General features: G+C 35.2%; 4 protein-coding genes, 1 long non-coding RNA gene and 2 other non-coding genes across 43 annotated transcripts; 5 read left to right on the top strand and 2 right to left on the bottom strand.

The window, feature by feature from the left end:
• Window positions 1-25,636: 25,636 nt before the first annotated feature.
• Window positions 25,637-32,315, top strand: LOC132604959 (7-deoxyloganetic acid glucosyltransferase-like). Its single transcript, XM_060318306.1, has 2 exons — window positions 25,637-26,170; window positions 31,163-32,315. The coding sequence occupies exons 1-2, from the start codon at window positions 25,678-25,680 to the stop codon at window positions 32,110-32,112; spliced, it is 1,443 nt and encodes a 480-aa protein (XP_060174289.1). The 5' UTR covers window positions 25,637-25,677; the 3' UTR covers window positions 32,113-32,315.
• A 10,265-nt stretch (window positions 32,316-42,580) lies between these two features.
• Window positions 42,581-74,520, top strand: LOC132605778 (putative lysine-specific demethylase JMJ16). Of its 34 annotated transcripts, XR_009569429.1 has the most exons (21): window positions 42,584-42,950; window positions 45,248-45,316; window positions 45,397-45,465; window positions 45,589-45,848; window positions 46,501-46,572; window positions 46,734-46,811; window positions 47,580-47,993; window positions 48,081-48,299; window positions 49,826-49,984; window positions 51,088-51,456; window positions 53,166-53,444; window positions 53,805-54,212; window positions 55,425-55,517; window positions 55,798-56,103; window positions 59,571-60,484; window positions 60,566-61,178; window positions 62,043-62,074; window positions 62,185-62,269; window positions 73,262-73,332; window positions 73,807-73,878; window positions 74,152-74,520. XR_009569429.1 is itself a non-coding variant. In XM_060319014.1 (12 exons), exons 4-12 carry the CDS (start codon window positions 45,594-45,596, stop codon window positions 53,911-53,913), a joined length of 1,944 nt encoding a protein of 647 aa, XP_060174997.1. In that variant the 5' UTR covers window positions 42,581-42,950; window positions 45,248-45,316; window positions 45,397-45,465; window positions 45,589-45,593; the 3' UTR covers window positions 53,914-54,053. The 34 variants fall into 34 exon arrangements, 2 of the variants coding, with proteins under 2 accessions (XP_060174997.1, XP_060174996.1); XR_009569441.1 differs by lacking the exon at window positions 62,043-62,074 and having other exon boundaries at window positions 62,214-62,269; XR_009569431.1 differs by lacking the exon at window positions 62,043-62,074.
• Window positions 74,521-80,617: 6,097 nt separating this feature from the next.
• Window positions 80,618-86,688, bottom strand: LOC132605781 (probable protein phosphatase 2C 1). Of its 3 annotated transcripts, none has more exons than XM_060319015.1 (11): window positions 86,427-86,684; window positions 85,745-85,796; window positions 84,822-84,901; window positions 83,352-83,433; window positions 82,889-82,959; window positions 82,704-82,780; window positions 82,512-82,609; window positions 81,754-81,877; window positions 81,585-81,667; window positions 81,068-81,116; window positions 80,618-80,978 (listed from the first exon to the last, which is right to left on the bottom strand). In XM_060319015.1, exons 1-11 carry the CDS (start codon window positions 86,558-86,560, stop codon window positions 80,926-80,928), a joined length of 903 nt encoding a protein of 300 aa, XP_060174998.1. In that variant the 5' UTR covers window positions 86,561-86,684; the 3' UTR covers window positions 80,618-80,925. The 3 variants fall into 3 exon arrangements, 1 of the variants encoding a protein (XP_060174998.1); XR_009569456.1 differs by having other exon boundaries at window positions 80,956-80,978; window positions 81,585-81,662; window positions 86,427-86,688; XR_009569457.1 differs by lacking the exon at window positions 80,618-80,978 and having other exon boundaries at window positions 81,067-81,116; window positions 81,585-81,662; window positions 86,427-86,688.
• Window positions 86,689-87,549: 861 nt separating this feature from the next.
• On the top strand, window positions 87,550-91,902 carry LOC132604958 (uncharacterized). Of its 2 annotated transcripts, none has more exons than XR_009568942.1 (4): window positions 87,550-89,490; window positions 89,608-89,948; window positions 90,587-91,141; window positions 91,220-91,902. It is a non-coding gene; the product is annotated as an uncharacterized LOC132604958 (long non-coding RNA). The 2 variants fall into 2 exon arrangements; XR_009568941.1 differs by having other exon boundaries at window positions 87,550-89,506.
• Window positions 91,903-96,766: 4,864 nt separating this feature from the next.
• On the top strand, window positions 96,767-96,837 carry TRNAG-GCC (transfer RNA glycine (anticodon GCC)). The gene has a single exon. It is a non-coding gene; the product is annotated as a tRNA-Gly (tRNA).
• Window positions 96,838-108,003: 11,166 nt separating this feature from the next.
• TRNAK-UUU (transfer RNA lysine (anticodon UUU)) lies at window positions 108,004-108,075 on the top strand. Its single transcript has one exon. It is a non-coding gene; the product is annotated as a tRNA-Lys (tRNA).
• A 10,624-nt stretch (window positions 108,076-118,699) lies between these two features.
• Window positions 118,700-119,140, bottom strand: LOC132606120 (uncharacterized). The gene has a single exon (XM_060319465.1). It carries the CDS (start codon window positions 119,138-119,140, stop codon window positions 118,700-118,702), a length of 441 nt encoding a protein of 146 aa, XP_060175448.1.
• Window positions 119,141-142,310: the final 23,170 nt, after the last annotated feature.

Genomic DNA, 142,310 nt, shown 5'->3' with positions numbered 1-142,310 from the left:
ATGGAGGAAAACGATGTGGGGAAATAGAAAGATGGTCGGCGGCGGCGGCTATGGCTGTAACCGGTTGCGGAGCCGGGATATTCACTAAGGGGGTTCAAAATATAAAAAAATAAAAATATGAAGTAGTCAAAGAAGGTTTAACATCTACTATATATGCGTAAAAATAATTTTAACCATGTATAAATTGTATTTTTTTTCGCCAAAGGGGTTTTAATTTTAAGAAGAAGAAGAAGAAGAAGAAAAAGAGATAAAAATGAGAAAGAAAAAATAAGCTAAATAATTGTGTTCAATACACACACATCTGTGGCCTAGAGTGAAATTTTGAACCGGAGGCTTTTATCTTTTTACGATTGTATATATTTTTATTTGACGCATATTTTCTTAATTTTTAAGATTTAAAGGTTGATAATTGGATGGCAAAATATCTCATTACTTCAAATGCTTGTTGTGTGCAATACTTGAAAATATGAAGGAAAAAAAAAAAAAAATCTCAATGTACTTTGTTCTTGATAGTTCTATTCTTGTATTTGACATAGGGAGTAAAAAGTTCACGTGGCTCTCTTTTCTTCTTGTTTTTGCACAGAACAACAAAAAATATGTGATACAATTTTTACTCAGCTGAAAGGTAACTAAAAAGTAAAAATATAAGTCTCTTATCAAAGTAGTACAAAATAGAAATGCATTGTCATAAGACAACATCTCTAAAAATTATTTTCTTGTATCCAAAAGACTATTTATGTAATCTAAAATAATACTCAAACATAAGAATCATAATTAAAACATAATATTCTTTTAAAAATATTGTAATTCTTCATTTAAAATTCTTAATTAAAAAAAAAAAAAAATTTATCCCACTAAAAAATGAGGCCTTCATGATTGGGGGCTAAGACAAAGGCCTTAGTTGCCTTCTGCTTAAGCCGCCCCTGTGTCTAAGTATGATTTGTGGACAAGTTTAGATGGCACAAATGTCTATTTGACTATTCTTTTTTTGTTTTTTTAACAATTATTTGACTATTCGACCAAAAGCAAATCACGATGAAAGAATGAATTATCTATTATTGTTTGAATTTTATGTGAACTCCTCTCTATTACTAGCTCCATCCTTTTCATTTTAGTCAAGGCGTTGACGAGTCATGATTTTTTTTTTTAAAAAAAAAAAAATTGTGATCTTAATTATATCATGATACCTTTTGTGACCGTAATCGCATGCAATTAAGAATAAAAAAGAAAATTTAAATTAATTTGTTTCAAAATATGTAAAAAGTGTTATCTTTATGAAATAGATTGAAAAGAAAAAAGGTATATTACATAAAATGAAACAAATAGAGTATTAATTATTGAGAGTGAAAACAAAGCTTATCACCACCAACTACTAGGGATTGTGGTGGGATGAACAGGATTCATTCGCCCTTAATCAGAGGTTCTGGGTCCGAATCCTAGGAAAGAAAAAAATCCTAATTAGAAGTGTTTCTTCTTCTTAATGAGCTTTACGTGCGCGAATTAGATTTAATCGAAGCCTACGATGGATATCGAACACTGGTGAGAAATTTGAAAAAGAAATTGAAGCTTATCTTTACCAACAAAACCACTCAAACACGACGCATTAATGTATTATATTCATTAATCGTTATTCCCCAAGCTTTGATGATCGACCCTGGCACATTTAGGTTTGATACCAATTCTGTTCCAAAATATGCACGAGATTTCATGAATTGCTAAATTGTGAGTTTTTTTTTTCTATTTAGTTTCGGGTATTCATATTGGCGTTCGACTAAATGTGGATTCGCGTGTTGCAAGGCCGATTTTTGGGGGCAACGCCCTAAATAGGATCTTCCCATTTTCAGGAATTCTAACTTGAGACCTTAAGTTAAGGGTGGAGGAATCTTGAACCATCCCACCATAATTTATGGTGGTGCTAAACTATGAGTTGTTGCTAAAATGCTACTATAACAAAAAGTCATATCTCCGCGTCCTCGTTCTTCTTAGCAATTACTAGTGTACGTATATGTGCTTCGCGTGGTTAGTAAAAGAAAATTAAATTAAATAATAATATCATAAGTTTTATGAGAAAATTAATCCTTCTAAATCGAAAATCTTTTCACTTTAACATCCTATATAGAATATGTAACAACAAAATCGGTAAGAAACCTTCCAAATTAAATATGGAATAACCCATTTAATGAGGATATGTGAACTTGAATAAGAAAATACATTAAAAAAAATGCAAAGGCGAAATAATGATAATATAAAAGTTTAAGTGATATTAACCTGAGATGTAGTTTGCTTTTCTCCTCATGCTCTTAATTTTCTTAATACTTATTTTGTTTCTTAGTGAGAATTGCTGGCACTTATTTTTAATGAGGTTAGCACTTTCATGTCTCTTAAATAAAATTTAAAAAAGGCAAAATACATCAAAACACCCCTGAACTATACCCGAAATGTCGATATCACACCTAAACTATATGAGCGACCTATTACACACCTTAACTTGTTAAAACTGAATTAAATTACCCTCGACAGACCAAAACCCCCAATCAGTGAATGTCGTGGGCAACACTCGCCCCTGGATGAAGCCACGTATTAAATGAACTGATTTATTTTATAATCACGTCATTATAATATATTTAACATAATAAACTCATTTTAATACCCAAACCCATTTTTAACCCCCCATACCCATTTTAACACCCCCAAACCCGTTTCAAATCACCCAAACCCATTTTAACATCAGACGCCCAAATCCTAGAAAACCAAACGACACCACAAACAACAAATCGTTCAATATTCGTCCTAAATCATATATTTTTATAGTTTACCTGCTCAATATTGTCAGATTTCATAGAGTTTTTTAGTTTTTCTTCATCGTAAACCTATAATCAAAGTGTTGGTGATTGTTTGAACTTGGACGATTCCAAGTTGGCTTTTTTGTTGACGTTTGGAGGACAAAAATCGGTTGTGTTACTAAAAGGTTAGTCCATTGTCTCATTTTGTTTCTGTATTGTGCGATTAGAACTAGGGTTTTTTTTTTTTTGCGTCTTTAATTTTTCTGCAAATTTACAGTGTAAATGACTGGGTAAATGCTTGAATATGTAAATGTCGATTTGGTTGTTGTGTATTTCATTGACTACGAAATTGAAGTATTTGTACTGTTTTCAGGTCGAAATATGTCTTATGAACTGATTACTTTGCAATTTTACCATGGTAGTAATTTAACGACTGGCAAAAAATCCTACGTTGGTGGACAAGTAACTGAATTTACACGTATGGATTTAGATAGGTTTTGTTACTTTGAATTGCTTGATTGTGTGAAAGAATTAGGGTATGACCCTGGTAAATGCACCATTTATGTTAAATTTGTCGATAGTGTGGTATTGGTAGAAATCAAATGTGATAGGGATACAACCCGAGTTGCTGCATGTTTGGGGGATGGGGATATTTTGGAGGCTTTTGTGTGTCACATGGTTGAAGAGCCCCTAGTGGTCCCACCCTTATTAGAATATGTAACCCATGTGGAGGGGGAAAGTGATGCTTCTTTTGATAAAGTGACTGGTCAAGACATTGGGGGTAGTGGTGTTCCATCTTTTGATGCATTTGATGCTGATTTAGAGCTATTCAATGAACCTCCTTTTGAACCAACTCAAAATACTGCCCCTCTCCAACCTGACTCTCCAAGTTCTGTCCCTTGTACTCCTTCAACTGTTGACAATACTGAATAAAATCTTGCTTCTAATACTACTGCTGCTGCATCAAATCCTGCCCCTAATACTACTACTGAACCAAATCCTGCCCCTAGCACTACTGCTGCTGCGTCAAATCCTGCCCCTACTACTACTAATGAATCTATTTCTGCCCCTCATACCACTGTTGAATCTTCCCAAACTAGGGCTGTCCCTGATTTTTCTGAAACTGGTAGTAATTTAGATTCATACCTAGATGGATTGTTTGATGAAGGAGAAGTACATAGTGAGAGTGATGTAGATGAGGAGATAATGGGTTTTAGGTGTCACATCCTAACCTTGGTAGGGCATGATGGGCACCCGACTCTCATCAGAGTCGAGTGAACCCTTAACATTCGCTTTACCAAAACCTGTCATTTCAAAAACTTTTTAAAAACATGAAAATTTTCCAAATAGAGGTCATTATCTTTATACATATTATGAAAACTTTCAATCAAATAAGTACTTTAACCCAATTGAAATCATCTAAAATACATGCTCTCTTAACATACACAAATGGTTCAGCTGACACCACTCTGTCGACATCTCGACAAACGTACCACAAGACGCTGTCTGCAAAGTCTCTAATATAGACAAAATACCATAATCATGAATACTCAGACTCGGCAACACTCCGGAAGGAAATGGAGCTCGCCAATCCCACTGAAACATCTTCTAGCAATGTCTTCTACTCATCTGGTGTACCTGCGTGGCATGAAACGCAGCCCCCAAAGAAAGGGGGTTAGTACGGAATATGTATTGAATATGTAAAGCACTACTGAATCATAAACAAGGAGAAGCATAATAGAAAACAAGTTTAGAAGCGGCCCGGAAGTAACCTGGAATAGCATTTTAAACCGTGCCCTGCAGTGCCTTACGCAACTCTAGCATACATAATATAAATGTAGTATCCCAATAGTCCCTTCGGACGACCGCTCCCAGCTAACAACACAATAGTCCCTGCGGACAGCCGCTTCCGGCATAGTAACAATGATGGCCCCCTCGGGCGTGCCACTCGCGACATAATTACACTAGTCCTGGCCCCTTCGGGCATGCTGCTTGCGACATAATAATAATGATGGCCCCATCGGGCATACCGGTTCCGACATACGACTATCCTGGCCCCTTCAGACATGTCGGTCCCGAAATAATAATGATGGCCCCTTCAGGCATGCCGGTTCCGACATACGTCTATCCTGACCCCTTCGGGCATACCGGTCCCGAAATAATGATGATGGCCCCTTCGGGCATGCCGGTTCAGACATATGTCTATCCTGGCCCCTTCGGGCATGCCGGTTCCGACATACGTCTATCCTGGCCCCTTCGGGCATGCCGGTCCCGAAATAATGATGATAATAATAGTAATAGCCCCTAATGTTAATGGTGTCAACACAACTTAACCCACGAATATTAATACAAAGAAATGATGCTATGGAGTGTAACACAAATCGTAATGAAACGAAGTAGCAAAATCTTGCACCCCCTTCGGAGTAGTTTTGAAAATCTAAATAGTAAAATCTCGCACCCCCTTCGGAGTGGTTTTGAAAATCAAGTTTATGTTTCCTTTAGTACAAAACTAATTTTCTTGAAATCATTAGTAAACCACAAACACGTTTCAAGTAAACCCGAGTTAGTATAAGAAAGTTAACAACCATACGCACGTGCAGAGTAGTGGGAAACTAAATGCACATAAATCAACTTTTAAGACTTGATGGATAAGTATACTTACCGACACCTGAAGGTTCAGAAACAAGTTTCGGGTCAATCCGACTTAGTATAAGAAAGTTATGAGCGTTTAAAGTACAGAACCTCCTACGAACGTTTCCGAAGCTATTTTTGGAAAATTAAAGCAACAATCATACCAAGTACCTTTTAAATATCACTATGGACATCATTCATTATAGAACCCCCCATGAACGTTTCTAAAATAATCCGAGTTCGCTTATGAAATTTACGAACGTTATTCATTATAGAAACCTCTACGAGCATTTCCAAAACAATCCAAGTTAGCACATGAAAGCTTGAACGTTATTCATTATAGAAACCTCTACGACCATTTTCAAGCAATCCGAGACCGTCTACGAAAGTTAGGGACATTACTACTTACAGAACTCTTTAGACTTTTCTTGTTATTCCATCATACAATAAGCTCGGCTATACTAAGTATACTTGCATCAGGAAGTGAATAAGAATCATTAACAAGCTCGGAACCATGAATAGAGTTACCCCAAGATAAGTATCATAACTTACTTAGCTCTAGGACATGCCAAAGGAAAGAAAAGGTAAGCTTTACATACCTGTCCCACGTCCTATTAGCTACGCTTATTTGTCCAAGCTCGCTATCGCTAGTCTACATTCAAGAAAATTACACAATCATTAAACACATTGTCACACACTCGCCTTAGTCTTCCAAATAAATTCATTTATAATCTGCCGAAATTTCGGCAGCATTTCCCTTGTAAATACACCATCCCCGAGAATCTAACTCGGCCAATTTATCAACAACAATCCGAGAATTCAACTCGGCCAAATTATCAACAACAATACTAACAATCATATCTCTAACTTCAACGATTATTTCAAAACATATTCTAACATGATTCAAGAACACTTCAAACAATTCAATCAACATACCACTTCACCCGAAACCTTCCAAATTCAACAAGAACGATGACAGCATATTTTCTTTCCTTCCAAATTCATAAACTACACCAACAATCTATATATTAACAATATCATTCATACAAGCATAAGGAATCATACTAATGTCACCTTAACTTCTTCAACAATCCCACAACAATTACAATTTCATTTCAAGCCACCAAACCTTCATTCTACATCACATAATCCATAACAACAACAACTAAAATACTAAGTAAAATCATCTCAACATACCCAACTAGGGAAGACCCTATACGGCCACCACCACACCCACATATTTCATAAATTTCATCCAATTCCACATACTACAACATGCATAAATCATCCATAACACAACAATCAAACTTCTAAATAAAAATCAATTCATCTTATCTTAGCAACATGCCCCATTCGGCCACAACCTCCACATGCATGTTTCATGAATTTCATCCACTTCTACATGCTACAATACTCCCAAATCATTCATAACACATGAGAAAGAGGATTGAATACATACCTTTCTCCATTTATTTCTTCTTTCTCGGCTAGAGTCCACAACTTGCACAACAAGTACTTTGCTCACTCCAACAATTACTCCATGTTAAAGAGGACCTTCCAATTAGTAGAAAAGCTAGAAGAAAATATTTTTTTTTATCAAGAATTCTCCATGGCTTGTTTGGTAAGCCATGGCCGAAATGGCCTTCTTTCTTTTCTTCTCCAAGGTTCTTGAATTTTCTAAGGGGAAAGATGAAAATTATGACCATTAAGTCTTCTAATATACCCATGTTCAATCCATTTGTTTGGGCCAAGCCCACCCCAATTTGGATGGCCCACTTGGCCATTTTTATTCAAGACTTTTCTCTTTTTTTTTGTTTTGTTTTGGAATTCATGAAAAATAATATTTCCTAATTCCAAATTTGCCCTTAGCCTTCCTCCATTTTTCTATAAGCCATCTTGCGAATTTTCCTTTTTGCCCCTAGCCTTTCTTAATATTTCCACTTCAAAAAATTTCATAAACAACTTGTGTATTAAACAAGATAAAAATGTAGCCTTTCTCTTAACTTCCCGCAATTATCTCGAATTATCCGAATACGCAAAATACTGGATATAACATTAGGGAGGAAGAGAGAGCTGGAAAAAGAAAAAGAAGGAAGAGGGGTGAAAGAGCTCTTGTTCCTGAACATGTTACGTTAGGTTCAGGACCAAAAGGGCCAGATGTGGGGTATGATGAATCTGAAGGTGCTAATAGAGACACATGTAAGGTAAGTTGGCTGGTGATGAGCCTTATTACCCCTCAGATGAAGCTGCCAGTTTTGAGACTGATCTAGATGACATATCTGATGATGATGAAGGAGTAGTTGAACAGAGAGTAAAATCAAAAAGAAGGAAGGTCACAAACAGAGTTGTGTTTGATAAAACCTCCAAGAAAATAGTATGGGAAGCAGGCCTCCAATTTGAAAGTGTTAATGAATTTAGAACTGCAGTTACCAAGTATGCGGTCCATGAGCATGTTGCCATTGAACAATGTATTAATGAACCTACAAGGGTAAGGGTTAGGTGTGTAGAGGGTTGTCCTTGGCTTTTATTTGCTAGTCTTGACTCTAGGACTAACAACTTTGTAGTGAAGACCTATAATCCAATTCACATGTGTGACCCTACCAATAGGAACAAGCTTTGCAATACCAAATTCTTATCTAGTCACTATAATGAGAGAATAAATGAACAACCAAACATTAGTATTTTTGAGTTTAAGCAGCTCATTAAGAAGGAGTTGGATCTTTATGTTGGTAGAACTGTGTGTAGAAGAGCAAGAAACAAGGTTTTAGCTGAGTTGATGGGTGACCATGTTTTGGAGTTTGGGAGGATTTTAGATTATAGGGATGAGTTGTTAAGATCAAATCCAGGTAGTACATGTGTAGTTAGGCTTAGTGATGAGACATTTGAAGGTGGAAAAAAAATGTTTAGAGGATTATACATATGTTTTGATGCAATGAAGAAGTCATACTTAGCTGGTTGTAGGAAGTGCATTGGTTTGGATGATTACTTTTTAAAGGGAATCTCAAAAGGTCAATTACTTGTTGCTGTTTGTAAAGATGGAAACAATCAGATGATGCCACTGGCCTGGGCAGTAGTTGAGGTTGAGAACAAGCACAATTGGACTTGGTTTATTAGAATTTTAAAGGAAGATCTTCAGCTGGGAGATGGGACAGACATTGCTGTTATAACAGATATGCAGAAGGTAAGATTTAAGTGTTGAATTCACTCCATTTCATAACTCTTTACCCTAATGTTCTTTTACTTTACTAACTGCCTGTTTTTTATTCCTCACAGGGTCTTGAAAGTGTCATAAAAGAGCAGCTGCCCAATGTTGAACATAGAATGTGTGCTAGGCATGTTTTAGCCAATTGGCCCCAAAAATACAGAGGCCTTGAGAGGAAGAATTGCTTCTGGAGGTGTGCAAAGTCAACTTTTGAGTCTCAGCTGAATGAGAACTTAGACTACATGAAACTTTTGGGAGAAGAATGTCTTGATAAGTTGATATACTACAACTCTGAAAGGTGGAGCAAGGTTTACATGAAATATACCACAAAGTGTGACATTATAGACAACAACATGGTTGAATGTTTCAACTCTTGGATACTGGCTGCAAGGCACAAGACTGTAATAACTATGCTTGAAGAAATAAGAGTCAAAATGATGAAGAGAGTAGGACAGATGAGGGAGTTTTGTGACAGTTGGATTCATGACTTTTCTCCAATGGCATTGAAAGTTCTGACAGAGCATACTGCAAGGTCTATGAAATGCAGTATTGAATGGAATTCTGATACGGGGTATGAGGTTCTTGAAGGTCATTTTAGATATGTTGTGGATCTGCCTAGACAAACTTGTTCTTGTAGAGCATGGATGTTGAAAGGCATCCCATGTCCTCATGCAATTGCTGCTCTTCACCACAAGAGGTTGAACCCAATGGATTACATTTCTCAGTGGTATTCTAGAGATACCTATATGAAGACATATAGATACTTTATTCAACCAGTTCTGAACTTGAAGATGTGGCCACCATCCACAAATCCTACTGTTATACCACCTGAAGTGAGGAAGATGCCAGGCAGGCCTAAGACTATTAGGAGGAAAGAGGCAAGTGAACCCAAAAAAACAGGAAAACTCTCCAAAAGGGGGGTTGAAATGACATGCAGTAAGTGTCATACCCCAGGTCATAATAAAAGGAAATGTCTTAGAGATCCTACAACTGCTGGCCCAAGTGCAACTGCAAGTGCTTCTGCTGGCCCAAGTTCAGGTTCTGGCCCAAGAAAGGCACCTGCTCCAACTGGTAGAGGAAGGGGTAGGCCAAATGGATCAACTGAAAAGGTAAATAATTTTACATACTTCATGTACAGTTCAGTACTGAACTAGTTGCTAATATTTTGGTATAATTTGTAGAGTGTTGCTACTAAAAGGCCAAAGATGGTTGGAATGGGAGTGTTGCACACACAAAGTGGAGCAACTATCATCAATGTAAGAATGTTCTATGTTTAACAATTAAATAACATTTTCTGAAATTAAGTACCACTAACAAGTAGTTCTATTCATTTGAGCAGCCTGGATTGCCTAGTGAAAGGGTTCGAAACATCAAATCTAGTGCAGTTGTCACTGGTGAACTGCAGCACAAAGCAAGTGGTGGTGTGAAATGGCAAGGAAGACAAGCTATGATCTCCAGGCAGCTTCAACAAGGAAGGAACAAAAAGCAGAGTCAAACCAGGACTAAAGCTGTACAAATGAGCCAAGGCAGCACCACTGCCTTGTGAATTTGACCATTCTAGCTTTACTAACTGTTTTTGGCAGCTGCGACTGCTTTGTGAATTTGTTTATGTAGTTTTTTAAATACTTTGTTTAGGCAGCTGTGACTGCATTTGGTTGGGGTTAACTACAGGCAAAATACATCAAATCTATATTTTGGGTACAATTTAAGTTGTGATTTGATGTATTTTGCCTTAACTATATATAGTGGTTTGGTAGATATGACTGCATTTAAGTTTGTTTTGGGCAGCTGTGACTGCACTTGAATTGGCAGTTGTGACTGCATTTAACGTTAGTTCTTGTCTATGTAAAGTCACTCTCTTTTGATCAATGGGTATGCAGCTGTGACTGCATTTAACGTTAGTTCTAAGCTGTTTTGTTTGATTTTATCGTTGGCAGTTTTGTTAGCCTTAATTGTTGGGTTGAATGGCACTGATTTTGTTTAGTTTTGGTCAAGTCTTGGTACACTTTTTGAAGTCATTGTAATCTGTTTTCAGAATTCAAGATTTTGACCATTTCCTTTGGCTTCTTTAAGTGAAGTGGTTGGTGGTTAATGCTTCACCCAATTCTGCCTTCTTATTAAATCATACTTCTTCCACTAATTCTCATTGCAACCCCTCAAACCAAAAATGACTACCATCCTAACAACATTTGAGAAGAAGTTAACAAAATCATACGTTGACAAGGATGACTTCATATTTCCTTCCCATACTTTCCAATTCCTTCCAAACCATGACCGTGAAGCGGTTGTTCTTCACAATGTCCACGCCTACTATATGCAATATAAAGTGGGTGCATATAAGCGTCTTTGCCAAGGATGGAAGGCGTTTGTTGATGACAACGGACTGCAAAGAGGAAATGTTTTGGAATTTCAAGCTTGCGAGGTCAGCGGGCGCATATGCTTCTTCGTTAATAAGAAGGCACCGGAGATCATAATTATAGAATAGGTCTCTTTATTTCTTTTCATGTTTTATGCCTTCGATTAACGAAAGTTCTTTCAATGTTAAATGAAATTTTGTCACTGTTTTATGCCTTATACTGACTAATTTTGCAAAGCAATTGCACAAGACTAAGAATTGCACAACAACAACATTACAGACAACATTGCCATTTCATTTCACAAAATGCCAACACTAACAAGTTGTTTACAACACTAACAAGTGCAACCTCGCTAACGATATGCCAAACTACAACAAGATCTTAGGGCAACTTCGTTGAAACACCTCTAAAAAAAATTGAAATAGAAAACTTACTACTACAATACAATTACACAATAACGAAATCAAAAGAACTTTCTCCCTTTTCTTGGACTTAGCCAACTTGTTCTTCCACTTCTTCTCTTTTTCCTTCATCTTCTTAATGTCTTCTCCAAAATTTTCTAGTTGAATTTCTGTGTTGTTCATATCAATTTTGCTTTCCACGGAGTTTGTTGACGGAGAAGGCTTGCAATCATCTTTTCCAAAAGCCTCCAATGATGCTTCAAGTTCACCAATTCTTCCCACCAATTTAGGAATAACAAATTTGGATCTTGGATCAATGTCAGCATCCTTCCAAAGATAAAAATCATATGATCTAGCACCCTAAAATGTAATAAAATCAATAAAAAAATCAGTCTTTCAACTCTTCAAAGTTCAATATTTGAAAGGCAAATTCACTTCTTCAAAGTTCAATTTTTGAAATAAATTTCACTTACACCATAATATGGACAACTCCAATATCTTCTACAATGGTTCCTTGGAGTCCAAGAAGTCAACAATGGCAAAAGAAATCCATGTTTGCATCGCACATCCTTCAACTCATGATCATCCTCTTGCTTACAAAACTTACTTAAGCCTATTTTAGCCATTGTATAACAATCTTTAACAGAAAAGAGAACAAAAAAAAATCAACTTAACCAGTGCTCCATACGAAATGAAAGAGTATAGACAAATGCAACCAACCAAAAAAAAAGGGTGAATCCAAGCGAAATACAGTAGAACAAGCTAAGTAAAGTTGAATTTACTTACCTTTGATTCAAAAACAACTGGTCTTGAGCTCCGATTTGGGCGTGTTCTTCAGCAAATTTAGGGGAGTTGCTGGCCTTAGGGTTCTAAACGGGTATGGGTAAATATGGGTGGGTGAAGTAAATGTGGGGTGGGTGAAAATTGGTTTGAACCGTGTTATTAATTAGGTTTTATCAAGTTATTTTCCATTTTTAAAAAATTATAATGACCCTTTTTACAGGTCCAACGCGCTAAAAATATGGACAAATAGGCGCCTGAGCTTTGGTCTGTCGAGGGGTAATTTAATTCAGTTTTAACAAGTTACGGTGTGTAATAGGTCGCTCGTATAATTTAGGTGTGATATCGACATTTCGGATATAGTTCAGGGGATGTTTTGATGTATTTTGCCTTTAGAAAACTAAGGGAAGAGACACTAATACAATAGAAATTTTAAAACAAATGAAAAACAAACTATTAAATGTACCCCGTCAGTAATCAACTCTCTAGTTCCTTTTTTTTTTTTTTTGGCCGATTCTCTTCCATTTCTTTATGTCTTCCTTTGTTATAATTCTATCTTATAGTTAAACATTTGGCCGATCGGCCAAAAATAATCACATTTACTAGTTAAATACTTTCTCCGTTCTAAAACTTTCGAAAACGGAAGAACGAAGATACAAAAGCTAAGCTACTACCAATCTCAATTAGTTGGTGAAATGTAGAAAACTTGCATCATATGATTTATTAATTTGGTGGAGTTGGATGCCGCAATTACTTTCTCCGCACACATTCGGGTGATACTGAAATTCAATCAAAAAAAATTTGTTAATTATAATGTCTAATAAACAGAGAAAAGCTCAACAAAAACTAAAAGAGCAGAATAAAAAAACAACAATGCCACAAAAAGCTAAGTAATACACCTAAGAGGATACATATTTTAACAGAAATTAAAGCACTTTTTCTTTTGCATTAAATTTCAATAAGTTGGAAGGCCAAAAGAATGGGAGTTAAAAGAAAATAATGAAGAGCTAATATTTATTGCATTCCTTACAAAAATCTCATTAAGAGCTTTTATTACTTTCAATTGAATTGAATGAAACGAATAAGAATTCACTTGAATAGGAAGAAAAGAAGATAGTGAGAGAATTAAGAAGTGTAACTAATAAAGTTAAGAGTGACTTTTTAATATGTAATACATTAGTTTTAAAATGAAGAAAAATTCAAAAAACAAAAAAAACAAAAAAAAACAAAAAAAGAGAAAAAAGATAAATGACTTTCTAGGTCATAGAGAAGTGTCACATAATCTTGTCTATGCCTAGCTTATATATGTTCCAAACGTGGCCAGAAGTCATAGACTCTATTAAAGATATACAAAAACCTCTTTTTAAAGGATTTAATGATTTTACTGAGACATTAGATTATGCTAGAGGAATATTGGGTCCAAACTACTATATTTCTCCAACACTCAGACAAAACCCAGACAAAATCACTCAGTACAACATACAAAAAGACACAAACAAAGTAATTTTTTGTCATCATTGTTCCTCTATGACCGAAGCCTTTAAAAGACTAAACCAGAAAAATGAGACATTGATCCAAGAAAAGATGAAGCTCTTGGAGCAAGTAAAAATGTTAGAACACAGACTACAGGTAGTCAAGTTCGAGTTAGCACAATCTCAGAGTTTTCCATCTTAGACTAAAATGGATGAGACGGGTGTGCATTCTCCAATGAATGCAGTTAGATCCACTGTATCGGAAAAGGATACAGCTAGTCCGGTTCAAACGGTAGCCGGTAAAGACTTATCAAATCTGTTGATGGCTGTCACTTTGCCAAAAAGTGAAGATGATGGATGTTCATCTCTCCAGACAAGATGAAGACTACCAAACTCACTAACACAAGGAGCTACCTCTACAAAGAAAAGTATATTTGTCAAGAAGAAAAAGAATGAGAAAATAGAGAATATAGTTAAACAGACATTAGAAAGATTTTTTCAGACAAAAGAAGAACAAGATAAACATATAGTCCAAAATCCTAGTCCAGCATTATCTCCAAGTCCTGGGATGTCGCTAGTCCATAGTTCAGATCTTGAAGGAGACATGGTAAATTTTCAAAACAGTGCATTTCAAGACTCGCAAGATCCAAACGACGTAGACTCTGGAATGAGTTTTGACTCAATTGCACTACATAATCTAGATACATAAAAAATCAGTAGAAAAGGTAATTATGATGGCCAAATAAAAAAGAGGAAAAAGACAGGAGATCATAAGAAAAAGATTCGTTGAAAAAAATATGGCCAAAGACCAAAGAAGAAAAAGAAAGATCATGATAAGAAAAAGATTCGTTGAAAAAAGAAGTAATGGCAAGAAGATAAAGCAGATAAAGCAACTTTATTAAAAGTAGTTATAATAAAGTAGCTACATCAAAGGACAGATCAGCAAAGGACAATAATATAAAGTTTCTTCTGAAAAGTTTCACATGATGATGGGGCCCAAAGAATACCCGGCTGAACTTCAAAAGATTCTTTAATATTTTGAAATCCGGAGTTGAAGTCCGCCAGTTGGCTATAAATAGAGACCATTTGAAGAAAAGAGACATCATCAACAACACTCACTAGCTTAAACCAAAAACTCCACATTCCCTTTCTCTTTCATATTCCCTTCTCTTTCACATTCACTTTTCAAATGACTGAAACTTTTTCCCTCACCAAAATTCTTGTAATATAATCTTCTATTGTAAAATAATATTAGTTTTAAATAATTCTCCTAGAGTGAAGTAGTTTTTGGGGTTCCCCGAAAGGGAAACCTCCCTCCGTCTTTAAATCACGTAATTTTTATTACTATGTTTTTCTGGACTATTCTCCCTACTATGTAAATTATGTCAATGTTTATGTAAATCTATGTTTTTATGAATCTGTTACTCTTAGTATACGGTTATTCTCTTAACTTCTTAATAAACTAGATAGATTAATCTGTAAATTCCTAGGTGATAAATTGGCCTTTTTAATGTCCAAAAAATGATAAGGGACGATGTTGGCCATGACCGGGGTGCGGTTAAAGAAGAAGGTTATTAAGAACAAAGGTTAAGAGAAAGAGATGAACAGTGTAATAAGATTCATGACTGGACAGAGTCCAGATTATTAAAATAATAATAATAATAATAATAATAATAATAATAATGGCAGATAAACAGAAGACTTAGAAATATAACTACATGATAATAGGACATCGAGGAGTGAGGAAGTACCGAGTAGGATTGTTTAAATATTTGATAAAAACCATATTACATTCTCACTGAGTGTTTTGAAATTTTTTTGAAAAATTTAAAACCATATAACCATATATATATATAGATAGATAGATAGATAGATAGATAGATAGATAGATAGATAGTAGTACTTAATATAAGGGAGAATCTCTCCTTTTTCTCATCCTCGCAAACTTTGGTTGGGGCCCTCCTGGGTGAAATTCCAAATTTATCTCAAAGCTTACCTTTAATTTTTTCTCATGCTTATTGATCTTATCTTAAAAGGACAACCTCATCTTGTGAAGATTTGTACAACAAGTTATGTAAATTGTAACACTCCGCATCTTGGAACTAAGTTTAGGCTCATATCATTAGAGTTCTAGTGGAAACACTGAAGGTTTGAACGTTTTGCGAAAATGGTTGATAGGCCTACTTCGGCCGGCGATAATTCCTTGATCAGTTTGGAATTTGGGAAATTACCCTTAATGAAAGTTTTAGTATGTAGAAATACCTTTTTTACGATATAAGGACCAAGCCAATCAGAGATCGGAGCAAGGAGATATGATCGTCTCAATATGGCTAATAGTAAGGCATTTTGAAATCCTATAGAATCGGCTAAGTTTTCGATACGTCTGCCTTCCAGTCAACTTTCGTGAAAATCCGTTGGGAATTTGAACACTTCCTTGATGAAAGTTGTATCCCTTTGAAATAGCTTTCCAGCGGTATATTTTGGGTCTTGAACAGAGCTTCGTACAAAGAGTTATGCCTATTTTACTGAATGTTGTGCAGAACCGACACCTGCCACTTGTGAGGGCGCGTGCGATGGCCCCGCGCCGCACGCCAATCGCACAAAAACCCCTACTCTGACTGATGATCTGAGTATGGTCGTGCGCCTAATGTGCGTCGCGCGACCATCGCATAACAGGGTCAGTTTCGGGTCAAAAGTCGGGTTTACGCGTTTTTTTGTTATATTTAGGATTTGGGGTTATTTCCCCAACATCCCATTCACGAAAACTCACCCTAAATTCAGCGAGAACCAAGTCCCAAACCTCAAGATCTTCCAAGGTAAGTTTCTATCATGATTCTAGGTTAAATCCAAGTCCCCAAAACCCTTCTAATCCATAGAGTTATGATTGGAATATTATTGTTGGATGTGGAAACCCTAGAACCCGAATTCAAGAGGATTGGACTTCAAAAAGGTAATGTTTTTACTCCCTAATCATTTATAGTTGTGAATTTATGAATTCTTGGGAGAATAGTAAATGGGTTTGATAAAGAGGATTATATGAACTATGCTAAAATTTTGGATTGTTGACTTGGGATTGTTGTATTCATGTGGGTGATGAAGAATGATGTTAATTACATCTAATTGAGATTGTAGAATCAGCTAGAAGTAATAGAATGGGGATTGGGTGAAGAAAACACCATTAATGAAGGTTGTGGAGCTTCATGCCCACCAAGTGTTTGATAAAATGCTTAGATGATCAAAGTATGGATATTGTTGCTAATATAGAATCCCTTTGACTTGTATTGATATAGATCAAAGTTGAAAGGGGTGACGAACATTGTATTACGCTCAAAGGCAGGAATCAAGGTATGTGAGGCTAACTATCTACGTTAGGGAATATTCATGATTCTCCCTACGCCTCATTCTTCATACTTGTCAGCAATTTGACTCAGAATATAGTTTAGCCTTAGTTTCATGATATGATATAGAACTGTTATCTTCTAGGGTTGCAGTTACAGAATTTGTTCATGGTTGTCACTTTGAACATCATGAACTCAACACGTAATCTTTATAGACTTATGCATTGTTATCACATGAGTCTCAGTCAGTGTATAACCCGTTATTTGCATAAGTCCCATAATCAGAAACAGTTATCATGCTATCAGCTATAGCCAGTCTCAGTCTTGTAAATTGTTAATGTTGAACACATGTATCTGTATTTTTGGGCCCTAGGCCACAGTTTATGCATACGTATTGCTTGGGCTTGAGGCCACAGTTTTTGTGCACATTATTTGGGTTTTACAGGTGATTCTTCATCCAGAACAGGGAGTACTTCAGCTTCTTGCTGTCCTGTTTAGTTCAGTTTTAGTTTCAGTTCCAGTATTTTATTGCTTTAGTTGTTTTACATACCAGTACAATTCAAATGTGCTGATGTCCCTTTTATTGCTTGGGGGCCTGCATCTCGCGATGCAGGCAACGATATACAGGTTGACGACTCAGCTATTTAGGAGTGCACGTATTAGCTACTGGTGAGCCCCAAATTCCTTTGGGGCGTTGTCAGCTATCTAGTTAATTCAGTTTATAGACAGCTTTATTATTCAGTACTCTTAGAGGCTTCATAGACACAGTTCAGACAGTCAGATATTTGTTATGTTAGCCTTATAGACAGTTATACTCAGTCGTCCAGTTGTTTTGGTGTAGCCACGTTGGCTTCTTTCAAATATGTTCAGATTGTCTAAGTATTTCCGCATTATGATATTTCAGTCAGACTTTTAGTTAATCAGCATGTGTTAGTTTTATTTTATAAATTAGTTATGTTTTGTTATCACATGTTGATTCAGCCAGTCAGTTGGTTCGCTCGGTCACATACAGTCAGGCACCGGGTGTCGTGTTACGTCCAGGCCCAGGTTCGGGGCGTGACATAAATGGTACCCTCTACTTGGCCTTATCTCATGTTATCACCATTAGCTTAATTATAAATAAACACGTGTATTAGAATTTTTTTTCTTTATCCTATAAATGCATGTTAGTATATCATAATTTTTTCCTCTCTGGTGAACGTGTGATGTGAGATTGAGAAAGTTGCGGATATGCCAGAGTTTATTATATTTTGTTTTGGTATATGTTGAGGGTGCTTTGCATTGCTCCCGCAACCAGTGGCGGATCCAGGATTTTCACTTAGGGGGTTTCGGAAAAAATAACAAAAGTTAAATATAAAAAATAATGTTGCTCCTTGGAATCGAACCTAAGACACTAGAGACAATTTTGAACACCCTGAACCACTTGAGCTAACCTTTTACATATGTTCAGGGTATTCAAAAGTTAATATATGTACATAAACACAAAAAATCTACCATATATATACTATGTAATATTTTGCCGAGGGTGTTCGGGTGAGCACTCTCCCCACCCTGCACCCTCCCCACCCTTTAAATCGGCTCATGTCTGCGGCAAGGATTGATGATCCTTAAAATTAAAGATATTCTTAATGGGACAAACTTCAAAATTCGTCTAGCGCATTTGCTAGAACACATTGGATAGGCTGAAAGCAACCTCAAAACTGAATAAGCCTTTAAATGTTTAACTTGGGTTTAAGTTCCCAAGCATATCAAGTTTTTTGCTTGCTTGTCCATATGTTTGTTTTTTTTATTTTTTAAAAAAGTAATTTTTTTTTAATTACATAGGGGGGTAAGGGAAGGAAAAATGGGAGAGTGGATTATAATATGGGGATTCGAACCCTCACCAACAAGGTGATAGTTCAAGTAGCCAATCAATTGAGCTACTAAATCCCTACTTGCTTTATATGGAATTCTTACCATATGTTACAGTGCAACCTGTTTGACCCTAGCTTGCTGATTTTCCTACTTCCTTTAGAGAAGTCATTTTCCTCATTTTTAAGGAACTTATTTTCCTACAGAAAATATTTTTCCAAGATTTTGACCAGTCAAACATGGAAAATTTGAAAAACATTTTCTGAAAATGTAAACCTCCAAAGTTTTGTTCTTTAGTGAATGTCGAATATTGTATCCTCCAAAGTTTTGCTTCTTTGGTGAATGTCAAATATCGTATCCATTTATATTTGCTAATTCTCCTTCCAAACTTCCTTCACCATAAATAATTTGTTCTTTAAGAATTATTCCATTATGTGACTACGAAACTTTAACAGTTATAAAGACTTTCTAACAAATAACGTGCCACTAGGAGCCTGTTTGGATGGGCTTAAAAAAATGCAGCTTATAAACTGGAAACAGCTTATAAGCCAAAAAAAATAAGTTGGGGTAGTCCAACTTTTTTTTTTTGGCTTATAAATTGTTTTCAGCTTATAAGCTGCTTTAGATAAGCTAAGTCAAACGGGCCCTTTTTTGGGCTTATTTTAAGCACAAAATGGCTTTAAGCTGGTCAGCCAAACACTCAAAAAAGCTGAAAACAGCTTATAGGCAACTTATAAGCCAATCCAAACGGGCTCTAGATTAAATAAATTATACAATAGAAAAATGTTCATAAGTTACATTTTTTTAATTAAATTTACTACTTTCTATCATGATTTTGTGCCCGGGCATAGCACGTGTATATATATATATATATATATAGATTCCTCTCTTTAATAGTTGTCAAAGTCAACTATCAGATATTTCAAAACAATAAGTACCTTAACAAAATCAACCACATTGTATTGCCAGCAAGCAATTACTGGGAGAAAAGTTCTACTTCTCCGGACAATATTTGATTTGTTCCTCTAAGCATTTTATCAAAAACCTAGTGGGCATGAAGCTCCACAACCTTCATTGATGGTGCTTCTTCATCCAACAACCTATCTTCTTGCCACTAGATGATGTTATATATATATATATATATAATAACTGCCCCACTCATCACCCATGAGGTCAACAACAACTATCAACCAACCATTCCACCATTAACACCATTCTTCAATTCTCTACAATATTCAAAATAGGGGATTATCGGTTCCAATCACAATCCCATAAGTCCCAACATAATATCTTACTTACATTATCATCAATTAGTCATTCATGAGAGTTTGCAGGTGTAATCTTACCTTTAGGAAGAAACCCTTGTAAAATCCTTCACTTGAGTTCTTGAGAAACTTCCTTGAAAATGACTAGGAGGTATTAATTTGTGTTAAGATGAAGAAATCATGAGTAATCTATGGCCAATTTGCACCATGGATGATAGAGGGACCTTGGAGGAAGTTGATTCTTGAGAGCTTCTCTCTAGAGCAATTTTTCGTGTTTGGGAGGTGAGGTCCGACCTAGGGCATTTTATAACGTCTTTACCCGTACGCGGCTATGTAGCCGGAAGGCCCAACCCTACAGAGAACTCAGACCAAAGGCAATAACACTGCCTCCGGTGCACGGTCGTGCACCTAAAGCTTGGTCGCGCAGCCAGCCGCGCAGACTACGTAAGGTCCAGTAAAATAGGCATAGCTTTTACACACAGATCTGTTCGACCTAATACTTATATGGATGGAAATGTATTTTAAAGGGCTACAACTTTAATTTAGGAGGATTTCCCAAATTCTCAAGTAATAAGGGGCTTATACTTGCTTGAAGTGAGGCCTTGTCGAAACTCACTTGAAAACATGATCCGTAGTGTAGCTTACAATTTTAATTTGCTCAAAGACTTTTCTTATACCTTTTATAGGTTTCAAAACACTTCCTACACTTCCCCTCTTGGTTCCATTATATCCTTATCTTACGAGTCAAACCATAGCCTGACGGTACGAGGTGCTACAAAGTTGTTTCAACAACTACTGCATATTGCATTTTGTACTACTTTTGTATCTACTGTCATGACCGACAGTCGTTATATTTGACGTTCGAAGGGTAGTTACATGGTAAAGACGGTAGTGATAATTGTGTGTAGGGATGTTGTGTTTGATGATTGTGGTTCGAAAGATGTTGCCATCACTTACATGCACGACTATGATAAAAAGTAGAGGGAGCTCCTTTTAAGATAAATGATCAAGTTCGTTTGAGTGCTTATTTGAAAGATGAAGCTAGGCCCATTTTTAGGGTATACATGGTTGGAAGGTCGGTAGAGAACGACAATATAACTCAAGACCAACAAGATATGTTAAATTATGAATGGGATGGGGTGGTATATATATTCCAGACAATAAAAGAGAAGGTGAACAGATTCCTATTCCTGAAGTTGTGAGCAATGCATCAGGGACAATCAACACAATCCGACCATGTTCAAGATGACGAACGAATTTTTACAAGGGAATTCCATTCAAGAACAAGAAAGAATTAGTTGTTTCATTGAAACTTGCTCATCTGAAGAAAGATTTTGGACTCAAGAAGGTGATTAATTCGTGTTCTGTGTATTGTATAAGATGTGTACATCCCGAGTGCAAGTGGTGGCTGGGGGTTGGACGGCTTACAAGTTCTGATAGGTACAATATCAGAACGTACGTAAAGTCTCACACTTGTGGGTCTTAGCATATTACGAGACACAATCCACACGCCACAACGAAAGTCATCGGTGAATTCTTCAAAGATAGGTTTCCTGAGAATAAAGGCCCATCTACAAAAGATATGAGAAGTTCAATTCGTACAGAATTGGGTTGTAAGGTCAGTTAGTGTAAGGTCTGGAACGGTATGGAGATTGAAAAGTCTTTGACAAGAGGGACACATGAACACGAGTATGCAGTGCTCGAAGCATAACGTTATATGTTTATGACCGCAAATACAGAAAGTAAGACTGCATTGAAGGTTGATAAAGTGCAATACAGATGGTGCAAGCAAAGAAAATCCAAGTAGCAGTTCATTTGGTTACTGCTTGAGGAATCATCAGGGAAACCTGTTATATGCTCAAGGAAAGGAAATACATGAAATTACTAACATTGAGGCTGAAGTTGTGGCAATTAAGGAGGCAATCTATAAATGTGTTATAGAAAGTTGTCAGCAAGTGTGTTTACAGACAGATTTTCTGGTAATGAAGTATATTATGGAAGATAAATGGGATGTACCTTGACAACTCATTACACTGGTGGAAGACATAAAAGCAATGCAACATGCATGTCAAGCGCAGTTTCAACATGTACTTATAGAGAAAGAACTACTCTGGTTGACTACATACCAAATCAGGCACTGCTAGAAGGGACACTAGAATACAATTCGTTTGCAGATCTACCACCTCAAGGAAGAGGAATCCTTAACATGGATAAACACTACTAGTCAAATATTAGGATCAAGCTAGGAAAATATTTTAAATGCAGAAGCAGAACAGTAGAGAAGCAGGAATTAATGAAGGTCACTTGACACTTTATGATAGAGTACTGATGCTACATATGATCCTAGGCCATCAACAAGTGAAGAACTGCAAAACAAGTCTGGTGCAACAACAGAAGCAGCTAATTAGCAAGTTATATAACTTTATAGGAATATGTTTTCTCGTTTTAGCTAGCTCAAATTATGAACATTTTGTAATTTCTTTTCTGTTGGATTTTGTTAATTTGATTATTTGCTTAAGTGAAAATACAGCAAAATTTGAGAGGTACAGAGGAGATTTGTGACAAACCCCTGGCTTTCCAGAAGAATATGCTGGTGAAGTGGTTGAAACATTCTATGAGCTTTATCAAACTCAATACGGATGGAAGCTGCAAAGATGGGCAGTGTGCTGGTGGGGGGTAATCAAAGATCAACATGGGCATCTAATGATGGCTTTTACTCTTAATCTGGGAGTAGGAACTAGTAATATGGCTGAGGCAGCTTCACTTTCGCATGGTATCAAGTAGTTTTTAGAGAATGAATTTCAATACGTAGAAGCTGGAGTGATTATAATCTCTTGGTAGACTGTGTGACTCTGTTAATGGTGTTAATAACATCCTATGGAACATTTAAGATGAAGTTACTGAGCTAAGGAAAGGAATGGAGGAAAATGGATATATCCTAAAACATGTGATGTGTTTAAGGAAGGTAATCAAGTAGCTGACAAATTGTCCAATCTTAGACATGATGAATGCTTTCAATCTCAAATATTTCATAATTTCAATGACCTACCAAAAGAAGTTAAAGGACGATTAACACAAATAGGAGGGGTATGCCATCAACAAGAGTCTACAATCTGAAGAAGTCATTAATTCATTTTGATCCCCCATGAGTGGATACTCACTTTCTAACATAGGAGTTCTTTTTTGTCTCAAATGATAGGAGCTTTGATATGTTGAAGTAATAGAAAAAAAGGCAGCCCGATACACTAAGCTCCCGATATGTGCGGGGTTCGGAAGAGGGCCGAACCAAAGGGTAGCGTTCTTTTTATCTTACTAGTTTAAAACTAGTCAAATCTTATGTAATTAGGGAGTTTCGTAAAGTGTGCAACTCTCTCTCACCTCACTTTTTGCTGAAAGATGAATAAAAATGCTCAGTTGGTATAAAAAATTAATTTGGTTATTGTTAATAAAAAAGATCAATAGGCTCCACCTATTGATATATCGGAAAAATTACGCTCTATGTCTACGGGAGAAAATATTTACGCCACGGAGTTTGTATTTTGAGTTTGTTACCCTGTTTAGCCCATATTTGTGTATAAATATTTTTTATATGTTATTATACACTTTTATACAAGGTTGATATATTGTGCATAATGATTTTCTCAGCTGTAGTGTTGTATAATATTGTATATTGGGTTATGTGGCGTCATATTTTATGGTAGGATGTATATTTTTCAAAATTTCCCTTGATATATTTATTTAAAATACTAGCAAAGTATGAGATTTCACTGGGCTGTTGTTGTTACTAGCAAAGTGTTTTTAGTAGTAGTAGAAGCTTTTTCCAGCTTTTGAGCAGAAGGAAAAAGGAAAAAAAAAATTCTCCCAAAAAATTGGTGCTTTTGATTTTTTCAGGACACGATACACATATAAATAATTTTATATTTATTAATTAGAAGTAGTAATAACTTATTTTTTCGTAATTTGACACGTAAATACTTAATCGCACCGGGTGTTTATACAATATCAATTTAACTTATCATGGTTAATTAATTCAATAAAGTGAAAATATATACTCCTATTATAACATATTTCATAGTTTATTGATTTGGGGTAAACATTGATAAATATTTACCCTAAAACTAGTAAATATGTAACATAATAAGAGTACTTATATTACGGGTAAGCATTTATCATACACTCCATACGTCCCTTTATGTGACACTTTTTCCCTTTTGAGACTCAAAGTATGTAAACTTTGACAAATATTTTAAAATATATTCTTTCATCATTTATTGACGTAAGAAGAATTGCAACTTATATTATTTTTCGTATAGTTTTGAATATTTTAATTTAAAATATTAAGTTGATCTAATTCAATTTAATTTCAAAGATTAGTCAAATTGACTATTGGGAAACGAAAAATATCACCTAAATATAGTCATGATTTGAGATCCATTAAAATGACCTTAATTTATCGGAAAACTTATAACTTCGACATTTGCTTAAATGGATCAATAATATGCGACTCACGATAATTGACAATCAACCTCTATATAAAATGGATAGTTCTATCTGTTCACAAGGCTGTAATGAGCTAGTCTTATGGGAAGCTGAGATATTTCTTCTCCACTTGTTTTTTAAGTATGGTTTCTTAATTTAACAAGTGGAGTAAGAAGTATATCTATAACCCTCTTACATGTGTTAAAGGATATAATAGAGTATACACCACCAAGAAGCAAAAAAATTAGTTCTCTTAACATGTGCAAAGGATACTCCTTCTGTCTCAATTTATTTATTTAATATATTTTCTTTTTTGGTCTGTCTTGAAAAGAATGATAGATTTTTAAATTTAGAATTAATTTAACTTAAACTTTCTCCTTTTACTCTTAATAAAATGATTTACAGCCACACAAATTCCGAATTTAGCCAAATTATGGACCCGTTTGGCCATGAGAATTTTTCACTTTTTTTCGGAAAATTATTTCACTTTATTTGAAAATCAATGTTTGGCCATTTGTATTTGGAATTTGGAAAACACCAAAAACCTTATTTTCACTTTTTTCACTTTCAATACATTCAAACAACCAAGTATTCTTTGCAAAAAACTATAACAAAACACAACTCCATCTTCAACTCCAACTTCAAAATTCTAAACAAAGTGAAAAATATTTGGTTTTCATGGCCAAACGCCTACTATATCACATAAATTGAGACAAGGGGAATTATAATAGAGTATGAGCCTGTTTGGATTGACTTATTTTAGGTGCTTTTAAGCCGAAATAACTTTTAAGCATTTTTATAGTATTTGAATAAAATAAAAAAATATTTTTAAGCACTTATTTTTAAGCCAGAATGACTAAAAAAAAAGACCAAAAATCATAAGCTAGAATTTCTAACTTGCCAAAAGCCATAAGCCCATTCAAACCGGCTCGGTATATACACCTTCAACATGCCAAATAATTAAAGAAAGTCAAAGATGAGAAGAAGGTTCCTGGAAGGGGAAAATGCTGCATTAACTCCATCTATAAAATATGAGACATCAAACTTAATTTCACATACTCAGCCATTCAGGTAAAGAAAGCCTCAAGTGGTGAAAGAGTATAGTAGACAATAGAGTTATGGAGCAAGAAGCAGGCTGCATTGCTCATGTTGTCATCTTCCCTCTGCCAATACAAGGCCCAATCAACTCTATGCTGCAGCTTGCCGAGCTCTTTTGCCTAGAAGACCTGAAGGTGACCTTCCTCAACACCATCCACAACCAAGAACGTCTCCTTCGTTGCAGCAATGTGCAATCTCGTTTCGAGCAATATGATGGATTATTCCGATTCGTGACAATACCTGATGGCCTTCCTGAGGAACACCCGCGCTCCATTGAACAATTTGGGGACATTATCAGCTCCGTGCAGACGGTGGCAGAGCCTTTTCTAAGAGATTTGTTGGTAAAAGAAAGAGTGACGTGTGTCATACCAGATGCTCTGTCTTATTATGCAGTGGATATTGGAAATGAGATGGGAGTTCCAGTTATTCCCTTTGACACTATTAGCCCTTCCTGTCTTTGGGTTTACTTGTGTCTCCCTAAACTCATTCAAGCTCAACAGCTTCCCTTCAAAGGTAATCCCTCCGAAGCAAATAATTGTTTGTTTTTTATTTATTTTACACGTCCCTTCAAAAATACTTTCTTCGCCTATTTTTATTTGTCATATATTGACTTGACACACCTATTAAGGAATTAAAAATAATTGACAATTTTACTATATGTCATGCCCCAGTCTTGATTGGGATGAGCTACATTCTACATACATACTATAGGCATCTACTGTGAAACTGTAATCGTCTACATGACGTAGTAAACCTGTAAATATGTTAATATGAACTATAAGATGTGGTGTCCATATGAACAAAATATCAAACCTGTACATGACTGAACCTGACTACAAACGTCTATGAAGCCTCTAGAATAACATAAACTGTACAACTGACATACTAGCGGGACAGAGTCCCGACCTACCCATAATCTCTATACATAAAAGTACAAAACCTGACTTAGCTCTAGGAAGAATGGAGCTTACACCATCATGCTGAACATTTGTACCATCTAGGATGCACGCCTGCCACTCGGTAATCCTGAGCCTGCAATGTGAAATATAACAAATGCAGCGCCCCCGACCAAGGGACATCAGTACAGAAAGATTGTACCGACTGCGTAAGGTAGACATGAAACATATACAATAAAATAGAAGCTTAGAAAGAGCAACTGAAAGGCAATTAAATCAAGCCATAACTGAGGACTATGTAACTTTCTATGGAAACATATCTTAGATCTTACTGTACTACCGTCTCTCTGAATATTCTTAGAATCTTTTTGATGATATTCTTTTGGGTCACTATGTGAAGCGACGTTCTGGGATCGTTCACTGTAATACTTGGGATCACTGTTCATTAGATTTTTTTCTTTACTTTCCTGTAAGCCCCACTTGGCCAAATGATGAAAAGAATAATTAATTGTACCTTAAACTTTTAAAATAATAAATAATTTGAGATAATTATTTTAAATAATGACGATAAATAATTTTAAACGGAGAGAGTACAGAACAGTCTACCTCTATCTCCACATCTCTCTTTCCTCGTTCTTAACTTCAAATTTAATAAGATTCCGTACCTTGGTTTCCGTTCATCTTTTCTTTGCATCGTGATAAATGGAATCCCAAGCAACGCGTTGTCGACGGAAAGTCTAATCTATTGTGGCACTCTTTGACTAGAGATTAAAAAAAACACATTTATTTAAAATATATGATCTAAAGTTAATCTTAAATATTTGTGTGACTATAAATTATTTTACTAAGTGTAAAAAGAGAATTATTTATAATTAAAAAAAGTGACATTATTTCCTTAAAAAAAAAACATGCCACATAAATTGAAATAAAGGGGGTAATATTTTCCTTTAGATGGAAATATGTTCCCTTTCTCTCTCCATTCTTATTTGTTGGATTACGTCAAATTAAATTAAAGGGGCCATTTGGTGGTTGGTTATAGACAGTAGCGGAGTCAGAATTTTTACTAAGGGAGTTCAAATATAAAAAGTAAACATGCGAAGAAGTCAAAGGAGGTTTAACATCTACTATATATACATAAAAAATTATTTTAACCATGTATAAATAGTATTTTTCTCTGCTGAAGGGGGTTTGCAACCCCCTCAGCCCTATGTGGCTCTGCCCCTAGTATAGATGTGAAAGTATTAGTAATATAGATAATATATTACTATTAGTTATGTAGGGATTAATTATGCAATAATTAGTTATATAGGAATAAGTAAAATAATACTACATAAGTTGACTCGTCATTTATATCTTTTTTTAATTTATGAGATTATAAAATGATAACCAATCATCATACTTCTTGTGTTGAATTTTATATAAAGAAATTAAAATACTGAGTGAATTCCTCAAATGATCACTCAACTTAAGCAAATTACCTAGTAAAATCATTTATCTTTTGTTTGTTCCTCATATGGTCATTGAAGCTTATACATTTGCCTTACAAAATAATAAGGCCTAAAAGTTACTTTAAAAATAAAAGAAAAAGGGACAAAGTAGTCCCTTAAGTTAAATTTCCAATTAAAATAATTCTTATTCTTTAACATAAAACACTAACAACCTTTTAACGATACAAAAATTACAATTTTAGTAAAACTCTAACTGTGGTATTAAAAGTAATGAAACACACGAAAAACTGTGACTGATAACTTTAGAAATGAAAAAAAAACTTTTTTTATTTTATCACTACTAAAAAAGGAATATGAAATTGCCTATATGTACTCTATTTGCTTGAAAACTTATGAATTCAACAATAAAATAATGTTTTCTATTTATTCATTCTATGAGTAATCTTTATTTTGATAAAATAGTTTTTTTTTTTTTGAAGGAATTCATCATCTTCCTTATTAATTAGGAAAAAACTTCATATGTAAAGATTAATCATAGAGGGTTTTCGTAAAAGAAAAAAACATAGATACATATTGAAGGACATCACCATAATAATATAAATCATTCGATATCACACAAAATGAGGAGATTCTATATCATCATTGCGTACTAATTTTTTTTTATAGTTTTCAAACATTATTTTGTCAATCTTGTAATATTATTTGGGTGAAAATTATTTCCCCCTCCAACCATGCTAAAAAATTAAATATCTCTCCCAATTTCGAACAATAGTTGTTCCTCCCCTTTATCTCATTTAAAAGTTTTAGTACATATTTTACCCTCTACGTTAACACTCTTCATTTCTTTTTTACTTTTAAACATTATGATTTGTTTTTTAATCTATATTATGAACTTACCTATAGGACGAACACAATCTAATTTACGAAGTAAGAAAGTGAAAAATAGTTAGAGGACAATTATTGTTTGGTGTTATAATAAGGGATGTTTTACTCAAAGTCCAAACTTAAGGGACTACTTTGGCCCTTTTTTCTTTTATTTTGAAGTGACTTTTGACCCTTGTTACTTTCAAAGGCAAATACATAAACTTTAATGATCATATGAGAAACAAAAAAAAAAAAAAAAAAAAAAGATAAATGACTTTACTAGGTAATTTCCTTAAGTCAAGTGATCACATGAAGTGATTCCTAAAATACTTCCAATCATGATATTAGCTATATTGGAATTTTAACACCAGAATAACTCCTTTCCTAATTAACCAGCAACTAAACGGCCTCAAATGTTTGGAGATAATTTCATTTGGTTATTTATCTTATTTAAAGTTTACATAGTCCAATTAAGACTATAAGAAAAGTATTTTATTTGGTTAAACGGATATTTTATTAATTACTAAACTTGTATTTTATTTGGTTAAGCGGATAATTTATTAATTACTAAACTTGTTACATACGACATAGTATATAAATGCTCACTATCAGGGGTAGTGAGTACATTCAGGTTACCCTCACTATCATGGAGATACTAGCTTAGTATATAGTACTCCTCCTTTATCTGCTTCCAATTATGTTATCACAGTTTACCTCACATCGAACGACGAAAGATGCTTTCAAAATTTTGGTCAGATTTTACTTACTTTGAATCTTAAAAACGAGCTTTGTCAAACATTTGGGGACAAAAAGTGAAAAAACACACTACAACAAAATATACTTTTAGCGGCAATTAATTTGCGGCAATAACTTAATTGCCGCTAATAATATTCTAGAATCAATTATTACCGGCAATATCAAACTTTAGCCCTAACAATAAATGTCGCTAAAGGCTTTAGCGACCTTTGATCTAATGACATTAACCAATTGCTGGTAAATATATTTGTGGCAATAACTATTGCCGTTAAAAGGAAAATATATTGCCACCAAAAGTCTCTTTTGGTGTAGTGAAAATGACGACACTACCTATAAATAATCCATTAAAATTCTTAGAAATCACAAAATATACAAGACTTTTGATTTGGCCCGATAGGGCATTTACTGTATAAACTTGCTCAACTTTATTACTCCTGCAGTAAATTATCTTGAACTTTTCAATAAACTTGCCTTCTTCCAAGTTGAATATTACAATAAGGATATTGAGAAAAAATAGAATGAGAAATCAAATACAGGTAAATATCTTAAAACTTTTTTATGATGAAATATTTTATGCAAGATGCTAAATAAATGTATATTGTTTTTTCTGAAACTTAATGAATCGCTAATATGTTCAAAAGAGTTTGGAAATGAGTTCGTGGAAGCTAGGGGGAGGACAAGCATGCCTAAAGAACTAACAAGATCGAAATCGAAATAGAACAGAGAAAAAAACAAGAGAAAGCTATTGAAAATGCACGACCAAATGTATAAAGAATATAAGGGAACATCTGATGTCAGGATTGTATTTTTAATTTCTGAATTTCAAACTTGTAATAATAATCACAGGAGAAGCAAGTGGAGAATTAAGTTTAAAATTAGTTATGGAAATAAAAATTCTAATACTAGACGATGAGAAGAAAAAGAATTAAAATTAAAATTCAAACCTTGTCTATTCATTGGTGATTTGGTTCATACAGTTTGTTGTTCTCTCATACGGCGTACTTATTTTGCTGCGGTGTGTATTTCATTGAGTTTGCTGATTTAGCTTTCGAGTTGCTCATTCTACACTTATCGAATTCATTTTACTTGAAATGGAGCAGTGAAGGGAAAACTTTTGGAAAAAAAAGTTATTGACGCTTGGTATTTACATAAACTATATAAATATATTATACCTAAGTGATAAATTAAGGTTAAAATAGATATATAAATTAATCATAGTTCAACAAGAATGGTGTATATAAATAACATGTCATGTATTCATTAAATATTGAGTATGCATAATTTTTTCTTCAATCAACGAAGTATTGGAAGTTTAGAGCCTCAAATTGTAAATTTTAACCTGAACAACTTTATATTTTATATATTGATTTAAATTATATACACTATCAATATAATTTTTTTGTTATATTTTTAATGTAGTTTAATTTGTGATACCAGATTAGTTATCATTTTTAATGCTTATCATAGAAATTTGAATGGAATTAATTATCTTTAAAGTTTAACTGACCTGATTTTGTAAAACATAAACTCTTTCTTTTTAGGCGATGACTTGGATGCATTGGTAACACATATTCCCCCCATGGAAGGTCTTCTCCGACGAAGAGATCTTCCACACTTTTGTCTCACAGATTATAAGACCGACCCCGAATTCCTAGCCGCTTTGAAGGAGATTGAACGGATCCCACAAGCCTATGGTCTCATAATGAATACATTTGAATATTTAGACGGACCTTTTCTTTCTTGTATTCACTCTCACTCTGCCAAAACATATGCAATTGGGCCAGTACACTTGCACTTGAAGACTAAACTTGCTGCAAAACAGACTCCATCATTGTTGTCCTCAAATAGTTTGTGGGAAGAAGACCAAAGTTCAATCAAATGGCTTGATGCACAGCCTGTGGGATCAGTAATTTATGTGAGTTTTGGAAGTCTAATAGTTGCATCAAAGGAGGAAATTTTGGAATTTTGGCATGGCCTACTAAATAGTACAGTTAGATTTTTGTGGGTCTTGAGGCCTAACATATTAAAGGGAGGCGAAACGGATTATAAGTTCATGAAGGAGCTTGCAGAAGGTTGCCAGGAATATGGTTACATAGTGAGTTGGGCTCCACAAAAAAGGATACTAGCCCACCCAGCTATTGGAGGATTTTTAACCCATAGTGGATGGAACTCGACCTTGGAAAGCATTGTTGAGGGAAAGCCTATGATCTGTTGGCCTCACAATGTGGACCAGAGAGTCAATAGTAGATTAGTAAATAAATTATGGCAAATTGGGCTGGATATGAAGGACTGTTGTGACAGATTCACTATAGAGAGAATGATAAAGGATCTGATGTGTACAAAAAGGGATGAGTTCAAGAAATCGGCTGGGAATTTATCAAAATTGGCAAAACAAAGTGTTGGAGAAGTGGGGTCATCGACTCATAACCTTGAATCTCTCATCAAGGACATTAAAGGATTGATTAGAACTAAAGAGAATGTTGAAACATAAGATTATAGATGCTACTTATTCAATATGAAATATGTTAATTTGTGCTAAACTGGTGTTTTCCCATTTCTGTTGCCGAATAGTAGGTACAATCAGTTTCACATGGAGGTCTAAGATTTAATTTGTCATTTTGTCTTTTTCAGCTTCCACCATTTCTCTCTTTTGTGATAAAAAAAGTTCTACTTTTTTCACGGAAGAAACAAAAAGATAGAGATTTCTTTGTAATTTTCTCTTTTTGTCGATGATTATTTGATATGATATCGATGGGCACATTCCATTCTAGACACTCCATTCAAGCCAAGCCAAGGACCCCTGAGCTTTACAAAGAATGTTGATGGCAAGAGAGGCTTTGGAACCCCTTGAAGACCCATATAATCAATGTAAGGAAGCATACGACGTGTGGATGATAGCTAAGATGAAGGTCAAGCCACACAAAGTGGCTAGAAGTGCAAACATGGCTAAAGAGTGCAATTCGTGGCTAGGAATACAATTCGTGGCTAGGAGTGCAAATTCGAGGCTAGGATTGCAATTCAAGTGAAGAAGGGCCCATGTTGGGTTATTTGTGCAAATGTCACTTTTGGACCTTTGTTGTAATAAGGTAAATTATATAAGCTTGCTTTATGCTATTTTCATTCTTTAATTTTTGGATGATGAAAGAATACTATTGAAGAGTGATTAGCTTGATAGCTTAGTTCAGTGTAATTGTAGTGATTAGGAGAGTTCATCGTTGGTGGATTTCATTGATGGCTATTGAACCTTTATCCATTGATTTCATATTAGAGTAGCTCATATGTGGATTCAAATTTGTGTCTCTAATTGTATTTCAATTAGCTCTTCTCCTTGGATTAATTCAATGTTGATTTATTGTCTTAGTCCTCTCTTTCTTTTATTCTCATCTCAATATCTTCACTTCTCATCTTTGATTTCTAATCTATCTTTTTTTTCCGCGTTTTGTTGTTTGAATCTGTGTCTTTCACAAGCCGGATCTTATCACTATTTAAGTTTGTTTTGGGTGTGGAAAGCTATGAACATAAACTATGAATTCTGGATTGTGAATAATCTGAAATTCGAATGAAAAAAAGAGATCTTAGAAATTTCTAATTTGGACTCTATATAACATCATCAAGCTATTTGACACATCCCCAACTATAATTATTTCATACAATGCCTTACTACAGTCCCCCCATAATCTTCTCCGGGGTCTCTTAACCTCTTTTCCATCCCTAGACATAAGCAAAAATCTTCAATAATTCTCAAGGTACTTTGTAGGGAAATCCCGTCCAAATGGAAAAATAATCAGAAATCAAATTGAAGAAAATAACCTGAACAATTTTCGTATGAGAAAAGCCTGCAATTCCTCCCGATTTATTATTCAGAATTCAGATACAAATATACAAAATTAGCAGAGAAAGAGCTAGTGATGAAGAAGTCGAAGAGGGAGAAATACTGGAGTGAAAGATCTAGAAGATATTAGGGTCGGAAAGAAATCAAGCCTCAAAGTGTGTGCTACGTGTCTATTTAGGGGTAGGATAGAAGGCACGTATAAGTCAAAATGGGCCCAGCCCTAAAGGGCTAAAGAATTAAATGGCTAGGACAGACTGTTCCTTTTAATTGAAGAGCCTGCAAAATGGCAGCCCAATCCAGCTCTAACCGGGCCGTGGGCTGGGACAGGCTAGCTCTTTAAGTTTTTTCGTTTTTCAAAATAACATTTTCTAAGTAATTTTTCGTACAATTTGAATATGAAACTTTTGCAATATGAAATATAATTTTCTATCACCCATTCTTGCGCAAATCCATATCATAGAAGTAAAATTCAAGAGAACAAATTTAAGACTAAAAATTATTACTCCAGTTTCTAATTACTACTTAGTAGTGATTACATTCGTTTTTCTCATTGCTTTTTATCTATTTGTTTAATTTACTTATATATTTTTTTTAAATAATTAATTTATTATTCTTTTCTGGTCTCAAGGGCTGGCCTCAGCCCAACCCTTGAGGCCGGCGGGCTAAGAGAGGCTGGGCTTTTGAGCCTTGCTTCTATATGGGCCAAAGAAATCTTAGCTCAACCCTACTTAAATAAAGGGTTGGGTTGGGCCAGCCTCACGAACTAAACCTATATTGACAGCTTTACGTATAACTTAAGGCATAATACATAAACAGACGCTTAAACTTGGCCTCAGTTGGCAAATATGCCCTCTAACTTTGGGTGTGCGCAAGTAGGCACCTCAACTTGTATAAAGTTGAACACATAAATACAAATGCTTACATGGCACTCATGTGACCCTCCAAAATTTATTTGTCATGCCAGCATTTATGTTCATTTGTTCAACTCTAGATAAGTTGAGGTGTCTACTTGTGCACACCTAAAGTTGAAGGGCATACTTGCCAGCTGAGACCAAGTTTAAGGTTATGTTTATGTATTATGCTTATATACTTAATGGTGCAAAATTGAATATACCCTCAGCTGGAGATTGATTGACATCAAGCTGACATGTTGAAACCACTGTTTATATAATATAGAAATCATACGATTTTTTTTTGGGTATTTAAAAGCTTTGGAGATGTTTTTTTTTTCTTTTCCTTTTTATGAAAAATCCTAAAATTTGCTAAGTGGTTGTGTAGTATCTTGCCACTTGGCTTAGTTTTTTATGAATAACTAATTTCTTGTCCTAAATTACCACAAAGTGACTTATTATTAGCCTGCCACTTGGCTGGATATGGTGTTTCTTCCTATGCTTTTAATAATATATATAGATATAGAACCCGTTTGGATTGGCTTATAAGTTGCTTTTAAGTTGTTTTCAGTTTTTTTGAGTGTTTAACTGACCAGCTGAAAGTCATTTTGTGCTTAAAATAAGCTCAAAAAAATAATTGAGCCCATTTGACTTAGCTTATCTAAAGCAGTTTATAAGCTGAAAACAGCTTATAAGCCAAAAAAAATAAGTTAGACTACCCAACTTATATTTTTTTAGCTTATAAGCTGCAAACAACTTATAGGCATAAGCCCATCCAAACAGGCTCATAGATTGCTTTTGGTGAGTAGAAGCAATTTTTCAGAAGCTAAAAAAATAGTTTTTGCCTAAAAACATTCTTTTGAAAATTTGAGAAAAATAACTTAGAAGCACTTTTTAAAAGCTTGGTCAAACGTTAATTGTTGTTCAAAAGTATTTATTAAATTAATTGACTAAACACAAACTGTTTTTACTTTTTAAACTAAGCTGATTTTAGAAGCTTGACCAAACGGGATATTATAATACTTTTTATGTAGTTTTCAAATATGTAAATTTTATTATAAAATACTCAAGAATCTATGTTTAAAATTCAGTCAAAGAAAAAATTGTTTGACTCCCCAAACTGATCAACCTTTGAACAAATTAGGACGAAGGGAGTAGTAATTTTTGACAAACTTAAAGGATCAAAATGGTTCATTACATACTTAAGGGGCTTCTTTAAACCTACACTCAAACATAAGGATCACTTTTGTCATTTTCTCTGATTATTTCAGTTGAAATTTGGGGAACCAGAATCTCGGTAAAATTCCTCCATAGTTAATAGCGTGTTTGATCAAGTTTTTTTTTTCCAAAAGTGCTCTTATTTTTTTTTATTTTTTAAATGAGGTGTTTGGCTTTTGGGAGAAAATAAGTACTTATGGGGAGTAACATAAGCGGTTTTTCAGAAACTAGAAAAAAATGTTTTTGCCCAAAAACACTATTGAAAAAAATATAAGTAGAAACACTTTTTAAAAGCTTGGCCAAACACTAATTGCTACTCAAAAGTACTTTTTAAATTAATTAGCCAAGCACAAACTGATTTTAGCTAAAAGTACTTCTTTGAAAAACACTTTTCAAAATAAGCTGATTTTAGAAGTTTGTCCAAACAGGCTATTAGATTCCTTAAATTCTTGTCTAAAGTACTAGGTTTATGTTTTTTTTCTTCTCTGTTCAAACCCTTTTTTCTATTTTCAACACAAGAAGTTCTGTTAATACCCTTATGACTCTTTACTGCAAAGCTACCATCAATCTTTCACTGTCTACTTTCCAAGTAACATATTCTCATTCTTATACTGCAAGTTTTGGTTCAAGCTTCTATTTTTCTAAATTTGCTAAAAATTAACACTTTAAGTCTCTATCAAATATTTAATAGTTTATGTTTGCTAAATTTGAGGGAAACAGTGATTTTTTAATCTTAAAAACAAAAAAAGTCCTATCAAATTGCAAAAAACGCAACTCAAAAATACTACACTACACACTAAAAATAATATAAAAAATAACAAAAATTACACCTCAAACAGCTAAAAGCCTACACCAGACTATAGATATAAATCAAAAAATGATTTAAAAAAAAAAACTACAATAATTATACCTCTAAGTGTGGATTCCCGCTAATCTCCCTGTTTCTTTTATAGTCCTCGTTCAATATAACAGACACAATTCGACAAACACTTGACAATGACCAAAAATATGGTACTCCCTCTATCTCATAATAAGTATCACCTTAGCCAAACAAAATTATCCCATAATAAGTGTCATCTTAGGAAACCAAGACATAAATTGACTAGTTTTTTTTCAACTCTACCCTTAAACAAAAAACTGACAAGTTAAAGTAACGTCAAGCCACATAGTAGCTTGGTATTATTGGATTCCCAATGTCAAAAAGATTATAGCTTGTGCATTCAGGAGGAAAAAATAATTTATTTTTATTATATAGGAGTAATTTAGTAAACTTTACATTGCATTATTAATTTCTTAATATGGGTATTTTTGGCTAAGGTGACACTAATTATGGGACGGAGAGAGTAGTAACTTTTTTGCAAAAACCTTAAAGGACCAAAACTACTTAATACTATATATTTAGGTGACTAATTTGAACCTACCTCAAATATAAGGACCATTTTGTCTGATTATTTCAGTTGAGATTTGGGAAGCAGAATCTTGGTAAAATTCCTCAGTGGGCGTTTGGCTATAAAAATTATTCACTTTTTTTTGAAATTTTTTTCACTTATTTCGAAATACTAAAAACAAGAAAAACTTATTTTTCAATTTTTTTTTACTTTTTTACACTATATTTCATCAAAAACTATAATTTTAAAAATTATGGCCAAACACCAACTCCAGCTCCACCTCCTAATCCAACTTCAAAAATTCCAAAAAAGTGAAAAAGTTTGTGGTATTTATGGCTCCTTAAATTCTTTGTTTAAGTAGAAAGTGATATAAAATAAATACTAACTTAATTCATAAAGTACAAAAGGTACTAAATGATGAATAGGTAAGACACTACGTATCTATTGCTTTGTATTAATCTTTTTTCTCTCAACATTGCATCTGTGCATCCTATTTATAGGAGCAACATACAAAGGATTAACATAGTTAATGGACATCCACTACATTGGGATATTATATTTATAACACTTCCCCTTGGATGTCCATTAATAGATGATGTACCTCGTTAAAACCTTATTAAAAAAAACCCTGTGAGAAAAAGTCCTAATGAAGGAAAAAGAGTGCACATATCTAGAAATACGCTTTGAGAGCTGCCTCATTAAAAACCTTACCAAGAAAACCCAATGGGACAAAACTTGGTTAAGGAAAAAAGAGTACAACGCGTATTTCACTCCCCCTGACGAAGACCAAGATTCAGATGTCGGAGTCTTCGCATTCCAATCTTGAATATCATCTTCTCAAGAGTTGAAGTTGGCAAAGATTTAGTGAACAAATCTGCAGGATTGTCACTTGAACGGATTTGTTGCACATCAATATCACCATTCTTCTGGAGATCATGTGTGAAAAATAACTTTGGTGAAATGTGCTTTGTTCTATCTCCTTTTATGAAACCTCCTTTTAATTGATCTATGCATGCATCATTATCTTCATATAATACTGTGGGTATTTTTGTATCACACTTCAAGCCACATCTTTCTCTGATGAAAACTATCACTGATCTCAACCACACACATTCTCTACTTGCTTCATGAATAACGATTATCTCAGCATGATTTGAAGAAGTAGCAACAATGGACTGCTTGGTCGATCGCCATGATATAGCAGTACCTCCGCATGTAAACAGATAGCCCGTTTGAGATCGAGCTTTATGTGGATCAGATAAATAACCTGCATCTGCATAACCAAGAAGATTTGTACTACCTTTGTTAGTATAAAACAGACTCATATCGCTAGTTCCCTTCAGATATCGCAATATATGATTAATCCCGTTCCAATGCCTCCGTGTAGGAGAAGAGCTATATCTTGCTAGCAAATTAACAGAAAATGCTATGCCAGGTCTTGTAGCATTAGCAAGATACATAAGTGCACCTATTGCACTAAGATATGGTACTTCAGGACCAAGTAGCTCTTCGTTTTCTTCCTGAGGTCGGAACGGATCTTTGCTCACTTCAAGTGAGCGAACAACCATAGGAGTACTTAAAGGATGCGAATTGTCCATGTAAAACCGATTTAAAACTTTCTCAGTATAGGCAGATTGATGGATAAAAATCCCTTTTGCGAAATGTTCAATTTGCAGACCAAGACAGAGTTTTGTCTTTCCGAGATCTTTCATCTCAAATTCTTTCTTCAAATATTCAATCGCCTTTTGGAGCTCTTCTGGAGTTCCAATGAGGTTTATGTCATCAACATAAACAGCAAGTATAATGAACCCTGATTTTGTTTTCTTAATAAAAACACATGGACAAATGGCATCATTTATATATCCTTCATTTATCAAGTACTCACTTAGGCGATTATACCATATACGCCCTGATTGTTTTAAACCATATAATGATCTTTGTAATCTGATTGAATACATTTCCCGAGACTTTAAACTAAATGCTTCAGGCATTTTATATCCTTCAGGAGTTTTCATATAAATTTCATTATCAAGTGAACCATAAAGATAAGCTGTAACCACATCCATAAGATGTATTTCAAGGGTTTCATAGACAGCAAAACCCATGAGGTATCGAAATGTTATAGCATCCATAACTGGTGAATATGTTTCTTCATAGTCGACGCCGGGTCTTTGAGAGAATCCTTGTGCAACAAGGCGTGCTTTGTATCGCACAATTTCATTTCTCTCATTTCTTTTCCGTACAAAGACCCATTTGTGACCAACTGGTTTTACACCATTAGGCGTTTGGACTACAGGTCCAAAAACCTCACGTTTAGCAAGTGAATTCAATTCTGATTGAATTGCTTCTTGCCATTTTGGCCAATCATATCTTCGTCGACATTCTCCGACAGATTGAGGTTCCTGATCCTCACTGCCTTTTATAATATTTAGTGCAACATTATATGCAAAAACACTATTCACCGTAATTTTCGAACGATATAGTTCTTCACTTACTGAAGTCTCGGGTTTGTTGATTTCTTCAGGAATATAAGAATTAATCAGATTTTGAATCTCTTCATGAGATCCTTTCATAGTGTCATTCTGATCATTGTTTGTATTTCTTTTTCTTGGATTTTTATCCTTGGAGCCCAATGGCCTACCACGCTTCAGACGTGGATGAGATTCAGAGGCTATGACACTAGTAGATTGTCCCTTTGGAACATCAATTCGAATAGGCACATTCTCTGCAGGGATATGCGACTTAGTTATTCTTTTTAAATCAGTAAATCCGTCTGGTATTTGATTTGCTATTTTCTGTAAGTGGATGATCTTCTGGATCTCCTGCTCACATATAGGGGTACGTGGATCAAAATGAGATAGTGATGGAACTCTCCACGCAATTTCTCTTTTGATTTCTTTTCTTTCTCTCCCTAATTGTGGAAAATTTGTTTCATCAAATCGACAATCTGCAAATCGGGCAGTGAATAAATCTCCCGTCAATGGCTCAAGATAACGAATAATGGAGGGTGATTCAAACCCAACATATATTCCTAACCTTCTTTGGGGGCCCATCTTAGTGCGTTGTGGTGGTGCTACAGACACATATACAGCACAACCAAAGATTCGGAGATGAGCAATATTTGGTTCATGACCAAATACTAATTGTGACGGGGAGTATTTATTATAATGAGTCGGTCTAAGACGAACAAGAGATGCTGCATGTAAGATAGCATGACCCCAGACGGTTGTAGGCAATCGTGTTTTCATAAGTAATGGTCTTGCTATCAATTACACACGCTTAATAAATGATTCAGCAAGGCCATTTTGGGTATGCACATGTGCTACAGGATGTTCAACCTTTATCTCAACTGATAAACAATAATCATCAAAAGCTTGGGATGTAAATTCTCCAGCATTATCAAGACGTATAGCCTTTATAGGATAATCTGGGAAGTGTGCCCTTAAGCGTATTATTTGTGCCAATAATTTCGCAAACGCCAGGTTGCGAGACGATATGAGGCACACATGAGACCATCTCGAAGACGCATCTATTAGAACCATAAAATATCTGAATGACCCACAAGATGGGTGAATAGGTCCACATATATCCCCATGTATACGATCTAGAAAAGCAGGGGATTCAATGTCAACTTTCATTGGTGATGGCCTGGTTATCAATTTGCCCTGATGACAAGCGACACATGAAAATTCACTACTTTCAAGAATCTTCAGGTTCTTAAGTGGATGCCCTTTTGAATTTTCAATAATTCGTCTCATCATTATTGATCCAGGATGACCCATTCGGTCATGCCAAAGCACAAAAGTTCCTGAATCGTTAAACTTCTGGTTTACGATTGAGTGTGCTTCTATTGTACTAATTTCTGCATAGTACAGGCCAGAAGACAAAGTTGGTAATTTCTCCAAAACATATTTCTGGCCGGAGACATTCTTTGTAATGATAAGATATTCATCATTTGTTTCATTTAATGTCTCAACGTGATACCCATTACGACGGATATCTTTGAAACTCAACAAGTTTCTTAGAGATCTAGAAGAGAATAATGCATCTTCTATAACAAGTTTCGTCCCCTTAGGTAGAAATATAGCAGCTCTTCCGGAGCCTTCAATTAATTTCGAATTGCCAGAAATTGTATTAATATTTCCCCTTTTTCTACACAAGTGAGAAAAGTATTTCTCATCTTTGAATATAGCATGCGTTGTTCCACTATCAATCACACAAATATCTTCATGATTGGTCATTGATCCAAATAAATTTGAGGATTTTCCATATATTCTTCAAAACGAAAGAATAGGCAAAGTAAACATCGAAGTAGATATTTTGATTAGATAAAGTATTACACACACTTTATTACACATATATGAAAACATAACCACAATAGCTAATACAAACGACATGTATGAAATATCTAAGTTAATACAGATCCATCACCGATCAGATGATCTATTTTCCCTTCAGGGAGTTCAAAGAAATCTGCCACATCTAGATGCATGGGCTCAACATTATCTTCAGAAATAAAATTTGCTTCGACATCTTTTTCTGCCTTTTTGAGGGAGGCTTGATATAGCTCAACAAGGTGCTTTGGCGTACGACAGGTACGTGACCAGTGCCCTTTTCCTCTACATCGGAAGCATTTATTTTCTGAATTTTTCTTTTGCACAACTTCATGATTTTCATCCTTCCTTTTACACTGCTGGTGGTGAAGGGTATTATATGGTGCAAAACAAGAATCATGATTAAAATTCCTTCCTCGACCACGACCATGACCACGACTGGGGCCACGACCTCTTCCACGCCTAGAATGGCGAAAATTTGCCTCATTCACTTCAGGGAATGGGGCAGTACCAGTGGGTCGGCTTTCATGATTTTTCATCAGTAATTCATTATGTTGTTCAGCCACTAGAAGATGTGAGATTAAATCAGAATATTTCTTGAACTTCATTTCTCGGTATTGCTGCTGCAGGAGCATACTCGAGGTAGAAAAAGTGGAGAATGTTTTCTCCAGCATATCATCATCAGTAATATTTTCACCACATAATTTCAGTTGAGAAATAATTTTAAATATTGTAGAATTATATGCCTTAACAGATTTAAAATCTTGGAACCTTAAATGGAGCCAATCAAAACGTGCTTGTGGAAGTATGACCATCTTCAGGTGATCATATCTATCTTTCAGGTCATTCCACAGCATAAGAGGATTTTTAACCGTCAGATATTCCATTTTTAAATTTTCATCAAGATGATGACGGAGGAATATCATTGCCTTAGCACAGTTTTGATTTGATGCCTCATTTTTATCTTTAATGGTGTCTTCCAGACCCATCGCATTAAGGTGAATCTCGGCATCAAGAATCCAAGACATATAGCTATTGCCGGATATATCTAAGACTACAAATTCACGTCTAGAAAGATTTGTCATTAGTAATGGAAAACAAAGAAATCAATACCTTCGAGGCTTGTAAAGTATTTACTCGAGATGACAGAGTCTCGTGCTGATAACGTGATATAAAATAAATACTAACTTAATTCATAAAGTATAAAAGGTACTAAATGATGAATATGTAAGACACTACGTATCTATTGCTTTGTATTAATCTTTTTTCTTTTTTCTCTCAACATTGCGCTATAGAAGCAACATAGGGTATTAACATAGTCAATGCACATCCGCTATATTTTGGAATATTTATAACAGGGTTTACGTTTTTTCTTTTCTCTATACAAACCCCTTTTTCTCCATTTTTCAACACAACAAGATCTGTTAATTACTCTTTTCTTCATATAAATCAAAGATTAGGAGAATCTTATAACACTGCAACTCCTTTTTTACGAATCTCCGGTTTCCGTTTCCACCGACAACTCCGTGGTGTTATGATTGTACTCTGAGCTTTAATGATTGTACTTTGAGGTTTATATTCTCATATATTTTGATACTGTGAAGCTTCTAAGTGGAGCTGCTAGTGCTTTTTTCTTGTTTCGGCTTTCCGGTCTCGTTTTTACCAAGGTAAATCGAAATTTTCTCTTTTTTTTTTTTTACATCTTTTTTCTTACTTTTACAGTGAAGGCATTTAGGAATTGTAGCTTTGTTTTTTATTTAGTCTATTATTATTTGTGTTTTTGGGAATTTAGTAACAAAGAATGAAAATTGACCCAAGTAGAGCAAAATGGATTCATATAGCTTACTTTAATTAGAATCTTGTAGCAAAATTAGGGATGGAAACGGGGTGGTGCGTGTTTCAGGCTATGTGGTGCGGGTTATAGGCTATTCTGGCGGGCCGGGCCGGGCCGCTCTGTTCTCCACCTACTAGCTTTGTGAACTATGACCCATATCTAATTAATCTTCTCAGTTATGTTCATTCTCTTAGTATGAAATTTATACGTTTTCACCATTACAGGAAGTAACTTTCTAGCGATTCTATTTATCGTAAATGACTCATCTTTTGCCCCCTTAAGAATTCGTTTCAGTGTCTATGTATATGGTCTATTTGGTCGACCAATTAGTCCATTTCATTGAGTTCCATAATTGGCAACTCCTTTTTATGCTGATTTTGTAGTGGATAAGATGGACGATGGTTATGATTTTATGAATACTAAAAAATTTATTATCTATTAAATTTACTACTTAGCTTGAAAATGAAAAAGAATTTTATGAATTTCATTTTTAGTATCAAACTCAGTTAAAAAAGGAAAAAATTTAAAAAGAATTATGTGAGGCGGAGCGGATTGAAAATAGAATTTTTTGGGTGGTTTGGAGTCTTCGCGCACGTAGGTTTTCCCCGCAACCGCACTGCTTGCCATCCCTAAGCAAAATTCATACATGTCTTACTTACAGTTGCAAGTTTTTAGTTCAAGCTTCAATTTTTCACATCGACAATAGATGTGTCATTTGTATGTATCTGTATTTGTCATTGTGCTGAAATATAAATGGGTTTGTGCCAGTGTGTGATACTTCCAAGAGCTGATTAAGTTTAGTGGATTTAATGCCCACACCGTCTTTTTGGAAACTTTGGTAAACGTGTTTTTATTCTTATACTGCTTCATACATGTCTTACGTACAGTTGAAAATTTTGGTTCAAGCTTCGACTTTTCTCGTACCTATCAGACAAAAAAGTGACGATTTTTTCGCATGGGCAATAGATGTGTCATATGTGTGTATTTCTATTTGTTCTCTGTCATTGTGCTGAAATATGAAGTGTGTTTGTGCTTGTTTGATTTACCTCTAAGGACTTAGTAAGTTGGTTGGATTTAGTGCCCCCATCATTCTTTTTGGGAGGGTCTATCCGAAACAGCCTCTCTACCCCACAAAGGTAGGGTAGGTGTGCATACATCCTACCCTCCCCAAACCCCACTTGTGGGATTACATTGGGTATGTTGTTGTTGTTGTTATCATTCTCTTTGGGAGTTTAGTATCAAAGACTGAAATGGACCAGAATAGATCAAAATGGATACACAGGATTCATTTAGTTGGCTTTAATTAGAATCCTATAGCACTGCAACGACAAAACTACCATCACCTTTTTTGGTCCAATTTCTAGGTGCTTCAACGTATTTTCAATCTCTTACTGCTTTATACATGTTTTATTTTTCAAGTTTTGGTTCATTTCAATTTTTCAAAATGGAAAATAGATGTCTTATGTGTGCGTGTATTTCTAGTTGTCATTGTGCTGAAATACGAAATGAGTTTGTTCTAGTTTGTTGTGAATTTAATGCCCACATCATTCTTTTTTGGAATCTAGTACGAAAGAACGAAATGGACCCAAATACAGAAAAATGGATACATAGGATTATAGAGTTAACTCTAATTAGATTGGGATTGAGACGTAGTTGATTAATTGATTTTTTTCTGAGAAAAAGGAATTCTAGAAGGGAAGTGAAGGCATTTTTGTTGTGTATCCCGTTTTCCCAAAAAACCTTGCTTTTTCATTTACTCTCAAAAGTAGTAAAGATCTATGCTAACTCTTGCATATTCCCCTTACTTTTGTGTTCTCTGGTTAACAAGATTTATGTTCTGCAATTAAAAGAAGGATTTTATGAAGAATTTGGTTACCTTTTTGCATGCCCCTTGTATACAGCCACATTTTTGGCCACGTTTATGAATGAAAATACATTTACTTGATAAAAGATGAAGAATTTGGTTAAAATTCATCCACACTTTTTTTTTGACCTTACAATACCAGGCACGACCAAATCCATTTGTTTTGAGTCTTTACTCTTTTGTATGTGTATACAGATTATTTAATCTTTGACTATATGTCATATTTGGCTAGTATTTACCTATTTATCTGTGTTCTCTTGTTGCAGGTTAGTCTGAAGTTCTCACAGACGGTTGTCTGATTGTACTTAACAGAGCTATAAAGGCAAAGTTAAGAGGTACTAGTTACATGGACATTGATGAAGTATGCCTGTATTTGGCTAGTATTTACCTATTTATCTGTGTTCTCTTGTTGCAGGTTAGTCTGAAGTTCTCACAGACGGTTGTCTGATTGTACTTAACAGAGCTATAAAGGCAAAGTTAAGAGGTACTAGTTACATGGACATTGATGAAGTATGCCTGTATTTGGTTATTTTCTTCCTTAGTGTTACCAGGCAAAATAAGTCCATGCCACATTTCATGTCCACTAATACTTTCCCTTTTGTTTCAGTGCTAATGGGGGCCAAGCGCACAAGATCACAGGGTGAAAGTGATGACAGGAAAAAGTTCTCTATTCCACCCGGTTATGAATCGTTAACGCCCTTCACACTAAAGATGGTTGAAAATAGTCAGGAAGGTCCTAGCCAGGTTGCTTCTACTTCAACAATTATTAGCACAGGAAAGCTTAAGAGTTCTGTTAGGCGTAGGCCTTGGATACTTGATGATCATGTTGATCACATGGAAGAGGATCCTGAATGTGAAGCTGATAAGGTCATTTAGTAAGATTTTCATAAATTTTCTCATAAAGTTATTAAACTAAAACTAATAAAACTTTTTTTCCTTATAAACACCAATAGTTTATCTTATCTTGCGTAACAGAAAAACATACTCATACTTTACACACACACACTCTCTCTCTCTCTCTTATATTAAATCAGTTGGTCAGAACACCCATGTAGTAAGCGGGAGGTCTTGAGTTCGACTCTCAACGAGAGTGAATCGGATTAATATAAGTATAAAACCTTCCTTTTCATACCTGATTTAATATGCTTTACTTGAGCCGAGGGTCTATCGGAAACAACCTCTCTACCTTCACAAGGTAGGGGCAAGGCTGCGTACGCACCACCCTCCCCAGATCCTATTTGCCACCCTTAATCAAATCATATGTCCTGGCAAGTGGGCTTGAGTACGGATCAAGGATGACTTTCTCTTCTGTTTCTCTATGGGTATTCTCTTCTTCATTTGATTGTCTCGTGCATCACTTGGAAGTTAAGGGCTTATCTGGCTGCATCTTCGCTTGTAGTGCCTGGTCAAAGAATGTGGAAGCATGTACTGTTTTTGTGTAATTGTTGGTATGTAGTGCTGCTAGTGAGAAGTACTGATCTTGTCATTTGGTTGTATTTGGGTTCAATTTATTTTGCAGAGTTCGTTTTCACGTGCTTGTCTTCCCAAAGGAGTGATCCGAGGATGTTACCGTGGTCACAACTGCGAGAAGGTTCATTCTTCCTTAATATTGTATAATGTTTGGTTTCAAGGCATGGATTAAATGTCTCTATCCAAAAGTTAGTTTCAATCTGCATCTGTCTTGTTTTGTTGTTTTTTTTTTTTTCCAATTTCCGTTGAGCTTATGATATTTCTGGTGTGCCTTTTCAAAAGGTTGTTGCAAGATGTCGTCCGGAATTAGCACGGATCCCTTCACTTGATGAGGCTCCCGTATTCCATCCTACTAAAGAGGTATTCCTTGACACTCATCTTTCTTTCAGCCTGGCATATGCCCTCTATTGGAGAAAATGATAAAAACGGTACCTTATGTTTGAGGGTAGGTTCAACATTGTCTCTTAAGTATGCATTTAACAGTTTTGGTCCTTTAAGTTTACCACAAGTTAACACTTCTAGTCTCCGTTAGATATTTACTGAACTCTATCCCGTAGATTTGACGGGAACTATGCATTTTTTTTCCTTTTCGGGAACTCGCATTCAGAGGTACAATTCTTGTAGTTTGTGCAATTTTTGATTTAATTGTAGACTAGTGTGAATTTTTAAGGTTGTAATTTTTGCTATTGTTTATATCTTTTCGGTGTCTAATGCAGTTTTTCGTGTTGCATATTTTAGGTTTTGATAGGACTTTTTTGGTATTTATGGTTAAATCTTTTTTCCCCCACTGTTGCCGTCAAATCTACGACGACATACCCAGTGTAGTCCCACAAGTGGGGTCTGGGGAGGGTAGAGTGTACGCAGACCTTACCCGTACCTTGTGAGGTGGAGAGGCTGTTATTTCCGTCAAATTTAATGACCATAAATTGTTAAATATTTGATGGAGACTGTAAGTGTTAACTTTTGGTGAACTTAAAGGACCAAAATTGTTAAGTGCATACTTAAGGGATTATTTTGAACCTATCCTCAAACAGAAGGGACCGTTTTTTCTCATTTTATCCCTCTATTGCATCATATACAGGTACCAAAAGCCAGATGCTGCTTTCATGACGTTAAATCTTATTTTAGGAGTTTGAAGATACCCTCAAGTATGTCGCAAGCATCCTTCCACATGTCAAGCACTACGGAATATGCCGTATTGTTCCTCCTGCTTCCTGGACCCCACCTTGCCGCATTGAAGAAGAGGCCACGAGGTATGGAATCGACACCCGTATCCAGCGCATTGGTGACCTCCAGAGTGTGTTTTTCAAGAAAATGAAGATGAATAATAGACAGCAGGAAATCCTCAGCATGGAACTTAAAGAATTTGGTAGCTGTAATGAACACTTTGAACTTGAAAGTGGGCCCAAGTTTAAGCTGAAATCTTTCAAGAATTACGCTAATTATTTCAAGAGGCAGTACTTTGTCAAGAATTCCCCATCTATTCCTGATATTGAAGGGGAATACTGGAGGATTATTGAGAATCCAACTGAAGAAATCGAGGTTTTCCTGTGGAATTGCAAATTTCTTTTTCTAGGGATATGCCAAAATCATTTCTTCTTACTTTTTGTTGTCAATTTGGTTTATTAGGTGCTCCATGGGAATATTATGGAAACTAGTGCAAGTGGGTTTCCACATAAAACGAATCCACGGGATGTAACTGAATGTCCACAATATGTGGAATCTGGTTGGAACTTAAACAATACCCCTAAGCTTCAAGATTCTCTTCTACGCTTTGAAAGTTGTAACAACCCCTCTATTTTGCTTCCCCGGCTCTCCATCGGAATGTGTTTTTCATCAAATCACTGGGTAAGATTTACATTTTATCATTCAGCGACTACATTTATTCTTTTAATTCAAATTAGGGGTGACAAAATTAGCCCATAAATTCATGACTCGCTCAACCCGCTTAAGCTTGACCTGTCCTTTTATTAGCTCAGCCCAATTTTGTGAACTCATCTAAATTTTGTGTAGCCCAAATTAACCCATAGAAAACACGTCAAAATACTTATTCTAAGAAATATTTTGTTTGATATGGTATATATTGCCATAATAAATAAATAAAAAGTTATATTTAGTTCTAATCGACGAGACTCACAACGGAGATAACGCTAAGCTGGAGGTTTGATGACAAACCTTGGTATCTAAAGGGTTTAGGTTGAGCAGGATCAAGACAGAATACTTGGAGTGCAAGTTCAGTGACATAATGCATGAGGCTGGCGTGGAAGTGAGGCTTAGTACCTAGCTCATTCAAAATAAAAGAAGCTTCAAGTATTGTCTATTATCCAAGGAAATGGGGAGACTGATGATGATGTTACACATCGTATTGGTGCGGCATGGATGAAATGGAGGCTCCCAGCCAGAGTCTTGTGTGACAAGAAGGTGCCACCAAATCTTAAAGGCAAGTTCTACATAGTAGTGGTTAGACCAACTATGTTGTATGGGGCAAAGTATTGGCCAGTCAAAAACTCTAGTGTTCAGAAGATGAAAGTTGCAGAAATGAGGATGTTGCGATGGATGTGCGGGCATATTAGGAGAGATAGGATAAGATAAGACATGAAGATATCCGGGATAAGGTAGGAGTGGCCTCGGTTGATGACAAGATGCGGGAAGTGAGGCTGAGATGGTTCAGACACGTGCAAAAAGAGATGCACGGATGCCCTAGTGTGGGGGTGTGAGAGGTTGGCTAACGACAACTTTAAGATAGGTAGAAATAGGCCGAAGAAGTATTGAGGAGAGGTGATTAGACAGTGACATGGTGCAGGTTCAGCTTATCGAGGACATGACTTTAGATAGAGGGTTATGGAGGGCACGGTTTAGTGTAGAAGGTTAGTGGGTATCTGTGCGGGGTCCTACTTATCCGATCATACTAGTAGTCATAGTATTACTCTTACACTTGCTTGTCCCTCGATTTCTGCTATGTTGTTTCTTGTACTTCGATTATCGTATTACTTTGTGGTAGGTACTGCTCCTTTTATACTATTTTATCATGCTTTTATAGTATTTTGTCATGACTTTTATAGTATTACTTTTATACTGTTTTGGGTTACTTGTCCTTATGCCGAGGGCCTACTGGAAACAAGCCTCTCTACCTTCCCAGGTGGGGTAAGGTCTGCGTACACTCTACCCTCCCCATCCTCCCCAGACCCCAGACCCCACATGTGGGATTTCGCTGGGTATGTTATTGTTGTTGTTGGGCATAGTCATTCCTGGGCTGTATCTCCTGGGAGGAGAAAGTACCAATGAGCAATGAGCATAAGTCCATTTGTTAGCATTACCTTTTTGATTATGTTGATTAATTGCCCTTATATTCTGCTTTTTCCATCCTCCATTAGAGAATTGAAGAGCAGCACTTATATTTGCTATCCTACATACATTTTGGTGCCCCGAAAATATTTTATGGGGTTCCCGGGAGTTATCGTTGCAAGTTTGAGGAAGCTGTCAAGAAGAATCTGCCACAGTTGTCAGTACATCCTTGTTTGCTTCACAACCTTGTGAGTTTCAAATCCTTGAAGTTATTTTTCATTATTTCGACAAGACCTGCCTGTTACTGGAAAGATAGGGATGAATATTTAGCTGGTTCCTTTTGCAATTTTACTAATAAATTGACCTCTCTATTTCAAAAAAAAGAAAACAAAATTAATCAAAATTGTGGACTACCTAAAAAGAATAAGGAACTATTTGTTTTGCTTTGCCAAAAAAAAAAAAAAAAAAAAGAGGAAGTATTTGGTGCGGTAATGGAATAATAGTTCTTTTGGTAATTTATATTGCAAGTGTGATGATTTTGTCTTGCTTTATTATTATTATTTTTTTTTGGGTGGTTTTAATGGAGTTTGCTTTTTTTTTTTTTTTTTGGGGGGGGGGGGGGGGGTGGTGGGGGGTGAAGTTGAGGGAGTAGTCTTTAGTAAATGGGGCTCAAAAACTACTCGTCTGATAGAAAAGAACGATATAGTATTTTAGATAGGTATCTGACTTGGTGTCACCAGTTTGGCATTATAGAAGGTTGGCTAGTCCCCAGTTTGAAATAACTTTCACAGCTTTCAAGAATAAATTTCATTGAACTATTTGGCCAAGCTTCCAAAATCTGCTTATTTTGAAAATTTGCTTTTCGAAAAGGTACTCTTAGAGTAGCAGTTTGTTTTTGGTTGATTAATTTGGAAAGCACTATTGCCAATATTAGAGCAGTACTTTATGCTTGACCAATGTTCCAAGTGCTTTTGGGGAAAAACTACTTTTTTAGCTTTTAAAAAAAAAAGAAAAAAAAAAGAACTCTACTACTACTCAAAAGCACTTATTTTCCCCCTAAAATCTTGGCCAAACATCTCAATTTTCTAACATAAGCACTTTCTGGAGAAAAAATAAGCACTTTTGGCTTCCCAGAAGCTTGGCCAACTACGCTATACAGTGTCTATCCAACTAACTTCTCACCCATTACTCAATATTTTCTTTGTGTATTACTCTTCACTGCTATCCCTAATGATGCAATCTGGAGGCATGATTTCTTTAATATACTTGATTTGTTATATTTTGCATGCCAAAGATGAAAAGTTTGTCTATTCCCTCCCATTTGATCAATTAACCTTCATATCCGATGCAGGCCGCTCAATTCTCGCCTTCTATATTGACTTCAGAGGGTATACCTGTTTATCGTTGTGTGCAAAAACCAAAGGAGTTTGTTCTCATTCTCCCTGGAGCATACCATGCGGATTTCGATAGTGGATTTAATTGTTATGAAGCAGTAAATTTTGCTCCGGTTGATTGGTTGCCACATGGTCAGATTGCTGTCGAACGGTATTGTGAGAAGGGGAGAAAGACATCAATCTCCCATGATAAGCTGATGTTTGAAGCAGCCACAGAAGCAATTAGGGCTTTAGGAGAACTTGCACTGTGGAACAAGAATTCTTTTGATAATTTAAAATGGAGAGCAGTCTGTCAGAGCAATGGGATTTTAACAAATGCACTTAAGGTAAGCCTCTATTATTCGTGACTTCCAACATTTAAATAATGAGCCATTCCAAATTCCTGAACTTCAATTCTAACAGGCTTTCTACTTATTCTTTTCAATTGACAATGTTGTTTCTTCCTTTCCATTTTATGTTGTATTTTAATTGGGAAAAGGGTCAAATTTTCCCCTTTACTATGAGAAAAGGATTAATTTTACCCTCCGTTATACTATCCGTACAAAAATGGACTGGGGCACTGAGGTGGTATGCCACATGGCGTAAAGTGGGTTGGGGCTGAGGTGACATGCCACATGGCGTAAAATGGGTTGGGACACTGATGTGGTATGCCACATGGCGTAAAATGGGTTGGGGCATGCCGCATGGTCCACCTCATCAAAATGTTGGTGCCATGTGGGATTGGGTGTCCTCCTTGGACTGCCCTAACGGAGGAGGGGCATATTTTGAACCATTTGGCAGCAGTGGGCATATTTTTGTACGGATGGTATAACGAAGGGTAACTTCCATAGATACCTTGCTTTTTTCCCTTAAAAACAACATAACAACCTCCTTTTTGGCCCATTAGATGTACGAAAAGTAGGGTCTAAAACTGTTAAGAAGAAGGAACGTAAAAAGAGAGAAAAAAATGGCTAGTTGAATTTAAGATCAACCATTTACTATGGCCAAGATATAAAGTGAAGGTTGACATCATTACATATTTGATGACCTATAAAAAACGAAGACTCTATATAGTTACTGTATAGGAATATAACAGTATAGATATTATATACGAAAAAGTAGTTTAGGTTGTTGGTTGTACAATACGCCTACTTTCAAGAATCAAATTTAATTAGGCGTGCACATTTTTACTTACTGAATGTATTGGGGAGAAAAAGTAATTATTATCATGAGGAGAGAGTTAATTTTGAATTTCTCCTCTTCTTTTTACATGAAGGGTATGAACGGAATAGGAAAAGCGGTAAGTGACCGGTATGCCCTGAAAGGGGCAAATTTGACCCTTTTGCCTTTCTAATTTTGGTGTCATACACAGCTGTTTGCTGTCACTAGACCTCCTTACTTTTATTTAGGTAAAAGATGCATTGCAGACTTTTGACCTTCGGAGTCGAGCATTTCAAAGACATGTTCAACAATAATTTATGATTCAAATATTACTAGGGAAAATCAGCAGGGGTCTTTTGTAATTTACCTCTTTTTGATATGTGTGTTCTGTGAGCAGCTCCCTATCCTTAGTTTGCAGGTTGAGACTTAGCTTCTGTTAGTCCCTACTCTGGTTGAGGAAGTTAAGCTCCCGTTTGTCCATACAAATTCTTTACCTTTCTTCCTCCTCCTTTTTTTTTTTTTTTTTTTCTCCCAAAACAGCATTTGGTTATATATTGGACTGATTTATTAAAAATGAGTTTCACGTTTGATAAAGTGTTTTGAACAGTTTTTCAACTGAATTTTTTTTCCACTCACAAAATCTGAACTTTTTTTTTTTTTCAAATTAAATACATGTCCAAACACAATTCGATTTCCAAAATCCTCTTTTTCAACATTTTTCAAATATCATACTTTTTTATGTTCAGACACCTACTAACTATACTAAGAGCTACTTTATTGAGTTTAAACTCGTGTGTGTGAGTACTAGTTATCTTATTTAGAAATATATTCATGTAAAATGTGACGTTTCATTTTCTATTGGAAGTAATTTTTAATTTGTTCTATATTTGGATAGACACGGGTTGCCACTGAAGTGAGAAGACGCAAATATGTGTGTGCTTCTCTTGAATCGCAAAAGATGGAGGATGACTTTTGTGCTACGACCAAACGGGAGTGCGCTATATGCTTCTATGATCTATACCTTTCGGCCATTGGCTGCAAATGTTCTCCACATAAATATACTTGTCTTCTTCATGCCAAGCAGCTTTGTGCTTGTGCTTGGAGCGAGAAGTATTTTCTTATACGGTATGGAATAGATGAGTTGAACATCATGGTTGATGCTTTGGATGAGAAGGTAAGTTTTTTTCTGAAATTTTATTTTTAACTTACCTAATGTAACTGATTTATTCTCCATAACTACACTTTATAGCAGTACTTTTAAATAATTACAAAATATAGCTATATTTTACATTTTATAGCAGATACGTTGATATACGTATCTCTAAATTGTAGGCACAATTCTTATATGAGCGCGCATACTGTGTATTTGCTATCAGTGTATATACATTGATACTGTGTGCGCGTGCATACAGTGTATATGCTACGTTTTGGAAGAAAAAATGTTGTTACGTTGTGGGAAAAAAAAGGGGTTATTTCTTGCAAAAAAGGTACTAATCTTGCTACTTATGAAATTTTCCCTTTCTTTTTTATTAAGGTAAGTGCAGTTCATAAGTGGGCAAAAGAAAAACTTGGATTGCCTGTGTCTGACGTCTCTAAAGATGCCAGCAAGGATGGATGTATGGTACCTCCTTTTGAAATGGTGAAGGTACCTGTGATTTTTGATGTGGGACTCTCTGAGAGTATGTCTCACCGTTTAACCTCCGGACGAACATCATATATTCAACAGGATCAGAAAAATAATTTGGATCCAATATCTTGTTCGTCTGTTGGTTCAGATGCATTGACTCATCGATCACAATCGAAAGAAAATGGTCAAGATGAGAATAAAGTTTTATTGCCAAAAATATCACAGCATACTGCTGTTGGAGAAAATATTGCGACTTCTTCCAATGCAGTTCGCAAGAAGCATCTTGCTCGGGAGTCTTCGTCTACTGAAAAAAAGGTGATTATTCTGAGTGATGAAGATTAGCAACCCCAAGTTTACTGAATCATGAATGGTAATTTGCATTTACGGTACGTTAATGCACTGTAGTAACTTGTAAGTCTGTTCTTTGCTGTAAATTTGCAGATTGTAAAGCTTGAATTCTGTTACATGACTGGGAAACACTCTTTCCACTCAATCTTGGCAATTTGCTTCATGTATATCTGTTCTAGTATCCTTAGTTTTTTGAGTCTGGAAAACATTGTGTGTGATGTTATTACTGGTCTAGGCAGTAATGCCCTCCATTTAGACTTGGTAGCTTTCCTGCTATGTGGCCACATTATAAGAGACGTAAAATTCTAACATGTGCTACAGTTGTATCTCTCTATAACAACATTTCACTACAACTTCAAGTTCTTTTTGGAATCAGTTTTCATGTTATATACGTTTTCTATAACAATATTTCGCTATAGTAGCTAAAACATACTCGGAACAAATGACGTCTTTATAGAGGTTTGACTGTATATGTTCCTGGGAAAAGGATTTGATCCCTAATGGACCTACTATTCATCGAGTTTTATCGTGCACCATTGGCCCTCAGGATCTTCTGCTTATCAAAAAAACGTTGCGCACAGTGGGGATTTTGTTATGTAGAGGTCTTCTCTCTCTTGCACATAGTGTATTTTGAAGCAAGAATATTCCCTTATGTCACACTATTGGGGAGAATCCCGCAGTTGGATTGATATAGTTGAACGGAGAACCTTTTTGGCTTATCTTTCTTGTTGCAGTGAACTCGCACATTTGTTTATGCGTCAGAATTTTTCAAAATGAAAGGGCATCTGGAGGAAGGTGATGTGTAATTGATACAAACGTGAAAGAATATGTAAATATAACATTTGGAGAAATTACAACTGAAGAAATTAGAAAGCTTGCTTTTAGACATTAAGCTGAGCAGAATAAAGAGATATATTGTGTGAGTATCATCCTTCAGTTTTGGTAAGAGAGATTTGACAATTGTTGAAGCTTTGATTGATCAATGAAGTGACTCACACATTGATATTGCAACACTTTAGTACCAAATTATAGCTACCCTTAAATACAATTGTTACTTTTATTTCATGTTATTATTTTTCGTGCTTGGTGAAAATCCTATAATTGTTTATAGAACAAAATTGCATTCTGATACAATAATTGGCTATTTTCTCCAACTTATCTTGTATGTTGTATTCTTAGGTATATTCATTCAAGGTATCAAATACTCTTGCTAATATTTGTCAGTTCTATGGTTAATGCAAGAGTTTGGGAACGTTGTCAAACCACATGCAGGTGAGGTGACAAACGCCTTGTAATAAATATATAGATGGTTTGGTAACAAATTGAACGTTTGTGGTCAGGCCTAATTTTCTCCAGGGAATTTTACTTCCATTAGTGGGATAAATTGGAGTGTTCTTTTGAAAAACTGAATAGACACCCAAAGAATATGAGATATTGGTTCACGGATTAGACCGAAGAGGACAATTTTCCTATCTTAAAGTTAATACTTGCAATTAATGTACCGACACTTTGATCTTATTTGATTTTCACTTTTATCTTTTTTGGTAAGTAGGGGATCCATCGATATTGGTGAATCAAGTGAGTATGTCGTAGGAGGAGAAGAAGCACTTCCTTCTATAAAGGAATTTTAAACAAAATCAGAGCATATTTTTCCTTGGAGATCCTGCAACCACAATGAAGAAAAAGAAAAGATCAAACTTTTCCATTTGATTTCTTAAAACTTCTTTATAAATTTTATTTGTCACTTAAATTTGCCTCCCAGCCTTGTAAAACGTGTGGGTGGTAGTTGGCAGTTCTCCTATTTGTTGGCTCGGTTTGGCAGCTTCATATCCATTATGAAATAAATTGTACAAATTGGGTGAGTTTTTCTCCAACTCATACATCTACAAAGTTCACAGTGACTTATTTTGATTTTGTCAATAGATAGAAGTTGAAAACATGCCAGGTTTTTCCTCTATATATTTTGATTTCTATGCTTCCATATCCAGGATTTAGATACAGGAGAACTCCCACATTTCTTAATCTCCTGTGGAATTTGAAATTTATTGGGTAAAATATGGTTTCTCGTTACGTTTTAGGAATAAATTGTGTTCTTTCACTTGTGCTGTAAAGGAGTATATCATAATTTGTTGTGAGCTAAAGATTTGAGACTTGTATATGGTACAACTCTTTTCTATGCTCAGTTTACATATGAAGACAACATTTTGAGGTAATTTAGCATAATTTTATCTTCCATTTGATTGGAGCATATGATACAAGTTATGCCAACTGGTTCTCAATATCCCAGATATGCTCGCCCATCATTAGCTTAATTTTATCTTCGATTTGATTGGAGCATACATGATACAAGTTATGCCAATTGGTTCTCAATAGCCCAGATATGCTCGCCCATCATTACTGTTAAATTGCTGTTGAAAATTATTGCCATATTGTTGGAAAAAAAAGAAGAAGATATAAATGATAAAAGCTAATGTTGCAGGAAAAAATGACCTCCTTTCAAACATTTTGGTTTATTTATGAACTGAGTTTATACTTCCACATCTTCCACAAATCTTTATAGATACTCAACGCTTTGGTTGGTTTGTTTGTGAGCTGAGTTTATACTTTCACTTCTTTGTAACGACCCGTTCCGTCAATACTGTAAAGATTCCGAACTACCCGTAAACGCGTCATCCCGGGACTTTCCCCTCTCTAAAGTAATTACGACGGACATCTAAACTAGTGATAACCATTGTGCAGAAGGGGATCAAACATCAAAAATTCGGGTAAAGGACCCGGGCTAGGACACCCCAGCGCTCCCCCGAGCGCTATAGTCGTGGCACTCTAGCGTCAAATCCCGTTGAAGTGGTTGTACCATAATGGCGCAGGCCGCTGCAACAGCCTATCGAGCGCTGCAGCGCTACCGCCGAAGCGGTAGGTTAACCGCTGAAGCGGTGCACGCAGTGAAAATACCCTATTTAAGGAATCATTTCGGGAATTGTCCCACCTAGCTCGGGGAAAAACCAGAAATAACAGATTCCTTGGTCTTGATAGACCTTTCCAAGCCTTCAAATTCACATTCCACCTAGTAGACTACTCCTAAACCACTTAAATCTTGTTCCCTAAAGAATTATCAAGTGGGTGTTCCTAGTAAGCTAGAGTAGGAGAGATGATGAGTCAACAACATTTTTCACATAGTCCCTTCTAAACAAACCTTCCATATGCTTCATCTAGAACAAATTAATAACCCAGATCACTACATTCCTTCACCTTAAAAAGGAGTTCTTCCATGGAATTGAAAATGAGTACATTTTCCCCAATATAAGCTTAAAAATGGGTAAAACATCTAGGAGTGTTGTGGATGGAATCTAGAAATGGGTTGAGATCAAAAACCTTCCTTCGTAAATCCAAAGTCTCTTATGAAGGTTATAATGGGTATTTCAATTCTTGGACCTTATGGTTGCTTCCAAGCTATTTTGTGTGGATTACGAGGTGACGGTGGGTTGAAGGAATCGACGGATGTTCGTGGCTCCCGGTCGGCAATGAGATAGGTTACGACTTTCCCTTCGGTAGACTCCGGTTAGTTTTCCGTATTGTTGTGTAAAAGAAACGGAGAATGCATGTGTAGGACATTGGAGATATGGGATGGAGCTTTAGGATAGAATTTTCATGTGTGACTTGTTTGTTCGGGCTTGTGGCCTGTAGACTCCTTAGGTTTTGATGTGGCCTTATTGATTATCGGTGGATTTATGTAACTTGGGAGTAGTGGGCGAATCTAATTATGCCTATCGATGAGATTATTGTAGTGAATCTAAACGCTAGCTAGGAATATAAAAGGAATCACGGTAGTGAATGATGTCCTAGTTAAATGGTGACGAGTGACTCGAGTGTAGGGTGAGATTCTTATCTTAAGCAAATATGATGATTAGGGAAATGGTAATACCGTATGTTAAATGATTGACTTGATGTGTGTTGGGGCTAGCCACCCCGTTATGTGTGTTTGATTGTTCAATTGTGTTGGCTTGATGCCATGTGTAGTTGGTAGATATCGAATTCTGCTTGTTGTCCTGGTTCGGATAGGATTGACATACCCGTTGCTGGTATTTGTACTTAGATATATTGTTGACATACCCACTGTTGGTACTTGAGCTATTGATATATGTTGGCATACCCACTGTTGGTGATTGACATATGCATTGCACGCATTCTCTCATATTTATCATGCATGGCCGATACCCGGTGATGATCCGGTATCGTTGATTGAGCGAAACTGATATTTGATAAATTCTTTTACTTGAGTGATTGTGAAAAGGCTGATGTGTGAAGATCCATTTCGGAATCGTTGTTTATATGAAACTGATACCTGATAAACTCTTTTACTTGAGTGATTGTAAGGAGGCTGATGTCCGAGGTTCAATTCCGAAATTGTTGATTTGTGAAACTGGTATTTGACAGACTCTTTTGAGTGATTGTGAGGAGGCCGATGTCCGATGGTTGTATTCGGGCATTGTTGTTGCATGGCCGATTCCGATATTATCCCGGCATCATTGTTAGTACATGGACTCCGCGAGTCCCCCAGGGTGGTGCCGGTGAGACTCCCCCTGTGAGCAATTAGCCAGGGTCCCATCTGTCTGTTTGGCAAAGATCCGGGACGGGTGCCACTTAGATTTCGCGAGTCACGCTGGGTTGTGCTGCCGAGACGTCGATATTTTCGTCCGGAGTACATGTGTACACCTCATTTGCATGGCATGGCATCACATTCATACCATTATCGCATTGCATTGTATATTGACTTGGTCGAGGTGTTGTGATGATTCTGTTGTGATGATTGGATTGTGATGATTCTGTTGTGATGATCGTATGGTAATGATTCTATCGTAATGATTGGTTGGATCGGATATATTCAGACTTAACATATATGGTTTAGATGCTATACATAGGCAATGACGAACATTTGGACTCGATTCTTGTGACTTATATTGTTGACTTGTGCCTGTTAAATTCACCTAAAATTAGTAGTGTATTGTGTTAAGCGAGGTGGACATAAAGGTGTCGTAACAATGAGCTCGCCCTAAAACACGAATGAGCGACTTGGGAATTGTAAAGGTGTTGAGAATCTATATAGGGGTTTGGCCAACTTATAATTCATTGAAGATTAGTTGTGACTTAAGTTATATTGAAGCTGTGATCTACTGTTTCGGGATATGTGATTTAATTTAGTGATTATTCTCATTATTCGCGAATTCTTTACCAATATGTACTATTAACCGTTGTATGCCTATGATACTTACTCAGTACGCGTGTTTGTACTGATATTGCACTTGCTACACCCTTTTTGGGGTGTAGATTGTTTCAGGTATTTGTTGATGTGAAGAGGAACTCACGGTGCCTATCCGGAAGGCCTCCTCCCACTTCATTCGGGACGGAGGATGCGTCGTAGAACGTAATGGTAATCTGAGTCAATAGTCGCTCTTGCACCAGTCTAGACCAGGTCATGGGAAGTCGTATCAAGTCTGTAAAAAATTGTGTTGTTGTAAACCTGTACACCTTATGTCATTGAATACTTATAAATGGAATTCGGCTGTACTTCTTAACTATCAAATGCGTTTAAATGGAATGTCGTATGATAGATTCATTTTATGAATGAGAGGGTTCGCCTACCGAGGTGGGAGGGTAGGTGCCCACACGAACCCGAATTTGGGTCGTGACATTCTTACACAAATAAGGTAAAAATCTCCATACATTGTGAAACTGTCCCTAAGAATGGGCAAATTCATTCAAGGCTACAGTGCCAAAAAAAATAATCAGGTAATTGTGTGAAAAGATTTACAATTTAGCTCTTATTTGTTATGTACACAACTCTAAAGTTCCATATATATGGATTTATTTGTAACCTATTGTGCATTGCAATATTTTTTTAAGATAAGTGGGAAAAAATGCAGTAATGACAGCGACAAGACACAAATAAAAAAGGAAATTATTTTTTCCTCTTCCCAGTGCATTCGTTTTTTTTTTTTTTAATTTACATGTGAAATTCTGCTATTTGCAGTAGCAAAGATAAATACTTTAGGGATACCAAGATTTTTTATTTATCAATTAAAGATGTAATATTTTAAGGGCCTGAAGCAACTTCTTGGCATAGCTACAAGATAATGAATGAAGACAATTCAGTTGTTATACATGTTGGCAGCATTACTACGACAACACCTGAGATGAGAAGGAGAAAGAGAAAACTAGAGGTGAAAGATGAGTGAGATGAGGTTAGATGCATTCCCACTTCAGAAGTTCTAAATTTACTATCTGTTGGATTGTGTTAGTTTATTCTTTTAATTTCTTTTCAGGTCATGTAAGAGTTTCATCTGGAACAACTTACTTTTGTTAACCGGTTCCAGAATTCAAATTCTAGGCCATTGCAACATATCTCATACATATGTTGGAGCAACTAAATCTCTCTGTTTTTGCCTTTCTAGCAAACTTCCTGTATGACTTTGTTCCACAAATGAATATGATATGATATGAAGCATATTATGCAAATATTTTGTTTAATCATGTCGCCTTTATTTGCATCTCATTGGTACAAGGCACGGACACGAGCCATCTAGTTTACTACTATATAGAAGCACCAAGAGCAGGACGACCATATAATTTATTGGCACATCAAAAGTTGGACAGGTTTCTATATTCGTTATTTTATTCAAAAGTAAGGGTATTTTTGTCTTTTGCATCTGTTCTTTCTGTCACACTCTCCTTCCCGATCCTTCTTCGTTGTTCTTCACGTCTCCCAATTATTCCCTCATTGCTCTTCTGTACTCTCTCATTCCTCTTCCTCTTCTTTATCAAAACTAAGACTCTAAAGAATTCAACGTCTTCGGTCAAGCAACTATATGAATCTTTATCTCATAGTTATTTCTTACTTTGAATGGCGAAGCATTAGGATTTATTTGACATCCCAAAGTTAGTTCCTTTATTTAAGTTGTCTTTCCTTTGTGATATATTTGTTTTCATGTTCCCCTCAGTTATTCTTATTATTTTTTTTGTCAAATGATTTAATAGATAATGTAATTTGTCAGTTCACACTCTTAAATTGAAAAACAGATTCGATAAACTGAAATAGATTAATTGGATTAACTGAGTTTCTGGTTCATTTTTTTATTTTGCTAAGGTATTTGATGATATTCCTTAAACAATTTAATTATGCAAGGAAGTTGAATTCACATTTGTCTCTCGAGTTAAAATTAATCAAATAGTTTTTAGGAGAAATATTCTCTTCCAAAGCAACCTCTTCTTTCTTTGGTTATGTCCAATTTTATAATAGCAGCACATGTTTTCATATTTTATTTCTCGCAAGTTTTTTCTTCTTTGTCTTTATCAACGAAAGACTACGGGTCTGCGCCCTTACTTGCCATGTTCAATACCAGTGGTGGAGCCGGGATTTTCATCTAGGGGTTCAAAAATTCTAAAAGGTAAATACACAAAGAAGTCAGGGGATTCAACATCTACTATATATACATAATAAAATAATTTTAATTTTGAAAATACACTGTAATTTTTCGCCGACGGGATTCGAATGAACCCCTGGAGCTAACATGGCTCCGCCCCTGTTCAATACTACTAGGTAAGAAGAAAGAAAAAGAATCAAGGTGATATGACTAACTTTATTTCATTATGATGATTACACTTTGCTTATCACTGCAAAAGAATCTAGCTCATGGATCGCCTTGATTAAAATTTCCAATGCTCTAGCTTCGCTATCATGGGAATTGAATACCTTTGAGCACGACCATGGTTAAAGCTCTATAAAATTAATGTGCTTTACAGGTGTCTAGGGTCGTATCACCAAACACCAAGAGGTATGATATAAAGAGTCTATAATGTGGTTTTGAACTAATTCAACGTGACGATGCTTCTATTGAATCCCTTGAATTAATAGTCTCTGTCTTCTTGATGGTATTACGTGAAGTGTCTTGGACTGAAAATGGCTAAGCTTAGGTAACTGTGGGAGATGGAAAAAGAAAACTAAAGCATCTTGACATGTTTTGGAAGAGGTATGTTAAAAATCTTTGCTGTACTTCACGGTTTCTTTTTTCCTCATTACTTTAATATGTATATGGAATTGCAAATTTAGTTAATTATTTTTTTAGCTGGTAATTGTATTGACTTTTGGCAGATGATATTCAGAAATTCTGAACCATCTTAGAGGGTAAATTGCTTAATTTTCTGGTGTTTGTGTCCGTGCCTGTATGCTAGGCTTGCTTTAATTATCAATATACATATTGGTGTGCAATTATTTAAAGAGAAGATTGAACATTTAATGGACTAAAAGATAGAAATATATAAAGGAACTGATACTCGTGATAAAGATGAATAGGTTTGTTGACCTATTGTGTAAGAACAATTTGACTCTGCAGTGCCTTGCTGTAAAATATGACCAAACATAGTTAAAATTTAAAAGTATCGAGATCAAACAGCAACTGTCACGACCCGACTAGGGGCCATGACGGGTATCCGGGGCTAACCACCGAGCACTGCTCATACCATTACCCATCGTACTCATCAAGCGTTCATTCATTAATCTTATACTCAAGTCATAGGAAAAATCATTTTTCACTTCGAAACATAATTACCTTTATATACATAAGCCCTTCGGCTATCAAAATAATGTACATACAATAAGGACATCGTGAGATCATACTATTCACACATACACATCTACAAGCCTCTGCTAGAGTACTAGACATATGGACGGGACAGGACCCCGTCATGCCCAAAACATATATATACACAAAAGAATAAATCAATGGCAGCTCCGGAACAATGGAGTGCTCTCAAGTCAGCTAATAGCTCCTACGAGTCTGGATCATCTCCCGGTCTACCTGTGGGCATGAACACAGCGTCCAAAGAAAAGGACGTCAGTACGAACATTGTACTGAGTATGTAAGGCATCAGCAATAACAATACATCAATGAAATAAGGAAGCATCAAATGAGGAGCAACCTGTAACTGACTATCAATTAAAAAAAGAAATAATGCATGCTGGCTTACTCCATAATCATCATCATATCATGTATGTATATATGTATAAGCTGTCTGACCATATAGGTACGGTGTGATAATCATTAGCTCGCGACCAGGCCTCCCGCGTCCGGGGTACCATCTCATGCCGCCCACTAGTGGTGGCTGCCCATATCATCTAGACATGGTGTATACGCTGCCCGCCTTAGCGGTGTCTGCCCGGCCATATAGGCGCGGTGTAATATCATCATCATGTACTCGTCATAATGCATGCATAGAACTCAAAGACAGCTATACTTTATCAGGGTGACATAAGGTCGTGAACCCCCGATTCCATTATGGAGCATTCATAATCATTCTGCCTCACCTTGAAGGAATTAGCATAAAAGGTGAGTGTATACAATAAACAACATCAGTGGATCGTAGTTAACAACATTAGCTTTGTAGAAACATCATATCATGAACTCTAGAATCTTTGGACTTAAGCTCATCATCATCATGTTCATAATATCTCTTATTTTTAACTCATATGGCTATTCATGAACATAGACTCTTAGTTTTACGGAATATAGGAAATTCATGGAGAAGGAGGGAAGATCATGTCATAAGATTCATGCCTTAGAAAGAAGGGACTAGCCTCATATACCTTTTCCTTTAGCTATTCTACCGCTTGATCGTTCTCCTTCAATGCTCACGTCTTTACCTTCAAGGGAGTTCGTATTAACATTAGTTAAACGATTATAAGAACGTGCTTACTAAAGCTAGAGAAAATTGGGCAGCATTTCCTTTGTTTATACAACTTTCCCCATATTCATATCAACTCCCAAACATCCATAACAACATTCACAATATTATAAGAAACAATCATCATTCATCTACATTATCCACATTTCACAATTTCACTTCAATTCCTCCATAATCATGGTCATAGTTCACTATTGCATTTTCTCACATATAATGCTTATCCCATATTCTAAATGTCACTTATAGCATACTTACAATCACAACATATCAATCAATATTCATGATTCACTCCAAACTACTACTCAAAATCTCGTTATTCCTATCTTTGTGACTCATTTTCTATCTCCTTCCATAATCAAAGCCTTTCAACCTCTCATTACCGTAGATAGTATAGGAATAAGCCTTGAGTGGAAATACTTCTCTTGCACCAAAACCCTAGTTCACTTCCATTGGAATTCCTTCGCTTGGATGAACTTTAATGTGTCTCATACACTTGATTTTGTTGGTTTGATGAAGTTGATCATCAATTTCTCTTGGGTTCTTGTGGAAGAAGTGTGGAACCCTCTAGAATCCTTGAGAGAGATGAAGAAGTGTGGGAAATTAAATTAGTGAAGTGGGATCACATTTATATAAGTGAACTTAACTCAGCCCGTCGGGACTTCCACGGACACTTATACGGTCCGTATAACATTGCACGGCCCGTATAAGTGGTCGTGGTTCACCATCAGGCAAACATCATCTCTGCTGGGTGTTATACGAACCCTTATACGGACCGTATAAGTCGGTCTTATAACCCCATTTCCCTGAAATGATCTCCGTCGTTCGTTTGATCTCCAATCCGTGTGGAACCTTCTTGACACTTGTTTAACACCTCGTTAACTATATAAGGGACATTATAACTCTTCTCACAGACATCATTGAATCATTGCTAACTTATCACTTGTAAATCCTTTTCGATTCGTAACGTATACCTTGCCTTTCTTAGCAAACTTTCTTCTCTTACTTCGAGTGCCTTTGAAACCTCAATTAGGATCATCAAGTGTTATTTCTTATTTATCGAAACATCGTATACCTCGTGCCCTTCGCTAGTCTATTCACTGTACATGAACGGAAAATTTTTCCGAGATGTAACATTCTTCCCCCCTTTTGGAACATTCGTCCTCGAATGTTAAGTTCTCGGGAATTCCACGAAAATTTCGCTAGAGTTTCCCCTATAATATGGCACTACCATCTTGTCACAACAGTCCATAATAACATTGCCTCACAAGGCCACAAGACAATAGCAATATAAGCTGGTCACACACAGCCCATATGCATAAAAAGAAAACATACATACCTCATAATCTCGATGTTTCATCGTGGATCTCTTCTGGGGGCTGAATTAAGTGCGGGTATTTGGATTTCATACTCTCTTCTGCTTCCCAAGTCATTTCTTCTCGGTTGTTATTTTGCCATAAGACTTTAACTGAGGCTACTTCTTTATTTCGAAGTCTCCATAGTTGCCTATCTAGTATGGCAACGGGTACTTCTTCATAATCCAATTTTTCCGTCACTTGAACATCATCTACTGGAAAACTCCTCGTAGGATCTCTGATACACTTACGGAGCATTGAGACATGGAAAACTGGATGGACTAATTCAAGTTCTAGAGGCAAGTCTAATTCATAAGCTACTTGACCCACCCTGCGGATAATCTTATAGGGTCCAATGTATCGAGGACTTAACTTTCCTTTCTTACCAAATCTCATCACTCCTTTCATTCGTGACACCTTTAAGAATACCCAATCATCAACTTGAAATTCTAAGTCTCGCCGACGGTTGTCCGCATAAGATTTTTGGCGACTTTGGGCTGTCAATAATCGATCTCGGATCACCTTGACTTTTTCTACTGCTTGCTGAATTAACTCAGGGCCTATTAGCTATACTTCTCCTATTTCAAACCATCCAATTGGGGATCTGCACTTCCTTCCATATAGAGCTTTATACGGAGCCATTTGGATACAAGAATGGTAGCTATTGTTATATGCAAATTCAATAAGGGGTAAGTGGTCATCCCAGCTACCACCAAAATCTAGTACGTATGCCCTTAGCATATCCTCCAAGGTCTGAATGGTACGTTCGGTTTGCCCATCAGTTTGCGGATGAAATGCCGTGCTGAGCTTTACTTGAGTACCCAAACCTTCTTAGAAGGATTTACAGAACTTAGCTGTAAATTGCGCTCCTCTATCTGTGATAATGGATATCGGAATACCATGGAGTCGCACAATCTCCTTGAGATACAACCTTGCATAATCTTCTGCTGAGTATGTGGTTCTGACTGGAAGAAAATGAGCTGCTTTCGTCAATCTATCCACAATCGCCCATATAGAATCATACTTGCTTCGGGAACGAGGTAATCCCACAATAAAATCCATATTGATCACTTCCCATTTCCAAGTAGGGATTTCCATTGCTTGCAGTAATCCTCCTGGCTTTTGATGTTCGATTTTCACTTACTGGCAATTTGGACATTGAGCTACAAATTCTGCTATGTCTTTCTTCATGCCATCCCACCAATATATTAACTTGAGATCATGATACATCTTCGTTACACCTGAGTGAATAGAATACTGAGAATAATGAGCTTCTTCGAGGATTCGATGACGTAATTCTGCAACATTCAGAACACATAGCCTACCTCGGTATCTAAGAATTCCATCCATAGAAGTTTCAAATGGAGACTTCTCTTTTTCACGAAATGTGCCTCTATAATGGCTCAACTGAGGATCTTCATATTGACGCTCTTTCACTTCCATATTCAGGGACGAAACTGTGGGATTATTAATACCAATTCCTACACTACCTGAATCAATTAGGCGTACTCTAAGATTAGCTAGTTGGTAGAGCTCATGAATTAATTCTTTCTTCCCCGGAGGAACTTCACATAGGCTGCCCATCGATCGGCGGCTAAGCGCATCAGCTACTATATTTGCCTTTCCGGGGTGGTATAAAATACTCACATCATAATCTTTCAATAATTCTAACCACCGCCTCTGCCGCAGATTCAACTCCTTCTGTTTGAAAATGTATTGAAGACTCTTGTGATCTGTATAGATATCAACATGCACACCATACAAGTAATGTCTCCACATCTTTAATGCATGAATAACTGCAGCCAATTCGACATCATGAGTTGGGTAGTTTTTTTCATGTTTCCGCAGCTGTCTCGAAGCATAAGCGATGACTTTACCGTGCTGCATTAACAAACATCCTAACCCAATACCGGAAGCATCACAATATACAACATAACCATCTGGCCCTTCCGGGAGTGTCAAGACTGGGGCTGAGGTTAATCTGTTCTTTAACTCTTGGAAGTTGCGTTCACAAGCATCATTCCACTGGAATTTGGCTGACTTTTGGGTTGCTTCGTCAATGGGGCTGAAATAGAGGAAAATCCTTCTAGGAATCTTCTATAATAACCTGCCAATCCCAGAAAACTACGGACTTCTGTAGGCGTTGTAGGCCTTGGCCAAGTCTTCACAGCTTCAATTTTCTGAGTATCAACTCAAATGCCATCATCTGAAATAACATGACCCAAAAATGTCACAGAATTCAGCCAAAACTCGCACTTTGAAAATTTTGCATACAATTCTCGAGTTCGAAGAATTCCAAGAACAATACGTAAACGGTCTGCATGTTCTGATTCTGTGCGAGAGTATACCAGAATATCGTCAATGAATACTATTACGAATAAATCCAAGAGAGGCCTGAATACATTATTCATCAAATTCATGAACACTGCCGGAGCATTAGTTAACCCAAATGACATCACCCAGAATTCATAATGGCCATATCTCGTTCTAAAAACTATTTTGGGAATATCTTCTTCTTTAACTCTCACTTGGCGATAACCTGACCTCAAGTCTATTTTGGAAAATCACTTGGCACCTTGTAATTGATCAAACAAATCATCAATCCTTGAGAGAGGACATTTGTTCTTTATCGTCACCTTATTCAACTGCCTATAATCGATACACATCCGTAGAGAACCATCTTTCTTTCGCACAAATAGGAGTGGTGCTCCCCACGGTGATGAACTAGGCCTAATGAATCCTTTTTCAAGCAAATTTTTCAATTGTGCCTTTAGCTCTTTCAATTCTGCAGGAACCATTCAGTAAGGAGGAATAGAAATAGGTTGGTATCCGGTAACACATCAATGGAAAAATCAATCTCTCTTTTCGGTGGAAGACCTAAAAGTTCATCTAGAAATACATCCGGGAATTCATTCACTACCAGAACGGACTGGAAAGTTGGCGACTTTGCTTCAGTATCATGAACTTGGACTAAGTGATAAATATAGCCCTTAGCTACCATATTTCTTGCTTTAAGGTAGGAAATAAACCTGCCTCTTGGAGATGCTGTATCACCCTTCCATTCAAGCACGGGCTCTCCCGAAAATTAAAATCGAACTACTTTCATTCGGCAATCAACATTAGCATACCATGAGGCCAACCAATCTATACCTATAATCACATCGAAATCTAACATTTCCGGCTCAACTAAATCATCTTTAGTTTGGCGGTCGCATATCATAATTACACAATTTTTATACACTTATCTAGCTATCACGGGATCACCAACCGGAGTAGATACCTCAAAAGGTTTAATTGGCTCGGGTTTCACCCTAATACGACCCGCAACATACGAAGTAATATAAGATAGGGTAGAACCCGGATATATCAATGCATACACATCATGGGAAAATACGGATAATATACCTGTAATCACATCCGGGGAGGACTCAAGATCTTGTCCTCCGGCTAAAGCGTACATACGGGGCTGAGTGGCACCTGAAGTAGATGCTCCCCCTCTCCCTCTATCTCGACCTGCTGGGATCTGGGGAGTCTGCCCTACCGGGCGCACTGAAGAAGAACCAGCCGCTGATCCTGTGAGCTGGACCCCAATTCTACCACTCATCGATGGGCAATCTCGCATCATGTGCCTAACTTGGCCACAGATATAGCAAGCATCTGAACCTTGGCGACACTGTCCGGAATGTAATCTACCGCACTGGCTGCATTGCGGTACTGGGGGTCTCCTCTGGCTATAATCTCCCCCAAACTGAGAATCTGAGGCCCTCGAACTCTGACCCTGTCCTGAACGAAAGGAGCGATCAAATATCCTACCTGCAAATCGTGGAGGCGCACTAGTCGCCGACTGGCCTGAGTGTTTAGAATATGTCTGCCTTCATCCCCCTCTATAATCACTACCTGCCCCCATAGATCTGGCCCTCTTGCTTTGCCCTCTATCAATATCACCGATCACCCCTTTGCGGATGTTGTTGTCCTTCTAAATTCTGGGCATGGGCTTGAATGCGGGAAATATCCATCCCATCTTGCAACGAAGCCGTCAAGCAGTCCTTGAACAAATGTGGCCCTAATCCACTCACGAATCTATGCACTCTATCCCCCATGTCGGCCACTATAGTCGGGGCATATCTAGCCAATGAATTAAACTGAAGGTTATACTCCCGGGCACTCATATTTTCTTGTTTTAGATTTAAGAACCTATCCGCTCTAGCTCAGTGGACCTCGAGTGGCAAATAGTGGCCGATGAAGGCATCTACAAATTCTTACCAAACGGGAGGAGGCGCGTTCTCTTTTCTTGATGATATAAAATTATTGTACCATAATACTGCCATATCTCGGAGTCTATATGATGCCAACTCCACAGATTCAGTTTCGGAGGCATGAATAATCTTCAATGTTCTCAACATTTCATCAATAAAGCCTTGCGGATCTTCATCCGGTTTGACCCGAAAAACTCTGGAGGATTCAAACTCATGAAATCACGGGCTCTGATACTAGCTGCCCAATCACTTGGACCCGCATTCTGCCGCTGTGCCTGGGCAGCAACTAACTGCGTCAATAGATGAATAGCCTCGGTCACTTGTTGACCCGAAGTAGCCGGTGGAGGAGCTGGAGGCATAGGAGCTGGAGCTGAAGCTCCCTCTTGTTCTTCTAAATTGGGCGGAGTGGAGGAAGTATTAGATGGGGCCTCATTATGTGATTCACCCTCTTCTACATTCATTGGTGGCTCTCTTTCTACCCGTTTTTTCATCGTAACCTTGCCCTTCTGGGCAGCTGTAGCTTTTCCCTTTGGCGGCATCTCTGAAATCATAATGCACTATTAGGGAGGAGAAAATCTTATACACGGCTCTATCGCACGATCTCGTAAGAAGAAGAATGGTCATTTTTCCTAAATGCCCTGTAGCCTTCTGTATATTAGTGTGGCGCGCAACACACCATAAACAAAACTCTACTAGACACGGCTCGTAGACACTTCCTAGGACTGAACTGCTCTGATACCACTTTTGTCACGACCCGACTAAGGGCCATGACGGGTACCCGGAGCTAACCACCGAGCACCGCTCAGACCATTACCCATCGTATTCATCAAGCGTTCATTCATTAATATTATACTCAAGTCATAGGAAAAACCATTTTTCACTTCGAAACATAATTACCTTTATATACATAAGCCCTTCGGCTATCAAAATAATGTACATACAATAAGGACATCGTGAAACCATACTACCCATACATACGCATCTACGAGCCTCTACTAGAGTACTAGACATAGGAACGGGACAGGACTCCGTCATGCCTAAAACATATATATACACAAAAGAATAAATCAATGGCACCTCCGGAACAATGAAGTGCTCTCAAGTCAGCTAATATCTCCTACGAGTCTGGATCATCTCCCGGTCTACCTGTGGGCATGAACACAGTGTCCAAAGAAAAGGACGTCAGTACGAACATTGCACTGAGTATGTAAGGCATCAGCAATAACAATACATCAATGAAATAAGGAAGCATCAAATGAGAAACAACCTGTAACTGACTATCAATTAAAAAAAAAATAATGCATGCTGGCTTACTCCATAATCATCATCATATCATGTATGCATATATGTATAAGTTGTCCGACCATATAGGTACGGTGTGATAATCATTAGCCTGCGTCCAGGCCTCCCGCGTCCGGGGTACCATCTCATGCCGCCCACTAGTGGTGTCTGCCCATGCCATCTAGACATGGTGTATACGCTGCCTGCCTTAGCGGTGTCTGCCCGGCCATATAGGCGCGATGTAATATCATCATCATGTACTCGTCATAATGCATGCATAGAACTCAAAGACAACTATAATTTATCAGGGTGACATGAGGTCGTGAACCCCCGATTTCATTATGGAGCATTCATAAGCATTCTGCCTCACCTTGAAGGAGTTAGCATAAAAGGTGAGTGTATACAATAAACAACATCAATGGATCATACTTAACAACATTAACTTTGTAGAAACATCATATCGTGAACTCTAGAATCTTTGGACTTAAGCTCATCATCATCATGTTCATAATATCTCTTATTTTTAACTCATATGGCTATTCATGAGCATAGACTCTTAGTTTTACGAAATGTAGGAAATTCATGGAGAAGGAGGGAAGATCACGTCATAAGATTCATGCCTTAGAAAGAAGGGACTAGCCTCACATACCTTTTCCTTTAGCTATTATACCGCTTGATCGTTCTCCTTCAATGCTCACGTCTTTACTTTCAAGGGATTTCGTATTAACATTAGCTAAACAATTATAAGAACGTGCTTACTAAAGCTAGAGAAAATTGGGCAACATTTCCTTTGTTTATACAACTTTCCCCATATTCATATCAACTCCCAAACATCCATAACAACATTCACAATATTATAAGCAACAATCATCATTCATCTACATTATCCACATTTCACAATTTCGCTTCAATTCCTCCATAATCATGGTCATAGTTCACTATTGCGTTTTCTCACATATAATGCTTATCCTATATTCTAAATGTCACTTATAACATATTTACAATCACAACATATCAATATTCATGATTCACTCCAAACTACTACTCAAAATCTCATTATTCCTATATTTGTGACCCATTTTCTATCTAATCTAAGCCTTTCAACCTCTCATTACCTTAAACATTACCTTAAACAACATGAAAAGATCATAAAACTTACCTTAGATAGTATAGGAATAAGCCTTGAGTGGAAATACTTCTCTTGCACCAAAACCCTAGTTCACTTCCATTGGAATTCCTTGGCTTGGATGAACTTTAATGTGTCTCATACACTAGATTTTGTTGGTTTGATGAAGTTGATCATCAATTTCTCTTGGGTTCTTGTGGAAGAAGTGTGGAACCCTCTAGAAGCCTTGAGAGATATGAAGAAGTGTGGGAAATGAAATTAGTGAAGTGGGATCACATTTATATAATTGAATTTAACTCAGCACGTCGGGACATTGCACGGCCCGTATAACATTGCACGACCCGTATAAGTGGTCATGGTTCACCACCAGGCAAACATCATCTCTGTGGGTGTCATACGGACCCTTATACGGACCGTATAAGTCGGTCGTATAACCCCATTTCCCTGAAATGATCTCCGTCATTCGTTTGATCTCCAATCCTTGTGGAACCTTCTTGACACTTGTTTAACACCTCGTTAACTATATAAGGGACATTATAACTCTTCTCCCAGACATCATTGAATCATCGCTAACTTATCACTTGTAAATCCTTTCCGATTCGTAACGTATACCTTGCCTTTCTTAGCAAACTTTCTTCTCTTACTTCGAATGCCTTTGAAATCTCAATTGGGATCATCAAGTGCTATTTCTTACTTATCGAAACATTGTATACCTCGTGCCCTTCGCTAGTCTATTCACTGTACATGAACGAAATATTTTTCCGAGGTGTAACAGCAACCTTGTATTAAGACTGAATTTATTTTAGAACAAAAGTATGTAAGAGTGAAAACTATTTAGAGATCATGTGATTCTTGTTGACTCTATTACAGTTCCCATAATTGAATCTGTGATAACTTGTTGATCAACCAATCAACCTCAATTTATAATTATAATAGTTTAATATGTAAAATATGCTCTCTTTGTGAGAATGCTAGATATCATGCTATCTGAAATTGTTTTAGCATAATAACATCCTATGTCCCTTCTGTCTCTGAACTTGCCTCTACTTAAACTTAAGCTTATCTACCCTTCTGCTATTTGACATTTTGAGTTCTTGACCTCATATTTTCCAAATCATTCATATCTTAGCTTGCCGGACTTTCGTAGATATTACTTTCATCCTATTGACATTTCAATTTATGATTTTCTGTTTGTTCGTTTTTTATTATTTAGGATTTATGCATCTTTTTGTTTAGCAAGATCACTACATTGCTTCCCACATGTAGATTCTTAAGAGAAAGAAGATTTATTCAGTGAATGAAGGAAATGCTAAGAACTGGGATGGTCCCACATCCAAGTATGTGTAATGACATTTTTTCTTTTTCTTTCAGTAATGTGTTTGTTCAGATCTATTTGAGGCATTCCAAATCCGTGGATTTTAAAGAAAAGAGCGTAACCCCTCATAAAATTCATCAAGAATTTAGGGACTGTTAGTAATGATTTATGAATAATGGTAATTTCAATTTTTAATTTGAAAGTAATTCAGTGATGGCTTTGGCATTTTCTAGCTTTTTCCAAAGCAGATCAGTAACTTCAATTCTTCCACTTTCCTTTGAATTTTTGGTTCTCTTAGATTTTACTTGTTACATAAAAATATTAAGAGTAGCACTTCTGTGCTATGCTTATTTTTGTGGTTATTAGTTCAGAAAAACATAACAAATGTTCCTCTTATAGAACTCTAATGTAATATCTTAAGATTTAATGCATTGTTTCTCTATCTGCTCTTTGAGTTTTGCATCTTCATAGATTTATTTCCTACTTGCTTTTGCAGGAGAAAATATCAAGTTGTCCTGAGAAATTGAAGTAATGTTAATGTTAACTTTCATATTTTGCCAATGTCTAGGTACCTCTCTTTATTTCCACTTTGAATGAAATTATAACATTTTATTCCAGGTCAAGATAATAAACTTACTTCTGTAATTTTTGGATTTAATAAATGTATGAGTTTATCTTTTTGGATGATGTTAGGTTACTTCTATAGATCAAATAGTGAAGGTTAACAACAAACTTTTCTTCTAAGCTCTTGAAGCTCCATCTTTCATGTCGAGTAGCTAATGTACTCCATTTTGTCTTGTCCTGTTTGAGACAAATTACTTGTGTTCTCTATTTCTAGCAGATTGTCAAGTGTATATTCCGTGATCTGAGCTTTAGAAGATGAAGCATTAACCGCGGTTGATACTGGAATAAGTTCTACTCCAAGAGTTCTATTGATCTTATTGTCTCCACCTACAACATAGTCAACTATCAGCATGAATACATGCTTCATAGCTTCCTATTAAAAAAATTAACAGCTAATCACCTACGCTGAAAGCAGCAGTAGCAAATGCATTTGCTCATAGACTAAGTCGACACAAAACTTATGTAAAGCTTTAATCCATGGACTCATATGTTAATTTAGATCTTGGGTTAAATTTACATTGTGGCATTGAAGTTGTACTAATTTCAAGGGAGTGATATCTCAAAGCAAAAACTTGTTTATCTTTTACAGTTTACAAGCAAAAACATGCTTTGCAATCTTTTGTTATAATTAGCAGATAATTTTAAATTGTAATTTGTTGGGCCTATGCTGAGCATAGGCAAGATTATCTAGTATAATAGACATACCAATTGAAAAAAAAAAACTGTGATAGAATTTGGGATGAGAAGTAAGACTATTAGAACATCTACATAGAGTCGTAAAGTCTCAGTTTCTAGACCCAAATTCATAGACGAGTTGTGAACTTGTGATAAGTGGCCACCTTCGCTTAAATAAAATTCTAAACAAGATCATCCATCTTGTGTTAGTTACACGTCTAATGGTTTAAGTAAAACTGATGCCTAGGTCCAAACCAATTGTTTCTGTAACGCTGCAGCAGCAATTCTTTTTTTTTTTGGGTAACTAATTTTATTATTATTTACCAAATGAGCTGCATGTACAAAACTCCGACTGATTCATGGACAGGGAGCCTCCATGATATTAGTAACCTATGAACATAACAAAGCTAGCACATTACAAGTAAGTATTCAACTGCATAACTCTACTAGTTAACTTAGGCTTCATGGTTCCTCGACATATAACTTCCTGGATTATCAACTTTGTTAGCACATCTACTGTCCTCATTTTCTGCTGAAAAATTCTGCAATTCCTTTCGTGCCATAACATATAAATGCAACCAGCCAATGTCACCCTGTACATCTCATCTTTAGAGTTCTTGCCATTAGCATACAATCTTTGCCATTCTTGTTCATCCTTCCATGCTAGGACTGGTCTTGAGTACCCTTGCCATTGAAACAACTTTCCCCAGATTGCGGTAGACAGTGGGCACTTGAAAAATAAATGTTCAGTTGACTCAGTTTCCAAACCACACATAGCACACTCAGCATCATCAATAATCCCCCATTTGAGTAGCCTGTCCCTGGTGTATAGCTTTCCCTATATTGCTAGATATGTGATGAAGATCCACTTAGGGGCCCTTGGTTATTACATATCATCTTCTTCTATGGAACTTTGGCAAAATCTCCTCTGAGCTTGTTGTACATGAATTTGATGGATAATCTGTCCAACTAAGTGCCATTAATTCCTGTCTCTTCAAACAGCCTTTTTGCTTTGAAAATTTTCTTCATTAGCCAAGAAGCTTGTTTTGGCATTATCTCTTCTATTGGCTGGTCCTTAATGTAGCAGACATGTACCCACTTGACCCACAACTTGTCCTCCTTTTGGCAAAGATTCCAATATAGCTTGCATATAGCAGATTTATTATATGTTTCCAAGTGCATAATGTTCATTCCACCTGCTGATTTAGGTAGACACAAAGTTTCCCATGCAACCAATGTCTTTTTTGATGCCTCTGGTGATCTAGTCTATAGGAATCTTCTGCACAAAGTAATGATCTGCTTCAAAACTTTCTTTGACAAGGTAAAAATTTGTGACCAATATGTCTGTATGGAGAATAATACAGCCTTAATTAATTGTATCCTTCCTGCATAAGACAAGTATTTGGTGGTCCATGATGTGATCCTGTTAGTAATCTTATCTAAAAATGGCTGGCATTGAATAATTGACACCCTTTTAGAGCTCAGTGGAACCCCTAAGTATTTGAAAGGAATGGATCCTTTTGCAAAACCAAGCTTGTGCATTATACTTTGCTGAGTTGCTTCGGGGACACCTCCAAAATAGATACAATTCTTTGTCTTGTTTGCAATTAATCCTATGAGGGCTGAGAACTCCTGGAAGCAGTCAAAAAGCTTAAGAACTGATCTTTCATCACCCCTACAGAATACCAGCAAGTCATCAGCAAAACCTAATTGAATCAGGTTCATTTTGGCACATTTAGGGTGGAAATGAAAATCAGGATCCTGGCCCAACTTCTTTAGCAACCTACTGAGATATACCATCACCAATACAAAAAGGAAAGGAGATATAGGATCTCTTTGCCTTAAACCCCTCTTAGCTGGAAATGGTGTTGTCATCTTGCCATTTATACTTATAGAGTAGGATACAGTGATTGTACATTTCATGATCCATCCTACGAATCTATCAGGAAAGTTCAAACCTCTAAGCACTTGTTCTAGGAATGCTTATTCCACACAATCATAGGCTTTTTGCATATCCACCTTAAGCATACACCTTGGTGAAATCCCCTTCCTTCCATATCCTTTAACCAACTCATGGCTCAAGAGGATATTATCTGAGATCACTCTACCTGCAGGTACAAAGGCTGTTTGGCTTGTATCTACTAGTTTGGCCATGACTGATTGCGTTCTACTAGTTAGTATCTTTGAAATGATCTTATATATGACTGTGCAACAAGAAATTGGTCTGTAATCTTTAATCCTTGTAGGATCTTTAATCTTTGGTATCAAGGTAACTTTTGCACAGTTCACTGGTTTGTAGATGTGCTTTGATTCAAAGAAATCAAGAACTGCTGCAGTGATGTCTTGATCAATAATATTCCAAGCTTTTATGAAGAACATAGCATTGAAACCATCTATCCCTGGGGCCTTCAAATCATCTATTCCTTTCAAAGCTGTCCAGACCTCACCTCCTCACTGGTAATAGGTTCAATCAATTGAAGTTGTTGAGTTCTATTAAGCACATATCCTTATGAGAAAACACTTTCTTGTATCATAGGAAGTCGACTTGCATTGGATCCCAATAATCCTTTATAAAAATTGAGGACTTCATTTTCAATGTCTTCCATAGTTGTTAGTTCACCTTCATCATTTACTAACATCCTGATCTTGTTTTGTGTTTCTCTATTCTTCAAATTGGCATGAGAATATGTTGTATTGGAATCACCCAATTTTAGCCACTAAATTCTTGATTTTTGTTGCATAGCACTTTCTTCAATGTTACCCCACTTCTCCAATTGTTTCCCGAGCTCTCTTTCCTACTCTAGTAATTGTTGTTGTTGGCCATCCTTCATGAGCTTTTGTACAGTTATCAGCTGATTCTTTATATCTTGCAACTTATTGTTAATACTTGTAAACTCTTTAGTATTGAGTCTTTTGAGCTCAGCTTTAGTGGTTTGTAATTTCCTCCATACTTTCTCCACGTTTGCCCCCTTTGCATGTTTGTACCAACTTGTTTTCACTGCCTCTGGGAAAGCATGATGATCTGCCAAACAGTGAAAGAACTTAAAAGTTCTTGGGGCCTTCTCAAGATGTCCCCCAATTGCCAAGCACATTGGAGAATGATCCAAGAATAAGGGTTCTTGTGCATTAACATTGAGGAAAAGGATCTTCAGCATCCATTCAGCGTTGGTAACTGCCCTGTCAATTTTACTAGACATTGTGCCATTACTCCATGTGTATTCTCTCCCAGTAGTTGGTAATTCAGTCAGGGCATTATCTAATAGAAACTTTCTGAGATCTCTGACCTCTACATCTTGTATATCGCTTCCATTGATTCTGTCTTGAGCATGGGCCACAGCATTGAAGTCCCACATTAGTATCCAAGGATCATGTGTATTGGCAGCCAATCCACCCAGATCGCTCCAAAGTGATTTCATGTCTTCAACTGTGTGCAGGCCATATATTGCTAAGAACAAAAATCGGATATTCATGTCTTTCACCAACACCATACCATGGATGAATTGAGCAGTCATTGTCAATTCCTGGAATCCAAAATAAGATGGATCCCATAGTAACCATATTCAACCTTTTCCATTCGGATTATAGCTGTAACACCATTTCCACCCCCTAAATATCTTCTTAATCACCTTATCAGCTAAGGATTTTTGTACTCTATGTTCCCCTATAGCAATCATCCCCACTTTACTATCTATTATAAACTTCTGCAACCCTCTATATTTAAAGGCTTGATTCAAGCCTCTCACATTCCAAGTGGCAAGGTTCATTGATTATGATAAGGTTGAGACCCATCCTCTTTTTCCCTTGTCTGACTACTCTGTCCACTATTCCTTGGTACAATTTGAGTTTGAGCAACCATATCGCTCCCCGTATCTGCTAGTGGACTGAAACCATTCATAGAACTTACTTCTGGCCTTTTAAGTATTTGTACCCCTCCTCTGGCAATAGATTTTTTTGGCACCTCATTCCACTGTCCTTCCATCTCCCTTGTCTTTGGAGTGGTGTTAGGTTCAGTTCCTGATTGTGCAGTTGTATCCTTTGCAGTTGTTACTGTTGGTGGGTTCTCACTTAGTCCAGCATTTCCTTTCTTTTTTGGATCAGCCTGTTTCATATTAGGTCAATCAGTATACGGCCTTGCCAGCCAGTCCTTCCTTATTTGCTTTGGAGGAGCTACTACCTGGTGTCGTTTGTTCTTGTTGCAATCATGTCCAACCTGCAGGCAAACCCCACAATAGACGAGCTTCCAATCGTACTCCACTTTTTGATTAAATAAACGTCCATGAACATCCATCACCTTTACAGTATTAGGCAATTTCATAGTAATATCCATTTCTACTAATAGTTTAGCATTGGTTATTCTATCCTTTTTTGTGGAACAATCATCTGCGCAAATTCGAGTCCCTAGACTGCTCCCTATCCTGCTCAGAGCATTCATACTCCAACAATTTAGGGGCGTTTTGGGGAGCTTCACCCATAGTGGTACAATTTTCAGGATTTCATCAGCGAAATTGAACCCAGGGGTCCAAGGTTTTACAATGGCTAGTCTATTATTGATCATATGTGGGCCTGAATACAAAACATCATTCCGATCATCGTAATTAGTGAATTGAATGACGAAGTACCCATCATTATGATAATAGATCTTAGGTTGCACGTTGAATTTCCATTGACTAGCCAGGAACCTCTCAATAGCAGCAATTGTTGGGGAATTCCCCACCACGTATAATATAAGCGAATGTTTCCACTGCTCACTCTCCTGTTCAATGTCCGATTGGAGTAGTTCCACTACTTTTTCGCCCTTGTGTATCGTCGGAGCTATGAAAGTGAGACTCATACCTTGAGCTGCAAATCTATTATCAAACAGTGAATTCCATGTTTTCTCCTTGTTTTCAGGGGCGGCTAGGTCAATTCGTCGTTGGGCAGTTTGTGATTTATTTCCCTGTATCAATTTCCCCTGTCATACTATCTGTTCCCTATGTAGCCTCCACTGCAATTGGAGTTGAAACCCTACCAGATACGTTTCCCCCAGCCGGTACTTCCAGATCTACCATTTTTCTGGCTAGTCTGGGCCATTCTTCTGTCACCTTTCCTTGCGCAACTGTTAGAGTAGCAGTTGCTATTGGGTCGTTTTTGTTAGTAACTTTCCCTTTTTTAGCTTGCTTGGATGCTTCACCGATAGTGTCATCTTTCTTCAGCCTTCCCCTCGCCATTCCGGCGAGTGCCGCAGGTTAGACGTTCACCCTAAGCGTGCACCTGGAAGTTTCAAAGACACAATACTAATGTGCGCCCAGAGAGAGAAAGTTCTAGAGAGAGAAAAGAAAAGATTAGCAGGAAAATCAGAGTATTTTTTCACATTTCACGTGCACCTTGTATCCCATACAGATTAGATAAATTTTTTTATGGTGTTCCACCCGGTGTCCGTATTGGGGCCCAACTAAATTTGGATTTGCACCGGGAAAGGGGCAAAACATTCCTTAACAAAGACAATTCCATACCCAGGGCTCAGACAGATTCAGAATTATTAAAGCATTGTGTTAAAAGATCATAATCTTTGGAGAAAGCTACCTCCAAATACTCAGTAAAAACAATAAAAAAAATTTATCCAAGTCTATCCTTGAGTGATTATGAGAGTGACACAGCAAATTATTGAATTTTCAAGAACTCAAATCCTTTTCTAAAGTAATACGTTGAATCTCTTGGCATTTCGCTTTTATGTACTACACATGAAGAATAGATTCTTTGCCAAAATACTGGTGACATTCTTATGAAAAATAAATGTTATTCACCAATTTATTGGGGTTATTTCATGGATAGCCATCCCACTTCCAATTTATAGACACAAGGTCATAAATCAAATTCTTGTAAAGGAAAAGTAATTCAATTATGTCTATATATCATCGGAAAAAATAACAACAGAAAATACAAAATTCGATCCAGGAAACACAAGTAGGTGTATGGATTAGATGATTAAGTGCCTTGCCAATGGAGACTGTAGGTGTTAAACAAGTTACTGAAGTTAGTAAGCTTTTCATGGTTGTACTTATGAACAATGAATAATACAAATCGTCCCAAATGTCATACAGATTTTTAGTGCCAAACATTGTCTTGCGACAGATAACACGATACAGAAACAACTATCGAGTGTTGTTTGAAGCTGTTCTCTTCTTACCTCATCCTTCAACTCGTAGTTCAAAACACCATCCAATTGCCCAAAGATTCAGGAAATCGCACCCTGCCAAAGTCTTGGCACCAAAGATATATTCACTTGTTCACGAGCCTTTTCTTTTTTAAAATATCGGTGGTGTCCAGGCTAGCTTGTTCACGAATTTTTCACCTTTCCAACAATAACTGTAATATCGTCAAGCTTTCCTCCTGTTCAATGTTATAGGAAAAGAAGCCTTGTCAAGCATGTCATCAAGAAAATAACAGAGGGGAGCGAAAAACATTCCTGCTAGTCATGCCTGTTAACTTCATTCCGAAAAATTTCTTCCACCAAGGAACATCAAATCCCTGTCAGTCAAAGTGATGCTATAATAAGTATCACGTTATACCGCTACAGACAAGGCTTTCAAGGACAATCTATAGATATTGAAGGGGAAATTTCATAAGTAGTGAGATTAGTGCCTTTTTTTTTTTTTTTTTTTTTTTTGCAAAAAATAGCGATATTTTTTTTCTCCAAAACATAGCAATATTTTTCTTTCAAAACTTAGCATATACACTGGATGCGCGTGCATACAATACCAATGTATATACACTGACACATTGAATATACACTGTTAGCATATACACAGTATGCGTGTGCATACAAGAATTATGCCTACAATTTAGGGACACGTGTATCAATGTATATCCGCTATAAAATGTAAAATATAGCTGTGTCTTGTAATTATTTAAGAGTACAGCTATAAAATGTAATTATGGAGCATAATCAGTTACATTAGGTACTTTTTCCTATATTCACTGAGATTGAAAATTTACCCTTGCTCTAGCCTCCAGTGAAAAGGGGGAGTCGAATTTGGTATCCACAGAGTGGTTGCGCGCCAAATCAGCTAATGCCTTTGCTAATATTAATACCAAACCACTAAGAACACCACAGAATTGAGTCGATGTTTCCAAGCAAAATTTAGATAAAGCAGAAAACAAGTACCAGCATTAGAGACATCATCATTTGTGGTCACAACTGAAACGATCTCTTGATCGAAAACATTATCAAAGAGGCCATCTGAGCCCATTATGATTGTATCTCCTATTTGCAAATCCACTGTGCTAACCTGTGGAAAGAACATACAGAGAGAGGAGACAAAGAGCGTGCTTACTCTAATAGTCAAATACAACATCAGAAAATTTCTGTGGTGCAGCAAAAGAAACCAATAGCTACTTTCTTGATAATGTGTACGAGGCGACAGAAAATACCCCCTAGGACATGTCGGCTTATTGGACTATGAGTAACAGGATTTCTAGTGTTAGCAAAGCACACATTAGAGAAAATTGTTGGCCTTTTTTCATTTTTCGCCCGTCGGCCAAATTTAATTACGGGTGCTAGCCAAAATATACAAAACATATGCACCAACTATGTATATAATATGTATATTTATGTATAAATATGTATATTTATACTTAATATACACAACATATACATTTGCCAACTATTATTTTTTAAGGCATTCCAAAAAGGTAATTATTCCAAAAAAAAAAAAAAAAATTGTCCATCAGGAAAAGAGAATTTAATTACCTAGTGTCTTATAGTCTGGATTATGTTAGTACCAGAAAGCGAAGGAGGTCTTAGAAAGCTTTTCCTCTTCTCCTAACCAAATAACAGTAATGACATGGAAGCAAAATAGAACAAAGTCCATTTTACTCAAAAGATATAGTGTGATATGATTCACCGTATATAACTTTCCATACTATGGCATCAAGGTACGTTTGAGTAACAGCCTCTGAGCTCAACTGGTATGGGCAGTCAAAATAGTGTTCTAGTGGAAATGTGGAGAAAATCATCTGACCTGCATCCAAATAGGTAATAATGACATCAGATGAATTTGAACAAGGAGACATTAGAAAATTAAAGTCACAGAAAAGAAAAATATGAGTTTGTACCTTTACGAATGACCCGTAGTCCACAATCCCCAACACTGGCTATCTTCAGAATTCCGTCCTCGAATGTAGAAACAATTCTATGTGCCAGGTAGAAAGCCACATTCAATGATAATAATGAAGTTCCTCAATCTGGATGACTATCAATGCTCAAGAAGAACAATAGCTCTGAAGATAAAGGAACCTACACCGTAGCTGAACCGATAGATGATGTAGCAGCATGGGCTCCCTTTATGAGAATCCGAGGATCATAATTGACCTGCCAAATTTGGTAAACCAGAATGTCATAGCTAAGAATTCATAATAATTGATTAATAGCCTGTTTGGCCAAGCTTCTCCAAGGTTAATAGTGTTTTTTTTTTCTTCTTCTTTTCAAATTGAGGTGTTTGGCCAAATTTTTAGGAGAAGAAAAGTGCTTTTGAGAAACAGAAGCTGTTTTTGAGAAGTTGAAATAAGTAGTTTTTCCCCAAAAGTATTTTTTTGAAAAGCATTTTTAAGAAAATACACTTAGAAGTACTTTTTAGAAGCTTGACCAAACAGGCTATAAATCTAAGTCGATTGCTTACACGGAAATACAGGTCACTGTTGGTTAATATGATGCGACTCATGAAACTAATTTTAAACTTAGGTATGTCTCTGCAATGTCGGTACCTCTGCATTCCTCGCCAAAGAAGAAACATTAGACACCAATTCTCTGGAGAACAGTGCAGGATCCACGTTCTTTTCAGCCCAACTGCCAAAAACATTTTATGGAATAAATTATAGGTTAGATATTTATGCACCTTTGAGCCACGAAAGTTTAGGATCAAAATATTGTCATTTGGAGATGATGCCAGTGGAAATTTAGGATCATTTGTTGATTGCTGCGTGTAAGCGACATAACAGTTGGAATCATAGTAGTTTCTTATTAGCTGATAAGGTTAGTCGTAAGAGCTTGTCAGTATCCTTTTCATCGCATAATCCTCTTTGGAGAAATCCATCTATGAACTAGTTCTTTACATGTGTATGTAATTCTAAATTAAAAAGATGGAATTTCAATCCCCGTAAATATACCACTCAGAAGTTAAAACAAAGAATTTTCATGCAGCAGGTTCCCCTTCTTCTACTAATGCCTTTGTCACTCCAGTTGAGTTGTAGTTTCAATCTCGATGCAAAATTAATCAGAAAGCTGATGGTATCATTTAGAAGATTCAACCTAAGCAACACTGTATTGTAATATTCATCCTTATATATGGAGCTATTGGAAAGTGCACCATCCAATAAAACATAAGAGGGAAAAGATTGAAAAGAAAAAAAAGAGAAGGTTGCACTTGTTCATGACATGTCATAGAAGAAATATAACATTTTAAAATATACCTTATACCAATCCATGTTTCTGTGAAGTTTACGGCCAAGTTTGAGAAAAGAAGTTGCCTTATCATATCATCTAAATATAAAATTTCCCTTATTCATGATCGCTATGGAGGAAGGCGAGCAAGATTTTGGGTGTCAGTGAACTGAAAGCAGGTATACGCTTGTTTCCTAATTAGTTCAGGATTGAGGCATAGTTGATTGATAGGTTGATTTGATTGTTAAGTGACAGTAAATACGCTCAATTTTTGATAGGTTGATTTGATTGTTAAGTGACAGTAAATACGCTCAATTTTCTTTCCTCGCCTAAGAGGAGAGTCTCCACTTGGCGAGTACAACTCGGAAGTGGAAGCTTGTACTCATGGGTTGATTTAATATAGTGCAAACATATAATTAAAGACATCTCCAAATGGGAGCTCAGTGAGTTCTAGACCTCCAAAATCACAGGTAGAAAGAAGTCAACAACACCAGAACAATACATGTAAACGTCTCATATCCATCTTTTCTAGTGAGATAGAAGGCCAGACTAGCATGTCTACAAAGTTTAAACTTTCCTCATTTCAAATTCAAGACGTGTTAAGACTAACAAAGTCAAAGCATATAATTTTTTGTATAATACTGGAAACCATTTCCTTAAAATTCTACACATTTAGAAATTACATAAAGTTAATATGAATTCACAAGTCTTCATAGTTAAAAATAGTTTAACATATGACTGCTAAAATTACGCCAAAGAGTTAAATGTTAAGCAAAATAAATTAAGCATCTCACCCGGAAACACCATCAGCAACAGCAATCACTTCCCCATCATTACTGCTCACAAAGAATGCATCTTCTCCACCTTTATCAACCTTCAAAACATAAACATGCAACACCAGCCAATGGTGGATGCAGATTTAACTCAACACTCTCTTTGTTCCATTTTATACGACACTCTTTCCTTTTTAGTTTGTTCCAAAAACAAATAACACAATTCTATATTTGAAAACACTAAGGAGTCGTTTGTAGGGTGTATAAGAATAGTGCTGAATAGGGTGTATTAGTAATGCAGAGATTAGTTATGCTGAGATATTTATTATTGACTGTTTGGTGTGGTGTATAAAAATAACATGGATTGTATGATTTCTAAAAAAGTCATTTGTTTACTAAAATACCCTCCACATTCTTTAGCATTGACGGACTTCAAGGGCAATTTTGTTTTTAACCATGCTTGTGCATGTATTAATAGTCTTGGTATTGCTAATTCCATGGTTTGCCGTGTATTAGTTATACATAGGATAATACTACTCTAATACGATTAGTAATATCAAAACAAATATGTGTATTATTTTTTTTATTTTTTTTTCTAATACATCCTACCAAATGGCCCCTAACTTTAAACTTCTCTTTTTATGCATAATGACATAGGCCCTTATAACCATAGAAATGTTAAGTGTTATGGCATGTAGACCAAGGGAGGATGCGGGCTTGAAATATATGAGTTCAGTAGAAACAAATAGCTTTGGTCCAAACCTTATATATGCATTTAAAAATTCACTAAATATGTACAAATTATTACATTCTAAACGCAGTTACTAGCACTTGAGGTCGTTGTCCTAGAATCCAGAACCCATAAAGTTCAAATCCTTTTGTTTAAGAGAAAATTACACAACTAAAATAGCCATTTTAGAAGAAGAGAATACATTAGTACTTACCTTGTTGGGATGTGGAATTAGGTACGTTCCAACACTTAATGACACCTCTTGCCTGCAAACAAATAGATGTGGATACACCATAACCATTAATTCTTCGTGACAATAGATATAAACATATAATTTTGAGATGATCATAAAAAACACACCTGAACTATCACTTTTTCGCGAATTTCACACCCCAACTATCAACCGTTCCCTTTTCCTACCTAAACTATTACCATCTATGTATCAAAACACACATAGTTGAGTACATTGTGATAGTTCAAGTAGAAAAAGAGAACAACTAATTGTTGGGGGTATGAAACTGCGAAAAAGTGATAGTTCACATGTGTTTTTAACCATTAACTCCATAATTTTTCTAATACTCCTCCCATTTCAATTTGTTTGTCGTGTTGACTTGGCAAATAGTTTTAAAAAATAAAGTTTTTTTTTTAAATTTTGTGATCTTAAATTAAGAATAGGTAGAATGTACCAAAATATCCTTTAATTTTGTGGTCTTAAAACCTACCACGTGGACAGTTGTAATTCAAGAATTGTCAAAAAAGGAAAGAGAAAGTAAAACAAACAACTTAAAACAGAAAGAGTAGTTCATGATCATTAACTCTTAAAATTTTCTAATAATTGATATGCTTACTGGTTAACTAAGCAAAAAATTAGAACTATTGTGAGTTTTTTTTTTTACCTGGTAGGAGCAGAATCCAGTGAAGCACAATGAACAAAGCTTCGTTTCTTTCTGACAGAAATTGAGCTAATTTTTTGGAAATTGAATGAATTACTAGTTGAATAGAGTAAGTGTTGAGAAAGAGAAATAGCCATTTTCCGGCTTAATCCAATCTGTACACAGTTTGCAACGTAGCCTTATTACAGTTAATTATCGCACAGCTTGGATTTCGAAGGGGATGTGGGTACGTCATTTGGCCACGTTTCCGGGTCCTTTTAGGCCTTTTAAATAAACTAATTTAGGAAAATATTACCTATTTAACTGATTAGTTGCTAACATTTCCTTTATAGTACGCATCTCACTCGTCTTTCTAACACACAATTCTTTTAATTAGTTGTTAATTGAGCTTGGATCTCAAATAAAACTCTCCAACATTTCACTCGGCCCAATAATCTCAATTAAATCAGTCTTCATCGCCAATTAGAGCCCAGAACCTTATAGATCCAGCTCGATTCACAACAGAATAAGTCCACGTCGACGGACGTCACGACAAGTGGTGGTTGTAACCCAACTCTCGAAGTGTCGTGGCTATACCCCGTCGCGCGTTTGGCCTCCCAGACCCTACGATGAAATTTCAAAGATTACTCGGGCCTGTCGGCCAAGGCTATAAACTCGTTGAATACATCAGTGTAGCGCGCGTGCGGCCCAGAACATCTAAGGGCATCACAGACCCAACGAGTATGGAAAATTCAATTAGAAAAGGGCCTAAAATACCATTCAACTATCGGAAAAAAGGGCCTAAAATACCTTCATCCACCTTTTGATCCAAAAATGCCCTCCACGTTTATGTTTGGGCTCTAAAATAACCTTACACTTAACAGGCCTATCTAATTAGCCACGTGTCATCCTATGATTGGTCAACCTAATATTAACTTAAATTAATTAATTAACCCCCCACCCCCCACCCCCACCATTTAATAATATCCAACGACCCGCCCCAAAAAAACCCTAACCCGTTCCAATTAAATCCCCAATTCTCACCTATCAAATAAAACGTACCCCTTTCATCATAAACATAAACAGCCGCCTCACACTCAAACCCTAGAGCCCTTTAACCATTTTCTAGTCAAAATGTCGCTATTTTACCTCAATACGTTCGTTTGTTGAAGATTTGGACTGTACGAGTTTCATTCCTCCTATTGAAGCAAGAATTCCTGCATATTTCTTATTAATTTTCAGGTAGGGTTTATAATTTTTTTTATTGTGCGTGCGATTTGATGTATATTGTCATTTTTTGTTGATCTTCCATGTGTTATATGCTTATTTTAGTCATCTTTTGTTGTTGTTACTCAATCATATTAAATAAAGTGTCACAAGTTAGGGTTTTTTTTATTGTTGTTTGAAGTTGGAATATTTAGTTGATTGTTATTTCAAGTTGGAATATTTTGCTAGACAGACCACTTTATATGCTTTTTCCTTTTTTTTTTCCCCTTTTTTTTCCTTCTGTTTTTGCATTGTGTATATGTGTTGGGTAAGGTTTATTTATGTACAGCTCAATTTTTATTTGTTTTTGGTACTTTATTCAATGTTTTTGTCTTTTTTAAGCATGTGGTCCTTGTTCCCTTGTCCTTGTCTTCACATGAATATTAAATATTGGTAGATTACTTTTCCCTATTAAATTGTTGTGTATGCAACTTTCTATTTCCCTTTCTTTTATGTTTTTAATGGGTCCCTTTTCTTTTTTCTTGATGTTTGTCATGTGCCTGTCTTGCAGTATGGTTGACAAGGTTGATTTAGTGTTTAATTATGAGGGCAAGTGGGTCCTGAATCCACATGTTGTCTACATAAAAAAAAAAATCATGTGTGGGAGGGATATGATCCGGATTTGCTTTCTTATATAGACATATGTAAAGAATACACTGAAAAATTAGGTTTTGGGGTGGTAAAACAGTTGCTGGTCACTGGCCCTTCTGAGAGATATTATTTGGTTGAAAGTGATACAGGCATTGAGATCACTTCAATCTTCACTGTCTAGTCAGTTTTGTGTGCTGCAATTCTTTGTTGTAGATGAAAGTGAACATAATGTTTTAGTTCCCAACATCATTCATCATAAAGAATCATGCTTTGCATTAGTAGATGTAGGATTTCCATTAGTAGATGTAGGAACTGATTGTGAGTCAAGTTTGGAAGAGGAGGATGATAATGAACCAGTTCTTAGTGACTATGACAGTGAAGGATTGGAATTTTTTAAAAAGGAAAAGAATAGGGAAGTGAATGAAAACTAGACAATTTTTTAATGTTGGAAAAGGGTATGAGCTTTAAGGATCTTGTTGAAGCTAAAAGAGTTGTGAGCTGTTACTCAATTTCTAATAAGGTTGGACTTAGAGTTGAGAAGAGTGACACTACTAGAGTTAGATATAAGTGTGATGTTGGCTGTCTTTCTATGTGTTTGATTTCTGTAGATAACAAAGATCAGGGATTTAAGATTAAGACTTTGGGAACAAAACATACTTGTCAGCCATCATTTAAGAATAGAAGAGCTACTCAACAAGCTTTAGCACACTACTTCAAGAACAAAGTGCAGAATAATCCCAAGTACAAGGTGAAAAAGATGAGGCATTTTATGGATGCTCAATTTAAACTTAATATTAGTGCTTCAAAGATTGGAGGGTTAAGAAGCTTGTTTTAGAGAAATTGGAGGGTAGCTACATTGATGATTTCAATAGGTTGGAGGCTTATGCTCAAGAATTAAGGATAGCAATCCTGGTACTGATGTGGTGATAAACATATCTAAAGAGGCTCTTGAACAAGGTAAAAGAAGATTTCTAAGAATGTATGTGTGATTTCAAGCTTTGAAAAGTGGTTGGAAATGAGTTTTGAGACCATATATAGGGTTGGATGGCACATTTTTGAAAGGGAAGTGTAAAGGAATTTTACCGGTTGCCCTTGGACAAGATTCAATAAAGCACTTCTATCCTCTTGCTTGGATAGTAGTGGATAGAGAAACATCTAGAACCTGGAAATAGCTTATTGAGTTGTTGAAAATTTCCCTAGAGCTGAAGGATGGTCAAGGATTCACACTTAGGTCTGATATGGAAAAAGTACACTTTGTGATTCCTATTTTATCACTTTTATCATTGGTTTCTAATTTCTGTTTTGTATAGCTAATTATATTAACTTGTTATGCTAATTATTGTTGAAGGGTTTGATTGATGTTGTTACTCATGTGCTTCCCAAAGCACACCACAGATGGTGTGTAAGGCATATTGAAGCCAATTGGATGAAATATTGGAGGGGTGTAGAGATGAAGAAGTTATTGTGATGGTCTGCTTAGAGCACCAATAAAGTCTATGAGTGTTGTGTCTGAACAAGCTATCAAAGATTTGCTATGGTACCCCACCAGAACACTGGTGCAGGGCCTAATTTGACACAGTTTGCAAGAACTTCTCATGTGAAAACAATTTTGTTGAGTCATTCAACAAGTGGATTCTGGAAGCAAGGACAAAATCAATAATCAACATGTTGGAAGATATTAGAATTAAGGTACATATTTACTGTTTTGGTTTTTTTTTTTTTTTGTTTCTGTTTCAGTGTCTAATTTGGTTTTTACTGGTTCTGTTTCTTCCACTAGTTACTGGTTTTTAGTGGTTTTTGTATATTAAATATAGGTTCTTTAATGAATAAAAAGATTACTTTTTTTTTTGTTAGTTGATTATGGGTTGTTGTAATCTTTATCTCCTTAGTGAAAGCTACAGGGAGTAGTGAAAGCAGGTGTAGTTTTAGAAGTTAATAGTATTATATTGTTGGTGTGGTTTTTACTGGTTAATAGTATTATATTGTTTCTTTCATTAGTTACTATTTTTTACAGGTTTTTGTACATTAAAATTAATAGTATTAGTTACTTGTCTGTGTTTTAGTTACTGTTTTTTACTGGTTTACTGGTTTTCATTGGTCTAAAAAGTTAATAGTATTAGTTACTGTTTTTTTACTGATTTACTGGTTTTTATTGGTCTAATGAGTTAATAGTATTAGTTACTACTTTTTTACTGGTTTACTGGTTCTTGGTCTAATTTCAGTGTATAGTATTAGTTACTGTTTTTACTGGTTTACTGTTTTTTATTGGTCTAGTTTCAGTGTGTTTTTGGATGCTTAATATGTTTTTTGGTTTCTGTTATGAAAAGGTTATGAATAGGCTGAAAAATCTTGAAGTGGAGGGAAGAAATTGGAGTTCTGATTTCAGCTCATATGCTATGGAATTGTATAATGATTTTAGAATCATTGCTCAAGGTTGTCAAGTTGAAGCTAATAGAGACCTAGGGTATGAAGTGTTGAAGGTGTAGATAGGCATGTTGTGGATCTTGTTAGGAAGAGGTGTACATGTAGGACATGGGACTTATCATGAATACCATGTCCTCATGCTATTAAAGTCTTACTTCATGACAAAAAAAGAACCATTAGATAAGTTGCATTAGTGGTATTCAAAAGAGGCTTACATGTTAGTGTACAGGCATAAGATACAACCTGTTAGAGGTGACAAATTCTTGAAAGTTCATCCTTCTCATGCTATGGAGCTCCCAGTAGTACATCAAATGGTTGGTAGACCAAGGGTTAAGACAGTAAGGGAAAAAAATGAGTCAAGGAAGAGGGAGGGGTTGTGGTCAGCTTCAAGAAAAGGTCTAAAAATGACATGTGGACACTGTGGTACTCCTGGTCACAATAGAAGAAGTTGTCCTATGGTAAAGTAACTTTTCCTTTACTTATTCAATGTTAACACTATCCTATTTAAATGTCTAACTAGTTGACAAATTTTGTAGCTTCAAGCAGCAGCAGAAATAGTCCATGATGTGCCACTTTCAACACCCCAAGCCAGTCAAGATTCTGATTTTGTGTTCATGGCTAATCCTGGCTTTGCCTCTTCTAGCCAGCCAATTTCTGAAGCTGTTTGAACTTCAAAATCAAAGAGAAAAGCTAAGGACAAAGTTGTTGCACCTTCAAGTTCAATTAACCAACCCTTTATACCTTCAAAATCTCTTGTTGATGAAGATGATGATGAAAGTGAACTTGATGATGAGGATGACCAGCCAATTCTAAGGCCTAGGGTGTTTTCTAAAGCTAAGGCTAGGCTTAAACTCAAGAAGTTGCATCAACAACCAAATGGTGCAAGGAAGATTGGCTTCAAGGGAGATGAGAATGGTGTTAGTATACCTACAAATATACCATACTCACCAAGAAAGCTGGCTTGGAAAGGCCAACCATGTGTGACCTCAAATCAGTTGGCTGCTCAAAAGAAAAAAAAGATTGGCAAAGAGGGGCAAGCATTAGGGCAGATTTGTAGTTATTTATTTTCTGTTTTTTCAATATTATGTTGTCACACCCCAACGAGGGGCATGGCGGGTTCCGACCCGTAGGCCGGGGACCACCTGCCTTAACAGTTACCTTGAACATTAGATACCATAACTCAAAGAATACCTGCACGCAGAAAGGGCCCAACATAAAAACATCTGATATTCCAACATATATGTACATATGCGAACCAACAAGGTCGCTACAACATCACGAGTATCATAGAGCCGGCAAGGCTACATAAGTTCCTAACTACATATAAATGTCTATAGACCTCTATGGAATATAAACTATAGGAAGGACGTAATGAGGCTTCGCCATACCCATATGTACAAATCAAAATATCATACCAAAATAGACAGCGGCTCCGAGCCAAATGGAGCGCACTGACTGCAGCTGAGGGAAGATCCTACTGCGCTAGGCTGCTCGCCTGACTACCTAAACCTGCGGCCATGAACACAGCGTCCACAAGAAGGGACGTTAGTACGAATAATGTACTGAGTATGTAAGGCATGGATAACAACATAATACAGATATGAAAAGTAACATAAAATAAGAGAGAGATAACCTGTACGTCTGGATGCCTCTTGAGGCAGATGTCATGCATACTTAACCTTTTAAAAAAACATTTTTTATACATATATATAGTACCGTGCCCGGCCATTAAGGCTCAGTGTTATATAAATAGTATCATGCCCGGCCATTAAGGCTCGGTGTGATCATCATTAGCCCGTGTCCGGGCCTTCCGCGTTCGGGGGAATATCATAACATGCCCACTGCAGTGGTGTGCACATCTACGTGCCATGCCCGGCCGAGTATAGCGCGGCGCGGTGTGAGAAAATACATACATATATATAAAGCATGCATGAGAGCCCAATCAAAAACCACATCTATATCGGAATGACGTAACGTCGGTAGCCTCCGATTATATTATGGATCAATCATCATCGTTTATCCCACCTTGAAGGAACAAGGGTCATAAGGTGAGATTACCAACAATGAAGGAAATTAATAAATTGTAAAGTAAGCTCAATCATCTCATAATAATATAAAGCTCATGTACTTGAAAATCTCTATAAATAAAATCATCTCATAATAACATGAAATCCGTATGCCTTGGAGTTTTGATAAATAAATCCTTTATAATCATCGTCATGGTTATCATAAAAAAAAATTATTCATCTTTAGCATCATAAAAACTTTAAGAGTCATGAATCTCTAACATTCTTAGAAATGAGGATTTTTTATGGAATTCATGCACGGGTTGGTAGGAAAAGAATCACGCCTTTAGAAGCTCAATAATATCATAAGGATCATGAGATTCGTGGACTTCTAGCATTTGTGGAACCAAGGATATTATGGGTATGACACAAAGGTTTATAACAAAAAGATCATGCCTTTAGAAAGAAAGAGACTAGCCTTAACATACCTGGAGGCTTATTTCTCGACTTTCCAACTTACTTCCTGTCTTGAAATTTACTTAAGATCGTTCGCAATCCCGTAATCTACATATAAAATAATTCACACTATTATTAGACTCATCCTCACATGTTCGTTTTAAGCCTTTAATTCGAATCTATTTAAAATCTGCCGAAATTCGGGCAGCATCTCCCCTGTATATATGCCTAGCCTGAAATCACAATACCAACAACCAACAACAACCATACGAACATCAACAATAATATCATCAAGATTCTACAAGATAAATATGCACAATTTCATCCAAAACTTTCTTCAAACCTCAATACATAAGCCAACAATACCAACACAATAATTATAACTCTTATTCGCGTAAATATTCCTAAATCAATATTAATAAAAAGAGATTCATACCTTACTTTTGCCAGAATAGCAAAATCTTCAATGTTTACTTGAATCCAAGTCAACTCCAACGCAAAACAAAACTATAATCGCGACTATACGTTACTCGGACCTCGATTAATACTCTGTCACTTGAAAATTATATAAAATCCTCACTTTGTGGTGTATATAAGCTCTCCTATGTTAGGTGAGATTTCTAGAGTATTTGGGAAGTTTATTATGGAGAAAAAGATGGATTTTAGTCCTTATATAGTGGAGTAAAGTCGGTTGGCACTGTAGCACTGTAGCAGCGCGCGACACTGTGCGTTCGCGCAGTGTAGCCCCCTGCTTTGTCCGCCTAACTTTTAACGTCCATAATTCTCTACTCCGACGTCGTATCGACGAGCGGTTTGTTGCTTTGGAAACTAGACTTCATGAAATTCAATTTAGGCTCTTGCTTTGCTTCAAAACTCCTCATATACTAAAAGATATGGGCCAGAATTGGCCCTCATATTTTCTCCAAAAATTCCAAAAACTTAATTCTATTTATTTACTTGCTCTCCAATCCTTCCATAGCTTACTGTATGAACTTAAACCTTCATAACCAAATTGGTGCACATGTTCTCGTATATCCTTGAAAGTAACTCTAGTATCCAGACTTAAAACATCCAACACTTATAAGTTTTAACGTACGAAACTACAGGGTGTAACATATGTAATGGCATTAAACTTCATATTTTGTTGTTTTTTGGAGTGAATTAGTCTTGGAAGTGGATGATTTGATTCACTCCAAAAATATTTTGGGAGCTTATCTTTTGTTGGTTTCCATGTATGTCAATGGCAATGAAGTTGTGTAGTGGTTGTTGAACACTTTGCAAATATATGACAATGCCAAATCTAGTTTAAATATGTTGTTGATTTACATTACAATGTAGTGCTGTGGTTTTTTCAATGTTTACATTACAAGTGCTAGTTTAAATGTGTTGTGGTTTAAATTCCATATTTTAGCTGTTGTATTTTGCGCAGACTTGGTTTTTTATGGTTGCTGGTTTAAATTCTATATTTCAGCTATTGGACAGAGTTGATTATGGATCATTTTTTTTGCTCGTTTTTAGTAGTTTGCAGGTTTGAAATAATATGTGCTAGGGTATGGTGTTGATTTCTGGTGTTATGCAAAGGAGAAGTGCAGTAGCTCTTTGTTGCTATCATGCTCCAATCCTTTAGTTATTGCAGAGGCTCTATTCATTTTTGGACTTTTGATGAGTTAATTTTGTTTGTTGGCTCTTGGAAGTACTATACCCAGGGCATTAATACAAAGTGATTAGTTTCGGAGGGAAAAAAATTAATGTTCCACATTGATACAGTAATACAAAGTGATGAGTAGCAATCATGGACATTTATAACATGTGCAGTCTATTCATGTCCTGATATTGAGCTCTAACTTTGAGATCAAGTGTTGGGAGCTTTGCACTACCTAGGGTTGCTAATTCACTATCAACTTAATCATTTCAGATTTTTATAATTTATTTAACTACTAAAATACTCAATAAAGACAATCAACACACCATTTTATACAAACCGTTGTTACCCCCTCCTCCTAATCATAAAACAAACCACTATTTAGTTAACCTCCTCTCTTAAGTATAGAATAGTGCTGCACATCTCCTTCGTGGAAGAAAAGCTAAAACAAATTTCAAGAAACCACATGAAGAGAACTGCAGCTTGTTGGAAAAGAATCCAAGATTATATCAACTTCTTAAACATACCATCATGAAGAAACATGTTGGGAAGTGTCTAAATAATGAAGGTTTAAAAACTGAGCCAAGATTACATTGCAGTTGCAGGTTCCTAAACAAGGCCAACTATAACAATAATTAAAGAAGAAGATTACATTACAGCTGCAGATAAACAAGATTACATTGCAGTTGCAGGTTCCTAAACAAGGTCAACTAAACTAAAAATTCATTTGACAACAACACCAACACACAAAACAAACGTAACCGACCCATGATACTAACTTAACACAAACAATAGCATTACACTACATCATCTTGGCAATTACAAAACCAATAATAACAGCCCAAGACATTAGAAGCAAGCTTATCAATTGGTGAACTTTCAACTCCAAAGTTTCCACTTTCTTCAAATTTGAACTTTCAATACCACTCTTTAACTCCAAGATTGACTCTTTTTCCTCCAAGGGTAGGAACTTTCTTCAAATCAGAAATTTCAGTAGCATCCATATCCTTCAACTCAGAATCGACGTTGGACACTTTGTTGAGTTCTTGGCTTTCAATACCACCCATACCCTCCACGATCTTCTTCAAATGGTTTCTTTCCTTTAGAATTGAATCCAATTCAACTTTTTATTGTGGATCATCGTTGACACATGAGGTGGAAGTTTAGCATCGATCTAATCCCAATGACCACAAGAGTTTGACCCAGGAAGACGACATTTGTAGACTCGACGTCCACTATTCTCAGGAGTTGTAGCAGTAAAATGTTTTGCAATCAATCCGCACTTACAAGTACGGGACTAAACTTGTTGAGGAGAAGAAACGGAAGACGATGATGACATTTTAACAAAGAGAATGAAACAAACAACAATTTATGGAGGAAAACTAAGAAGAAAGTTGTATTTTCTAAAAACCCTAATAAAACTTACTTCAATAGGATGAATAAAACTCGTACAGTCCAAATCTTCAACAAACGAACGTATTCAAGTAGAAAATAGTGACATTTTGACTCAAAAATGGTTAAAGGGTTCTAGGGTTTGAGTGTGAGGCGGTTGTTTATGTTTATGATGAAAGGGGTATGTTTTATTTGATAGGTGAGAATTGGGACGGGTCGGGTTTTTTTTTTGGCGGGTCGTTGGATATTATTAAATGAGGGGGGGGGGGGGGGGAAGGGGTTAATTAATTAATTAAAGTTAATATTAGGTTGACCAATCATAGAACGACACGTGGCTAATTAGATAGGTCTGTTAAGTGTAAGGGTATTTTAGAGCCCAAACATAAACGTGAGAGGCATTTTTGGACCGAAAGGTGGATGGAGGGTATTTTAGGCCCTTTTCCGATAGTTGAAGGGTATTTTATGCCCTTTTTCGAAAATTCAATTTCATCGAATACAATTTACCGGAAGCCCCAACCTAACTTGTGTCTTTGTATTCTTTTTTCAAGAGTTCAATGATAAGTAGTATGAAACTTCTAAAAATAAAAGCAGCAGTGGTCTAGTGGTAGAATAGTACCCTGCCACGGTACAGACCCGGGTTCGATTCCCGGCTGGTGCAATCCTACTTTTTTTTTTTCATTTTCTTTAACATAGAAAAATTCAAATGTCTGTCTTTGGCTTTATGGTTTAAACTGGAAAATGCAACTTAAGTAGACAACATGTTAGAACTTAGAATCCTAGTTCTCTCATTTTCGTTCTTTACATTAATAAAATTCAAGTTTAATCACCTAACCAAAACAAAAAAAGTTGTGGTTTGAATCCAAGTACAATATGCTACTGAAACAAAGCTAAGAATCAAGATCGGAGTAACTCAAAAACATAGGCCTCGGAAATGTTTCCAATGCAAAAACTCCAAATTATAACTCAAAAGATACTCTTTTTTGCAGTAAAACAAGAAATTTGATGACCTATGGTAACATAAATTTCAACGTTGAAATGAAAATTCATATGAAAATACATCAATTTTGACATTCTATAACGGCAAAACAATAGAGTTGTAATAGCCTATAGCGACTAAATTATAACTTATTTGGAATGTGATCTCCAAGTTTAATTAACTAACATACGCAGACAATTTGAAAAAGAGGTCATTGCCGAATCTCCTGCTAAGAGCTTGTTCAGCCTAGCGGCTAAAAACTACTTATTTTGAGAAGTGTTTTTTTCTGAACTTTTCAAAAAAGTATTTTTTATGTATTACACCCCAGATTTTCGCATGTTAAAGTCGCATCATGAGAATAGTCGACGCAAGTTCAAAAGAAATTATCTTGAGGTTAAAAGGGATTGAGCTTATTAATATTAGGGCTGCTTATCGGGCGGATAACTACGCTTAACAGTTATCGGCTTTTAAAAGTACTACTCCGCTAGCCAACCGATAAGATATCGGTTGGTTCGGTATCGGGTTAGCAATTATTGGACGGTTATCGGGCGGTGTATCGGTTAAATTACGTAACTACTATCTTTTTTTTTTTTTTTGCCTTGAAAGACAAACGTTTTATTCATAATTTAACAACTAGGAAGTCAATTAAGCCCCATAGCCACAGGGCAGGACTTAACAGTTAAGAATTCACAAGTTTAATCTCAACCCTTCCGATGGTGATCACTTCACCACCTTTCTCTGGAACCACAATTATTTCAATAGTAACTTCCAACACAAAATAATAATAATAATAATAATAATAATAATAATAATAATTTATGGTTAATGGAAGAGTTTACCGAAGATAATTACTGACGATTCAGACTTTTCACTTTAGTGCTTTAGCTTTAGATTTTAGTGTTTTAGGTTTACAATACATATTTTATATGTTTAGGGGTAAAAATATAAATATGATAAATTCTTAATGGGTTAACGGGTTGTCCAATAAGAAAATTGTGTAATCCGCCCCGCACCGATAAGCCGTTAACTACAAAATTTTAATCCATTCCCGAACCGCTAATCCGATAGCCCACTACCAATAAGCCGATAAGTCAATTTTACGGTTGGGTTATCGGTGGCGGTTCGGTTTTGAACAGCCCTAATTAATATGAATGGTTATAAGAGCTATAAATAAGATTAGTAAGTGGCGGAAGGTTTGGAGAGTGAATGAATCAAAGAATGATGAGTTTCGTCAAAAGTCAGCAAGTTAGGAATACGATAACTTGTACTTTTGGGTGAGATTAGAAGCTCTTCACATGCTAATCAAGTAATGATATGAAGTATTTGAATCGTATAATGGTCGCTTGTTAAGTCTGGAAGTCAAGCGAGTTGTAATACGAAAGTCGACAAAGGGCGTCGCAAGTTAAATTTGTAAATTTCACTGAAATTTGGATCAGATGTCAAAGAGATTTTCTCTCAATCTACTTGGATTTACGAGGTGATCCACCTACCAAATCGAATTTCTACGAGTCTAGTTTCCAGCGCATTTAACCGTTTGTTGATACAATGTCAGAGTAGAGAGAAATTCGCATTTCCGTCAGGGGGCGCAAACTGCCGTGGGAACAGTGTGCTAAGTTGGTGGCTTTATATTGCCCAAGTATATATAGATGCCTTAGACGAATTTTTCTCCATTTCTTCACCTTGAAAGACCATATAAACCCTAGAAAAAACCTCTCTAATCATCTTCCATCAATCATAAACACACCTAAGGGCAAATCAAACAACCTCAACGTGGAGAACAACATGGCAACTTCGAAATTGTGATTTCTTCACTATTTCGCCTTTCGGAGGAAAACCTTGCTTTGAAGTAACTTGGAGTTTGGAGTGATTTTGATGATCTAAGGTATATTTTAACCTCCTTTTTATTTCTTTGAACTTCTACAAGTAATTAAACCTAAGAAAATGGAGGTAAAATCCTATATGAATAAGTTATTGTTAAAACTTGAAGCTCCCATGGACATGGCTAACTTGTTGAGCAATTTGTGTTGGGTTTGTTGTATTGTTTAGAGTTATGATGGTATGGATTGAATCATGGTAGTAAGGAGAAGTATAAAAGTAGTTTTTTGGTAGTGTTTTATAAGAAGCTATCACTATGAAAGAGACTACAAACTCGTGCCTACGAATTGCTCGATAAAATGCCTAAATGAAGATTTTTATTGGCTATATGCTCAAATTTGATATCGAATTGTTCGTATCCTGTAGGAATTCAGTTGTAAAGTGTTCGAGGCTTTGGGAAGTATGTATAACTCCAATCAACGAGGTATGTAGGGCTTTCTGTTCTCTTTGGCATGATTAGATTTCAAATGATCTTTCATTGAAAAGTTGTTCTGTTAACTTAGATCGATCGCGTTCCATGATAATTGAGCTGAACCATACTTCACTTGTAACAAAGTATGTTCCACTTTCCATATCTCCTTTAGTTATCAATTAAAAGACTTTCTATTCAACTTGTGTCGATTATGTTCCAAAACGGTTAAGCTTACTCTTTTCTCATGAATAGCTTGTATTGAAGTACCTTTCGCGTTTCGTATCCCTCTTGTTTATCGAATAAAGAATGACATTCGTTATGATACTCTTCACGTCAAAGTTGAGTTTCTTGGACTTCCTTTAATTGAGTTAATTCTTATCTTCTTGTCTATTGCTCAAAGGTAACGAACCTCCCGTTGGTACACTCTTTCTGATAAAGGTTGTGTCGATCATATTTCATAAGAGTTTGGCTAACTTCAGCTTCGTGTATAATTCATAAAAATATGTTCCCCTGTACTTTTATTTCTTTTACCTATTGATTAAAGAATGATGAACATAGCGACAATAATGATAGTCCGAGGGTAACGACGATAGGTCACTCTGACTCTTCTTATGATATCTCTATTGAGGTCAGTCTAGCATTGCACTTATATATATATATATATATATATATATATATATATATATATATATATATATATATATATATATATATATATATATATATATATATATATATATTTATTTATTTATTTTCATTACCGAGCCGCGCTATAGTCGGCTAGGTAGACACTTATATGTGCACCTAGCCATGCTTCTTCTTTACCGAGTCGTGTCGTAGACGATCGGGTAGGCACGTAGCTGTGCATTGTCACTGATCAGTTAGGCAAAGATGATGATATAATGATGAGCTCACCCCACAGAGGGATATATATTATTATATGATATGATATGTTATAAGCCTCCACCATGAGAAATGATTTTTACGAGCATACAGTTATATTCACGTTGTGGTTATGATTGCCCTGAGCGGCTTGTTTCAGAGTTCAGGTTTCCTCTATATCTCCCCTCTTGTTATTTATATTTCTTATGCTTAAACTTACCTCTCTACATATTCAGTACATATTTCATACTGACACCTTTTGTGCACTGTGATCATGCCCACAGGTACAGGTAGACGAATTGGTGTACATTTCTCAGTAGGATACCAGAGTTCAGCAGGGATGTTTGCATTCCATTCTCCGAAGTTGCTGGTCAGAGTCATCAACTAGGATGCATGCATATATATACATGTATTTAGATGGTGTTGGGTACGGCGGGGCCCTGTCCCGACCAGTTGTTGCATTTTAGTACTCTTAGAGGCTTATAGACTATCAGTTAGTGTTGATGTGTTTTGTTGGCCTTGTCGGCCTCAATTATGCATATATATCTTATTGGGCCTTGTCAGCTTATGATTTATGTTACATAGTTCAGATACCACAGTTAGTTCGCTCGGCCCTTCGGGTGCCGGATGCCAGTCACACCCCCCATGGTTGGGTTGTGACTTTATGATAAGCAGCTTGTGTTTGGCTAATTCATTTGAAAGTGCTTTTGACTGCTTTTAATAAGCATATTGTGTTTGGCTATCTTCTTAAAAAAGTGCCTACGAGTGTCAAATTACGAAAAAGGGCAAGTATTAATTAACGTTTACTATCAAGATTATTTTACAGAGAGAAATTATTTTAAATAGCTATTATGAAAGACTTTAATTAAATTTTTACTTTTAACTAATTAAAATTTAAAAGTACATATTAAATTTTTTAATTAATATAATACATAAATAAATAAAAAATATTAAATATTGATATAATATCAACACGATGATTTACATATACTAAAAAAGTACAACCAAAATAAAATTCAAAATCATTTCACAAATTAAAATTCGACACAAAAATAAGTAGAATCCTTCGTACATCACGAAGATTCTCTATGATTTCATCCATAATGGATTAATGAAGGATATACTTGGTAATTATGTATTTATGATAGGGATATTTTTATCTTGAAGAAAATTAATTTCTGCTTCTCGCAACAGCAGAAAAACTGTTTCTGCTTCTACTTAAAAATAGTTTTACTAATTGGCCAAACACCCCAAGTATCCAAAGAACGTGTTTTTTTTTCTAAAAAAAAACACTTTTTACCTCAAAACCGCTAGGCTAAACAGGCTCTAAGTCATCCAACGATAAAAAAAAATTAATTTGTTTTTAGAGCCACGTTGAGAGCCCAACAATTGCACGACATGATAACGAATACTATAAATGATCAATATGCTAGTCCACCAGAAAACTCCCTACTTAAACTTTCAGGCAAAGCCATAAAATAAAGGGAAAACAACACAAAGTATCCCTAAATTATAAAATATTTGCCCGCCCATGCTCCCTCCTAAACTAATTTCGCTTTAACCAAGAAGGCCGAAAATATTTACTTGAATACCCCCTCGCCCAAAACCCTTCCTCCATGATACCATTGCATTATATTTATCTATCATGATGGTAACATGTAGGATAAAGAGAAGTTCTTCATGATACCATATCAGTATATTTATATATCATGATGATATCATGGAGGATTAAGAGAGTGTCTCATTGAAGGACTGAAGCAGTTCTCCATGATACCATCTTAGTATATGGTCTATACTATGATGGTATCATGAAAGACTGATGAGTGTTTCATTGAAGAATTGAAGCAGTCCTCCATGATACCATCTCAGTATATGTATATAAGATGATGATATCATAGAGGCTTGTTTTAGGAAAGTGAGTTTTTTTTTTTTTGAATAAATGAACATGATCCTCTATGATACCCTATTAGTGTATTATATATACTATATGGATTTTATAAAGGTCTGATGAGTATCTTTGAAAAAAATGAAAGAAGGTCTCTGTAATACAATCATGGTATATAAGAGATAAGGTGATACCATATTGGTATCATAATTTAGGGGTATGGGCGGGTAATTATTTAGAAAAGGGAAAGGACATGTAATTATTTTGCTTGGAGGGGGCATGTAAGTTCTTTTTCCTAAAATAAAATATGGGGAAATAACTTATATATACAGCTCACACATTTAGTTTGCAGCCGATATAGCCCATAATATCGTTGGTATATAGGTAATGTATATGTTATGTATTCCTATACAATCTATGTATCTAGTTTGCAGTCGATGTAGCCCACTATATCATTGGTATATATATATATATTATACTTTGTATAATTATGGATTAACATACGTAACCAACTCAAATTGCAGTGTATATATAATATTTATGTTCTGTATAGCTATAGATAAACATTACATAGCTAATGTGGAAAGATAACATCATTTACACCAACATGTCACGGATCTAACTCCCAAACAAACCATCATCACACAACACAAGTGCTTCTCAAATTAACCAAAGAAAAGTCCCTTTTGCTTCTAATTTTCCTCTTTTTGCGAGAATTCTGTTTTTGCTATAGCTACCTTTGTCCAACATCCCGATCAACATCCTCTGCTATTACACTGACCAAATCCCATTTCCGAAGGAAACAGAACAAAAAAGGCGAAGCACCAGCAATGTACAGACACACACATATAGTATTTACATACAGAAAGATAAGGTGCAAATCGGATTTTTTTTTTTTTTTTTTTTTTTACATCAATTCGATTGTTTACTAGAAAAAGCCTTTGATGCAAATAATCTAGCAATCCCAATATTCCACACTTTTTCCAGCGACTCTCTTCATATCACCTCTTTCTCTTCTCTTGCTCTAGCTTGTTGGACCTGTTGGACCGGCCCAATTCAACCCATTCATTTTAGCCTATTTAAAATGGGAGCCTTTTCAACCCAACGCAAGTTAGTGTTTGGTTGAATATGATGATAGTGATAGAAATTGCTTTCCATAATGCCAAATAAGGAACTTATAGTTGAAACTAATAGAAATATGAACATACTTGAACAATAATATACACTAAGGTACCACCAAAGGATGTGGTGCAGTGGATGGGGCTGCTCCTCCTTTAATCAGAGGTTTTGGGTTCGAGCCCTAGGTATGAAAATTTTTTTAGTAGGCAGCGCTTCCCCCTACCCCTGAATAGGGCCCTACGCAGTGCAAATCCGAATATAATCGGACTCCAATGTGGCTATCGGACACCAGATGAGAAAAAAAAAAAAAGAGAATATACGGTAGGGTCAGCTTGCATTCACAGTACTTCTGCTAATTGTTATAGTCTTATAGAGAATACATTGTTATATTCGAACGACACACACAAAAATATGGTCAACATTAATGTTATCAAAATCTATTACAACTGAAGTCTAAACAAATAAAAAGTGAAAGGCCAATTCATGCCACTTGTGGTTAGGTTGGACAGGCATCCTGAAGGGGCCATTGGCACTCATGCCTCTATTTTGTGCTAGTATTTAATTTTTGCTCGTGATAACAAATAATTTTTTTATGAGGCATAAATTTATATTTTTGCATTATATTATCCACACGTTATGCTCCGCATGACTTTTGCCCTTAAAGAATATGCTCCGCTAGACATAAATTTGATTGTTAAAGAGCAAAACTAAAGAGCGGTCCATTTGAAGGACAAAAATTGGGTTTTCGCAAAATCCCCTTATTTTAGGGTGGTTTTTAATTTTCTCCCCTCAAATTTGTGGTCTTTAATTTTTACCCTTAAGTACTTTTGGTGCATCATTACTTCATATTTCGGCCGTCATAGTTAACATACCACAAGTTATGCCGGACAAGGTAAAACTTTCGATCAACATAATCTGAAAAGGGTTGACATAGTTAGTGTTTAGCTTTGACATATGTATCATCACATCCACACAAGTTATGCCGGAAAAGGCAAAACTTTCAATACTCAGCATAAACTGAAAAATACTACACAACTTATGCCGCATAACTTAATTCATACAGAACTTGTGCCGAGCAAGACAAAAGTTCTGTTTTCAACGATAAAAATGTTACAGAACTTATGCTGAGTAAGGCATATGTTGATATTTTCATTAAGTAAGAAGTAGAGACAAAAATTAAAGACCACATATATAAATGACAAAATTTAAAGACCAATGCGTTTGAGGGACAATCCATGCAAAACTTAGGCCAAATATTAAAGACCGGACCACTGAAGGACAAGACGTGCAATTTCTCTCTTGAAGGCCCTTTAGATGATGGGTTGGGCTATTAAGGTCCATAGGCCATCTGAGCTGGGCTCGATTGTGCTACGGGCAATTTGCAGGATGGGCCTTCGCTGGGGTGGTCTTTGATTTTTGTTCCTCAAATTGGTGGTTTTTAATTTTTGACCTTCGCTACAAGCCTCTTGGTTCCAGGTTCGAACCTCTGTTCAGTCAAAAATTTTAAAAAAATTCACAAGGCATAAGTTGGATTTCAAACTCTGCCTTAAAGTAAAAAAAAAAAAAAATTTTGCTGGAATTTTACAAACCTCTGCCTTAAGGCAGAGGTTTGCCTTAAAGCCTAATTTTGGGTAAAAGTTTGCCTTAAGACATAAGTTTGCGAATCCCAACTTATGGCTCGCGATTTTTATTTCTTTTGACTAAGTCTGGGTTCGAACCTAGGACCTCTGGATGTTAAGCGAAGGATAAATATTAAAGACCAATATTAAAGACCAACCCAATAAAAGGACAATCCGCGCAAAAACAATGTTGTGCTACCCCAGTTCATTTTGATCGCTATACTGTCAGATCACTTTAAACAATTATAGACAAGTTTAATTAGGCAAATTGCAAAATCGTACCTGTTATAACAAGTACAAACTTATAAATATCTTTATATTATCGCTGAATATAATTTAAATCCATTCTTAAAGGACTTGCATGTATCTTCTTTTACCATAAAATGTATAATGCATGTCATGCTTTCTAATATTTGGAATCAATTAACTACAACAAAAGCATCCCAAATCTTCCACACATATGTTATATTGTTATCCATTTTCTGCAATTTATGTTTAGAAACAAACTTTCCAAGAGCTCCATATTGCTGGAAACAATTGACATGGAAAGTCAAAACATAAACAAAATCAAGTTAATTTGAGATTTTTGTTTGTCCATATTTCAGTATATCCTTCAAATGGCTATCAGTTATTCAGTTATCAGTTGTTTAAGTTTAAAATAGATAATTTAGTATAGAGAGACGTGTAGTTTCTGGCCTTCTGATTATATATCTATATAATATTATCTTTGACATTAATAACTTGCACAAATAATATAGTCTTTGATGGTGCTCTGTCAATTTTATACTGTTATTGTTAGAACATTTTTGGGTTAAATGTTATTTATTAAGACGGCAATCACTTAAGCAGGGAATGTATTCGATATGTAATAGAAGTGGATGTTATTTGGATTTTTCATGGCTTCTAGAGGGTACATAACTTTAAGTTATTCTATAATTGACTAGTCACATTTCAACTTTAACTTATTTGCGTCACTGATAATAAGATTAGTTAGTTCATCTCTCGTTATCAATATCCTTGTCTAAGTTGACTAAGAAGTATCTAATTAATTACAAAGTTTGCTAAATTGTATCTTGAACTTAATTCTGTTTGTGCTAGACCTAAAGCACATATAAAAAAATGCCTTTATGGCATTTGAGGTTATTGTCCCACGTCAATGAAGTTTTGGGTTTGAGTCACAGGACGAATTATCCAAACCAATATCTCTATCATGAGGTTTATCCAAAGAAAAAAGAATCTGTTTTGTGGACCTAATTAGATATATATATAGATAAGAATTTCACATTCTGAACAGTTAAATGACATGGATAACACAATATATATTTGTTTTTTAACCCCTCTCCCAGGAGCTCTTTGCTCTCTTGGTGACTCGAACTCGCAATCTTCGGATTGAAAGTGGAGGACGCTTACCATCTGAGCAACTCTCTCGGATAACACAATATACTCAATATGCAATATAACCACAATTTCTTTTTTTAAGTTTCAGGTAAAATCTAACGTCCACGTCAACATTTTGGGACACTAATTTCATTGTCTTATTTCAATTTTTGTACAGGTTTAGCTATTTTTATGAGTGGAAAATGATATAAATTAATATATCATGTTTTCATAAAAGAATTAAGTTATTATATACACTGATAGTATAATTATTTTTTATACTAATTAATAATAAACTTTAATATGTAATAATAGGTTAGTTACTATTATCATTTTTACTAGATTGTCAATTAATGTTTATCAAGAATTGTATCGAAATTATCTAACAATAAATGACGTTATCGTGTATATAGTCTTTACACCGTTAATGCATACAACTTAAATTTTTTAAAAAGCTTTAAACTATACAAAATTACTCGAAAGTAGCAACATGCAGGGAGCAAACATAAAAATCGCTAATAAGTTAAATACATTGATAGTAAAAAGTTCTAGCACTATCAAAGTAGTTTAACATATGAAACTACTAGTAAGGGGTCAGGGGTCATTTGAAGCCCTTTCAGCGAAAAATTACACTATATATACAAGATTAAAATATATAGTAGATGTTGAACCCTTGGCTTCTTCGTGTGTTTACTTCTTTATATTTTTGAACCCCTTACTAAAAATTTCGGCTCCGCCACTAATGAAACTATATATATGTCACTTCAACTATTTTTATCATGAACTTACAAGTTATTGTTTATTATAGAAATTTAGTTGTAATTACCTTATACCTGATTCTATAAATATTTTTTATACTATCAGCAATATTACTTAAAATATAAAACAAGATTAGCGGGGTCTGGAATCTTGAACTTGAAAGCATCCAGCTAGAATTAATCATCAAATTCCAACTCTCATGCTGTTAGAAATGTTTGCAACTTCACAGACACAGAGATAGAATCATTGCAGTTTCACCATAATTCATAAGCAAAGTACCATTTTTATAAGCAATTTATACACAAACTTAAATGAGGTATGCAACATTATCATAATCACTTTTTTCACCTGGCTACGACAATAACAATAAAATACTGAGAAATGTAATTGTTATCAGACTTTTTGCTTCTTCCGAGCTGTTATCAGACTTTACCTAATTATGATGTTCTATTCTCGTGTGTCATAATTAATGTGGGGTTCTAATTTATTCATTTGTTTATCTAATAACCATAAGTGGCTAAAGTCACGAGATTTCCAATAACAGAAAGGTTCTGGAATTTTCTATCCTAAATATTGAAGATATATACTAATATCCCAAGTTACATGATTTCACAAAATTTTAAATCAAATCATCAGGACAGAAAAAGCCAAAGATAAATGTCAAACTAATTAGTTATTATCTTTTAAATGGTTTAATTTCTCATGCGCCTGCTATAATTCCGAATCTTTGAATTTGAAAATTGCCATGACATTGTATAAGACTATAAGCTACTAGCTAGTACATTGCTAACATATAATATTATAAAAAATAAAATTATCAGAGCAAAAGGTAAGTGCATACATATTTTTTACACATTACATGAAATGTGTATGGGCTGAATTTAGGTTGTACTATTATAATATACAAAATTGACATATCAGCCGTCTTAGCTCAGTGGTAGAGCGCGTGGCTTTTAACCACGTGGTCGTGGGTTCGATCCCCACAGACGGCGATTGCTTGTCTAGTTATTTTTTCTTATTGGTCAAAGTCTATCATTTACCTTCAAAACTAAGAAAAAAAAAACATTTGAGATGTGAATTCGATTTTTCCCATTATCATTTATTCTGAACTCGTTAATTTTACCTTACAAAACTTTTCTTGCTTATGTAAGCCAATAATCATATGAGAAATATTGTTGTAATGCGTAAAAAGATTTAGCAATATCATTACCTGATAAAGCTTGTCCAATTAACTTCTTTTTTGGCTATAGTCACATTATCAATGAAAAGAAATATTGTAATGTATAAAAAAGTTTTATCGAATACCATTCTTTCGGTAAAATTTGTCCGATAAAATACTTTTTTATTTAACAAGAAAATAATCAGGTAAATTGAGTGAGGGTTAGGTAATATAGTGAAGAAATCATTTATTTGGGACTTTATGATTTAAATGACATACTAATTTGACTTTATAAAATGACCTTATCTGAAATTAATTCGAGGGAAAAGTCACGACCTTAGAATATGGGGGAGATAATTAAATAATTATCATTACTTTGAAGAAAATGAGGCATCTAAAGTACATATTCACTAGTTATGTTGGGATGGTGAAAGACAACAATCAGAGCCATGATTTAGTGATCTTTGACCCAAAGTTTTACTTTTATACCAGTACGACTAGTATGTATGTATGCCCTACTTATATATCGTTATATCCTAATTAAATAACTTTAATTAATTGTGTTTTACCATATCTTTACTATAGAAAGAGAGAGAAAATTGAAAAGGACTAACATGACATATCCCCAAAATTGAGCTCCTCTTTTGCCGAAGGTCAAACAACTGCCAGCCACCTTATTTCAGGGATTTTTTCATTGATATTCAATAATATACTAACTCAATGGTTACATCTTACATCATACATTAATGTGTCTCTACATATACTATTATCACTAAAGAGTGAATAAAAATTATGAACTTTGTCGCTAACCTATTGCTAAATAGTCGTAGTTAATTTTTTTTTATAAAATCTGTCGCTAACTCATTGTTAATATCACTAAATAGGATTAACTCCTTGTTATTAAATTATGTTCGAGCGTGAGAATTATTTTTTTTTTTTTGGTAAAAAGGGTTTTATCCCTTTTAAATATATTTTTTAATGCGAATCTGAATTAGTCTGTCGTGATTTTTTTTTTAATATATACAAAATGTTCAATAGAAAAACATTAGTAAGAATAAAAACATTAAAAAGAATATCTTCCGTCCCTCCACAAATCCAAATCACTTTAAACATGATCTGAAACCCTTTTATCACTAGACTGAAAAAAGCAGTACTATATTAATTGATTTATGGTATGTTCTTAACCACGTCCCCCTCCTCCTATACCCCTAATGTTAAAAACCTAAAAGGTCTTCTACTTCTCCTCCTATAAAAACACTTCAACTCTCTACTTTCTTCACCACCAAAAAAAGAAAAAAAAGAATTGTGAGTACACATGTATATACTTGTATATTCACATGGTGTATATTATGTACTATACAAGTGATGTTAAACTTGAAAGAGTATGGAGGGATCTGTAAAGCTCAGGAGGGATAGCGCCATGGAACATATGTGATGTTGGTTTTTCTTTTTGTTTCATTTGCTCTTTTCTTCTTTCTGAATTTGTCTTTCCCATAAATTCATCTTTTTTTTATCCTTTTTGGTACAACAAATTCATCGATTATATTTGGCGCTATCCATCCTGAGTTCTATGGCTCCTTCTTGCTTTTTGCTATAAAACACAAGTACTAACCTTCACAAAATTCACTCACAATTTGCAGGTAAGATCTTACTCCAGTTAATTCTATCGCATCATATTTGACTTATGCAAAATCTAATTTCTATTGTAGTAGTAATACTCTTTGATGGCTTGACCTTTTTGCATAATCGATCATAAATTCTTGAATCTTCTGCATTTGGAGAAGTACATGAGCTCCTCATGCCAGGTACCACTTTTTCCTAGTCCTTTATTTATAGTTCTTGCATTAACCGGTCTGGAATTACTAGTTTATTTCTAGTTGAAATCTTACCCATCTAGTATGTGTAATATTTCCGTTGATTGATAAAAATGTCGCCGATTCAAGAACGATCCAACCCTCCATAATGGATCTCGCCTGCCATTTTTGGTTTGCGAAATCCTCCTTGGAATCACCCTTTTTTGTACTTTCTCTGTCTCAAAATATTTATCGCATTTTTTATTTACGCGCTCATTAAAAAAGCATGTATAAGGATAACATTTTGACTATTTTACCCTCTTAACATATTTCATCATGTTCTCTCTCCTCAATAAATAATTACTCCATGAATGATGAAACCTCTTAAATGTTGGTATGTGAACTCACAAAATCAGTTAATTGATGTAATTGATACAAGGGTAAAATGTGAAAAAACTACTTAATTTTATCTTGGGTAAATAAAACGATAAATATTTTGAGACAAGTATTTTTACTAAGGATGATAAATATTTTGAGACGGAGGGAGTATTGATGAGGGGTCGGAATTACTGTCTGGATTCTCACCCATTCCTTTTTTTCTCAAAGAGGATGAGTCTTTGTAATCTTGAGATTCGTAAATGTAGCTATATCACAAGCTTATGTTTTTGTAATTTTAATCTATAATTACTTGAATGATGCTATATATCTTCATCAAAGTGTTTTTTTATCAATACTTGAACAAAAGCGAGTTTGGATGAGTATACTTAATCGTGGAGCATCCCGAGTATTAGCTTTAGGAGTCGTTTAGGAGGATTTCTATGTGTAGTGCCATAGTTTTTCTCTGCTTAGGTAACTATGTTAGGAATGCAAATGAAGCACTTTTGAACACCCTTTTGTGCTCTCGTACTACTCTCTCAGTCTCATTTTATGTGAAGGTGTTATTGTTTAAGGAGTTAAACATTTTTTTTTTAATTATAATTTTCTCAATTTTTTTAAATATTTTGAATCATTAGCTATATATGTTTACTATTAGAACTTTTCGTGTCGTTTTTAAAACTCGAATTCATAATCAAAATTAAGTGTTTTGATCCTCGTCCTTCAAACCTTCACATAAACTGGGACAGAGGAAGTAAGATTCCTCTTGATCAACTTTGAGTGGTTATTCATTCCATGTCAATCTTTAATCTTTTTTCCTTTCATACTTTACTAAGCAATTACTTTTTTAGCTAAGAATTTAAGTTATACGCACTACTCATATATCTTTTTTATCTAATCGCCTGCTATCATCGAGATTTACTTGTAATTATTTTATAATTAAATTAATTATAGTTATTATTCACATAGCACTTAAACTCAATCAATAAGAGAGTTCTCCTTTTAGCATAAAAATATGACTTTTCGGTCTGTGTCTGGTAACTCCTTAAATGTTTGTTTCCTTTTCCATGCACAGAAAAGTAAAGTTTGCTAGTTACTCCTATTACGCATAGCTGTTTATTTATTACATATTTATTTACTATTATATGCAGTACTCTGAGAGTCTGTGAGAGGTTTAATTCGAAGTATTATTATTATGCAGAACAATAAAAGGGAAGTAGTTGTGGCTAGGGTTTTGACATAGCTTTGAAAATTGAAGCTTTCATATTATATGCTTTTGCTTTTATTACTAGCTTAGCAGCTATGGGTTTTTGACTTAAAATTTTGTTGCAGGCTTTCTTAATTTGGATGTTGACTCCATAGCGTTTAAGTCACGTATTCCCTTCCTTTATTTTAATGCTTTACTCTTTTTTTTTTTTTTTTAAAAAAAAGATAAGATAAGATCTACATATAAGAAAGAAATATGCATTTCAGTGAAATACATCCGTGCAAGGGGTGTAAAGAATATTTTTTTTCTATTGAATAAAATTTCACGGATTATTACGGATTACTCTCTCCGAATCAAAAAGAGAGTCTATTTAGTTTTTTTTTTTTGGTTAAAAAAGAGTGCACATTTATTAAATCAAAAAGGATTAACATTATCTTTTTAGATTTGCCTTTATTAAGTGCTAAGTGATCAAATTTAATAACTATTAGGGATAGTTTAGTCAAATTACCTAAAACAAATCTAAAAATTAACATTTTCTGAAAGATCGTGCAAATGGTTAAATGCAATTCTTTTTGAACCAGAGGGCATTATGCTATTATTTATATTATATAGCATCAGTCTTGCTATGAAAAGTCTTTAATTGACTAGTGTAAAATATTTATACACCATTTGCAGGCCCGGATATATTCCCCAAACAACGTGAGGGAGTATTTTAGTACAATTATGGCCCCACCACTTTATACTCTTCCTCTCTTTCTTTCTTTGTTTCACGTTTTTTTATTCTCTCTCATCTTTCCTCTTTTTGTTTCATCAATTTTAAAACAAATTTTATTATATACGGATCAATTTTTTTAAAGATTTCTTCCGTTTTATTATTCAACTTTTCAATTTTTTCTTAAAAAATCTATTAAAATCCTTACAATTTTAAAAGAAAATAATTGGCACTCAAAAAAAAGTTTTTAGTGTAAAAACTGATAAGATACTTTTAAAAGTAAAACACCTTAGGAAATTTATTAGAATTCTTTTTTTTTTATTTTTATTTTAGTATATATTCAATTAAAAGTTGCTACATTCTACTCCCGAGAAATTTAAAGTCCTAAGTGTCATCAAAGTAGACCCTGAATCTAGGGGTGTGCAAAAATCGGTTTAACCGATAAACTGAGCAGACAAAACGTTATTGGTTTAGCAATCTATTTGATTAATGATTTTTTAATTTTTATTGGACTACCAGCTCGATTTCAATTTCTAAGTTCTATTAACGGTTAAACCGATAACCCAATAAGGATATAGGTTCAAAGACGTTGCTGGTTCAGTTTACCGGTTAAACTAATTGTCTTCGAACATAATTGTTTTGGCCTCCTACATCTTTCACAGAGAAAATATCGCTAAAACCTACTTACTAAAGGTAATTTTAGTAAGATCTTATGTCCTTATTGGGTCATCGGTTTGATTGTTAACCTTGTACGGAGTTTAATTGATTTTTTAAGAAAAAATTGAAAAGCTGAATAATAAAACGGAAGAATGTCTTTAAAAAAAAAAAAATTGATCTGCGCATAATAGAATTTGTTTTAAAATTGATGAAAAAACAAAAAATGAGGAAAAAAAGGAAAGAGGAGAGAGAAGAAAAAAATGTGGAAGAAAGAAAGGAAGAGCATAAAGTGGTGGGGCCCACATTATAATTGTAATAAAATACTCCCTCACACACCATGTCATATTTATGCCTCACCCATTGTAAAATTTTTTAATATTACGGGACATTGCTTCGTCGATTTCTTTCTTTAGATATGTATATATATAATTATACATAATAAGCAGAAAGAAAACATTAGGCATAAATATTAAAAAATGACATCAATCGCTTCTCATCATACTGATCTATTCTTTTGTTCACCTCTTTAAATATTGACACTAATTACGAAAAATCCTATATGGACTACTGAGTGTTTAGAACTTATACTCTAACAATATTACTTTTATTTTATCTTCCCTAATCTTTTATAAGAAAGCCATATAATAATGAAATTGTTTTAAATTATTAGAAAGATGGCTAGGAGAAATTGAAAGTTCTGAAAGGAGATGATGAGAATTATTGATTTGGAAACACACACAAGAAAAGATTAAGGCCCTTTTGGTTGGAAATAACTTATCCCGGGATAACTAATCTCGGGATAAGTTATCCCGGGATTAGTTATTCCACTCTCAAGGTGGGATAAAAAAACACTATAATCCCGGGATAACTAATCCCGAGTTTTTTTTCCAACCAAACGCGAGATAAGGCGACACTAATTTTTATCCCAGGACTATTTTTGCTTATCCATCATACCAAACGAGCCCTAAGTACTATATAATATAACAACCTTCCTTATGATCAATATCTTGCAAATTATGTAAGGCGATTGAGGGAAATGCTTGCATATTATACAATTGGATCAAAAGGTATGATCTGACTTTAAGGCACACTAGGTGTCTTTACTCTTTACTGTATGGAGACAAAGAAACCACTTCAACTGTTAACATTATCTTCAATCTTATGATTTTACTGTGTTCAGTACTTATGTGCTATTAAAACAAGCATGATTCTATTCATCTAAGAGTTTTATGTTAGGTATGAAATGTGCTTGAACAGAAGCTTGCACCACTTCTTAGGGCTACCTACCTAACTGGAAAAACTTTATTCTCAACCTTTGTTCTTATCACATCTTTGGTTCAAAATCAGTGATTATTAGTACTTCATTAGTCCTAATTTATGTGACTATGATTCACTAAGCACGAAATTTAAGGAAAAAAAAAAGATTTTGAAAATTATGATCTAAAACAAGTTAAATCAATTTTATCCCTACACATCATCTTATTAATAATAAAATAGCAAGTTTAAAGTTAAATTGAGTTATTTTATTGTCACACCCCAAATCTGGAGAGGCGTGACCGACACTCGATGTCATACTAGGCCCGAGCGAACCACTCTAAATCTGTAACTCTGGAGGAGTATCCCTCAACTTAGGCCGATAGGGCCTACCTGCACACAGACAATACCAGCAAGCCGGCAAGGCCGCAATCTGGATATATATATATATATATATATATATATATATATATATATATATATATATATATATATATATATATATATATATATAAACACTGGCTATCTCGTCTGAACTGGGCACACACACCCAAAACATGTATACACAACTGAGCAAGCCAACGAGGCTGCTATGATCGTACAAGCCAACAGTACCCAAACAGACATATACAAGCCGGCAAGGCTATCACACAGACACACTATATACATGACTCGTCTTTCAAGCCTCTAAGGAAAGTATAACTGTACCATGGTCGGGACAGGGCCCTGGCCTACCGATACAATCTATAGTAAAAAAGGAGAGACTCCAAAAGACCTAATAACTCCGAACAAAAGGGAGCCCACCAATCAACTGATATCAGATTCTACCTACTAGAGAGGTCTATCAATCGGTCTATCTGTACCTGTAGGCATGAATGCAGCGCCCCCGAAAAAAGGGACGTCAATACGAAACAATGTACCGAGTATGTAAGGCAATATATAACTGAAACTGAACTGAAATGAATACAATCTGGAGGCTAAAGAATGCCCTGAGTATCTCTCTGATCTGTCCAATATGAAATGCAATACAATAATATCATATATCTCACTAACCAAGTGGCCAGGCTAAATAAAATGTCTCACTGACCAAGTGGCCAGGCTAAAGAAAATATATGTATATAGCATGCTGTATATCATGTGTAGACTGAAATATATGATGATGTCAACATGTCTTTCTCTAACTCTTCTACCAACAATGAACTAAGGAGCGGATAGGAATCTCTCGAAAGATACAATACCACATCTAGAAACGTTACACCTCTATGACAACTCTAAACAATAGTTTTCTTTCTTTTAGATTCGATAAGCACCTACTGTCTATGGATCATGCCAAGAAAAAGAAGGGATAGCCATTACATACCTTGTCGCGTACTTAACCACTTAACGTTTATCCTTCGAGCTTGCAAATCTACATTCAAGACGATTCATACTAAGGTTAGGTCGTTGAAACGCTGGTCAAACTAAACTATTAAGTGAGCTAACGAAATTTGGGCAGCATTTCCTCCATATTACTTACTTCCACCAATCTTCAAACAACACCCAAACATCACTAACAATATCAATAATATCATAGCCAAGAGATTATATGAAAACTAGACTCAAATCCATCCCAAATCTTCCTTCCAAATTGCATCCATAGCCATCAACTACAACCCAACACCTTATAACCTTCATTCTTTAATTATTTTCACATTTAAGACTTGCTAAGCCTTTGTACCAACCCAAAATAAGAAATAAAGTGACAATCATACCTTTTGACTTGAAGAACTTCACTTGACACAATTTATTCCAAAGCTTGTCCACCACAATTCAACTAGAAGCAAGAACACACCCCTTCCAGGAACTAGCTCAGGGTTTCAAGGTTTAATCTTCTCTTGATATGCTTTGGGATATTTATGGATGTTTGAGAGAGATTAGGAGGTCACTAGGGATTTATTTTGATGAATAATTGATACCCAAGTCGTGGAAAAACCTATTTATAGGCTAGAAGAAAAAGTCCACCGACTTTAAAGTTTCTAGAAATTTCGGGCAAAGTACGGCCAAAAAGTGCGGGTCGTACTTCAAAGTACGGGCCGTACTTTCAGCCCGTACTTGGGATGGTCAAAATCCAACTTTCTGAAAAATTTGGGTAAAGTACGTCCAAAAAGTACGGGTCGTACTTCAAAGTACGTCCCGTTCTTTCAGCCCGTACCTTATCTTGTACTTCTCAGAATTGCGATCTGTCAATTGCAATGGAAAGAAGACTTGCTGGACTTGAATTTACATAGGTTATGCATTCCATAACTCCTCATATTCTAGAAGATATGGCTCTCTCAAGTAGGACAAAAAATTTCTATCCAAAATTCTGCCAAGTTTTTCCAAAGTTCCGACAAACTTAATTTCTTCGATTTGCTTTATCCCGAAACCTTTAGACTCTTGCTTAGCACTTGTTAGAAGTCTTCCTTAACCTTATAAGGGTTCCATAAACTCTCCGGGCTTACATTATTTTACTTACAACGCAAACGACGCGAAAATTTTTGAGGTGTAACATTTATACACCTCCATGACACACGAGCAAGGTGAATTGAGTCGTTACCTAGGGGTGTACATGGACCGGGTTGGTTCAGGTTTTTCAAATACCAAACCAAATTAATTATGTCGGGTTTTTAAATCTATAAAATAAACCAAACCAATAAAAGTCAGGTTTTTCGGCCTCGAGTTTTCTCGGGATTTTTCGGAGTTTTTCAGGGTTTTTTTTTCCGGAAAACTCTTCATACAAAACATATAGTATTTACTTCAAATATTTCTTTAGTCCTAGTAAGACACAACTATATAATTAATGTGTTTCTTAAGAAGATAACACAAAATGTGAGATGAGTGATGATATTGTAATAAAATATTCAACAAAAAAAAATCGCATAAAATAAATATTGCTAATTAATAAGTCATAATGAAAATGATCATAATCTAAAACTACAAGTCATGCTAAAATAGGTACGGCTTATAAGTATTAATCACATGACAAAAGGAAAAAATGAACTTGAGTTATGTATTTTCATTGTCTAAACAAATGCAAAACTAAAGAATAGATATGGAACACTATTGTCATTGCTAGTGTTATAATTGAATTTCTTTTGTTAGCATTAGCATTGATTTGATTTTGGTTTGGACTTTATTTGAGCTACTAACATCTATGGGCTATAAAACTTATTGGACCAAGCTTGAAATAATATGTTAAAAGACAAAAATTATGAAACTTTAAGAAATATTTATAAATTACATTACAAATAATTTTTTTTATGTATAAAACATATTTAAAAATTGTATACATATAATGTCGGGTTGATTTGGTTTAGTTTGACTTTTTTTAGTTAAAACCAAACCAAACCAATTATCGTGTTTTTTTTTTTTCTCAATACCAAACCAGTAATCGGATTTTTTCTCGGTTTGATTCGGATTATCGATTTGATGCGGTTTGTCGGTTTTCTTTCTACACCCCTAGTTACCACCGGTGAAAGAAACAACACCACGGTCGAATTATAACTCAATGTACTAAATTACCACCCCGAAAGGATATAGAGAAATACCATAAGTTACTTACTCCTACTGAGAAATTTTATTAAGTAAGAACACCTTAAGATAATAGTATAGGAAGGAGGATCCGTTTATTACTAAGGGAACCAAAGAGACATGAGCAATTGACTTTCCATGCACTAAAACGATAGTAGTGTTATAAAGCTCTATTTAAATGTCATCATTGTCACAAAGAGTTGAAAATGAAAGCACTAGCGATTGTTCGGTGATCACAAGCTTTGATAAGATAGCAAATTTGAGCACAACTACAGAATAAGTAAGAGATCGAGTCAATTTGTTGGTTAGATTTATGCAAAAGATCCAATTTCACTCATCAAATGTCATGTTTTGATGTTGAATATTAAGGCAAATTCATGATCTAATCCTTAGTTATGTTTAAATCACTTATCTCAAACTTGTAGATGAAATCCTTGCTTGAAACCCTTCAAATCCGAGCTCTCCAAATCTTGTACTTCAGGCTTGTGAAATACATCAAGTGCTACAAAGTTCTTATAGTTTGGTCGAAAAAAATGGCGGTCGTTATGAATTTGATCTATGATTTTCGCAATTGCATACTAAATTAATGAATATGAAGTGAAAGGGAACTAATACGAGTGGAAGCAACATCTTGTACATACCAAGTATAGTACTATTTATAGCTTATGTTGAGTAATGAAGTTGATATTCATTCATTTTTCTCTCGTCCTTTTCGTGAATTTTTTGATCAAAACTGAAAATTTGCAACTGGAATTTTTACACAACCTGCTCTTTTGGACTATAGAGACAGGATTCTCAAAAATAACCTATTGATATAAACTCTATGTTTCTACTTCCCTGGCAACTACTTAGCTTCCACCTTCAAAAGGAAAAAACTAATTAACCCCATCCTGCAAGTAACTAACATCAATCAACAAGGGTAACTATTCAAACTGAGAAGTGTTTGAAACCATTTAACTTGACTTCGTCCTGCAATGTGCAGCTGTAGAGCTATTTCTTTCGTTCTGTCCGCATTGCTCCTGTTTACTTGTTGAAATTTTCTAGCATTCCTCTCAGCCCATATGTGATAAACTGCAACAGCAAACACAAAACCAACCATATGCCATTTTGAACTTTTACTCTGCATCCTTCTAGCAAGCCAAGCAACTTCATTCTCCCAGCAGTCAATTTGCCTATTTATGCCCATCCAGTGAAGAAGTTTTTTCCAGATGAAGGTAGAATATGTACATTCAAAGAACAGATGTTTGTGATTTTCATCAACTCCAGCGTTACACAATTGACACAAAGTATCTACTTGCATGCCCCAGCTAGCTAGTCTATCAGTAGTTGCTAGTCTATTTTGTACAGCCATCCAGAGTATGAATTGATGCCTTGGGATAAGGCCTTTGAGTAGCTCTAGTCATTTCCATTGGACATTAGGGAGTTGTGGCATCATACAGGTATATGCCTTCTTGATACTAAATTTTCCATCTGTGCTATAGTTGTCCAGGTCTTGTAAGGTTGTAAACTATGCCCTTGCATCCAGTATCTTTCTTACCAACCAAGTAGATTGCTTTGGTGTTGGTAGTTCACTTATATCTCTGTTCTTTATATAGTGTGTATGAATCCATAGCACCCAGAGTCTGTCTTTCTTTTTGGTAATTGCCCAGAATAGTTTACTGAGTGCAGCTTTGTTCCAATCCTCAAAGTATATAATATTCAGACCTCCAGATGACTTGGACTGACATAGAGTTTCCCAAGCTATAGGGTTTTTCCTAGCATTTTCATGTGTTCCACTCCATAAGTAGTTCCTGCATATACTTGTTACCAACTTATGCACCTTGTTGGGAGTAGAAATACTTGACTCCAATAAGTTTGCATTTCAAACAGAGCCCCTTTGATTAGTTGTAGTCTTCCTGAGTATGAAATTTGGATGTCCAACATCTAACTCTGGCTATGATTTTATCTACTAGTGGCATGAACTGACTGATAGTGACTTTCTTTGAGGATAATGGCACTCCCAGGTATTTGAATGGCAAAGTACCAGCTGAAAAGTGTAAGTCCTCTATCAGTTGTTCCTTGAACTGGTTTGTGACCCCTGCAATGTAAGGTTGCTTTTTTCCATGTTTGCTTTTAACCCTGAAACTGCTGAGAAGTGCTCAAAGGCTTCCATCAGAAGCTGAATAGAAGAAGTATCAGCTCTACAACATAGTAGTAAGTCATCAGCAAAGCATACATGAGAGATTTTCAACTTTGCACATTTAGGGTGGTAGTTGAAGTCAGGTTTTTGTTCTGATTGCTTCAATGATCTATTGAGGTACTCCATTACTAGGACAAACAAATAAAGGGGACCTTGGGTCCCCTTGTTTGAGTCCTTTCTTTGCTTCAAATCTGGGAGTTAACACCCCATTGATTAAGAGTGAATAACCGACTGTAACCACACACTCCATTATCCATTGCACCATTCTAATTGGAAAGCCAAGTTCCAGTGACAGATGTTTCAAGAAGCCCCATTCTACTGAGTCATAGGCTTTTCTAATATCCACTTTGATTAGACATCTAGGGGAGTCCTTTTTGTGTATTAATATTTGCTGTAGCAATTAGAATACATAAACGTATGCCACAACTAGAGGCATATGCTTCCTGTATTCAGTTTCCCGTTTTCATTTTTTTTTTTTTTTAGTTTTATGGTATATAATATGCATATACTATTTATGTACACTATGTATACTAGTAATATACAAGTTGTATACTATATATATAAATATAATATATTCCAAATATATAATATTTATACAATAAACTAAGATAAATTGAGTTCTATAATTTAATATACTCCGGATATACGTAGTATATATTAATCATGTATTTCGATGAATATATGGTAAAATAATTATAATACAAATATTCAAATATATTTGGATGAAAGGTACTTTTTTATCTTCAACTATTTGAAGTTTGGATATGTATAACAAGTAAGTGGACAAGTTTGGATAGGGTCATTTGCACTTTTAGCTCTATTTTGTGCTGGTCTTTAGTTTTTGCTCCTCATAACAAGCAATTTGTTTTACGGGGCATAAGTTTAGATTTTCGCATTAATGATATCTAACAAGTGGTGTCACGCGCCCTTAAAGAACTTATGCTCCACTAGGCATAAGTTCGATTTGAAGTGCAAAAAACCAGCCCATTTGAAGGACAAAAATCAAAAGACCACCCCATTTGAATGGGTCATTTGCACTTTATACCTATTTTGTGCTGGTCTGTAATTTTTGGCCCTCAAGACAAACAACTTTTTCTCGGGGAACAAGTCATCTTAATATTCCACAAGTTATTCCGGATCCCATAAAGAACTTATGCACCGCTAGGCATAAGTTCAATTTTGGTGGACAAAAATTAAAGACCAGCCCATTTAGAGGCCAAATTAAAGACCAACCAATTTGAAGCACAAACCGTTCAATTTCTTCCATTTGATGGCCAAACCGTGCAATTCTTCGTTTGAATACTATTCACTAAAATTATCCTCTTTTCATTTTTTTTCCTTCTAATTTTTGTGTTGCTAATTAGTATCCCTATTTAATGGGAAATGTAAGAGTTCTTCTGCCACCATATGATTTTTTAAGTTTTGCTAAAATTTTAAAACGTTCCATTTTAAAGTTTCTAGCTATTAAATGTTTTCATGAATCAATTACCTTGGGCCTCTTATATTATGAGGCCTATCCATGTTAAACAGTTTGGCGTCGTTTGCACTTTTTGTGCTGGTCTTTAATTTATGGAATAATTACTTGGTAGAACTATCTCTAAGAGATAATTATAGATAATAACTATCTTTTAATTTATTTATATTTAATAGCTACAGTGATTTTATAAATTACCATTCATAGCTATACGAAAATACATTAGGTTTATGGCTTGTATTTCTTTCTCATTCCTCTCTTTTCCCTCACCTCTCTCTCTCTCTCTCTCTCTCTCTCTCTCTCTCTTCCCTCGGCCAGATCTCGTTACGTCGCCGCCGGTCGTCTTCTACGGCGGAGCTCTACCGGAGCCCAACCAAACAACCGCCTCTCTCTCTCTTTCTTCCCTTATCTCATCTCCACACATCAAATCTGGCCGGAACATCTTCCTCCACTACTGCTTTCACCCTTAAACACCTTTACCACCCACCGTCAGATCCAAACCTGAAATCACGAAGTTGCAATCAATCCATTACCGGGGGCGAAAACAAATTCATGGCTTCTTCCTCCACCACTGCTGTTAGAAATTCTGAATACATCAAAAATATGTATATATGATTGTATTTTGCTTTGAATGATCAAATACAGGTGTATATGAATCAGTTGTTTTGTGAATTAAAATATAGGTATATTGCAATAATGGCTGAATACATATGTATTCATATATGTATGTGATTGTATTTTGATTTGAATGAATTAAATATAGGTGAATTTTAAACTAAACGCATCTGAATCATATGTATATGTATGAATCATGGATGAATACATATGCATTTGAATCATGGCTGAATACATATGTGTTCGGACGCATTCAAGTGCTGCAGAATCTTGTAGACTTACAGTTTATCAGTCAAATATAGGTGTATTTGACGGTATTTATATACGGCAGAAACTTGCACATTCAATGTATTTCAATTTGCCAATAATCTGTATATATGTTTGTATACATTTTTTCGAGTAAATACAATGTATTTGAAATTTTGTTGAAATACATTCAATTACACTCAAAACAAAGGATACATCAATATATAAACACACAAAAATACATAGCCCCGTCGTGTATTTAAATGCATACATCATTTTGAATACACGTGTATTCAGAGAAATTAAGGTTGCATGTATCCAAATACAATCAAATACATGTGACATCAGATAAGGTTAGATACAACTGAACAGTGTATTCAAATACACTGAAATACAATCGAATACAGCGAAAATGCCTAAATGTAGCTACAAATTGTAAATAGCAAAAGGATAGCTACAGATTGAAAGCAAACATTAAAAGGTAGTTATTTATGTAAGTTGTTCTTAATTTATGCCCCTCATAGAAATAAATTTGCAGAGCATAAGTTTATATTTTTGTATCCTAATATCCTACGGTTATGCCCTAACATGACTTGAGTTTCTAAATAACTTATGCCTCACTAGGCATAAGCTCAATTTCTAAAGGGCAAAAACTAAAGATTCGTCCATTTTAAGGGAAAGAATTAAAGACCTGCCCATCATATGGACTGGTCTTTAATTTTGTCCCTCAAATCGTTGGTCTTTAATTTTATTCCTTACTTCCCAATTAATGAAAATCTGTGAGCCAAAGTATCATTATTCACTGGTCTACGAAACTAGAGATTCTAGGTTCGAACCCCAGCAGAGCAAACAAAAAAAAAAAAACAATTCCGTAAGGCAAGGTTTCATAGAAATTACGTCTATTCGGGCTAAGTTACATAGAAACTATGCCTTGTCCAACATAGTTCTGTAGAAATTAAGTTATCCCGCATAATTTATAGAAATTATGTCTATTCGGGCAAAGTTATATAGAGATTGCCTTGCGAAATTAGGTCATATATTTGAATTTCTTTTTTAGTTATCAGGAATATTTTTGACCACTTTTTTTATTACTTAAAGTATCGAAGGACAAAAATTTGAGACCTGCGGTTTGAGGGACGTTCGTGCGAATTGCGCTTTTATGAACAGTTTGACCTTGAGTGAAAATGTGCCATTAACTAGCCCATGTCTGCTCTCAAATGGGACAACTCAAACAACAATTTTTTGTGCAGAGTGCCCTTCAAATGCACTGGTCTTTAATTTTGGTCCTTCAAAATGGTGGTCTTTAAATTTTCTCCATTTCGCCTCATACCGTGAGGTTTGGGGTTCGAACTCCGGCTCAGTAAAAAAAAAAAAAGACAATTTCACAAGGCAGAATCTAGTAGCAAAGTTAGGCTTGTTCAGGCCAAAGTTAGGCCTTAAGGTAGAATTTTGGCATGCCTGAAGGTAAAACTCTACCGTTTGTTCAAAACTCTGCCTGAACTCTACCTGAAGGTAGCAAATTTCTGCCTAAAGGCCTTGCGAATCCAAACTCTACCTTGCGATTTTTTTATTTTATTTTTGACTGAGCGAGAGTTCGAATTCGAAACCAAGGGATTGTAGCGAAGGACAAAAATTAAAGACCACCAATTTAATGGATAAAAATTAAAGACCACCCCAAAATCTGCGAATTGTCCCTCAAACAAAGCAACCACCCAGAAGTAGAGATGTTAAAATGGACTGGGCAATATAAAGCTCAGTGTAGCCCAACCTTTGAAAGGCCTTTTAGGATCTTACCCAACAGAGTCCCATCCTAAATAGGAGCAGGTTAGCTTTGTCAGTGAAAAGCCTTTCGCATTAAATTTAGGTTAAGTTACACACATTTGATCAGTCCACCAAAAATAATTACATTCACTAGCCAAGTATACAAAAAAATATACACTATTATGTATAAAAAATACATATTTTATATATATTATCTATTGATATAAAAAAATATGCATTTGTTAGCTATTATTATGTGAGCGGCTATTTATGTTAATTTTCCTTTTAATTTATTCTACATCTTGGTACGGTAAGGATTTTACGTCCTAGATTGTGAATCATAAACAATATTCTAACTAACATTAACATGGCATTAGGATCATGATATTATACAACTTTTACATACATATATATATATATATATATATATATATATATATATACACGCAAATAAATTCAGTAATCAAGAATATATACCTGATCAATGATCTTTTTTGAAGAAATTTTAAAGAATCATCTTAATCTTGTCAAAGCTTATTGAAATTTGTACTATTTCTCTGCCTTTTTAATTGTTTTCTTTCATGTTTCAATGAAATCACGTGAATTTCCGTCCGGCTAAAGAGATGATCGGTTTTTGAAGGTCATTGTATTTCTCATCTTCTTCATTTTATTTCTCATTTTCTTCAAATTTATTAACCGTTGTATCAGAAAATTCCAAAAAGAGAACCCCATTTATGATTTTTACGTTGATTCATCGTAAAATAAAGACCATTCAAAAGCAAAACATTCCAAGATTACGTATCTCTCCAACTGTTTGTGCATATATGTTTGTGCTCACCAGACATGAATTATCAAGAGACAAATTAAAGTTAATCATTTATAGGTTTTATCACTTGTTAACCTAATTAAGCGCATGTAGATTGATGTTTGAATAAACAATTAACTTATAAACAGGATTGGAAAATGTCTTGTTCTTTGACCATCCAAATCAATGGCAACTGTTTATATACCTCAATAATACAACCTAACTTAACTAGTAAACAAGACTCATCTTTTTAGCCGTGACGTATGTAAAATTTTGTACAAGTGATATCAGTCTATTGTCCCAATTTTGCTGATAATTGAGTTTGGTTTAGGATTTATTGATTTTACAGATTATCTTCTTGTCCCATATTGATATTTATTGTGTATTATTTTCTAAGGGGTGTCTTTGCCACTACCTTTTAGGGGTCCAAAACTAATATGAACCATAGCGTGGTGAGTCGCCAGCCTAATTAATATCATATACGGGTTAGACACTTGGACTTTTTTTGATGATTTTTAGAGTACCAATCAATCCAATGCACCTAATACTTAAAAGCTTTTTTAAAGTAGAAACTTCATGAATTATGCAAATAAATAATAAGAAAAATTATGCATATTTTACACTAGAACTTGATTTCACCAATTTTTTTATCCTTTTTCTGGGTTCATGCATGTTTTACGATCAGGTGATAGAGAATTTTAACCATCCACCTCTTTGCTTTTCAAGGATATATGCTAGTGCCTTTTATTCTATTGTGTATAGTCATATTTTCTTTTTTTCTTTTTTTTTTCATAAGCCAATTTTTCTTTTCTTTTTTCGCCTAATAGGATACTTTTATATATAATAAAGAATCACGGGCCAATAATTGAATCGTCGACCTCTTTGGCTAAGTATATCCCACGTACTCGCACATGAAAAATGAGAAAAGAAAAATGACAACAAAACAAAACAGAAGGCTAGCTATTAGAATGCTTGAAAAAAGGCATGGACCCAAAGGAAAAAATTGGTTCGTTTTGTAAATATGCATTATGCCATAAGATTCTACACTAACGTTAAATTGCTATATGTCCATCAATAGTTTGGTCCTCTAAAAATCATCAAAAGGTTCCAAATATCGGTGAGCCATATATGATATGACCCCTCGAAATTAGTTTTGCACCCCTTGTAAAGATTATTGGTGTTTGCTAGTTAGAGATGTAGAGCAAGATATTTTTAAAAACTTGTTTTCAGTTAATTTGGGTGATATTTAGGTAAAGTTGAGTAATCTTCCGTGATACTAAGACAAAATTAAGTAAAAGCCTAGGATGGTCTCTTTAACAACTTAAGTTTGTTACTATTGTATATTAACTTGAGGTTGTCGTAGGAATCCACACACTTGAAAGCCTGAATCCTCCTCTGAATAGCCACCCACTTCAACAGTTACTAAAAGGATTACACCCATTTCCTTTTATGTTATGTGTTTTAACTTGACTAGCCACAAATTTTTAAAATTAAAGGTGAGTATAACACACAAAAAATGCTACTATCTGAATCTTTGTGGTGTTAAACATGATCATTTTTATAACGGAGCATAAAACAAAAATATGAATTGAAATTAAAAACTTACTCAATATAAAAAGTTAGACATTCTTTTTTGGAACAAACTTGAAAGAAAGTAAGACACGTCTATTCGGGTCGTCAGGGGCAGAGCCAGTTCGGCAGAACTCAGTAACTTTGGTCCAAACTATGCATTTATGTTAAAAATTCATTTAATATGTACAAATAATTTCTTCAATACTCATTAAATAAAAAAAAATTATAATTCAGAACCCACAAAATAAAAATCTCGACTTGGCCTCCATTAGTCGTGAGTTAAGTTTACATCATAATTTTTCATTAACCTTTCAATTAACAAATAGTGACATGTTAAAAGCAGACATGCATTGGGATTGCATACAAGTGGAAGTGTCCACTTTTTACATTGTTCTCAAACTAAGGGCAAAACATCAAATATTGCTCCTCCTTCCACCAGCACAACATCGTTTTTCCTGGCTGAAAACCATTTTAATGTTTGTTGGAAGATCATACAAAATCCCTTGTTTTCACCTAGGTATCACAATCTTTTGGTGGATGAATTTGTGCAATAAGTGAAGTTAAATATTTGGTGGCCTAAGCGTGTGCAAATATTTTGGTTGGTGAGGGCATGTCGATGATTCGCCTCTTAGGGTGGTTTGGTACGACGATAACATTTTCTGAAACTTTTTATTCAATTTTCCTATTGGTTGGTCAAAAAAGTTTTAGAATATTTTCTCCATAAAAATAAGTTCCTTAAATATTAAAAAAACATAATTTTCCAAGTAAAAGTAGGGAAACTGGGTTCTATAAGTGTCATTCTGTGCTGATTATCTCTCCCCATCCTATCCCTCATGTCCCAACCCACCCCAACACCCTGAAGCCCCTACTTCCCCCAACCCAACTCACCTCACCCCTCATAATGTTTGCTTAGATTTGTTTACTTATCAAAACACGAGAAAATAAGTAAGCAAACTACTTATTTTTCAAAAAAAAAAAATATTCCCTCTGTTTCAATTTGTTTGATCTTATTTTCTTTTTAGTCCGTGCCAAAATGAATTACCTCTTTCCTAATTTGGAAATAAATTCACTTTATGAATGATTTACGGCCACACAAATTTTCAAGGCTTATTTTGAACCACAATTTTCAAAAGTCTTCCCTCTTTCTTAAATGTCGTGCCCAGTCAAATGGGTTCATATAAATTGAAACGGAGGGAGTATTGTTAAGTTAATGTTTTAATTAATTTTGAAACATTTCATCTAATAAAAGTTTTTCAAAACTAAATGAATGTGAATTTGAAGATACATTCTTCATTTAGAATTTTACGTTTTAGGTTCTTGAAAGTTACATGAAAGTTGCATGTATTTTAAGAAAAATTCATGAACCTATTTTAAATCCTATTTAATGAAAACTTTTATGTTATGTAATTTTTATCCTATAAATAGTGTTTCATTCTTTTGGAAAGGCAAGCACTTCAAGAAAAACAATTTCCCCTAAAAACTTTAGAGACATTGATCAAAAGGTGAAATCACCAATTCAAGAATAGAAGAGCAACTTTCTTGAATAATACTTGTTGTGGCTTAGTTGAATCCCGAAGATAGAGTTGTTATTTATTCTTCCGTTTGCTCGTGGGAGAGACTCCAACTATCTTCAAGAAACGTCTTAACGTGCCTCTAAGCCAAGCAAGTTTATTTTGGATTTCTTTTATTATTATCATCCTTGTTCTAACAATTTGAAGATAGTTGTCTCTATGGCTACTACATCAACATTGAATGGTGTTCCATCTCTGCCTAATCCTAATTTTGAAATATTCGATGGTAAAGACTTTCCTAGATGGCGTGGAAAGATGGAATTCTTTTTAAGACGATTGAAGTTGGCATATGTTCTTGAACAACCTTGTCCTAATGCTTCTGGTTCTGAGGTAACAACTGACGAGGCTACTTCGATTAAAGAACAAATTGCCAAGTGGAAAGATGATGATTATTTATGTAAGAATTATATTTTTGGAGGAATGTCCAACAAATTTTATGATCAATATTATACCACGTGCAAATTTGCTAAGGATATTTGGGACACTCTCCAAAATATCTATTTGGCGGAAGAGGTGAGTTCAAAGAAATTTCTTGTTTCAAACTATATGGAGTTCAAAATGGTTGATGATAAGTCAATCACTGAACAAGTGCAAGAATTCCAACTTATAGCTAATAAAATTGCTATCTCTGGAATTGCTCTTGATGAAAATTTTCATGTTGGTGCTATTGTCTCGAAACTTCCTTCCTCTTGGAAAGAATACAGAAGAAAACTCTTACACAAGAAAGAAGATTTGACTCTTGAGCAATTGTTGCAACATTTGCAAATTGAACAAGAGACTCGATATCGCGACAATAATATTTTGAAGGAACCTGTCATGAAAGCTCATGTGGTTGAAGAAAAATCAACCAAGAAGGAATCTGTTAATAAGAAAATTCCGAAGGCAAAGAGAAGTACTAATTTCAAGCGTACTAGTACCAATTCTAAATCATTTGAATGTTACCACCGTCACAAATTTGGTCACTATACGCGTGATTGTAAAATTCTTAAAGCTGAAAAGAAGAAAGAAAAGGCAAATAATCATGGAAAAGATGAATTAGTAGCAATGGTTACCGAAGCATTTGTAGCAGGAAATCAAGTGGAATGGTGGATAGACACTGGCGCAACTCGTCATATATCAGGTGATCGAAATGCTTTCAAGACCTATGAATTAGTGGGGGACGATAAAGTTTTGTATATGGGAAACTCGTCCTCTGCTAAGGTTGTGGGAAAAAGAACTGTTGAATTGAAGTTTACTTCCGGAAAGAGAGTCAAGCAGATGGACGTATTGCATGTTCCTGAAATTCGAAAGAACTTGGTGTCAGGTACACTTCTTTCGAAGCACGACTTTAGAATGATTTTTGAGGCAGATAAATTTATACTGTCTAAAAATGACATATTTGTTGGAAAAGGCTATGCTACAAATGGAATGTTCAAACTCAATATTGATAATGAAAATATTTCTGCTTATATTGTGGAATCTCTAGATTTATGGCATGAACGTCTTGGTCATGTGAATTTTAGATCCATAGAACTTATGGTGAAAATAGATTAATTAAGGACTGTGGAAAAGATCATACTACTAAGTGTCTTACTTGTAGTAAATGCAAGATAACAAAGAAACATTCTAAGACGGTTGAAAGGACATCCACACTTTTGGAATTAATTCACACTGATATCTGTGAGATGGATTGTTTGTCACGTCATGGCAAGAGATATTTTATCACTTTCATTGACGATTACTCAAGATATACATATGTCTTTCCATTAAGAACAAAAGATGAGGCATTTGAGTCTTTCAAAACATATAAAGCAGAAGTTGAAAATAAATTGAGTTTGAAGATTAAATCAATTAGATCTGATAGAGGTGGAGAATATTTAAAATCAGATTTTATTGATTTTTGTGAAAAAGAAGGCATTGAAAAACAATTGACTACATCTTATACACCACAACAAAATGGTTTAGCAGAAAGGAAAAATAGGACTTTTATAGAAATGGTTAATTCTATGCTTTATGGATCTGGTATGCTTGGAAATTTGTGGACTGAGGCCTTATTTTCAGCCTGTCATATTTTGAATCGAATACCTTCCAAGAAACTTGAGGCATCCCCTTATGAACTTATGAAGAACCAAAAGCCAAATGTAAATTATTTTAAAGTGTGGGGTTGTTTGGCTCATGTTAGATTACCAGATCAACATTTGGCTAAGGTTGGCTATAGAGGAGTAGATTGTGTGTTTATTGGTTATTCTCAGACCAGTAAGGCTTATAGATTCTTAAATCTTGAGACTCCAAGTCCTCACACAATTATTGAATCCTTACATGCTAACTTTTTTGAGAATATATTTCCTAAGAAAAAGGAATCTTTAGAACATGATGCAAGTTCTTTTACATCTCCTCTTAAAAGGAAAACAGTCGATTCCGTGGAAGAAAGCCATCTGAGGCGCAGTATAAGATCAGCCCAGCCAAAGAACTTTGGACCTGATTTTCAAGTCTATTTGGTTGAAAAAGATCCTGAAAGTTATGCTGAAGCAGTATCTTCCCATGATGCTCCTTTCTGGCGTGAAGCTATTGATGATGAAATGCATTCTATCATGTCAAATGATACATGGATTTTATTAGATCTTCCTCTGGGGTGTAAACCTATTGGTTGTAGATGGATTTTTAGGAAGAAATTAAAATCTGATGGTACTATAGATAAGTACAAAGCTCGGTTGGTAGCAAAAGGTTTTACTCAAATGAAAGATATTGATTATTTTGATACCTTTGCACCTGTAACTCGGATGACATCTATTCGGCTCTTCATTGCTTTAGCAGCAATTCATAATATGATAATTCATCAAATGGATGTTAAGACTGCGTTTTTGAATGGAGATCTAGATGAAGAAGTTTACATGAAACAGCCAGAGGGGTTTATCATTCCTGGTCAGGAACATAAAGTTTGTAAGCTTCGTAAATCTCTTTATGGATTAAAACAAGCTCCAAAGCAATGTCATGAGAAATTTAGAAAGGCCATGATTTCTAATGGCTACTCAATCAATGGTGGCGATATATGCATATTCAGTAACTTTCAAGAAAATTTTGGAGTTATAATTTGTCTCTATGTGGATGACATGTTGATCTTTGGAACTGATATTGAAAGAGTTAAAAAAACAAAATCATTTCTTGCTTCTCAGTTTGAAATGAAGGATCTTGGAGAAGCTGATGTAATTTTGGGCATTAAAATTGTGAGATCAGCTAATGGTTTGACTCTTACTCAAGCAAGTTATATTGAGAAAGTTCTGAAGAGGTTTGGTCATTTTGATGACAAGCCTGCTCCTACACCATTTGATCCTAGCATCAAACTAGTGCAAAACTGTAGTGACATTCTTGATCAATTGACGTATTCTCAGATTGTTGGGAGTCTTATGTATGCCATGCATTGTACCAGGCCAGATATTGGTTATGCAGTAGGAACTTTGAGCAAGTTTACCAGTAACCCCGGAGTTGAACATTGGAATGCCTTAATTTGTGTTTTAAGGTATCTAAAGGGCACGATTAATAATGGCCTACATTATTCTACCTTTCCAGCAGTTATTGAAGGCTATAGTGATGCTACTTGGAATTCTGATCCAAATGACTCTAAATCTATTACTGCTTGGATTTTCACTTTGGCCGGAGCAGCAATCTCTTGGAAATCAAAGAAGCAGACATGTATTACTCACTCAACCATGGAGTCAGAATTTATAGCTATGTCTTCTTCTGGAGAAGAAGCTGACTGGCTTCGAAGTATGCTGATAGATATTCCTATGTGGAGTAAGCCAATGCCACCTTTGACTATCTATTGTGATAACAAAGCTGCTATTTTCGAGCTTCAAGTAATTGTTACAATGGCAAATCGAGGCAAGTTCGTCTCAAACACAATCATGTGAGAAGACTATTGGAGGATGGCATAATATCGCTTTAATATGTGAAGTCCAGATTTAATCTAGCAGATCCTTTGTCTAAAGGGTTAGGCAAAGAGTTAGTAATGGAAACTTGTAAAGGGATGGGAATAAAGCCTGTTGTAAATTAATTGTACTTTATGGTAACCCTACCTATTGATGTAATCTTAGGTTCAAAGGGAAAAACAAGTAAAGATACAATTGTGGAGCACATCAATAAAATTTCCATTTCTTCAAAGAGTGAGTAAATGTGCATAGGTTGAGATTCTATTCTCTTAATAAATCTATAAGACCGATCTCGGTTGGAGTTAGTATGACGACTCTTGATAGATTTACCAATATTCCTACTGTAGAGGAGGATGAGATTATATTCTCTTAATAAGTCTATAAACCGGTATCGGTTGGAGTGTGTAGGAACCCTCTTGATAGATTTATCGACACTTTGCTTTAAAGGAGGATGAGATTAAATTCTCTTAATGAATTCATAGACTATTTGGTCGGAGTATGCAAAGTTACTCTTGATGAACTCACCGCGCTAAGTGCGAAGTGGAGGCCGCTTCAATAAGATTTTTAAGAGGGAAATCTTAAAGCACTTAGTTTAAAGGATTCAGGACACATGGCCGTAAGGTGTCAAAGGATTACGATTTTCACCGGAACATAGTAATGTGCGTGAAAATTTTTCTACTTCATTTAATGATCTACTCAGTTCAAGATTTGTTCACTAAGTAGTCAATGATTTAGAATGTATTCGCTAGCTAATGGTTCAAGTCCAAAAGACACCATTATTGATGCACATTACTAGATTAATGTCTCAAAAATATTTTCAAAATTTCTTGAAACAAGTGGGGGATTGTTAAGTTAATGTTTTAATTAATTTTGAAACATTTCATCTAATAAAAGTTTTTCAAAACTAAATGAATGTGAATTTGAAGATACATTCTTCATTTAGTATTTTACGTTTTAGGTTCTTGAAAGTTACATGAAAGTTGCATGTATTTTAAGAAAAATTCATGAACCTATTTTAAATCCTATTTAATGAAATTTTTTATGTTATGTAATTTTTATCCTATAAATAATGTTTCATTCTTTTGGAAAAGGCAAGCACTTCAAGAAAACAATTTCCCCTAAAAACTTTAGAGACATTGATCAAAAGGTGAAATCACCAATTTAAGAATAGAAGAGCAACTTTCTTGAATAATACTTGTTGTGGCTTAGTTGAATCCCGAAGATAGAGTTGTTATTTATTCTTCCGTTTGCTCGTGGGAGAGACTCCAACTATCTTCAAGAAACGTCTTAACGTGCCTCTAAGCCAAGCAAGTTTATTTTGGATTTCTTTTATTATTATCATCCTTGTTCTAACAAGTATTTTATAAGAAATATTTTTGTAAAAAACATTTTCCTTCCTACCAAACACATCCTTAATTAGTTTCAATGGATAGTAGAAATATAATCACCATTATTAGTTTCAATGGATAGTAGCAATATAATCATCATTACGAAGCTTCGCAGAACTTGGGTTTCTGGCACCGCCCACCGCAAAAATGATCCGAATTATAATAAGGTTTAATTTAAGTACTTCCCTTTGTTTTAAAGAATCATTACTCGTTAGTAACTATAACAATAATGGTAGTTGAGGGACAAATGAGGTTTGCTGGATAAAAGATTCTAAAATTGTTAGATTGACTCTTAATTAATGATAGAGTACTTAAAGAGAATTGGTGTGCTTAATGGGACTTATTAAGTGTAACATGTGCTGACTCATGTCTTGACATCAAAGCCAAGGTAGGAGCTCCATTAATATAGGCATTCTAAGAGTTGGTTTGAATTAGCGGATAGAAACTGATTTTACAAATAAGTAATTATATGTGTTTGGTAATTCTTTTTTGATAAATTGTTCTTTTGTTAAAATAACTAAAATACCGTTACAATTCTATAGAAGAATATAAATTTAAATTATCCTTGTACACTACCAAAAAAAAGCGTTTAGCGACAGACCACACTCCATCGCTAACTACGACGAATTAGCTCCGGAATAATCATTTTGTCGCGAGACCAACAATTAAAATTTTAGTTCATTAAATAGAGACGGATTAGCGACGAAAACTAAATTCCATCGTTATCTATCAGCGCAAAATTTTGGCGCCTTAAATTTCCCCACAGATTTAGCAACAAAAAGGATGCGGCAAGTTTTATTAATACGTAGCGATGGATTTATCAATGGAAAATCTTTCGCTAGGTTTTTAAATTTTTCCCTAAAAAACTTCTATTTGCAGCGACGGAAAAATCCGTTGTTAATTCTTTTTATAAAATAAAAAAAATTAAGGTATTATTTAGCGATGTAATATAAATCCCATTGTTAATTCCGTCAGTAGGTGTAAACTAAGCGATAAATCCTAGGGCACACATCTATACTTTGTTTCATAGCCAACACCACAACATTGAGAGAGAAAGAGCTTCTACTACTGCATCTAGAACGAAATCATGAGAGTGATCAAAATAATATGAATCTAGGGCTTCACCTGCGTTTTTATCTTCTTCTCCTGCATCTTTGCTCTTCTTCTACTGCATCTCTTACTTTTCTTCGCTGCTGGATCATCTTTTATCTCAAGGACATGTATGTTTTTCTTTCTTTGCATGTTTTATGGGTAATTTGTGCGCGATAGGAGTTAGGGCTTCGTCTCCTTTTTCTCTTTCTTTGTATTCTCTGAAGCTAAATCTGAAATAGGAGTTAAATTTATTGGGTATGTCTTGTTTGTGCATAAATCTGTATTTTTTGCTTATTATTGCTAAAATCTAGTTTGTACGTCTTTGTTTGCGTTGAACTCTGGATTGGTACAGATTTAGGTTATATTTGGTGATCTAAATCGAAGTTGGATGTCTTGAAATCTGCAAGTTTTTAATTTTTTTAAAGGTTAAGTGTTGGGAATCTCTATTTGGGCCATAAATCTGCTGACAATGAAAATACAATCTTTGCTTGTGCCAAACCTTGTTGTATAATACTATTGGAGCTTGAAGTTCGTTTAATCTGTTGCATGTCGAGAGAAAAAACTTGAAGAACTCAACATTCTTCATTCTGTGATTTGACAATTCGATTTCAATGTTTGAAGTCGGTGTTAGTGAACTGGGGTTTCTTACTCGATTATTCAAAACTCATCCATACCAACATTCTTAATGCTATTCACAGTCCAAATATTGGTATGATAGTGGTATTGATTGACTATTTTAGGATTTTTCTATAGCTTCTTCTCTTGTTCGTTGTTCATTTACCTTTAAGCTTAATAGTCTAAAGTTGTGAATGTTTTCTAAGCCCTTTTGCTTGATTTGTAAGAATTTATGATTTTTATCTTTGGTAGCTAATTAATAATATCAATAGTTGTTTGATAGCCGATTAGTAATTTCTGCATATTGTTAATTTCGATTCTAGGACAGTTTAAGCATTCAACTTACTTGGTGTTGATACACTTTTCAGGTGAATGCTAGGTAAAAATACAATTAATGCTTAAAACGTAAAAACAATATCAGATTGATATGTTGATGTGGTGAGATTATAAAGAATTCATCCTTCTTAACTAAAAGCTTCAAGTTTGAAGCCTGAAAATAAATAACTTTTTCAGGAGTGAGCAATTTACCCTTTAAAAGATCTTTAAGAACAATTTTGAAAAATTGGATCAGTAAATTTCGAGTACGCATAAAGAGAAACAAATAAATGAGATTGATACATAGGATTTTCTTGTTCGAGCAAATTAGTTTGAAAAGAAACTTAGGTAGTCACTTTTTCTTTTTTATGAAGAGAAACTTAGGTAGTCACTGTAAGTTATACTTATTTGCATAGTCTTGGACAAGGTGACAATCTAGTAATTTTCAGTGACTAACCTAATTATCCATTTGAAGATAAAAAAAGGTTTCCTGATGGAGAAATGCCTGCAGTCAAAAGTGATTAGTAGCAATACTTATTGTAAAAGGAAAAAACATGTTTGGTAGCAGCTATCTTTTTAGCTAAGAATGGTGTAGTGACTGATGTTCAATGAAAACTACAGAAGATAATGATAAAAATAGTTGTAATCCTCTTGACTAAGAATGGTATAAGTGGTGGTAGTTTTCAGTTAGAAGATTTGAGTTAGCAACACTTGTTTTAAGACGGAACCTCAATTATACACTAACAATGCACTTATTGTAGCATTATTAAACTTGAGGAACAAAAGCGCTTGTATGTTGTACTTTGTCCAGATAATACTTGAGCTGACTTATTGTAGCATTAGTAAACTTGTTTACAATGATGTGAAGTAATATCTATTTCTTCTCACAATGGATATTAGTTATTAATAAAGATGAGGCAAAAAGAAATAAATTTATTAAAAGCTACAATTGATGAGTTGTTTGTTGGACTATACTTGTTACATTCTGGGATTTATTGAGCCTACTGTTTTGAACTTCTTGTTTTGGAAACTTAAGGCTAGAATTTAAGGTGATTAAGGCGAAACGTTTATTATGAAGAACAGTGATCAATATGTTTTGTTTTCAGTTTCTCATTTCTTTTAACGAAAAAGGTGAACGATATGTTCTATTTCTTTATGAGAAACGAAATATATGTTTTGTTTCATTAAGGTATTTCAACTTGTTCTTTCATTTAGAGGTCATCCTGGTTTTATTAATTATATAAAGAGGGAACTTTGGTTGCTTTGTTTATTTCATTATTAATAAGAACATGAATAATCTAGACCGTGTTTGGATGTACGAAAAGTTGGATGGCCAAGGGGGTATAAACACTAGCTTCGTAACTGGTGTGGATAATTTGATCTAGTTTGCACGTTCTCGAAATCACATGAGTGGTGACAAGGTTAGATGTCCATGTAAAAAATGTCACAACATTAAATGCATGAATGTTGAAACCGTTAAATATCACCTTATTCATTCTGGATTTGTTGAGAACTATTTTGTTTAGCAGTATCAAAGGGAAAATATGTGATTGGTGAGATAACTTCTGGTAACGATTTGCATGGTGGTGCTCAACTTGAGTCGGCATCCGATAATCCATACTGACAAATGGTTTTGGATGCGGCTGGTCCCAACTTTGGTCAGGGTTCGAGTTGGCAATCTCATAGCAATATTAGACATGATTCATCTCATCCTCATGAAACTTCAAGGGAGGAGGAGCCTAATCCTTCAATGGAGGAGGAACCTAATCCCGAGTCCAAAGATTTTATGATTTGCTACAAGATGCTGATGCCGAATTGTATCTCAATTTTTCCTCTCTCAACTCACAATAGTCTCCAGGATGTTAAATATTAAAATAGAAAATACTTTGTCATAGAGAGGTTCTAAGAAAATGATGGAATTGTTGAAAGAGGTTTTACTTGAAGATAACAAAGTGCTTGATAACTATTATCAGACCAAGAAGTTAGCACGTAGTTTGAGTTTGCCGGTTGAAAAGATTGATGTTGTGATTCAGGATGTATGTTATATTGGGGTGATGATGAACAATAATCTTGTAAATTTGTGGCTACCAGAGGTATAAGCGGGATGTCGGCTCGCGTAAGAGGAAATTGATCCCTTACAAGAAAATGTATTATTTTCCTTTGATTTCTAGATTGCAGAGATTATATGCATCCCATGCTACAACTGCCAACACTAGTATACACAAGAGCATGGGTAATGCATTGTCTATCCGACTCTGAGGCTTGGAAGGACTTCAATGAAACTCATTCTTTTTTTTTTCCGCTGAATTAAGAAATGTAAGATTGGGGTTATGTACTGATGATTTCCAATCATTTGGTCAGTCTGTGAGGAAATGCTCTACGTGGCTAGTGATTGTCACCCAATATAATTTACCTCTAGGTATGTGCATGAAGGAGGCATATATGTTCTTAACTGTCATTGTTCTTGGGCTAAACAATCCTAAACATAAAATTGATGTTTATCTGCAACCTCTAATAAACGATTGACCTTGTTGTGGGAGATAGGTGTAAAAGCATTTTACATCACAAAAAAGCAAACTTTCAACTAAGGGAAGCTTTGATGTAGACATTCAGCGACTTTCCAGCATATTCTATGTTATCAGGATGGAGTACTGCGGGCATGTTAGCATGTCCTTATTTTATGGAGGAAACACAATCCTTTAGATTACCACATGACAGGAAAACCATCTTGGTTTGACAGTCACAGAATGTTCCTTGACCAGCATCATCCGTTTAGGAGAGATCCGAAAAAATTTTGAGAGATCCGAAAAACTTTCTCAAAAGTAAGACTGTCAAACGACTACCACCAACCCATAGAACAAGAGAAGAAAGTTTTAAACAAATTTTTGACTTGGGATAAGGAAAGTAACAGAGTTAGATGCACTGACTGATTGCATGCTTCCTGTATTGATTCCTACACTGACTGATTGCATGCTTCCTGTATTGAGTGATTTCTTAACAATCACATTATCCAAATGCCCCTATCAACAACCCATCAGTCGTGACACCTATAATGCCTCCTACTACTGCTAACGTTGACGTTGTTGATCCTTTAGTTTCAAATGACGATTGTAGTCATTCACACATGCATTAGTTCTTGATATTGTCCGTTTCTTGTTGGAAAGTAAAAAATTATGCATTAACAATACTTGATGAATGTTTGTTCTTTTGGTAGTTGATAGCTTGGTGCTCTCGATGTTTTGTTGAACCTTCTATAAATATTATTTATAATAACGTCAGTTATTTTGAATGGTATTTAATAAGTTACGTTTAATATATGTTTCAACAGGCGTATTTAAAATAAATAAATAAATAAATAAAATATTAGAAGAAAAAATATTGCGACAGATTTTCCGATGTATTTTGGTCGTTGCTATAGACAAAAAGTTTGGCGACTAATTGCGACAAACGATTTTTTATTGCCAAAAGCAGGGCATAAAAGACTCAAACACGTGCCTCGGATTAGCGATAAAAGTTTTCGTTGCTAATTTACTAAAACGACGAAATGAAATATGAAACTAGCGACAGACTTTATAACAATAGCTTTCTGTCGCTATAATGCGGCAACAGATCTCATACGTCGCTAAGCTTGCTCTAGATTTTATTTTTCCCTCGCTAAGCTTGCTAAGGATTTTATTTTTCCTTCGCTAAGAGGTTAGCAACGAGCAAAATAGTAACGGTCGATATTCCATCATTAATCCGCCGCAAAATATAATTATCGACGGATATATGCTGATTAGCAACAGATTACGTCCGTTGCTAAATGTTTTTTTTTAATAGTGGTAAAAAAGAAGATGGAAGAAACGACTAATTATGCGGAGTACAGAAAAAGTTAGGAGTTTTGCTTTGAGAAATGTATTTAACTAGATAAAATACTAAGGATAAAATAATAAAAAATTTGGTCAATTCAAAATTGATTATAGGATGAAAAGTCATAAGTTGGAAATAATCGTCTTATAATTTTTGGCTAATTTTAACTTATAAGCCCTTTAGGTGTTTACCAAACGCATAAATAATTAAAAAGTATTTATAAGTTATTTTGACATGCTTATAAGTTCAGCCAAATACCCTCTAAACTCATAGATTTGTACGGTTTCACATATGCTTCTTTAAGGGTACATTTTTCAACCTACAATCGCTTGTCCATCCTTTAGGAAACATTCAATAAAAGCAGGACGATACAGAAAAAATAAACATGACTTCTTCGTAAGAAAAATGCATTCAAGTTGAGTAGTGGTCCATATATATATATATATATATATGAATACGGCGTTAATTCTACTGTACGTACTTGTATTATCATATAGTATGTTAATTAATTCTGCCATACGTACTTGTATTATAGTACTAGATATATATAAATGCGAAGTGGTCCAAACTCTAATTACTGCACATTTAAGAATAACACGTTGCAGACTATACCGTACGTACTGGTATCACCGGCCATATCCTTAATGGAGTATTATTGACATGAAAATTCTCAAAAGGCCCACCATTAATCTGCTATAAATGGTTTGATTATCTCCAGGTTATTACTGATCAAGATGTCTTTTCACTAAGTTTGATCCATGCAAATATTATTTCATCTTCATAGTCAGAGGCATGGTGTGGTTTTCGATCACTTAACAACATATTAGTATGGCAACGCTTGGCGCTAGCTCTTACTGTTGAAAGTAGCTAATAATTAATTAATATATCATCATGAACTTGAAATATGAAATGCCAAAGGGACATTAGTTTTGTAATACTCCAGCAGATATATAGAAAGTATTAGTTCATACTTTATATATAACTTTCACTTTATTCGATCACTCCTCTAGTTTATATAAAAAAGTTTGTTGTTTATTTCTTGAATCCTGTGCATTTTAATTAAGACAGATTTTTAGTAGGTTTGAAAAAAAAAATTGTATGGTTAATAATTACTTGGGATCTATATAAAGGAATTATAATTGGAAATTCTTTGTACCGTACAATTCTTCTCACTACAAAAAAAAATATATTTGACAACAAAATCCTAGATTGATTATTATTGCAAAAAGTACTTTTGACAACAATTTTTTTTTGTTGCATAGACTTTTCCCGACGGCTGTTATTGCAAAACTTTTTTTTTTTGTCAAAAGTACTTGTTACAACAATAATCAATATTATGGCAACAAAATTAAATTATTTGACAACAAAAAATTTCATTGCCAATAATAAAACTAAATTGTTGCCAAATATTAAATTTTTTGTTGTCATTTCTATAATTTCTTGTATTGTCTTATTTGTGATGGAAAACTCTCTCTGCTTCCTTCTGCCAGTGCAAGCATATCATCCATGCAATCAGAGATAGTTGTACCATTTATAGTTGACAAAAAGTGATTTTTTCCCCAATTTTATGTTTTTCTTTTGAGTTTCATTATTTAGGATGATTGTAATACAAGTACGTACGGAGTAATTAAAGTTTGGACTACATCTCAACTTGTACTAGTTGGACCACTTCTCAAATTGTACTTTTTATTCTTACGTACTTAAAGATCATGTTAATCTTCTTTGTATGGTTTCAGTTTTATCGGATGTCCTTAGAACCAACTAAGAGTTTGAAGTTCCAAATTTATACTCAAAGTAGTAATTATTACGCCAAACAAAGTATGAATCTATGAACTTAAAATGCTTATATTAATGGAGTTTCCAACTTGGTTTTTGGTGTCAAGACAGACTCATCACATGTTGTACTTAACAAGTCTAATTAAGCACATCAATTAATTCTCTATACATCATTAAGAGTCAATCTAACTATTTTAGAATCTCCACTGTTGTTAGTTACTAAAAATAATTAAAAAAAACAAAAGAAAGTACTTAAAACCTTGATTCAGCTCATTTTAGCTGTGGTTGGTGCCCGAAACGTAAGTGCTGCGATGCTTCGTGCTAATTATGATCTTTGCATAATTCTCCACACGAACTAAATCTAAATCTAGGTGGTGATAAACTAGCTAGATTAGGTATTTCATATCTGGATAGGCATATTTTGTTAGACTCTCAAGCTTCCTAAATAATTTTTACACTATCATTACGTTTATTGATTTCAAAGAGTTTTTTTTTTTTTTTTTTTTGCTTATGTATAGACTAAGAAGTCTATGTTAGGTTAACAATTTAGCGTAACTCTACGCATTTATTTACACTTTATTAATTGATCCTTAACTAACCGAATTGTATAAAAGTTCTTTCAAAGTTAGTGGTTGGAAAATAAATCATTTATTTAATTACTTAGCATTAAGGTAGAAAAAGGGTAAGTTCTTTATAGTGCCGGACCAGAAATTTATGTAATAAGGAAATTCAAAAATAAAAAATAAAAAATATCGGAGTATCACACTAGGATTTCAATCTGTGACCTAATGCGATCTTTTAACCCTCCTTGCCGCCACATTATAATCTTCTCTTGTGTTAGTGAGATTCAACATTTTATATATGAAAAAAAATTATTTTTTGTATTTGCACAATATAACTTTTTAGCGAACGGATACAATTCAACCCATTGCTTCCTTTAGCTACACACCTGGTTCATTAATGTGCGCAAGATATTTTAATGTGAATGGTAGGGTCTTAATCAGATTTAAGTAAAAAATCTTTAAATTTACAATCGAAATTTAATTATGTGATAGCAAGTTATACCCTTTTCGTTAGGTAACTAGACAATTAATGCTATTATAAAAATTTATTAGTAATTATTTATATCTGATCTAATTATGTAAATTTATACAACTTTTTTTAAGGGAGATGGGCTCGTAACACTATGCCCATATCAACTCCTTAAAATCTAACGGTTATTTTTGCGAATTTATCGGTTGACAACAAACCCAATGATTAACTTTATCGAACAAAGTAGGAAGATGACTCTTAGACTAATTGAAGGACTAATTTTATCCTTTTAATGGTTCAAATTGTCACAACTTGTGCAACTTCCA

The sequence above is a fragment of the Lycium barbarum genome, chromosome 8, assembly GCF_019175385.1.
Source record: "Lycium barbarum isolate Lr01 chromosome 8, ASM1917538v2, whole genome shotgun sequence".
NCBI lineage: Eukaryota > Viridiplantae > Streptophyta > Magnoliopsida > Solanales > Solanaceae > Lycium > Lycium barbarum.
The sequence above is the reverse complement of the archived record's forward strand: the minus strand, read 5'-3'. Positions and strand labels throughout refer to the sequence as shown.

Bases quoted from the DNA above. Each gene is read 5' to 3' on its own strand.
- LOC132604959 (XM_060318306.1), top strand. From the start codon at position 25,678: ATGGAGCAAGAAGCAGGCTGCATTGCTCATGTTGTCATCTTCCCTCTG. The intron at 26,171-31,162 runs GTAATCCCTCCG...CTTTCTTTTTAG, and splicing joins TCAACAGCTTCCCTTCAAAG to GCGATGACTTGGATGCATTG.
- LOC132605778 (XM_060319013.1), top strand. From the start codon at position 45,594: ATGGGGGCCAAGCGCACAAGATCACAGGGTGAAAGTGATGACAGGAAA. The intron at 46,573-46,733 runs GTTCATTCTTCC...CCTTTTCAAAAG, and splicing joins GTGGTCACAACTGCGAGAAG to GTTGTTGCAAGATGTCGTCC. The intron at 48,300-49,825 runs GTAAGATTTACA...ATCCTCCATTAG, and splicing joins GTTTTTCATCAAATCACTGG to AGAATTGAAGAGCAGCACTT.
- LOC132605781 (XM_060319015.1), bottom strand. From the start codon at position 86,560: ATGGCTATTTCTCTTTCTCAACACTTACTCTATTCAACTAGTAATTCA. The intron at 81,668-81,753 runs GTACTTGTTTTC...TATTAATATTAG, and splicing joins TGATGATGTCTCTAATGCTG to CAAAGGCATTAGCTGATTTG. The intron at 80,979-81,067 runs GCATGACTAGCA...AACATTGAACAG, and splicing joins TTTCGGAATGAAGTTAACAG to GAGGAAAGCTTGACGATATT.
- LOC132606120 (XM_060319465.1), bottom strand. From the start codon at position 119,140: ATGGCTGTACAAAATAGACTAGCAACTACTGATAGACTAGCTAGCTGG.